The sequence below is a fragment of the Neomonachus schauinslandi genome, chromosome 8 (genome assembly GCF_002201575.2).
Source record: "Neomonachus schauinslandi chromosome 8, ASM220157v2, whole genome shotgun sequence".
Taxonomy (NCBI): domain Eukaryota; kingdom Metazoa; phylum Chordata; class Mammalia; order Carnivora; family Phocidae; genus Neomonachus; species Neomonachus schauinslandi.
In genome coordinates this window covers 48208030-48352208 of record NC_058410.1, presented here as the reverse complement: position 1 = coordinate 48352208, position 144179 = coordinate 48208030, and positions in this window count along the sequence as shown.

Here is a 144179-nt window from a genome sequence, read left to right as displayed (position 1 = left end):
AGCATTGGGGTTTCTCAGGCCAGAGAGTTTGCTCCCTGGGATTGTTTGAGGAGTTCTGGGCCACAACTGTTCCAACTAAACTCCTGGGAATTTTCCAGGTGCTTGGAATATGAAGTTATAATTTAGCAGAAGAGGAAGGGTTAGTAGGTGTTTGCTTACAGTGCTGCTGAAATGAAAACGTCCTGGAAGCGTTTTATTTTGTGGTGCAGCTCTGGGAACTGTCTCCTTGTTCATCTTGAAGCACACATTATAAGCCATAGCTCCACATTTCTGGATTAGATAGATACATTTTTATATTTTTATGCTACAGCTATTTAAAATATCTGCTTGACTGCACATTTCTCTGTATGGGAAACATGCTTAGAATTTAATGAAACAAGTATGTTCATGCCACATAGCATATAATAAAACACAAGATATGATGATGGGCTTCTGTTTAGACGCCCTCTCCCTGTTCTACCTGGTAAAGTTCCACTGGGCTTTTGCATCATTCTGAGTATCTTGGAAATTGAAAATAAAAATCATCACTCCTCTGAAAAATTATGGTAATCTCTAGGAGTTTGAATGCAGAGGAAAGCTGCCTCAGAATGCCCAGGAATTTAATGCTTCACTTCCATCAGCCCATGTGTCACAAGAATCTTTTCATTCCAAACTGTTTCACTGCCTTTCTGCCACCCTGCCACCAACACACACACACAAACACACACAAGCACACGAATATCTGTCACAGTATCAAGCTCTGGAGCTCAGATTTCACTTATCTCCAAGGAAAGGAATTTTAGGATATAAATTCCACAACACAAATTGTTTTTACATACGCTACTATTTACTGTGTTTTGTAGCACGATATGGGCTCTTGGTGTGAAATAATAATAGTGACAAAGGATTTGCCAATGAAAAGAAGCTGGATACTGTAAAATATTGCCCAAGCAAAGTATCACTCTAAGATAATGCCTAGACATGTCAGAGCACAGTATGCCTCTCTGAAACTTTAAGGTGAGGCAAGCATTAAATTTTCTGAACAACTGTATAATAAAGCTTACTTAAAAATATAAGCTATTCTTCCATTGTTTAGGTTTTGATTACAAACAGGAAAGATTAGATGCTACCAGCTGCTGTAAGGGTAAACACGCTCTTGAATTTAGTTGCTGTTAGTAATTAGAGACTTGAACTAGTAAGGAAGGAAGAGGCAAAAATAACAGAACACGTCTGGTTGGTATTTTTATTAGATGGTATCCTCTGAGAATCACTTATTATGTGGCATTCCAAAGATAATGAATAGGACCCCCCAAGTTAAAGACCCAACTGAGCCAGAATTATGACAGCTGGCCCCCTTGCAGTGATGGTAACCGAACTGCTATTTCCAGTGTCTTTCATTAATTTAGACATTTGTTTCTATAATCTAGTGCATTTCTAGTTTCAGGTCATTGAAATACGTATGTATATAGAAAGCTATCAATTCTACAATTCTTTTCACACTGTACAGAATTCTTGAAAGAGAAAAAGGGGAGAAACATAATCCATATAACAGCTAAGGATATCTATCACAGGCTCACATGGTCTTCTAATTAAGAGCACATTCTCCCTTATAGACCTCACCATCAGAAACCTCACATCCTCCTTATGACTACAGAAGGAAATACTGTATGTTTTGTAGAAAAGGACTGAATTTACCTAAAGAGGAAAAATAGCCATAATCTCCTTAAATTTGGGGAAAGTTTTGCCTTGGCTCTTTCATGGCTTTATGTCTTTTTCACTATAGAAATAATTCAGATTCTATATGTTTTAAATATGTTCTATGACATACCAGGATCTTATTTTATTTGTGAAAATTAATGGTCTCAAAGAGGCAAGCAAAGAAACAAGAGATATAGTTCCACAAAGCTATTTCACCAAAATTAAATGACTATTAAAAAACAAAAACAAAAACATGTGGCAAACAGACATACGAGTATGTTCTAAATTGGAAGCATTATACCTTCCAATGCTCAGTAAAGGCCAAAATTACTTCCTTCTGCTTGAGGTCTAAGAAAATCATACTGAAGAGGTACACAGGCTATTTGCTGTAACATTATTTCAATTCCATGGACTTGTACAGTCTTCAGCTGTGATACCGTGAAATTATGTTTAGATTTTCCAATATATTTTCTTTTCTTTCCTGTTCCCTTCTTACACAGGAGCTTGTAAGCATTTCTAAAGAACACTGAACATCTTTGCCATCTCATGGTGCCACACCTTTGCCTTTCTGGTCAATTTCAGGGAATACGGTTTCTGTTGTTTGTCAAAATATCAGAAACTAAGTCTCCTTGAGCTATGTGTTACTCTACCTCCTACTAGCCCAGACAGTGTATTCTTTCCATGGAATTTCCTCCAACCTGCAGCCACTTGTATCCTGGATCCAGGATTGAGCTTGTGGTCAAGGTAGAAGGGGGGGGGGGCTAACATTTTCCCCATGACTTAAGCTTCTCCGTATTGTCCTAGTCTGCTCTGATTGAAATTACCAATATGATGGTCTATAGGTAAACACTCAAAATGGACTATCTCTTTCCACATTTTTTCATGTCTTTTTGGTGTCATCTTCTCCTTATTTCTACTTCTCTCCCAATCCCCTCCTGTCAAAACTTACTCTCAGGAGAGGGTGTGTAGAACCTTCACATGAATCTGCAAACATTTTGACATGATTGAGTGATTCTGATCCTAGGGATAATTGAACTTTAACAGCAAACATATATTCTTAAAGTAAGGAATTGTATTTCCATTTGCAGAATTTCAGGCTTGGACAAATATGTAGAATCACTAATTTGGGGGGTACCACAGAGATCAACCCATGCTGTCAGTCACCTATCCGGCCTTCATTTTCTCATTCTATACACATTGCATGCCTACAAGATATCTGAAGGCATTTGTAATCTAATAGAGGAAGAGAGACTCCAAACAAGGAAATCATTTAAGTGTTACAGGGGGAGACACAGAAAAATAAGTAAATTTACCTTAGGGTAGCAATAAAAGCTTCAGGGAAGAGATGATGCTCTAAGTCTAAAAGGTGCACAGATATTTTCTAAGTAAACAAAGGAGTGAAAGGTTTTCTGGCACCTAGGAATTGTTGTGAGCCAGATATCTAAAATAGGGTGAATTGGGAAAATACAAATTATTCAAACAAGCCAAATAATGGTAAGTGAAGCATGGTTACAAAAGAAACGAAGCTGGAGAGAAATCAGGGCCAGATCACTGAAGCTTTGTGTGCTTTGCTAGTGTGGACCTTATTCTACATGTCCATACTTCCCAAAGTATTATCTGTGTGCTGTTAGTGGAACATGAACTAATTTTAGGTGTTTTTTGATATTTTGCTTATTTGCAGGAAAATCTTAAAATGAGATTCTTCTTTGAAGGCCATGAGATATTGGTTTCACATTGGCAGAAGTAACACAAAATGTCCTGTAATAATATTAACTGCTGCTAATACATGTATTAAATATTTATGACATAAATAAAAAGACATGTTAAATAAATAATGCTATATATAAGTGATACACAGACATGGCAAAAATCATAAAAGTGGTACAAATAGTTTCAGTGGAGAAAAATTAAAGCAAGTTATAAGAGGTTGTTGTGGTGATCCACCTAAGAGGAAAACCATCAGCAAGAGCCTCCATGCAAGTCATTGCATGCTTATCACCAGTGTGCAATCAGTCCCATTCTGAGTTTCTAACCCTAGGCCACTTTCCTCAGTCTACTTCTTACCTCATGGAAACACTAGGTGTTGGTTCATCAGGCTCATGATGTCAAAAACAAACAAAAAGATTTGAGCTATTTTTGGTGAATGACACCCTTATCCATTTCAATGCAGTAATAGTCAAGCATTTAAGTTGAGCACAAAGCAGTGGACCTTACTTCTCCTTTGTTCACGTATGCGTAAATGGGTATGTACATATATGTGTGCACGTGCACACATACACACATGCACATACACATACACAGAACAATGCAGAGACATCCCTTTCTGGAATTCAGTCAAATATGATTTCTTTTCCACTCCAATGGAAATCACATCCCAGAAATCATCCAGGGAGACAAAATCAGAGGAACTGATGTGTCTATGCATTAAAAAATAATTTGCAGGGTCAGTGACCTGAGCTGTCTCTGTGTTTATCAATTATGTGGGTATTTTGGTCTTCACTCAATTTCTATCTCTTCCAATAAAAACAACTGATGAGATGCTCTTGACTAATCTATTGAATAGACTTTAATTCTAAACTCCATCATCCATAAACATTAAAAGGATAAGAAAAAAATGTTATACTTTATGCCCACAAATCTGATAACTTAGATGAAATGGACCAATTACTTGAAAGACACAAACTACCAAAACTCACACGAGGAAAAACAGATAATATAGCCTGTATATGTTTTAAACATGAATTAATAAGGAATAACTTTACATATAGGTTAATTACATATAATGAGACACAATTGAAAATATAATGGGGTATTATATTCATCTATAAGTATCATGAAACATGAGGAAGGTACTTTCTCTCACAGGGAAGGACTGCATCACCACAGTCTTCTACCATGCACTGTGGAGAATTTGGATTCTCCACAATCTTTTCCAAAAAACTAGAAGTAGAGAGATCACTTTTTAACTCACAACTAACTCACAATTCCTTTTATGAGATCAGCATTATTCTAATACCAAAGCCTGATAAAGTCATTACAAGAAAGGGAAGTTACAAATTGATATCTCTCATAAACATAAATACAAATATCCTCCAGAAAATGTTATAAATTTAACCCAACAATGTATAAGAAGAATTATACATCATGACCAAATGGGATTTATTCCAGGTGTGCAAGGCTGGTTCAACACTCCAAATTCAACCAATATGATTTACATATCAACCAGCTAAAGAAGAAAAATCATATGGTCATATAAATTGATGCATAAAAAGCAAATGGCATGGGGCGCCTGGGTGGCTCAGATGGTTAAGCGTCTGCCTTCCGCTCAGGTCATGGTCCCAGGGTCCTGGGATCAAGCCCTGCATCGGGCTCCCTGCTCGGCGGGAAGCCTGCCTCTCCCTCTCCCACTCCCCTTGCTTGTGTTCTCTCTCTCGCTGTGTATCTCTCTGTCAAATAAATAAATAAAATCTTAAAAAAAAAAAAAAAAAGCAAATGGCAAAAGCTAATACCAATTCATGATAAAAAAAAAAAAACTTTCAACAAATTAGGAATAGAGGAAACCTTATTCAACTTGATAAAGAATATCTATGTAAAATGATATAAGTAACAACATGCTTAATGGTGATAAACTAGAGATTTTTTTCCCTAGGATCAGGAACATAGAACTATTCCTATTGAAATCATATTGGAAGTTCTAGTTAGTGCAATAAGAAAATAAAAAAAAAAAAAAACTAGGCAAAGTAGAAAGAAAAAATAAAATTGTTTTTATTGGAGGATGGGATTAAAAACTATGATGTGGGAAAAGTCAGGACCTAGTCAAGAAGGAGGCTCAGAGGTGTCTGACTAAAGTTTGGTTAAGAAGGGAGTCTGTCAATACGCAAGAAAATGAACCTAGGGAGAAACCTTTCACAAAAATTTACTTAAAATGGATCATAGACCTAAATACGAAATTCAAAACTATAAAATTTCTAGAAGAAAACATAAAAGAAAATCTATATGATCTTAAATTTGTTTATGAATTTTAGATACATCAAAAGCATAATCAATGAGGAAAAACTGGACTTTAATAAAATGAAAATTGTCTGTTCTACAAAAGATAATATTAGCGGCATGAATAGACAAACCACAGACTGGGGGAAGGGGGGGAGAAATAATTGCAAAATACAAATCTGATAAAGGATTAATATAAAAAGATAAAAAGGGTTTGTGAAAATAATTGTATAATAGAATTTACAAAAAATACAAAGAACTCTTTAAGTTCTTTAACCTTTAAGTTCTTTAACTCTTTAAAACTCAGTAACAAGAAAACAGCACAATTTAATAATTGAGCAAGTGATCTGAATAGACCTCTCAACAAAGAAGATACAAAGGTCAATAGGCATATGAAAAGATGTTCAACATTGTCTTTAGCTGTATTGGTTTCCTATTATTGCTGTAATAAATTATCACAGACTTACTGACTTAACCCAACACGAATTTATTCTTTTAGACTTCTGGAGGTCAGAAGTCCAAAATGGATCTTATGGGGTGAAAATCAAGGTGTCATCAGAGCTGCATTCCTTCTGTAGGCTCTAGGGAAGAATCCATTCCATGCCCTCAAATATGTGTGTGCACAGATTAGCATACATACATATATTTCCTCGTTCTGTCAGCTGAAAGGGCCCAGAAGCAGTGACATCCATATAGCAAAGGTACCCCTTAGTACTACTGGACCCAGATACCAGTTTTTAAAACTATTACCTAATAAAAGGAACTGCAGATTCCTTGGACAAACAGATTCCTGTTTCTAGGACTGGCAAAGGAAATATACAAGACTACCCTGGAGCATCTTATAGTTCCATGAAGTAAAGAAATGCTAGAATAAACAAAAAAACACGGTGGTAACATATCAAAGAGACACAAAAAACAACTGAAAGCTCATAGTGGTGAAAGCTGAAATAATTTGAGCAACAAACTAAATAAAATACTATTGGATTATAACATACTGTTGGATTTTAAAATAAATATTCATGAATCCATAGTACAATAAGTAAATAAATAAATAAATTGAGAAGAAGAAACAAATCTCTTGTGCAGAATTACAAATAATTGATGTGCAAGGAGGTGTAACATAACTCTCCACACCTTAAGTGTGAGTTGCACATAGTGACTTCCTTCCAAAGAGTAACGTATAAAAATGAAGATAAACGTAACTTTAAAGTAGACAAGTCTGACAAACGTTACTTCCGTGAGATGATCAAGGTTAACATCAATAGTGATAAGTCATCTTGATAGTATGTACCCTTGATATGATGTGATAGGAATGGCACTTTACTTTTGTGGTCTTCCTCACAAAAACTCTTTCTTAACCCCAGACTAGTCATGAGAAAAATATCAGACAAATTCCAATACAGTGACACCCTATACATGATCGGTATCTTCAAAACTGTCAAGGTCATCAAAAATGAGGAAAGTGTTTAAAACTAGCACAGCCACAAGACGCCTAAGGAGACATGACCATAAACTGTAATGTAGTATCCTGGATGGGAGGCTGGAACAACCACAACAAAAATCAGGCAAAACCAAGAAAATTTGAATAAACTGAGGATTTTGGTTAATAATAATGTCAGTATTGGTTCATTAATTGGATAAATGTACCATACCAATATAAAATATTAGCAATAAGGGGGACTGAGTGTGGGGTATAGTGGGAACTCTCTGTCCTATCTTCTCAATTTTTCTGAAAATCTAAAACTCCTTTAAAATTAAAAATTTATTTTAAAAATTATTTATTCTACCTTATCTGGATCACCTTCTTATTACTAAGTTTTACCACAAGATTTTGGTGTACATATTTCTGTATTTGTTTACAGTCATGTTTGTGACAAGTAATCATGAGGATATTTAACTTTTGGTGAATATATCTGGATCCAATAGCAGATCTGATCTAAGTTACTGTTCTCATACTGAATCATTTTACCAGAAATAAATATAAAATGTCTCATCTACATGAGTAATTCACATTCGACAGGTATTTCCACACAAAAAAATTTAATTTCTGAATTATTTTAATAAACCAAAACTTTGGTTACATGGCAAAATGACACTGCGTGGTAGTGCAGTGTACTACCTTCATCTTTTTAGACTAAAGAGAATAGTGGCTTAATCCTAAAATAACCAGTTTTGACCAGTAATGCTAAAAGGCAGTGATCTTCTATATCATGCAATATTCAGGATTTAGCACCGCTAGGAGAAAAGTCATCAGCTACAGACAAATCTATTATCGATAGGGAGATTCAATAAACTGCCAAATTTAATGGCTATGGAAGCAGAGTGAAAAGAAAAAAAGAAACAGGGTAAAAGTAACAAAGTCAATTATAAAAGAAAACAGCAGAAGAAAAGTGGTTTAGTAAAGGAAAAGAGGGAATGGAGATAGATGTAGTGCCCAATATAGCTTCATTAATCTGTGTTTTTCTTCATTTAGGGATATCTCCTCAGACAAAAATGTTCTCTTTTCACAGGGATTGAAAAAAGAAAGGAAAACTGAGTCTGTGTATCAAGGAAAACAAGTTGAAAATCAATCAAATGGTTGATTAATCTTTATAACACAAACGAACATATTTGATGACTCTTTGTTCAGTATACAATTAATTTTTTTTTTCACTGGGCTATGTTTTTTGTTGTGACAGAAGCCAGTCTATCCAGAAAATTAAACTGTCATTTTCCACTTCTACGACTTCCCCTCCAGGTTTTGGCAGGAATGTGAATTTAAAGGAAACATATCATAAGATAACACGACACAGTCATTGTGACCATTATGATCATTCTTTGGAACCGGTATTTATTCAGCAACAGTTCTAAGTATAGATCATGAAGACAAATTATGAAATTGGATCAGCTACAGCGTCATCTAGCTAAGTAGTCACAGAGGCAAAAGGGATTTGAAGGCTTTATCTTGATAATAAAACAGAAAACACTTCAGTTTCAGTGCATTAAACATCATTTCATATTGGTATAACAAGTTTTTAAAAGATTTTAGAAGTAAGTTACATTTCTAGAATCTTCTTTAAATTTTTGTTATTCCAATAGGAAATGATATCAATTTAGGTTTCTAAGAATTAATGACAGATATTTAAAATTCATTGAATAATTATGTGCATATAAAATGTCAAATCAAAATGTACATTAGAAGTATATATACATTTATGTTGAGATAAAATATTCTTATCTCACAATATTAGACTTATGTGTGTACGTGTTGAACATGTATATTTTAAGTAACTAATCTTTGAGTCTTCTTTTAAAACTGTAGGAAACTTTTACTACATACAAAATTTTCAGATGAACAGAATCTAGATATGGAAAGCATTATTTCAGTCATATCTAAAAATTCTGGTCTATTTTAGCAGTCTTATATTGGTTACATCCAGAATGAAACCCCTAGTATCTAGACATTTTTTTCCAAATCTGATGACAAAATTTAGTCAAATTTTTTTTTTTTAAAGATTTTTTATTCATTTGAGACAGAGAGAGAGAGCATGAGCAGCGGGAGAGGCAGAGGGAGAAGGAGATGCAGGCTCCCCACTGAGCCAGGAGCCCGATGTGGGGCTTGATCCCAGGACCCTGGGATCATGACCCGAGCCGAAGGCCGACGCTCAACCATCTGAGCCACCCAGGTGCCCCAAATTTAGTCAGATTTTTAAGAGTATTTATAAGTCTCAAGTCTATAATATTGAACTCAGTATAGAATTTTATTTACTCTAACTATTATGGATAAAAATTTATTTAAGATACAAGACTAGGAGGAAATGTGCATTTTATCCATCTATTTGTACCTCTGCAATCCAATTAATATTGTCATTTTGATGAAATGCAGCTACCATTCTTCAGCAAGAATCAGTCAGTCCCCAGTCTCTTCCAGCTTTCAGGCTTTCCCTATAGCAACTCATCTTTTGTACTGCATACAGATTTTTTTTTTCTTTAACACTAAAATCATTCTTAAGAGATAAACCATAGCTGTCCTGTCAATAAAAACAACAGACATTTATCTGCCTTTATCTTTCCTGACATTTCAGAAGATACAAAACTGTTACTACGCATTCTATTTTGAAACACATGCTTCTCCTGGCTTCCAGGGCAAGACATGAGCCTGTCTTCTCCCTGCTACTCTGGGTGCTCCCTTTTTGCTCCTCCTGTAGAACAGTAACTGGTTGAAATTCCTCAAGGCACTCTTGTCAACCTAGATTCTCTTCTTAAGGGTTTTCATCCATACCTTAATTACCACATCAGATGGTTTATAAACTTATATTTCCATCTTAGACTTGTCCTCTGAACTCCAGACAAGAATATCCAACTACCTCTCTTAAATGATTCCAAGGCACCTTAAAACGACAATGTCCCAAATTGCACTTAGGTGGTTTTTATAACAGGTTGTAAATTCTTTGAAATTCTTCCCATTGAGAAGTGTGGTTTCTGTCCCCTCTCTTTGAATCTGTGTAATCTTGTGACCGTTTCAACTAATACAGTACACTGGAAGTGAAAGTATGTGATTTCTAAACTAGAATATAAAAGGTCTTCAAGTTTTCACCTTATTTGATGAAATGCTTATGGAAAGCTACTGTATAAGAATTCCAATAACCACAAGGCTGCCATGATATGAGGAATCTCAAAGTATGTAGAGGATATGTATAGTCATTCTTTAAGCTCAGACAGGGCTGAGCTTAACCCATTGAGTCATCTCAAACCCACCTACAGAGAGGAAAGAGGAAACCTGCAGATGGTTCCATTGATCACCCATTCAAACCACTTCTGGCTATTTGATTTTTCCCAGCTGAGACTCCAAATACCAATGGAACAATGAAAAGCCATCCCCACAGAGACTTATCAAAATTCTTGGCCAATTGGTAATGCCTCAGTAGACAGCAACTCTGGTCTTCTTTCAATGTCTCCCTCTGTTTCAATTCCATCATCAACTCTGGTGGATTTTGTCCCTTAAATATCTTTTGAATCTGTGAACTTCTATCTTCTATCAATAGCATCCTTGTCCACATTACCATTATCTTTGGTCTAAATTATGGCAATGGCATTCTTTTTTTTTAAGTTTTTATCTTAATTCCAGTTAACATACAGTGCAATATTAGTTTCAGGTATATAATATAGAATTCAACATTTCCATACAACACCCGATGCTCATCACAACAAATGCACTCCTTAATCTCCAACACCTATTTAACCCATCTTTCTATCCACCTCCCTTCTGATAACCATCAGTTTGTTCTATATAGTTCAGAGTCCATTTTTTGGTTTGCCTCTCTCTTGTGTTTCCCCTTTTCTCATTTGTTTTGTTTCTTAAATTCCACATATGAGTGAAATCATATGGTATTTGTCTGTCTCTGACTGATTTATTTCACTTAACATAATACTCTCTATCTCCATCCAGGTCTTGCAAATGTCAAGATTTCATTCTTTTTTATGGCTGTGTAATAATCCATCATATATATACAACTTCGTCTTTACCCACTCATCACTCAGTGGACACTTGGGCTGTTTCCATAATTTGATGATTGTAGATAAAGCTGCTATAAACATCGGGGTACATGTATCCCTTTGAATTAGTATTTTTGTATTTTTGGGGTAAATACCTAGTATAAATTATGGCAATGGCATTCTTAGTGGTCAGTCCTCTTCTTGCCTCCAGCTCAACCCCAAACCATTCTCCACATTGTTAGCTAAATGATCTGATTTCAAAACTCAAATCTCTTAATGTCATCCCATGCTTAGCACTCTTCAGTGGTATTCCACTGATGCTGAAAGATAGATAAAATTCTTAATGAGATTTAGAAGGCTCATAGGATCTGGCATGATCTCACTCCCCCATTCTGCACTGTCCAACAGAGTAGCCACCGGTTTCATTTGCAATTACTAAGCATTTAAAATGTAACTAGTGTGACTGAGAAACTGAATTTTTAAAGTTACTCAATTTCGGGCACCTGGGTGGCTCAGTTGGTTAAGCGACTGCCTTCGGCTCAGGTCATGATCCTGGAGTCCCTGGATCGAGTCCCGCATCAGGCTCCCTGCTCGGCAGGGAGCCTGCTTCTCCCTCTGACCCTCCCCCCTCTCATGTCCTCTCTGTCTCTCTCATTCTCTCTGTCTCAGATAAATAAATAAAATCTTTAAAAAAAAAAATAAAGTTATTCAATTTCAATTAATTTTAAATTTAAAAATAGATACTTGATCCAGTTATTGGAAAAATTTAATAATTTTTAATAAATTTAATTTATTAAATAAAATTTAATAATTTAATAAAAATTATTTTTGGAACAACTTGGTGTGTGCAGTTATTTTTTTCAACTATAAACTAAATACAGATCAAGTATTCCCAATGAAAATTTAGCATCTTAATTAAGATGTGCTATTAAATTTAAAATGCACACTGGATTTCAAACACTTAGTACTAGAAAAAGAAGGTAAAAATATCAAATTAATAATTTTTAGGTTGGGTTTATGTTGTAATGATATTTTGGATATATTAAGTTAAAATAAAATATTTTTAATAAAATTAATTTCATCTGCTTTTTTTCAGTTTTTTTAATGTGGCTACTAGAAAATGTACATTACATATCTGGCTCTCATATTTTTATTGGACAGTGTTAATTTAGATCTGTTTCCTCTAGATACTCCAGCTCCCTCTTTGCTCTTATATTCATGGCACTTCCTCTCCCACAGGGCCTTTGCATGTGCTGTTCCTGTCCCTTTCTAATCTTTTTCTTAACTCCTACTCATCTTTTAGCTCTCTGTTCAAGCTTCATTTTCTCAATGAAAACATTTCTGACCCCCTTGTCTTGGTTCAATTCTCCTATTACCTGCTTTCACACCACTATGAACCTCACCTTTGTAGCATTTGTCACAGGGGCAATTCTACCATTTTGTACTTATTAGATATCCACCCTCCAACCAGACTGTCAGTTCTATGACAGCAGAGACCGCGTCTGCCTTTGCTCACCATTTTCCCCCCAATGTTTAGCACTGTGTCTGGCATATAGTAACTTGGATTGCAAAGATTAATAAAATACAAGTCAGGACTCAAGAATGTCAGACTATAGCAAACAGGAAAACTTGGTATTTGAAAGGATTAAAACAAGGTTATGTATATTTTACTAACTGTGTTCAATATGTAGCTGTTAAATGAATGAACTAATGAACAAATGATAATGTCACTTCTCAAAAAAAAAAAATTTCACTATTTTCTACCATGAAGGGAAGAAAATCCAAACTCTCTGCCTTATCACAGTGTTTCACCATTTGAGCCCCACGGTCCCATTATAGTTTACTTCTTATCAGTGTCCTCCTCCTGAGGAGACATGATGACAAGCTTCCAGAATCAGGTAAACCCAGGTTTGGTCCTGCTCTTCTCTGTGACCTCCCTAAGAAGTTTTCTCATCTCTTAGAGGAGATAGTAATATAACCATGTCAAAGGGCTATTGTGAAAATTAAATGGAATGATGTATAATTTGGTGGCTGTCTTATAGTATGCTCAATAACTTTTAGCAAAGTTAATATTATCTCCAGGCCAACCACAAGATAATAATAACCACCTTTATTGTATGTTTGCTATATACCAGTGATTGTATTAAGTGTATTATTTCAACAAACCCTCACTATAGTTACCATCAGAAAAAGGAACTGAGGCTCAGAGAGGTTAAGTCACTTGCACAAAACCACACAGCTAGTAAATGAAAGGGATGAGATTCACTGCCAGGCAACTTGATGCCTAAGCCCATCTTTTCACCATGGTATCTCCCTACATGGCAGTAGGAACTTGGGCAATCTTAATTTCCTTTTTGTTTCCACGTACCCTATGCTCCTGTCATTTAAATACCCATTCCTCCCTGCAACACACATGAACTTTCACAACTCCATTTTCCTGTTCCTTCTGCTAACTCCCTTTATTTAAATTACCTCCCTCTCCGTTCTCCAATGGGCAAATTCTATTTAGGTTCAAAGCTATCTCACTCATCATCTTTCTCTGCTGTCTATCCTTCTTCTGAATGTATAATTCCATCCTATTAGCTTAACTAGCACTCTGTTCATAAAATTAGTAAAACATGCATTCCATTGCTTTATTGCTATTTATATGCAAAGTTATTTCTCTTGTTCTGTTCTGACATTTTTAAGGTCCAGAACAGAGTCATACTCATTTTTGTATCTTATGTGTTTTACAAAATGCTAGGGACGTAAGTATGTGTTCAGTGAATTTATGTTGACGTGGAAATTAACAATATGTGATCTGCACAAGCTGTTTCTATTTATACATACAGATTCACACATATGCATGTTTATAAATGCATATGCACAAATACAGGGGCTCACATGAACACAAACACATGTGCCTCCACATGCACACAACTATAAAATTGTGCACACAGAAACACAGAGGCACACACACAAACACTCAATAGTTTTTGCACATGCAAAAGCACAGATATTCATACATATGCACAGAAGTATACTCACAAATGTGTTTGTGCACACATGATAATGTGCACACACAGAGCTTACTTCACTTTTTTGTTTTGTTTATGGCTAAACAAATAAAATATTGAGGGTAGGATGAGTTTAAAAGATCTTTGTAGAAATTAACTTAGCCTTTCTGATTTTGTCTTTTAAAACAATGAAGGTAATGTGTATGTTTAATTTTAAAAAGAAACTGAATAGTTAAGGGAGTATTTTTGTTACTTTGATTTTCTAATTTTTATCATAAAAATGTATTTCAAAATAAAGATGATCTTTATATTTGGTACTGAGACATCTCTCTCTCTCTCTTTCTCTCTCTCCCTCTCTCTCTCTCTCTCACACACACACACACACACACACACAGAGAGACACACTCCGATAGAATAATGTTCACTTGTATATCTTTGGTAAACAGAAATATTAAGAAAATTCAGACCAGATCATCTTGAAAAGATCACACTAGAGGCTTTATATCAATACTTTTATCCAAAATATTTGGCTTTGGGATTTCATGTTCTATTAAGAAATCATAAGGTTCTAGAATGGTTTATTTTATGATTTGAACTTTGAAGGTGGTAAAGCTACCAGTAGAAAATGTTTTAAAGAATTAAACAGATAGTTTCACCTTTTAAAGCAAATAAATAAGTACCGCTGAAGCAGGAAAGTGATACTGCATTATCATTAAAATTTTAACAAAGCAGAATATAAACAATCATGTGTACAACTGCATATTTAAAGATAATTCCACTCTAGATTGCTGATGGTGTTACTAAATCATGGGAGCTTCTTGTAAGTTAGGATGTGCTGGAAGCCCATGAGGGAATTCTAGCCTTATTACATATAGCCAAGTGTACATTACTATCTGTTGGGAGGTGCAGGGGTAATGAACATCTCATATGGTCTTCACTCCATTAGATAAGGATATTAACCCTCAGATCAATAAGGCACCATGAAGCCATTATGATCATTGGCAGTTAAAATAGCCCAAAACTCTCACTTTGGTCCACAAAGAGAGGAAGCATATTTTCATATCTTTGGGCTTCAGATGTGACTGCATTCTAAATCTTTCTGTTTGAAGATTCACCCTCTCAGTCATTAGGAGGCAACATCTTGCATTTGCATACTCTGCCCAGTGCCTGACACATGAGTGCTTGAAGAGGTAATGTCAAAAGGGCCCGATTTATGTCAATTTAAAAGGCCTCGTAATTTCAGATCTTGTAATGGAGTTCTCTTTTAGCTACAAAATACATGCAAACATTATCCTGATGCCTTTTAAAAAGCTGTCAAAATGAATGGGAAGAACCAAATGCATTATACCTTTGCCTCCCATAGACTGCAGCGGGGAGAAGAGTGGCTCAGAGAGCTTTCAACTGTGTATAATTATAAGTAGCTCTACAGCTGAGCAGTTATTCTTATGCCCACAGTGTGTGGTGTCTGGAAGAGAATACGGAGCAATATGCAACACAGCATTGTTGCTTAATATATTAAATATATATTCACACACTCCACATGATATCACCACTCCCCCATCATCCCACATTTGAGGAAATGGCAGCCGCAGTTCACCCAAGTTCACCTCCTTGTGGCTCCCTCTCTGGCTTGCCTGTCCTCCAAGATGGGAAAAGGAGAGCTGAGGCCCATATTTCTCTTTGCTGGGCTGATCCACAGCTTTCTATCTGGTCTTAACAGTGACATTTGATTAAGTGGAAATATAAATCTGTCAGAAAGGAATTAGCCTCTTCGGTGTTTTATAGTGGACCATACTGAGAAGGACAGCTCTGGGGAAATCAGCTCACTCCTGTATGAGACCACTCAGAAATTATGTTAGTGCTATACAGCTCAAACCACTGCCATTGGGACCTCCACACGGTGGCATTTCCCAACTCCCTGAAAGCCTGTTGAAGATATGAGGAAGCCCAGCCCCCCATTACCCTTTCCTCCCTTAGCTTCATTCCCTCACTAGTAAGTATTTGGTGGAAACCCAGACTCAAGGAAATACACAGACATTTGGGGGATATACAAGCCTCATACAATAAATAATTAGACATAAATTAGGTTAAACAAATAAACTGTTAAAGGGGACACCATCTGGAACAAACATACATAATATAGAAAATAGCATGATATGAGAGGCAAAATTATCAAATTGCCTGGTTTTACCAGGAAAATTTATAGGGAAAATAGAATTTTATATAAGGGAGCAAGAATAAATTGAGCAAAAGGGGGCAGATGAAAGTGAGCGGGCCAAGGCCAAAAGGCTAGATGTTCATGTCAACCCCTTTCTCACAGACTAGAAAAGAGGAATCAGATAATCATTGACAAATGATGGAACCACAAATTGTCAAGTGCTTTGTTATCTGAATGTGATGAAACCTGGATAGTCCTTCTCAGTTCTTGAGCAGTTGCTAACCAAAAAACATATGCATCCAGGCCACCTTCATGGGCATGCATATGAAGATAACAAGAGCCTGTGTTCAGAAAGCCTACACTTGGGTTAAAGCTCTACTGTCACTGTGTTGAAATTCACTTTTGTACATGGAACCCCACAAATTATGTAGCTGGGCCTAGCTGCAGTCACTGTTCCCCTCCCTTTCATTAGATGTATAAAGGCTGTGTTTTCACACACCTCAAAGCTGACATGCACACTGATGGTCTGGTAGACTGGGGGAAAGGGGACACTGGGGTGGATTGTGTGGGCTGCCAGAATAGAAGTCACTTGTCTTATCCTTGCCTCCTGACCATGCTAGCACCTCTTCCACACACCATTGTTCTATGCCTTGTGACTACTGGGGGGACCCTTGAGTTCATTCAGCTTCCCCTCTCCATAAGTCTTTCAATAATCATAAACTTTTTTTTTTTAAAGATTTTATTTATTTGACAGAGACAGAGATAGCCAGAGCAGGAACACAGGCAGGGGGAGTAGGAAAGGGAGAAGCAGGCTTCCCGCCGAGCAGGGAGCCCGATGTGGGACTCCATCCTAGAACCCTGGGATCATGACCTGAGCCGAAGGCAGATGCTTACAACTGAGCCACCCAAGTGTCCAATAATCATAAACTTTGACCACTGTTGGGAAAGATCAATTTTGGACAGTGTTCCCAGAGGTACAACTACTTCCCAATCCTCTTTCCCCTCCTCTTCCCTTTGGTCCCAATGTCTATAATCTTGAGAAAATTTAATTTCTCTAAATCTTTGCTTCCCTGTCTATAAAAGAGAGATAGTCACATCTAGCTTAGAAATCTTACAGTGATTCAAAGAGGATAATGTACTTAAAGTTAATTAACTCAGCAGCCAGAACAATAGATCTGCTCTGCCATGATTGTTCTACCTCCTTCCCTCCCTCACTCCCTCCTTCTTTCTCTCATTCTTCGTCCCACCCTTTTTTATTTTTTTCTGTGGAAATATGCTAGGTCTAGGATATTTTGCCTGCTGATTTTCCTCAAAAAAAAAATTTTTAGGGGCACCTGGGTGGCTAAGTCAGTTAAGTGTCTGCCTCCAGCTCAGGTCATCATCCAAGGGTCCTGGGATGGTGTCCCGCATCAGGCTCCTTGCTCAGCAGGGAGCCTGCTTCTCCTTCTTCCTGCTGCTCCCCCTGCTTCTGTGCTTTCTCTCTATCAAACAAATAAATAAAATCTTTAAAAAATTTTTTTTAGTGTAGTGGGCATGAATATAGTAATACTGAGGAAAGTAAGAGACCTCAGAATCAAAATTTGAACTAAGACTCCCATTTGTATTTCTATAGTGAAGGAAGAAAGTGAGAGCCCTCCCACCAGAAGCTGGTAACCACCACACCTGAGTTCTCTAAAACATAAAAATTATAGGATCTCTTTCTTTTTTATATAATGGTGTTCGGCTAAAACCTTCAACACACATTGCCTTATGGTTAGCAGGAAATAAGTGTCAAGATGCTCAGGAAGGGAAGAGGAGACCAGGGCCCTGATGAAGACAGAGTTCACTAACAGACGTCAGAAGGGCTTCATAATGTCATGGTGTTTTTCTCAGAAAACATTAGTAAGTTATCATCTCCTTGCATGTCTTATTGTTGTATTTCATATCATTGGGAAACAGATTTCTTCATCAATATGATGATACATAGACAAATAGATCCATCATTCGCTTTAGTTCTTTCCCTACTTCCTCTTTTGGATTCATAACACCCACTTGCCTTCTCTGACTAGTTATCTTTACCACTTTAGATTTGCTCTTCTTGGCCAATCTTATCTATGCCTTGACCTCCTATAGCTCAGATCCTTGCCAGCTCCCAAACTTAGAAGCAGGGGTGACAGAGTTTCTTTTTTATTATCATTTTATTATCAATTTTATGATAATTTTATGACTATAATGATAACCATTATCATTATTTTATTTGAGTATAGTTAACACACAATGTTACATCAGTTTCAGGTGTACAACATAGCAATTTAAAAACCCTATACATTATACTATGCTCACCATGAGTGTAACTACCATCTGTCCCCATATATTGCTATTACAATACCATATTACCTTTGCTATACCTTTTATTCCTGTAACTTACTCATTCAAACTAGAAGCCTGTATCTCCCACTTCCCTTCACCTATTTTGCCCATTCCCCCACTCCCTTCTTCTCTGGCAACCATCAGTTTGTTCTCTGTATCTACAGGTCTGATTCTACTTTTTTTTTGCTCATTCTGTTTTTCATTTGTTTTTTAGACTCCACATATAACTGAGATCATATGGTATTTGTCTTTCTCTGTCTGACTTATTTCACTCAGGATAACAACCTCTAGGTCCAACCATGTTGTCACAAATGGCAAGATTTCATCCTTTTCTTTGGCTAAGTAATATTCCATTGTATATACAGCATATCTTCTTTATTATCCATTCATATATCAATGGACCTTTGGGTTGCTTTCATATCTTGGCTATTGTAAATAATGTTGCAACAAAGAGTCTCTTTTTTTAAATCTCCCAGTCCCTAAATTATTCATTTCTGATTCCAAAGCAAGGGTAGATGTAAGATGGTTTTGAATCGGAAACCCTGTCTGAGACAGTGTAGGTGCTCAAGACTGAAAATGGGAAGTTCTGAAGAGTCCCTTCTTCAGTTTCAGGTGAAAGCAGGTCAGGAGACTGACAGAAGAAAGAAGCTCAAAAGAGCAAATTTATTGCATTCCTATAGAAGGCTGGAAACAAGCCTTCCTTTTAAATGTATTTTTTCCCTTTCCCAAGTATTAAATGTAGAAAAGGAATTCAGGTAGAATTCAGCCCCACGTATACCTTGGGTAGGGAGAGTGGGGGATGGCGCAAAGAGAAACCAATAAAGAAGCCTGAGAATTGGTACTCCTGATCTATTGAAGATTTTTCTGAATAGACTTAATTTATTTCACTGTGGCTTATAGAGACTCTAGCAGTACTTGCAAATCTTCATTTTTTATTTCTTCATTTGAAATGATACACAAGCAGTTTCTTTTCACCTATATCTTCCATTATTCACTATATCATAGCAAACATAGTGACTTTGTTGCAGTTCATCTTCTTGATGGAATTAGATCAGATCAAAATATCCCTATCCCTCATTCAACATTAATTACAAATAAATGCAACAGCAAACTATGGACACAACAAGAGTTGTGTGGTATTGCATATTATAACCTGGCCTGGAGATTTTGCCTGCACTAGGAGCTCAATAAAGTGTATACCCAGAGTGGCTTCCTTCTGAAGGAGGGAGTTCAAGGCTACTAATAAGTGGACAACAATGGAATATGTAGCTGGAAGAATCAAACCATAGTTTATCATTGTGTCAGAGATTATAAAAGCTCTGCTGTTGGAAGTTTCTTTCAAAAACCATCACTGACAAAGTTCGTTGCAATTTTTCCCCCAGCTTCCAGAAATAATATTGCTTCACTTACAAGGAAAAAATACAGAGGTATTGAAATAAACTGTGAATCTCTTCAATCTCTTAATGTGTATTTACTAGGATTTTAAAATAGGATCATTAAGGACTAACTTACTGTATGGAGAGTAACAGAAGAAAAAATAATCTTCCTGTAATTTCAAAATAAATCATAATTCCAGATGGACTATTTCCTTGTTTAAATTAAATTGACTTTGACAGCAAATGCCATTTTTGGCTTAGAGAAACCCCTGCATTCCTACCTGTTCCTTCCACTGCTTCTCTTGGGACTTGATCTGATTGACTTAGATATTTGGTTCACCCATTAGGCTGGTAGTGTTGAGTTACAGCCTCAGCTTTGCTTTCAGAAGGCCCCTTACCCTCTAAACATTCCTTGCCTGGAATTCTTACTTCATTAACTTTGTCAGTGTGCCAGTTATCCAAGGTACCACACCACATCCTGTTAGGAAAAATCTCCATTGCTGTTTCATGTTCGCTACTACATGGGAAGCAAACAATATGAATTATATTCTATTACCACCAAATAACAGGCCCTATCTGATACAGAATTTTTGCTGTCAGAAGATAGATTACTTTCCAAGCAAATCCAGGGAGATTCTGTTATGTTTTTCTTCTTTACAAAAGTGCTCCATTAACTTCCAAAAATTCATGTTGACCAGTGGTCAGGGATAATTCAACAACAGATGGGAGAGAGGGAGTTTTCTAGTGACAGAGGGTATTGTGAAGGATGGGATTAAAGGCCTACCATGTGTCAAGACTTCACATGCTCACAAGCAAACAAGTATGAATAAAGGGGCCTAAATAAAGTGACTGCCTAAACCAGCACTATTAACCCACCTGAGTGGAAATTTTATTCAATTAACCCATACAAGGCAACAAACTGAAAGTAAATAATAAGTCTAGTGAATCTAGTTTGGTCACCAAATTCATCACCAGTTGGATCAAATTCATGTATACCTATCTTCCTTCCTTTGTGAGAGAGAGTCCTTTAGTTTTTTATTTTATTTTATTTTATTTTATTATGTTATGTTAGCTACCATACATTACATCATTAGTTTTTGATGTAGTGATCCACGATTCATTGTTTTCATATAATACCCAGTGCTCCATGCAGTACATGCCCTCCTTAATACCCATTACCGGACTATCCTATCCTCCCACCCCCTCCCCTCTAAAACCCTCAGTTTGTTTCTCAGAGTCCAAAGTCTCTCATGGTTCATCTCCCCCCCCGTCCCCCCCCCCCCATTTTTCCCTTCCTTCTCCTAATGTTCTTCGTGCTATTCCTTATGTTCCACAAATAAGTGAAACCATATGATAATTGACTTTCCCTGCTTGACTTATTTCACTTAGCATAATCTCCTCCAGTCCCATCCATGTTGATGTAAAAGTTGGGTATTCATCTTTTCTGATGGCTGAGTAATATTCCACTGTATATATGGACCACATCTTCTCTATCCATTCATCTGTTGAAGGGCATCTCAGCTCTTTCCACAGTTCAGCTATTGCAGATATTGCTGCTATGAACATTGGGATGCATATGGCCCTTCTTTTCACTACATCTGTGTCTTGGGGTAAATAGCCAGTAGTGCAATTGCTGGGTTATAGGGTAGCTCTTTTTTTTAATTTTTTGAGGCACCTCCACACTGTTTTCCAAAGTGGCTATACAAACTTGCATTCCCACCAACAGTGTAAGAGGGTTCCCCTTTCTCCAACCAGGCAAAGATCCCATCAAAAAGGAGAATTTCAGACTGATATCCCTGATGAATATGGATTCCAAAATTCTCAACAAAATCCTAGCTAGGGGCGCCTGGGTGGCTCAGTTGGTTAAGCGACTGCCTTCGGCTCAGGTCATGATCCTGGAGTCCTGGGATCGAGTCCCACATCGGGCTCCCTGCTCAGCAGGGAGTCTGCCTCTCCCTCTGACCCTCCCCCCTCTCATGCTCGCTCTATCTCATCCTCTCTCTCAAATAAATAAATAAAATCTTTAAAAAAAAAAAAATCCTAGCTAAAGGGATCCAACAATACATTAAAAGGATCATCCACCACAACCAAGTGTGATTTATCCCCGGGATGCAAGGGTGGTTCAACATTCACAAATCAATCAATGTGATAGAACACATTAATAAGAGGAGAGAGAAGAACCATATGGTCCTCTCAATTGATGCAGAAAAAGATTTGACAAAATACAGCATCCTTTCCTGATTAAAACTCTTCAGAGTATAGGGATAGAGGGAACATTCCTCAAGTTCATAAAATCCATCTATGAAAAACCCATAGCGAATATCATCCTCAATGGGGAAAACTAAGAGCCTTTCCCTTAAGATCAGGAACACGTCAAGGATGCCCACTCTCGCCACTATTGTTCAACATAGTACTAGAAGTCCTAGCAACAGCAATCAGACAACAAAAAGAAATAAAAGGTATTCAAATTGGCAAAGAAGAAGTCAAACTCTCTCTCTTCACAGATGACATGATACTTTATGTGGAAAACCCAAAAGACTCCACCCCCAAATTACTAGAACTCATACAGCAATTCAGTAATGTGGCAGGATACTAAATCAATGCACAGAAATCAGTTGCTTTCTTATACACTAACAATGCAACTGTAGAAAGAGAAATTAGAGAAACGATTCAATTTACAATAGCACCAAAAACCATATGATACCTCGGAATAAACCTAACCAAAAAGGTAAAGGATCTATACTCTAGGAACTACAGAACACGCATGAAAGAAATTGAAGAAGACACAAAAAGATGGAAAAACATTCCATGCTCATGGATCGGAAGAATAAACCTTATTAAAATGTCTATGCTACCCAGAGCAATCTATACCTTCAATGCCATCCCGATCAAAATTCCAATGACATTTTTCAAAGTGCTGGAACAAACAATCCTAAAATTTGTATGGAATCAGAAAAGACCTCGAGTCACCAAGGAAATGTTGAAAAAGAAAAACAAAGCTGGGGGGCATCACCTTGCCTGATTTCAAGCTATATTACAAAGCAGTGATCACCAAGACAGTATGGTACTGGCACAAAAACAGACATATAGACCAATAGAACAGAATAGAGAGCCCAAATATAGACCCTCAACTCTATGGTCAAATAGTTTTCAACAAAGCAGGAAAAAATATGCAATGGAAAAAAGACAGTCTCTTCAATAAATGGTGCTGGGAAAATTGGACCACCATTTTTTTCATTCTTCTGTATACAGAATATATGAAATTGATATAAGAAGAATGAAGCTTCCCATGTTTGTTATACAGAAGAATGAAACTCGACCATTCTCTAACACCATACACAAAGATAAACTCAAAATGGATGAAAGACTTCAATGTGAGACAGGAATCCATCAAAATCCTGGAGGAGAACATAGGCAGTAACCTCTTCGACTTCGGCCGCAGTAACCTCTTCGACATCAGCCACAGCAACTTCTTTAAAGATACATCTCCAAAGGCTAGTGAAACAAAAACAAAAATGAACTTTTGGGACTTCGTCAAGATAAAAAGCTTCTGCACAGCAAAGGAAACAGTCAACAAAACAAAGAGGCAACCCATGGAATGGGAGAAGATATTTGCAAATGACACTACAGATAAAGGGCTGGTATCCAAGATCTATAAAGAAATTCTCAAACTCAACACCCAAAAAACAAATAATCAAGTAAAAAAATGGGCAGAATACATGAACAGACACTTCTCCAAAGAAGACATACAAATGGCTAACAGACACATGAAAAAATGTTCATCATCATTAGCCATCAGGGAAATTCAAATCAAAACCACAATGAGATATCACCCTACACCAGTTAGAATGGAAAAATTGACAAGGCAAGAAACAACAAATGTTGGAGAGGTCATGGAGAGACCCTTAGTTTTTATTTCATATATAGAATTCTTGGAATGCTTGGGAACAAATTTCAAAGGAAAAAAAAATTTGTGAAACACCACAATTTTCATAGAAAAGGCTAAAAATAACTTTTAAATAGGAACTTGAGACTGTGTCTCAATAAATAGATCATATTAAAGTTAAGCTATTGTGTCCAGTCTTTGTGGGGAACACCGACTTAGGTCTATAGCTTCCCATGAAGATCTCTCTTCATTTATAGTAGATAGTAAATATTTAAATTTAATTTGCTAAAATTCTAGTGTTATTTCTAAAAATCAAATGTACAGTCAGCACTGTAATAATATTTTTGACATAAAATGAGAAATTAAATATGTGATATACATATAATTATTTAGTTTATTAATGCACTAACATATTGTCTCCTAGAACAATATATATCAAAGTATCACTGAACAAATTGACCATCTTTCTTACTCAAAGCCAGCACCTAAATTAAAGATGTTACCGTCACTCCTTGATTTGTCCCTGAGCAGATCTTTGTAAGTTTATGTACTTACTTGCCCCTCCTTTTTAAGAAATCTCTGCTGATTCCTCCTATGGAGAATTCTAGGATCTTGCTTCCCAAACCAGACTGCATCTGGATTGTCTCTGCTGTGGCTCTGGCACCTGAGAAGGCCAAAGCCTTGACCTCAAAGAAACTGTAGCCTTTGAAGGATGACCAAGCATCTGGGCTGTCTCAGGGGCCTAGCAGGCCTAAGGACTGTGACATCATTTTTCCACTAACGAACATAAATCCAGCTCTAACATCTTTTCTGTCATGTTAATTAATGTATATCAATGCACAGATCTTTGTAACAATGCAAACTGAGGAATGATCTTGCAATTGTTTACATTCTATAAGCCTCAGGAATTTGGAAAGTAAGATGAGATCCCATTAGTTCATCAACATTTTTGCTTGACCTGCTTTCATAGAAGGTATCAAAGCAAACAGGAATGTGTTTATATGTATATAATGTATAAAAGTATAACGTACACAAACATCTATGCCACCTTAAATTCACCCTATAAGGCGATATTAAGCTATCTTTCTACATTTCTAAATGAACAGATAAATAAGAACTTATTTACTCCTCAACAATCATAAACAACATTGTTTTATCCACTGCCATATCCCCAGAATTTAGAAGCTTAGAACAGTCCAAAGCACAGTAAGTGCTTAATAAATATTTCTTCATTAAATTCTTATTTTATGTAATTTTCTAAATACACAAATTCCCATGTGTGTATTTATATGTGTATTTATATGTGAGTGTGTGTATATATAATATACATGTATAGGTATGTATATATGTATACAGTTGACCCTTGAATAATGAGGGAATTAGGGTCACTGATACCTGTGCAGTCGAAAATTGACGTATAACTTTTGACTCCCCCCCCCAAATCTCAACTAGCCTACTGTTGACAGGAAGCCTACTGTTAGCCTACTGTTGACAGGAAGCCTCAGCAATAACGTAACAGTTGATTAACACATATTTTGTATGCTATATGTATTATATACTGTATTCTTACAACAAAGTAGTCTAGAGAAAAGAAAATGTTCTTAAGAAAATCATAAGGAAGAGAAAATACATTTATAGTACTGTACTGTATTTATCAAAAGAAATTCACGTATAAGTGGACTCACACAGTTCAAACTAATGTTCAATAATGTTCAATAAATATATATATAATATATATATATATTAGGCTCTTCAAATCATGAATATTTGGGCATGTTAAATAAGCAAGTCTTTCTATTCACAGTGCCAAGCACCTATATTACAAGTAAAAGCATTAGTGTTTTCTTTTGTTTGTGTCATTTGCTTGCATTTGGTTTTTGTATTCAGCCTTAAACCATGGCGTTTTCTTTCATCTTTAGAGAAAATCTGTAAGTATGAAGCCTTGTCTTGTGGGACAGTGAAAGGACCAATAGTCAGATAATTCCATCCCCTAAGCACAGCTGATGGATCCACAGGTGGGCTCCCGACCAATGCTGGGTCTATCTGGAATCTTTCAGAGAGAGGTAAAAACGGGGGGGCGGGGGGTGGCGGGGGGCAGGCCGAAGTCAGCTCTTTCGGGTGATTTGACCTATAGGCCACAGAACTAAGGAACCAAAATTCTTCCATCCAAGTTGAGAAATGAGGAAGTAAAGGGAACCAGTCATAGTTAGAAGGAAAAAGGAAAAGGTCTGTTGAGAGGAACATGGGAAACAGAGTCTGATCCCTTTCTAAACTCTCTTGCCAAGGACTATGTTATAGCCCTGTCTCCTGTAACCTTAAAAGAGTATCTAATGTATTTTGCTGAAGATAAATTTCTATTATTGCTAGGAAAGGAATTATAAATTAGTCAATTCACACACACATACATGCGCAAGCACTCACACACACACACAGATATACAGTGTTTCCAAAAAGGATTTGAAGTGGCTATATCACAAATAAAATAAAACATAAAATTATTTAAAACATTAAAAACAGAATTGGGGTGCTTGAGTGGCATAGTCGGTTGAGCCTCTGACTCTTGGTTTCAGCTTAGGTTGTGATCTCAGCGTTGTGAGATCAAGCCCTACGTTGGGCTTGTGCTAAGCTCAGAGTCCGCTTGGCATTCTCTCTTCCTTCTCCCTCCCCCACTTCTGTCTCTCAAATAAATAAATAAATCTTAAAACACACACACATTAAAACAGAAGAACCAAATAATAGGAAGGCCTGAGAATGAAGGAAATTATCATGCCAAATTTAGAAAATACTCAGCAATCACCTCTAAGCTTCCTAGAAGTCAAAGAAAAGAGAACAAGCTGCAGAATACCCATTGCTCATTGAAAGTAAACACTGCAATTCAGCACAGAAAAACAAAAATGTATTCTTTGAAGGAAACTGTGTGGGTTAGCACTACATAATATAATGTATAATATTATTCATACTACATATAGATGAGTATCTCCATATATAGGTATCTCCATATTTTATATTGACTTTTGACTAAATCCTATAGCATATAGTTAAGATGCATTTCTAAAAGAAAAAAAGAAAAAAACAATGTCAGAGTCAAAATCCAAAAGTGTAGTTTATTATTTACATATGGGACCAGCCTAAGTAATTTTGAAGAGTGACAGTTGAACTTGCTCAAAACCTAGAACAAGATTTATAATTCGCCTTTAGTAAATAGTCTTCTTGCTTATCTTTGTTATCTTTGATTTCATTTCTCTGTCTATGTTTGCTTTCTTCCTCTACTTACTTCAAATTATATTTGACCTTGTTATACTTTCTATGTTTATAAAGCTATCTTAAATTCTTCCTGGAACCACACGGAATGTGCACGCATATATAAGTACATATATGCATATATAGACCAGCAGAGAATAGGAAATACTCTGAACTAATCCCCACATAGCTTATTTGTTAGATTAACCAGTGTTCTCCCTTTTTTCTGTAAAAAGTCTAGCTTTTACCCATGGTGCACTAACACTCCTACTGAAAGGTAACTTCGCATTCTGCTGGTATATATTTGTCTTGAATCATATATGAACTTACATCAGTTGTGTTTGTTCTAAAGCTGGTTTCATTTTGTGCCCTTGTTATTTTAAAAATCTAGGTAATTAAATTGTATTTATGCTTATGAAATGAGAATGTGAAAAGAGATTATATCTAAAAATAAATAAGTTTAAGGTTTCAGAAAGACGAAACATGCAGCTTAAAAAAAAAAAAAAAAAGCTACCAAATTTTCAAAATATACCTAAAATCCAGTTCTTTCTCTCCACTTCCACCAGTACCAGCATGGTCAAAGCCAATATTTTTTGTCAGGGTTACTGAAATAGTCTCATCACTGGTAGTCTAGTTCCTTCTCTTTTGCCTTTGAACTTATTCCCAGCATAGCTGTAAAAGGCCTTTGCACTGGCTGATCCTCCTGCTGGAATGCTCTTCCCCACATAGTCATATAACTGATTCACCACTTCATTTAAATGTTTGTTCAATGCTATCTTATCTAGCAGTCTACTGTGACCTTTCTAGTGAGATTGCAAACACCTCCCCACATTCCTGATCCCCTTTACCCTGATTTTCTTTTTACTATAGCATGTTCCACTTTATTACAGGACATAATTTACTTATTATGTTTATTGCTTGTCTTGTCTTTCTATTGCCATAAGGTAGAAACCAGAATATGGTTTCCCTGGGAGCATTCTGTTATCTGAACTATCCCAAGGGCCTAAAAGAGTACCTGGCACAAAACAGACTCTCAATAAATATTAGCTGAATTAATGAATTAAACGTAGAAAAGGCAGCTGTGAAATGTAAATGAGCTGATGAATACTAAATCAACTTATGAAAACCAATCGTGTTTCTCTCTACCAGCAGTAACAAATTAGAGAAATAACTTTTAAAGATGTTTTTTACAATAGCCGTAAAATTATAAGGAATTTGTTTTGCCAAGAGTTTGAAAGACTTCCATGAATAAAACTTTTCAAGTGAAAAAAGGACAAAAAGATCATCCAAATAGAGATATTTACATCAATTCTCCCTCTAAATTAATCTGTAAAGTCAATGCAACCCCAGTATGAATCAGGATTTGCCCTCCACCATATTAAGCCATACGAGAAAGGCATAGATCAGAGTAAAAACAAAACAAAGCAAAACTATTATTGTGATATTGGCAGCAGAAGACCAACGGATCAATGGTACAGAATTGAAAACTCAGGGAAGACTCTTCATTTACAATAAAGTTGGCACAATAAATTAATTGGAGAGAACATGTTGTTTAAAAAATAACATTTGGAAAACTGATTCACTATTTGAAAAAAACCCAAAAACCAAACAAACAAAAAACCCTGTGTTTCTAACACAACAAGTAATGTGGACTAGAAAGGATATAATGCTTAAAGTGAAAAATAAAACTATATATTTAACATTAAAAATTAGACAATACCTCTGTGATTTAAGGACAAAGAAGGATTTCTTAAAACTTCAAAATCCTGTACCGAAAGTAAAATAAGAAAATGTGATTACATAAAAAAAATAAAGTGTCTGGCCAGTGAAAAACTCCATGAATAAACAGACAGATGAAAGGTATTGGCAATCTCTAAAACTGACAAAGGACTAATCTCTGGAATAAAACAAAAATATCTGTGAATCAACCAGAAAATTATAGGATCTTCAAAAGGCAAATGAGCAAAAGATGTGAAAAGGCAATTTACAGAAGAGGAAACATGAACAACTATCATGTTTATGAAGACATACACAAACTTATTAGTAAAAGAAGAAATGTGATTTAAAACATTGGGATCCACTTGACTTAATGACTAGTGATAAGCCATGTTGACTTCATGTATTCCCCTGATACGACATAATGAGAAAGGAACACCATCTCTGTGGTATTTTTCCCAAACCCCAAACTCAAGTCAAATAAGGTGAACACATCAGATAAGCTCACATGCTAGGGCATTCTACAAAAGACATGGCCAGTGCTCTTCAAAATTCTCAAGGTCATGAAAAACAAGGAAAGACTGGGAAACTGACATGTATAGGAGAACACCTGGGGACTTCATTACTAAATGTAATACAGTAATCTAGAATCCTGGAACAGAAATAGGACCTCAGTGGGAAAATGTGAGATCTAAATAAAGTCTCTTGCTTAGTTAATAGGTTTGTGCCAATGTTGGCCCCAATGTTAGTTTTGACAAATGTATTATTGTTATGCTAACATTAGGGGAAACTGGATGAAGGGTACATAGGACCTATCTGTGTATCTTTGCAACTTCTATGTAAATCTAAAATTATTCCAAAATTTTAAAAATTTTAAAAAAGAAAAATGAAATATCCCTTTGTATCTATCTGACTGACAAAAATTAAAACCCTGGAACATGCTAAGTGTTGGAGATGATGAAATCTTGTGTACCACTCTTGGAATTACAGACCGGCAAAGGTACTCTGGAGAGAAATATGGCATGTTCTATAGGCCAATAATTTCTCTCATATAAGAAAAAAGTTCTCACATCAACAAAAGGAGACATGTGATATTTATGTACATCTTAATATATCAATGTTGTTTGTAGTGGTGAGTGCCCATTATTGGAGTACTGAATATACAAAGTGTAATGGATTCACACCAAGGAGTCCATGTAGCATTAGAAGTGGCAGACAAATAGCATACAAAGTAACATGGATGGATATTAAAAATGCAGTGCTGAATGAAAGAAGAAACAAAAGGAGATATACTGCAATTTTTAATACAGCATACAAAATAACATACATTTTACAAGAACACATACAACAATTGAACACATTAGAATGGTTGCCATTACACTAAGCACATTAGAATGGAGAGAAACACAGATTAGAAGGTGAGTATTCATGCCAATCATGCAAACAATAAAGTGAGATTAAGTAAAACAATGATAACAGTGGACCACAAAATATATAATATGATTTACTCAACTTGCTACTCTAAAAATTTTTTTTTAATTTTATCATGTTATGTTAGTCACCATACATCATTAGTTTTTGATGTGGTGATCCACGATCCATTGTTTTTGTGTAACACCCAGTGCTCCATGTAGTACGTACCCTCCTTAATATCCATCACCGGGCTAACCAATCCCCGTCCCCCCTCCTCTCTAAAACCCTGTTTGTTTCTCAGAGTCCATAGTCTCTCATGGTTCATCTCTCCTTTTTAAAGTTGGCAAAGTCTAAGACGTTACACTCAGATTATTTTGCAATTGTCCTTAGTTTTGTTTGTTTGTTTTGTTTTCATTTTTACAAAACTGAAATTGGATATCAAATAATGTACTATAAGTTCAGTTTTAACAGGAAAGATTACCTCAAACTCCATTCAAAGGGCTTATATACAAAGATATTGCCTGACCCTACATCTAAAGTTTAGCAAATAAGTGGTTATGTTTTATGTTAAAATCTCTTTTTAAAAGTTACATTTTTAAATTATGTGTGTATTATTTTTTAAATAAATCCCAATTTCATCTGTATATTTCAATTACTTCATGAACAACAGGGATAGTCACTACTATCCCTGAATAAAAATATTCTAGAGTATATATAATGAAGTGATTCACTTATCTTATAAACTATCCTACTCAACAAACATCAGCTGCTTTAGCTGGGCTTGAATTTGTGGTTCTGGGGCTTACAAAATTAAGATCACTAGGTAGGTGATGATTTTAGTGTTCTTTTTCATTAACTGAAAGACAAATGTAATCCAGAACAGCCCTTTATAAACTTTAACATACACTTGCATCAACTGGGAATCTTGTTAAAGTTCAAATTTTGATCCAGTAGTTTTGGGGGGAGTTTGAGATTTAGCATTTTTAAGAAGTTCTGAGTGGCACCAACACTGATGGTCCATGGAGCACATTTTGGGCAGGATGAATTTGTCAAAATCACATTTGTAGTTATTTAAGTACTTGAACAAATATACAACTGATTCCCTGAAATTCTGTAGCATGGATCTAGAAGTGGTACCCAAACCTGTATAATTTCTGAGATATACTTATGAAGCAGATATTCATCTGTGTTATAAAAATCTCTCTGTATTTATTTTCAACTTTGTTTCCACTATAGTGTGTTAGAAATAAAATGTACCTGCCCCCCAAACTGAAATAAGTTAAATTATAAAATGGGTTTATTGTTACTTATCTGAATGCTAGAAGAAATCTGGCCCAAGTTAATTTATTTTTGTCCTAATTTGTATTTAGTTCCTCCCATCTCACCCATACCAATTGACTAACAGTTCCAATTTCTTTCAATTACAGTCCTAGAATATAAATAATAAGGTTATGCCCTCAGAATGGAGAAGGATACCATTCTCTTTGTTGGCTCTGAAAAAAAGGATGGATATACATGAAATTCATATGTTCCTATGTAAATGCAAGCATCTTTTAACTTACCAATGGCAAAGACATTTTTAACTGAGCAGCAAATGTTTCCAGGTTTATTTATGCAAAGAAAATATAATTTATGAATGTTAGTTTTTCTTCACTGTGTTTTCCATTAAGAAACATTCACTATTTAGCTATAACATACATGCTGGTTAATTCCTTCCCAAGGCATTTATTGCTGTTTTGTGGATAGACAAATTATAAATCACAAATTCCTCTATACATAATTCTATTAGCATGCTGAAATCAACATTAAAGGAATGCTAATTGAATTTGTTTAAATATTAAAAAGTTAACTGTCAGTTTCTTTGATTTAATGAGTTTCTTACAGGATCTTAATCTGTGCAATGTTAGACTTTTCTTTGTTTTTATTATAAGGTGTAATTTTTAAAACCTGAATTGCTTCTCTACAAGTATTTCATTTGCACAGGTTACCATTTCAGTAGTTAAACTGTAATTAATGGTTAACATAATTAACCTAAATACATATGATTATAGGAATTTCAACATATAATTACATTGTCTAATTAGGAAATTATGATTCAAATGAAATAATTATGAAAGGTGAAGACTTTAAAATAAAATCTATAGTAAAGTATTCTTTGTTTACTTAGTAGAACATGTGATTAGCAAAATTATATAGTATTCTCTTCTTCCCAGTTATGTATTTTTGAAGGAAAGCAAATAACATGTGTTCCACACTGATCTTTTCTTGCAAGGTTAGGAAGAGCCCATTCTCTCCAAGAAGGTGAAGAGATCAATCTCATTCTCAGTTTTCTTTCTCACAAGAATGTGGCAGAGAGTAGAAATTGGAAAGAACACTACTTGTCACAAAGTAGCACCATAGTTTCAATGGACTTATACCCACTTTTCTCTTTTGATTCCAGGATTCAACACATAACTGAGACTCCTAAACTTAAACACTAAACAAGAGGTGCCTGAGTGGCTCAGTCAGTTAGGCATCTGCCTTGGGCTCAGGTCATGATCCCAGGGTCCTGGGATTGAGCCCTGCGTCAGGCTCCCTGCTGGGAGCCTATTTCTCTTTCTGCCCCTCCCCCACTCGTGCTTTTTCTCTCTCTCTCTCAGATAAATAAAAATCTTTAAAAAAATAAATACTAAACAAATCATGTATATTGAGTGTGATGAAGAGAGAGAATCACTTGCTATTAATAATTTACCTTAGTTCCTATACGAAGGAGTCACTCAACTCTTGACCACTTCCTACATGGAGGAACAGCAGCACAAAATGGCACCAATGAAAGTCATAACTTCATCACTCTTCCATCCTGGTGTCCCAAACAGAGGCCCAGGAAAGATGCTCCATTTCCTTTTGCACAAAAGCTTATCAGTTTACATTCATTTAACAATAATGTCCATCTCATCCATTTGCTGAGAATCAAATAAGGAGGTATTTTAGGTTCCTGGACCCAATTCCAATGTTGAGGGGGGTTCCCTCTACACAACACTAAGCAATTCTCAGGCACAATAAGGGTGATGAGATTTCAACTCAATTCTGACAGAGATAGCATTAGATTTTACAGGGTTATAGTTCATTCCTACAAGATTGCCCCCCTCTTCAACCAGCCAGAGATGGAGTTTTCAGTGACCTCCTCCTTAGGTTCGATTAATTTGCTAGAATTGCTTGCAGATCTCAGGTAAACATGTACCTACATTTACCAATTTATTAAAGGATGTGATAAAGGATATGAAAAAATAGCCAGATAAAGAGATACATAGGGTGAAGTCCTGAATAAAGAAACCTTTGTCCTTGTGAAGCTTGGGAACTGGCTTAGTGTCATGTGAGAGTGTTCTCATTCCCCAAGCATGGAAGCTTTCCCCCCAAAAAAAAGGACCAAAAAATTCTTGGGTTTTTATGGAGGCTTGATTACATAGTCATGATTGACTAAATCATTGGCCATTGGCCATTGGCTGATTCAACCTCTAGCCCTTCTTCCCGCCCCAGCGGTTGGGGTGGGACTGAAAGTTCCAACCCTCTAATCACATAGCTGGTCCTCCGGGCAACTAGACCCTGCCCTTGGGTGGAGTCTAAAAGTCACCTTCATTCATAACAAGACGTCCATTTCACATTTATGGCTCTGAAGCATTTCTAGTAACTGTGGATGAAAATCAAATGTATCTGGGATACATTTAATATATATTTGGTCATTATATGACAGAAGGTATTTATGAAATACTTTGGAGCTGTAAAGAGTTATGAAATATATAAGACTTTTGTTATTTTCATTAGAGTCCACAGCTGCCATATGATGAGATTAAATGCATTTCAATCCATCCTGTCTTCTGAACCATTGACATCTTCTAGGAAAAATGTTTGCTATATTGAAATGTACTTCTTTCCACATATACCCAACCTGGAGAAAGTACTCATTTCCTTCTCTATGCTCTAATAACATATTGTTTATTTCTCATTTTGCAGTTCAGCCTGCTGTGAAAGCTGTAGGTCTTGTAGGCTAGGTTGAGAGCTCCTTGAGGGCAGAGTCCACATTTTTTATTTATATTCACTGCGAACTATTAAAGTATCGGTAAGTATCCAATACATTTTGTTGAATACCTGAATAAATGATAAATAATGAATTAAGATGCCCATAGATAGCTGAGTAGCATTCTATACCTAACCTCTTACGGATTTACAACTAGAGTCATCCAAAAGTCATAAAAGTAATGAGAAAGCAGGATTTAAACTCTGTGTCTAAATTAAACTTATCCTTGCTACACAAAACACTGATTTTAAGAAAAATGATTTCTTGAAATTTCAAGTAAACTGAATTTGCATGATCTAAATTACAAAATCTGACCACAGCTCCACTATTCTAAACACAATCACAAATAAAAGTCTTCATAGGAAATGCACACACACACATACATCAGTTTTACTTTACCTTCTAAGGAAATTAATAAAATGTGTTCTTACTGTATTTATTTTTTCCAGCGCCCCTATTCTTGAGTAATCTACAGTGGCACAGAAAGTATTTTGGGACAGACACAAATCTAATCATGGGTCAGGATGGTAATCTATCACAGTTGTTACAGTACATAAGATGCAAAGCAGATCCAAACCATCAGAGGCTTTAGTGGAAATTGTTAAGCAGGGATCAGATGATTATCCAGCAGGAGACAGGTTCAGCTTAAAGAGTCATTGAAACTACCTCCAGTCACTTTTTAAAATGTGTTTTTAAAATGCAGTCCTTGAGACTTAATTTTCTTAAATGCCAACATAATTTAGTCCAACCTACTGAAAAGTGAACACTTTTTCCTGTGAACCCTTTTTAATTTCTGGTATAATTCTTTTAAAATTTTGTACAGAAATAGCTGATCCTGTATTAACGGAAGGGAATCGTCCTCAAAAGAAAACCTTCTTCTACAGGTGCATTTCCTAGTTTTTCCAAAATTCAGATGCCATTGCAGTTGAGAAAAACCTTTACATGATATGATCATATGGAGAAAAATAAACACTATAGACAGACATTATGACTCAGTGGTGCGTCTGAATACTACACTCTCAGAGACAGTCCACGCTGCAAACACTGTTGCTCTCTGTAACAAATCCCAAAAACACTGACCTAGGGAAAACAGACTGCAAAACCTCTGACTTAGTACCTCTGACTTTCTGCAAAATCATCAAAAGACTAACAAATAATAGAAAAAACAGTCAAAATTTTCTCCTGTTTCAGAAGTTACACATGTAATTATTATTTATCTTTGGTAAACTGCCAAGCTTTTTCAATTAGTTTAGGAGTGTACATCCAAAATGTCTCCTCAGGGAAGTACAAGGATAATCTTCCATTCAGCAGACTGTTATCTGGGACAAGTTGGGAGGAGAGAGGATGTAATCTGATAAGTTATTCTTCCAGATGGTTTGCAGAAATTACTGTTAATTGCTAGCTTGAAATAAATATTATATTGGCCTAAATATTCAAGACAAGATTGCTGACTTACATGGGCTTTTGCAAACTGACAAGAATTTAAGTCAGTTCTTAAAATTGTACAGAAGGTTAGAATCAAGAAAAAATATTTCTAACAAAAAGAATTATATGAGGTGCTGCCAAGATCTACTAAGACATTGACATCTGACCTTCTAGAAATTGCAAATAAAATTTTCTTTCAGGACTATCTTTGATTTGACTTCATAACTAGATAGAGACATACACATGATAAAAATGAACTAAACAAATTCTTCTCTGTTTAAACACATTAGCGTATAATTTGATCAGGTTTTCTGATAAGAGGATAACATCTTTGGAAGAACAATCTATTCCCAACACCAAGCTCCTTGAGGGAAAGGTTCATGCCTTATCTGTGTATTCTTCACAATAACTAGTATAGAACCAGGTATGCAGTAGGCAATTACTGAGAATCTGATGATTTTAATCAAATCATTGTTGAATTTGTAATATATAAGAATGTAATAGACGTTGTCGACCCCAAAGAGAGTATAAGACAGAAGTGTTATCTTACAGAACTGATTATCTTCTTTGGGAAACCAGGCTCACAAATATGAAATTGTTAAATGACAACAAATCAAAGTATAATACAGAAAAATAGTCTATAGAAGTTATTGTCTAATAATTATAAAATTAAGTCAGGAAAATATCAGATAGTATGTAATTAGACATATAAATATAATAGAGAAGAAAAACATGAGTCTTCAAGCTAGCAGAGAGCATCAAAAGACTGGAATTAGATAAAGTTTGCCAGTGTGGAAAGTTTGCTACATAACATTAGAGAGGGAAAAGTCAATTGAAACTGATGTTTTTCATGGAGAAATGACATCTAAGGAGCCCAAAGACCCTTAGGGCATAGAGAAGAAGAGATGAGTTTGGCCAACTGAAGAAAGAGCAGAAGCAATGTGAAATCTGTGAATAATGAAGTGCAACAGCTGAATTGCAAGAAGACTGGGTTAACTAACCTCAGGTCTATATCACAAATGTTAAAATAGGAGACAAGTCAAAGTAGGTCATTTGAGGTTAACTCATAACGGTCTCTCAACAGTTGGTAGGGATATTTGGAATTTACTTTTGGGCAAATGGAAATCACTTAAAAATTTTGATCAGATATGATTTAAGAAAAGAGAGAGTAGCCTTAAATACATTTAATACAAACATGGAGAAGAAAATAGATTTTTTTTTCTTTGTGGTTAGAAGATAGATCTAGGACCAATGAGTAAAAATCAGAGAAGAAGGAATTTTGCTCAAAAGTGGAGATACATAACAATTTGATTTAAATGAACACAGCATGGAGTGACTTTAAAGTGCAAATTCCCCATTATTAGTTCAAAGGGTCTTGTGTTTATTGTTCCTGTTGTGGAAAAAAATCATGCATCAAACAGATGTTCTGAAAGACATTCTGATTCCAAACATTTAAAAAACAAGAGGCAGGAGGTGGTGGCAGATTCTGAGTATAGGAAGATCAGCCAAGAGGCCATTGATAGATTCCAAGTTTAGGTGATGGAGTCCATACCACCATCCATTATAGCACCCATTATTAATTTGACCAATGCCTATGAGCTCATGGTGCTAAGTGCTTTATGTAAGTTGTATTTCCTAAACTTTTCAAGATCCTATAGAGTGCACACCATTCTTCTCCTTATTTTACAGATAAGGTGGGGAGCGATGGGAATGGGAAAGATAGAAGAGGCATTTGGAAGGACAACAAGAGTAAGGAGATTAATATGTTATGGGTAGTAAAGCAATAGGCTGAGGTGAAGGTTACTTGATGACTTAATATTTTCCCTATGCTGCATTACAATCCTATATAACCCACAGCAACTTGGTATTTACTGGGTATCAAAGAACACTGAATCTCAAATATCATTTTTACTTAATGATTTCTTTTTTGCTTAAGCTGCTTTACAGTAGATTATCATCACCATCTCAAAATATTCATAAAATATCTCTTGGTCACAGGCATCAGAGGCACTGGGTGAGGTCTTCAGCAATAAAAGTAAACAGCACAAGGCTGAAGGCAATGTAAGCATTAAGTGCAAATGATTGAAAAAAAAAAGTGTTCATCAGCCCACTCTTATATACTGTTCAGGGACTGATTTACTTAATTCTCTTTAATACATTAATATACTACAGCCACGTTTTTTTGTACGGTTGAGAACACGTGCTAAAAATTTTGCAGAAGCATCTTATTGTTGACCATGATTGTTGGAGGGAGGAATGTAGGTAATTCACTTATAAATAAATTCTGCTCTTGGCCGTCGTCAGACCTTTATGCCCTGCTGTTACCTCTACCTAGAATTTCCTGACTTCATTCAGTGGAGAAAGATAATTCAATCCACAGCCAGAGACGCCTCTTCCACAAAGGTTCACTTTCTCCCCTTGGTATCAGTGACTCTATCACAGCCCTTGTCACATTGTGTCTTTCATATGCCCACAATGCCTCATAAGTAAACAAGTGTTGTTTTATTTCCTTTTTGCTACTGCTTCTCCTCACTGCCCCCTCCGTACCACCCTCAAAGTTAAGAACATAATTCACACTCATGAATTGTTAAAATGAAAAACATACAGATGACAAAGATACATGCGTTACCAGGTTAAATGATCCAGGTGAGTGAGAAGAGGGAAGCATGGATTAACCCCTCCTCCTCTGGCCTACCTGAAGCTTATTCCTATAGCTGATAGAACAAATGACACTGAATTATCATAAATTGTTTACCTATATGTCATGCTCATCAGATTGTATAAGGCATACAGTTTATATCCAACATATGCTCCTTGAATTAAGTCAAATTATCATTGTCTTCTAAACATCTAATATAATTTAACAATACAAATTATTATTCTCGTGCTGGAGTAGAAATAGGCAAACAGATGCTTATCAGTGAAGCTAAGAAATGGTATTTAAAACTAGCATAAATCGGGCACCTGAGTGGTTCAGTTGGTTAAGCATCTGCCTTCAGCTCAGGTCATGATCCCAGGGTCCTGAGATTGAGCCCCACGTTGGGCTCCCCATTCAGTGGGGAGTCTGCTTCTCCCACTTCCTCTGCCCCTTCTCTGCTTGTGCTCTCTCTCTCTCAAATAAATAAATAAAATCTTTAAAAAAAAATAAAACTAGCATAAATCAAATCCCCTAAAATAAGCGGCAACAGATTATGAGTCAGTGAATAAAAATATAGCCAAACCACAGATGATTTGCTTGGCTCATAATCTTTCTATAATGCTTTTAGGTGTGGCATGCAACCTGACATCTTCAAGCTGTACCCCTCCCCCCTGATTTACTCTAGGTCTTCTAACACATTTATGTTAACTTCTTTGCCTCCTGGGAAATTTAAATTTGTGGCCTCTCTACTATAACTTGTCTTGGAACTATAAACAAGATCAATCTGCTTTTTCCCTCAAGTATTTTATCAAATTTCTTTCTCTCAGTTTCAGTTAATCTAAACTTTTATAAATGTAAATTGCATTCCTACAACAAAGCAATCCCACATTGATGGAATAGAACATAAGAAGTTGTATTAACAACAGGTATAGTGCATCACATATATTAAAGCATGACTATTTAGGTTACATTTATAGGAAAGACTTCAGGTTTTGATTATAGTGAACTTCATGGACACATTTTTTTTTTTAAATCTTATTTAAGTGTCTCTCTAATTCTTCAAGCCCATGGATTCATCAGGGGGAAAATGGCTTCTGATCTGTTCTCCCTAAATGAAGTAATAATCTTTTGATTATGGAATTAAAGGTGTTCTGATATAATGGAGGAATAGAAATACAAACAAGTAATGATAAAAAGAAGTCTTCAAATTCTAGGAAACAAATGTTATTTCCATGTAAAATACAAGAAAATAAATAACAAAAATGTCACCAATAGAATAGTATTTGGATGATTAAAACTTTCTCCATGTCATGCCTCAGAAGTTTGAGGCACAGGCCAGTCACTGACAATAATAATAGGGAGTGTGCAAAGAGTGTTAAAACTTCTCTAGATTTTTCTCCAACAGTTGGAATATGATAGACTTTGAGCAGAACTCAACTATTTTCAGAATTTTTTAAAAAATTCACAATTATGGGGGCACCTAAGTGGCTCAGTTGGTTAAGCATCTGCCTTCGGCTCAGGTCATGGTCCCAGGGTCCTAGGATCAAGCCCCACATCGGGCTCCCTGCTCGGCGGGAAGCCTGCTTCTCCCTCTCCCTCTGGCCCCACTCATACTCTCTCTCTCAAATAAATAAATAAAATCTTTTAAAAAAATAAATTAAAAAATAAAAATTCACAATTTTTGCAACAGAACTAAATTTATGATTCACAAGTTCTCATTTATCTTGTGTCACTAAAATGTCAAGTCTTATCACTTCAAAGTCTGAACATGCACTGTGCCTTTTTTGGGGAAAATGTCTCCTCTGCTATAACTTTAGGGGTGAATAAATTAATCTTTAAATACCAACTCTGAATCTGTTGCAGTATTTCAAATATTAAATAGATTAAACCTGAAAAGAGATAAGAAAACAAAAAAAGCACATGCAACAGCCTTCTTTTTCAGATAATTGATGATTATTTTAACAAGGCATGTTCTTGTTATAAAATAATACTCCTGTAAAAGCTATTGATAGTAATAGTAATGTCTAACATCTCCTAATTTCTTTTTTAATTTTTAATTTTTTTAATTTTATTTTATTATGTTATGTTAATCACCATACATTACATCATTAGTTTTTGATATAGTGTTCCATGATTCATTGTTTGTGTATAACACCCAGTGCTCCATTCAATACGTGCCCTCTTTAATACCCATCACGAGGCTAACCTATCCCCCCACCCCCCTCCCCTCTACAACCCTCAGTTTGTTTCTCAGAGTCGATAGTCTCTCATGGTTCGTCTCCCCCTCTGATTCCCCCCCTTCATTTTTCTCTTCCTATTATCTTTTTTTTTTTTTAACATACAATGTATTATTTGTTTCAGGGGTACAGGTCTGTGATTCACAGCGCTCACCATAGCACATACCCTCCCCAGTGTCTATCACGAGGCCACCCCATCCCTCCCACCCTCACCACTCCAGCAACCCTAAGGTTGTTTCCCGAGATTAAGAATTCCTCATATCAGTGAGATCATATGATACATGTCTTTCTCTGATTGACTTATTTTGCTTAGCATAATACCCTCTAGTTCCATCCATGTCATTGTAAATAGCAAGATTTCGTTTTTGTTTTTGTGTTTTTTTGATGGCTGCATAATATTCCATTGTATATATATACCACTTCTTCTTTATCCATTCATCTGTCAATGGACATCTTGGCTCTTTCCACAGTTTGACTATTGTGGACACTGCTGCTATAAACATTGGGGTGCATGTACCCCTTCGAATCCCTACATTTGTATCTTTGGGGTAAATACCCAGTAGTACAATTGCTGGGTCATAGGGCAGCTCTATTTTCAACTTTTTGAGGAACCTCCATACTGTTCTCCAGAGTGGCTGCACCAGCTTGCATTCCCACCAACAGTGTAGGAGGGTTACCCTTTCTCCGCATCCCCGCCAACATCTGTTGTTTCCTGACTTGTTAATTTTAGCCATTCTGACTGGTGTGAGGTGGTATCTCATTGAGGTTTTGATTCGGATTTCCCTGATGCCGACCAATGTTGAGCACTTTTTCATGTGTCTGTTGGCCATTTGCATGTCTTCTTTGGAAAAATGTCTGTTCATGTCTTCTGACCATTTCTTGGTTGGATTACTTGTTCTTTGGGTGTTGAGTTTGATAAGTTCTTTATAGATTTTGGATACTAGCTCTTTATCTGATATGTCATTTGTAAATATCTTCTCCCATTCTGTCGGTTGTCTTTTGGTTTTGTTGACTGTTTCTTTTGTTGTGCAAAAGCTTTTCATCTTGATGAAGTCCCAGTAGTTCATTTTTGCCCTCGCTTCCCTTGTCTTTGGCGATGGTTCTAGGAAGAAGTAGCTACGGCTGAGGTCGAAGAGGTCCTGTCTGTGTTCTCCTCTAGGATGTTGATGGACTCCTGTCTCACATTTAGGTCTTTCATCCATTTTGAGTCTATTTTTGTGTGTGGTGTAAGGAAATGGTCCAGTTTCATTCTTCTGCATGTGGCTGTCCAATTTACCCAACACCATTTGTTGAAGAGACTGTCTTTTTTCCACTGGACATTCTTTCCTGCTTAGTCGAAGATTAGTTGACCATAGAGTTGAGGGTCCATTTCTGGGCTCTCTATTCTGTTCCATTGATCTATGTGTCTGTTTTGTGCCAGTACCATACTGTCTTGATGATAACAGCTTTGTAATAGAGCTTGAAGTCCGGAATTGTGATGCCACCAGCTTTGCTTTTCTTTTTCAACATTCCTCTGGCTATTTGGGGTCTTTTCTGGTTCCATACAAATTTGAGGATTATTTGTTCCTTTTCTTTGAAAAAAGTGGATGGTATTTTGATAGGGATTGCAACAAATGTGTAGATTGCTCTAGGTAGCATTGACATCTTCACAATATTTGTTCTTCCAATCCATGACCATGGAACATTTTTCCATTTCTTTGTGTCTTCCTCAATTTCTTTCATGAGTATTTTATAGTTTTCTGAGTACAGATCCTTTGCCTCTTTGGTTAGATTTATTCCTAGGTATCTTATGGTTTTGGGGGCAATTGTGAATGGGATCGACTCCTTAATTTCTCTTTCTTCTGTCTTGTTGATGTATATAAATGTAACTGATTTCTGTGCATTGATTTTATATCCTGCCACTTTACTGAATTCCTGTATGAGTGAAGTCTTTTGGGTTTTACACATAAAGTATCATATCATCTGCAAAGAGTGAGAGTTTGACTTCTTCTTTGCCAATTCGGATTCCTTTAATTTCTTTTTGTTGTCTGATTGCTGTGGCTAGGACTTCTAGTACTATGTTGAACAGCAGTGGTGATAGTGGACATCCCTGCCGCGTTCCTGACCTTAGGGGGAAAGCTCTCAGTATTTCCCCATTGAGAATGATATTCGCTGTGGGTTTTTCACTGATGGCTTTTATGATATTGAGGTATGTACCCTCTATCCCTATACTGTGAAGAGTTTTAATCAAGAAAGGATGCTGTACTTTCTCAAATGCTTTTTCTGCATCTATTGAGAGGATCATATGGTTCTTGTCCTTTCCTTTATTAATGTATTGTATCACATTGATTGATTTGCAGATGTTGAACCAAACTTGCAGCCCAGGAATAAATCCTACTTGGTTGTGGTGAATAATCCTTTAATGTACTATTGGATCCTATTGGCTAGTACTTTGGTGAGAATTTTTGCATCCATGTTCATCAGGATATTGGTCTGTAATTCTTTTTGATGGGGTCTTTGTCTGATTTTTGGATCAAGGTAATGCTGGCCTCATAAAACGAGTTTGGAAGTTTTCCTTCCATTTCTATTTTTTGGAACAGTTTCAGAAGAATAGGTACTAATTCTTCTTTAAATGTTTGGTAGAATTCCCCTGGGAAGCTATCTGGCCCTGGGCTTTTGTTTGTTGGGAGATTTTTGATGACTGCTTCAATTTCCTTAGTGGTTATAGGTCTGTTCAGGTTTTCTATTTCTTCCTGGTTCAGTTTTGGTAGTTTATACATCTCTAGGAATGCATCCATTTCTTCCAGATTATCTAATTTGATGCCATATAGTTGCCCATATGTTCTTATAATTGTTTGTATTTCTTTGGTTGTGATGTCTCCTCTTTCATTCATGATTTTATTTATTTGGGTCATTTCTCTTTTTCTTTCTTTTTTTTTTTTTTGATAAGTCTGGCCAGGGGTTTATCAATCTTTCAAAGAACCAGCTCCTAGTCTCATTGATCTGTTTTACTGTTCTTTTGGTTTCTATTTCATTGATTTCTGCTCTGATCTTTATTATTTCTCTTCTCCTGCTGGGTTTAGGCTTTATTTGCTGTTCTTTCTCCAGCTCCTTTAGGTGTAGGGTTAGGTTGTGTATTTGAGACCTTTCTTGTTTCTTGAGAAAGGCTTGTATTGCTATATACTTTCCTCTTAGGACTGCCTTTGCTGCATCCCAAAGATTTTGAACAGTTGTGTTTTCGTTTTCCTTTGTTTCCAAGAATTTTTTTAATTCTTCTTTAATTTCCTGGTTGACCCATTCATTCTTTAGTAGGATGCTCTTTAGCTTCCATGTATTTGAGTTCTTTCCAACTTTCCTCTTGTGATTGAGTTCTAGTTTCAAAGCATTGTAGTCTGAAAATAGGCAAGGAATGATCCCAATCTTTTGGTACCAGTTGAGACCTGATTTGTGACCTAGGATGTGATCTATTCTGGAGAATGTTCCACGGGCACTAGAGAAGAATGTGTATTCTGTTGCTTTGGGATGGAATGTTCTGAATATATCTGTGAAGTCCATTTGGTCCAGTGTTTCATTTAAAGTCTTTATTTCCTTATTGATCTTTTGCTTAGATGATCTGTCCATTTCAGTGAGGGAGAGGTTTTAAAATCCCCTACTATTATTGTATTGTTGTCAATGTGTTTCTTTGATTTTGTTATTAATTGGCTTACATAATTGGCTGCTCCCATGTTAGGGGCATAGATATTTACAATTGTTAGATCTTCTTGTTGGATAGACCCTTTATGTAGAATATAGTGACCTTCCTCATCTCTTATTATAGTCTTTGGTTTAAAATCTAATTTGTCTGATATAAGGATTGCCACCCCAGCCTTCTTTTGGTGTCGTTTAGCATGGTAAATGGTTTTCCACCCCTCACTTTCAATCTGGAGGTGTCTTTGGGTCTAAAATGAGTCTCTTGCCAACAGCGTATCGATGGGTCTTGTTTTTTTATCCAATCTGATTTTTGATTGGGGTATTTAGCCCATTTACATTCAGGGTAACTATTGAAAGATATGAATTTAGTGCCATTGTATTGCCTGTAAGGTGACTGTTACTATATATTGTCTCTATTCCTTCCTGGTCTATGTTACTTTTAGGCTTTCTCTTTGCTTAGAGAGGGTTAGTTTCATGTTTGCAAATTTTCTAGTTTTTGTTTGTCCTGGAAGCTTTTTATCTCTCCTTCTATTTTCAATGACAGCCTAGCTGGATACAGTATTCTTGACTGCATATTTTTCTCATTTAGTGCTCTGAATATATCATGCCAGTCCTTTCTGGCCTGCCAGGTCTCTGTGGATAGGTCTGTTGCCAATCTAATGTTTCTACCATTGTAGGTTACATATCTCTTCTCCCAGGCTGCTTTCAGGATTTTCTCTTTGTCTCTGAGACTTTTAAGTTTTACTTTTAGATGTCAGGGTGTTGACCTATTTTTATTGATTTTGAGGGGGGTTCTCTGTGCCTCCTGGAGTTTGATGCCTCTTTCCTTCCCCAAATTAGGGAAGTTCTCTGCTATAATTTGCTCCAATATACCTTCTGCCCCTCTCTCTCTTTCTTCTTCTTCTGCGATCCCAATTATTCTAATATTGTTTTGTCTTATGGTATCACTTACCTCTCGAATTCTGCCCTCATGATCCAGTAGTTGTTTATCTCTCTTTTTCTCAACTTCTTTATTCTCCATCATTTGGTCTTCTATACCACTAATTCTCTCTTCTGCCTCACTTATCCTAGCAGTTAAAGCCTCCATTTTTTATTGCACCTCATTAATAGCCTTTTTTATTTCGACTTGGTTAGATTTTAGCTCTTATATTTCTCCAGAAAGCATTTCCCTAGTATCTTCCATGCTTTTTTCAAGCCCAGCTAGTATCTTTATAATAGTCATTCTGAACTCTAGTTCCGACATCTTACTAATGTCCATATTGATTACGTCCCTGGCAGTCAGTACTGCCTCTTGTTCTTTTTTTTTTTGAGCTGAGTTTTTCCATCTTGTCATTTTGTCCAGAGGAGAATAGATGACTGAGAAAACAAAATGCTAACAGGGTAACAACGACCCCAGAAAAATATACACTAAACAAATCAGAAGAGACCTAAAACTGGGGGAAAAGAAAGCGAAAGAAAGGAAAAAGGAAAAAAAAAGAATATGATCAAATATGATCAGGCTGGTGAATAGATCAGTGCCACACACTAGATTTGGGGTGTATTTTGGTGTTAGAAGAAACTGCCTCCCAAAATCTTAAAGAAAGAAAAACTTATGTATGTATAAAAATAAGGGTAAATACAATGAAGGGATGAAATATGACTGTAAAGATGAAAATTATAAAAGATTTTATAAAAGGAATTGATAAGATAAGAAGTTGGTTGAAAAAAGAAAGAAGAAAAATTTTATTTAAAAAAAGGGAAAGAATGTGATCAGGCAGGAGACTAGAACAAAGCCATACACTAGAGATTTAGGGTATATTTTGGTCTGTTAGAAGAAACTGTATCTGAAAATTTTAAAGAGAGAACAACATATATATACCAAAAATAAGGTTAACTACAATGAAGGGACAGAATATGACCCTAAAAATGAAAAAAAAAAAAGATTTTTAAAAAAGGGATAGATAAGATGTTGGTTGAAAAAGGGAAAAAGAAAAATTAAAAAAAAATAGAAAAAGGAAAAAAAAGAAAATTAAAATATTAACTTTTAAAGACTAAAGAATCAGGGGGAAAAAAGCCATGAATTTTGTGTGCTTATTCCCCTAGCGCTGGAGTTCTGCAGTTCTCATTGATTGGTAAACTTGGTCTTGGCTGGCTGTTCTTGTTGATCTTCTGGGGGAGGGGCCTGTTGCAGTGGTTCCCAAATGTCTTTGCCGGAGGCGGAATTGCCCTGCCCTTATCAGGGGCCAGGCTTGGTAATCTGCTTGGGTTTGCTCTCAGGAGCTTTTGTTCCCTGCAACCTTTCCGTACAGCTTTGGAGGACAAGAGTGAAAATGGCGGCCTCCCAATCTCTGCCCCAGAGGAGCTGAGAGCTTGGGGCTCCAGTCCTCCGTGTGCCCCCAGAGAAAAGCAGTCAATCACTCCTGTCTCCCCGGTCTCTGTCTGCACTCCGTGCTCCCCTGGCGTGTGACCGAGCATTTCTATCTCAGGCACACGACCCCGTGTGGAGTCTCCAAACCCAGCAGATCCTGCAGTGCGCTCCCGTGCCGCTCCTCCTGGGTGATGAAGGTGAGTCTCCCCGGATCTTCTGCTTGTTGAGTCCCTGCTGGAAGAGCAGTGGCCTGACTGTGCCGTGGATCCCGGTTTATGGTAACCCTGAGCTGAGAGCCCACTCCTCGGCTCTGTCTCTGCAGCTGGCTTCCCCACTCCGGTACCTGGGAGCTCTGCTGCACTCAGGCACCTCCAGTCTTTCTGTGACTCCGAGGGTCCTGAGACCACGTTGTCCCAGCGAGTGTTCCACCCCTGCTTAGCCACTGCTGTGATGTCCCTCAGCGGAGCAGACTTCCAAAAGTTCCAATTTTGTGCTCTGCTGCTCTATCACTTGCCAGTAGTGGCTGATGGAGACCCCTGCCATCTATCCTCCTGAATATCACCTCAGATTCACTTCTCCGCACCTCCTACCTTCCAGAAAGTAGTCACTTTTCTGTTCAGAGAGTGCTGCTATTCTTTTCTTCGATCTGCTGTAGGTGTTCAGAATGGTTTGATCCCTATCTATTTGAATTCTTGGGACCAGATGAAATGTAGGTCTCCTACTCCTCTGCCATCTTGCTCAAAATCACATTCCTTAATTTCTTATTAAAAATAGTTCTTGGTAGATAACAAGTGTTCAATAAATGTTAGCTACCATATATATTATATACCATATATATATACCAGATATTATTCCAAGAAATGTATATGTATTAATTCAACTATTCACCCAAATTTCTAAAAGGTAGGTATCATTATTAATAATATTATTATTATTTATTGTTATTATTATTAAATTAGAGTACTAACGCCCATCCCACAAATCAGGATTCGAACCTACAACAGGGCTTTTAACCACTCTGCCATTCTGGCTCCGGGTTTACATTGATGATTTCCAAAAAGACACACCATCCTTTTTAGTTACCATTCTGGTTAAGTTCATCAATATATCACGTACTTAAGTGTCATTGTTTGAGACAGAAAAAAAGAAAGTAGCTGCTCATTTTATCTAATAATTATGTGTCAGACTATTAAGAAATGATTCCCATTAGGTTTGATTAAGTTAATGTACCAAAAAATAATTTTTGCTCAATTTTAATAATTATATATAATCTCCTCAATGTAGAACTCCATTTCATTTGGGGTAAAACTAAGAATATTAAATAGTTAAAATTACTTCAGAAGTGAGTCTTTTGTCTTATGAGACACAAACAAGCTGCAATTTTGTCATCTCCTGTCTACTTTCACTTTCAAGACAAAGTTACATTCAAGAAATTTCTTATTAAATGCATGGCTAATCCTCAAGTCAGTATTCTCAACCTGGATTTTTTCCCCTGGAATCCAAGAACATGGTTTTCAACAGTCTAATGATTAGTGTGATCTATTGATAAATAAATTCAAAAAACCTCCTCATTTTCCCTGATTTCCCATTAGTGTTATTGTTGCACCATCATTTTCTTATTTACCAGGATTAAAACTTCAAAGTTGTGGGGGTTTTTTTGTTTTTTTATGAACATTTTATTATTTTTTTAAATATGTTCAGTTAGCCACTGTATAGTACATCATTAGTCTTTGATATAGTGTTCAGTGATTCATTAGTTGTATATAACACCCAGTGCTCATTACAACATGTGCCCTCCTTAATACCCTGTTACCCCATCCCCCTAGCCCCCTCCCTTCTGTAACCCTCAGTTTGTTTCCCAGAGTCCATAGTCTCTCATGGTTCATCCCCCCCTCCAATTTCCCCCCTTCATTTTTTCCTTCTTTCTCCTAATGTCCTCCATGCTATTCCTTATGTTCCACAAATAAGTGAAACCATATAATTGACTTTCTCTGCTTGACTTATTTCACTTAGCATAATCTCCTCCTGTTCCATCCATGTCGATGCAAATGTATTCATCCTTTCTGATGGCTGAGTAATATTCCATTTTATATATGGACCACATCTTCTTTATCCATTCATCTGTTGAAGGGCATCTCGGCTCCTTCCACAGTTTGGCTATTGTGAAAACTGCTGCTATGAACATTGGAGTGCATGTGCCCCTTTTTTTCACTACATCTATATCTTTGGGGTAAATACCTTGTAGTGTAATTGCTGTGTCATAGGGTAGCTCTATTTTTAACATCTTGAGGAACCTCCATACTGTTTTCCAGAGTGGCTGTACCAGCTTGCATTCCCACCAACAGTGTAAGAGGGTTCCCTGTTCTCCACATCCTCGCCAACATTTGTTGTTTCCTGTTTTGTTAACTTTTGCCATTCTAACTGGTGTAAGGTGGTATCTCATTGTGGTTTCGATTTGTATTTCCCTGATGGCTAGTGATGTTGAACATTTTTTCATGTGTCTATTAGCCATTTGTATCTCTTCTTTGGAGAACTGTCTGTTCATGTCGTCTGCCCATTTTTTGACTGGGTTATTTGTTTTTTGGGTGTTGAGTTTGAGAAGTTCTTTATAGATCTTTCTTGGATATCAGCCCTTTATCTGTAATGTCATTTGCAAATATCTTCTCCCATTCCGTGGGTTGCCTCTTAGTTTTGTTGACTGTTTCCTTTACTGTGCAGAAGCTTTTTATCTTGATGAAGTCCCAAAAGTTCATTTTTGCTTTTGTTTCCCTTGCCTTTGAAGATGTGTCTTGAAAGAAGTTGCTGTGGCCCATGTTGAAGAGATTACTGCCTATGTTCTCCTCTAGGATTTTGATGGATTCCTGTCTCATATTGAGATCTTTTATCCATTTTGAGTTTATCTTTGTGTTTTTTTCAATCTCAGAGCACTTGTTCAGGCTATTATATCTCCCTAGACTGTCATCCCACCTTATTGCACCTACCAAAATCCCACCATCTTTCCAGGGTTAATCCCTTCAGTCAGATGTGGCCTCTTTTCCCTTGGAATCTCCATCACATTTGTTTGTCCCTCCATACGGCAGCATATGTTAGGAGTTAAGACAATGAACTCCAGAGTGGACAGGCTGTTTGGATTCATGTCCTGACTCTACCACCTACCTCTTTTCACTAAGCCATGTGACACTGAGCAAGTTAATTAATCTTTTTGAGTCTTGGATTCTCATACATAAAATGGGAAAACTATAGTACCTACCTCATAGGAACATTGGGAAGACTAAAGAAAATAATTATTGTGAAGTACTTAGTATATTCCACATACTCTTTCATCTTAAACACGCAGCCAGCTTTAGGATAGAATGCATGCAATGTTAAATGAGTGGATATGACTGAGTAGCTACAATAGCTGGATCAACCCTAGCAATAGATGTGACAATGAGGTTATCTCTAGGTATTATTTCAAAAAAAAAAAAATAGTTTATATAAACTATGTTACAAAATAAATTTTTTGCAGACATGGCTGTCCAACTTATTTGTCATTGCTGTATTACCTAGCATAGTCGCTGGTATGTAGATGGTTTCCACACAAAAGTGCTAACTGTAGCTAAATACGTTAGAATCATGGCACAGAATATTTAAAAAGTCATAATACTGAATACATTTTGGACAGTGAGCTATATCTATATTAATTTTCCAGGGTTCTTAGTCTTGTAATGCAATAAACTGTTAACCCACCTAAATCATCAGCATTTGTTTTTACTGTTTCACTCCATCCTTCAAGTAGTACATTTTGAGCATAGACTGTGTTAGATGTTGTTTCCTTAGGATTCTAAAAATATATGCGAAGTCATTGTCTACAGCCTTTCTACCCAAAGTATCAGCAGTGTTAGCAATGCCTAGAAGCTTATTAAAAATGTAGATTCTCAGCCCCTAACCAGACTCTAACTCAAGCCTCCTGAATCAGAGCCTACGTTTTAACAAGGTCCCTAAGTGGTTCATGAACACATTCGAGAGAAGCACTGGGCTGCACCTAAGAATCATCTATGTTTATAAAAATAGAAATGCCTACAATCTAAGTGTAAAACCAATGATACTGAACATCTCAACCAGTGAAACAATTCTCTAATAATTCAAAAATTCTTTTAGAATATATAGATGAATTTTTATAGTAGTGTCATTTAACTTTGTTGCAGAATACATTTTAATGGTGGGGCAACTATAACTCCAATTTATAATAAAGAAACAAAGATACTAATATCGTAAGAGGTTGCTTGCTTTTGGCCCTCTCTGATGATGTACTCTGGGAAGATTATATCAAGAAATTTTGTTTTGTTTTAAAAGTAATGTCATTCATGAATTTTAAGGGTAATAAATTCTAGATGAAAGGGAAAAAAAAGAATATTTGCCAGATGAGAGGCATTAAATCTTCCTCTATCTGAAAGGGTTAAATCAGAGTTGAAGTTCAATTAGAAGGTGGCAGTTTATGTCACCTAGAAAACGAGGCAGAAGAAGAGAATTCCATGTGAAGGGATAGCCAAGATTCCCCAGCTCAGCAGGACCCACATGGGCCCAAGCCAGCTAACCTGGTCACTTGGCTTGGATTAGATGAGAAACCAAGAGCACTACAATAGGAGTCAGAATCAACAGGAACCTCCAGATGAGAACAAATTTCAGCTGGGGTACTGAGTAGGGTCTGCCTAAGGGACAGGAACAGAGCAGGTCAAAGCAGCACCAGGTATCAAAGATACCAGAGGCACAATGCTAACCAACAAATTCTATTTGAGAAAGATACCTGGGACATCCCAGCTGGTCCCATCGAACTATCATTTGCTCCTGATATAGCTAAGGATTTGCTAAGCCACACTACATTAATGATCAGTGCATTATAATGTGTTTTAATTAAAGCTCATTATAATAGCTGTCATCAGATCAGATGAAGGAAAAAAGTTCTCTCCTATGCCTTCTTAAGGTTTAATGATTTTCCGTGATCAGCTCTGGAACAAGTTTTTCAAGGTACTTGAAGGGCTCAGAGATGACCATTTTTTGTATATTTAAAATTTATGATAGGAAAGTTTCTTCGGTGTGTTTCTTATGTGGCATTTCCTGGATTAAGTGTCATGAAATAAAATAACCAATAAATTAGGGAAAACATAAAACACCACTGGGTACTGTGAAAATGGCCTGGGTCCAAGAACAGCATGCAAAAAGCAAGCACTTTGCACTCCTTAAACCCTCCTACGATTTCAACACTTATTTATTTATTTATTTTTTCCCTTCTTTTAAGAAAACCCTTAGATACACATCGCAGCAAGGACTTTCTGTCCCTTGGGTTTCCTGGTTTCCTTATTTAAATGTTGATTTAAGAGCTGGCCAAAGCAGGCTGACTATACATGACAGGTAGAACCCTTTCTCAACAAACTTAATAAGGAACCAACATTGCTACATTATAACCACACTGCTTTCAGATATAAGCTGATGCCCAAGTGAACAGATGAAGTGTCAAGAGCATATAAAAATCTTTTTACAGCCTTCATTTTCATAAAAGAACAAGTGTAGAGTTGTATATAAGCATTCTGTGCTGCGAAGGTAAACATTTCTGTTCCTAAATTTATACCTTCAGCTGAAACAGCCCAGCCATGTTTTGACTGTCCCTGAAACATGCTTTTTTCCATTCCTGTGCTTTTTATGACTTTCCTTTCCTATCCAAATTCTGTCTTTCAAGGTCAATGGAAATTCTTCTTCTTCCATGAAGTCTTCCCAGACCCCTCATCCAACTGGAAGGAACCACTTCCTCTATCCACTTAGAAAATCTCTTTTACCTCATAAAGATGTAGAAAGAAGTTCACTGATTATATCTACACCAATCACCTTCTGCATGTAAATGCGGTTTATAACCAGTCCCACATGTTTCTGACAGAAGTCCTACAGCACCACATGGGAAGTTCTCCAGCTCTATCAGAATTCAGCGGGGAACACAGCCCTTCCCCATGCCTCCTCCCACATCATGCCACTACCCAGGGCCACACTTAGCACTAAAGAGGCACTCGATCAATACTAGATAAATAACGGAATAAGCAAATGAATGGATTGTAAATAATGTGCAAGTATTCTTTATCAAAAGGACAAATTAATTCTAAGTAAACAAAGACTTAGGAATAAATGTGGTTTGTAGAACTCCATGTTCAGAAGAAACCTTCCAGTCTGTAGTTAACACTACTCTAGTGCACTTGGTTCTATCCTTTAATAATCCACCAGGGCAGTGCAAGTGAGGATCATCTGAGGAGCTTTTAAAAATATCTTGGGATCCCAGATCACAGACTTACTGTATCAGAATCTCCTGGGGGATAGGAGAGAATGGGGGACAGTATCTTATCATGGACTGAAATTATGTCACTAGGATCCATGTCTAGGATCTGCTTCCATTCAAGTGGCTACGGGAGCCGACTCCTGGCTCCCTTTTTGTGGGTGTAGCTGCACCACACCTCTAACCCTTTACAGCAGCAAGCCTAACAGAGAAGTCTACATGCCAACATTCTAACAAAAATTTCTGACATTCACTATGAGTAGACCAGTCTTGATTTGGTCACCAAATCCTTTCCCCCTAAACCAATCCTGAGATCAGAGATAGACAGCCAATTATAATCACCAGTGGAAGCATGAATCTCACTCAAACCCATTCAGCTGAGAAATTTAGAACCATGTTTGAAAGGGAGAAATGGATGCTGGAGAGAGGCAATCAGGAGATATCACTACACCAGCTTATTTTCCCTACTAGAAGGTAAGTTACTAGAAGGCAGGGACAGCTGCTCAATCATCCATCTAAGTGGCGATACCAGGCTCTTTATTTATAAAGTACAACATAAGGATCAGCCAATAATTTCTTTAAGGTCATAACAACTTAAAATTATTTTAATGATTTCAAAAAATGTAAAGTTATTTATGTCCATAAGTCTACTAGGCAATGAATAACTTGTTAGCCCCTGGTAGTAAATGAGGAAACTATGGCTAAAATGTTAAATGTTTACCTAAATTTATACCTGTGTTTAGCCAGGATTAGAATCCTAGTCTTCTAACTCCTATTCTAGTGATCTTCCCAACTTATCACTCTGACTTTGCACATTTGGATAAAATATTAATAATAAAGCCTTTTATCCAAATGATGGCATTTTTATATAAAACTAGTTTCAGTAATGGCTAAGGCCAAGTAGAATTTTGTGTAGAGTTTATCTTCCCCAGAGCTTTGCATCACTTAAATTTTCTACCTGCCATATACAAAATAAATAGCCAGTTTAGAAAATAAAATTTAAAAGATGCTAACTGGATCCACACTGTTTTAATCTCCATGTCTCTTGGTGATGTGCTAAAGCAGTGTCAGAGAATTACATGGTGCCTTTAAGTTGCCATCCAGAACAAGAGCCTCATCATTCACAGCTGGCCAAAGACGATCTAGGAGAGGCAGCAAAAAAAAGTAATAATTTGGAGAAATTTGTCTTATCTTCTCTACCTCACCCACTCTCTTTATCTTTGATACCCAGCTACCTCCTCTGGCATCTGATCCAGCAGTACAGTCTGGACTTTGTATTCCTATAGACTTTTGAAATGACTTTTGCTATTCTCTGTGGAATGTTTTTACCAAACTTGGTTATTCTTTAGGCTTCCTCCCCTGTTACCTCCAAGGTCTTGAAAATAACTTAACTCTTGACTTCATTCCTATTCTTATCACTAACCTGGCATTTGATGTCCCCCTGGATTTGATGTCTGACTAGCCCTGTTGTGCTGGTATCTGGCAAAAGCTATTGACCAGGTTTTAATTTGGAAAATGCAAATATGCTTCTCATTCATTTATTTGAGACAACAGGCAACCTCTGCAGAACTCCTGAGACAAAGAACTAAGCCTAATCTGCACGTCTAAGCACTTGCAAAAATATCTAGAGATGCCTTTCTTGATGCGGTCTTCCCCTTGTAAATCTCTAGTGGCAATATTTGCTCAGAAACAAAAATGCACACACTCACAGCCTCAATCCTATAGAAACACCAATGCTCATTTCCAGCAGAGCTTTGTTATTTTGTCTGTGATTCAGGATATTAATGAAGCAGCTGGGTTGGAGATGTACTTTTCATAGAATGTGGGGAAGGAAACACTAGAGCAGAACCTGTTTACAGCACTGCTTTTGCAGAAGGCTAAATTAATGTCAGATCTTAGGTCTGCAAGCACTCTCCTGACTGTGGCTTGTAAGTCATCAGAAGCATCCTGATGCTACCCTACCAACACTGTCAGAAGCCGGGGCAGGCACTAGTGGGTAGGTTTTGGTCATTTCCTTCAACCAAATCCTGTGTGTTTCCAGATGCGAGAGATTGGAAATCCTCTCTTTTCATTATTAATCAACCACTAGAATGCGAAGTTACAGTCAGAGAGAAGGAAAGAATTAATTGGTTTCTGATGTTTTGCAAAATAGTATATCTTAAACTGTCTTCAAACCATAATCTGAAAGATGGTGGCTCATCTGATTGAAATCACAAAAGGTACTTAATTGCAATACCAAGGGCAAGGGAAATGTTAATTTTGTCTAAAACTGCTCTGATTTTCCTCAGGCATTCCCACTGCCTAGGTAGCAGAGAAAAAAACCATAATAAATGTCCAATCTGGTTTATAAATTTCAACTTTGCCCATCTTTCAAAGAAGGAATAAACTGTGAATGACGGTCACCAAATGTCATAAAATTTAAAATAGGGCTATCTAACAGTAAGACTTCTGACCTTCTATAGTTAAATCTTTCTGGTAGCATATTTCTTTTAACAGATTCTATAGCAGAACAGGTGGTAATAGACATTCTACAACATGAGAAGGACAGATTTGCTCATCCAGTCCCGCAGATTTCTCATCCTTATAAATAATCATTTTTGTGATTATTTATATTGTCTCTCTGGGAATTACATTTCTTTTCCTTCTTCTTAGTATTCATGCCTTTGTTTACTCCTCTCCTATACTGAAAAGGGTTGACCTGTGTAACCAATAAGATATTGGAGAAATGAAGATGTATGACTTCCAAGCTAGGTTATAAAGGATATATAGCTTCTACCTTGCTCAGTCTTATATCACTTGCTCTAGGTGAAGCCAGCCACTGCATATGGAGTTTCATTTTTTAAAAAATACATAAATACCAGGACATATCCCAGGAACAAGCCTGAGGATGTTCTGAGACTCTGTATTTTAACAAGCTCACAGAAAATGATGGTAACATCACACAGATAATGCACACCCAAGTTAAACCACTGCTCTAGGCCCCACTTCCTCAGACCCCCTTAAGTGGACCCACTATATAGTATCCCTTCATCAAATTGCTTTTCCTACAAGTGGATGTTTTCTTGGAATAATAGTGAGACACTGATTGGAAATGAACAGGCCTCCAAACAAAGCTGTTTATTAGATACAAACTGCACACCAGGTAAACTCTGCCTTCAATCATGCAGCAGCTAACAGCTGCAAGAACACAGAGGGGAGTGAAACACTAAACAGAACTCAGAAAACCCAACACAAATATTGAATTACATTGGCCACACCCCCTCAAGCTCTTAGCCAAAACCAGCAGAAATATCATTTATTGAGACCGTCTTGGTATTGTGCCATTGACTACAGAAATACCAGGTAAGCCTACTTCAGCATTTGCGCTGGTAAGGGAAAAAAAAGTCTGTTCCTTCCATTTTTGTTACTCTGAGGGGTCTCGTATGTAACCAGAACTGTTGATACTAAATGGCTCTAAAGGAGTTATCGCTTTTAACTATATCAAAGTTATATCAAGATACTTACTGCGTCTTTTGATTTTTTTTTTTTGCATCTTTTGATTTTAAATATAAAATTCTCCTATACTGGCTGGTATAAAGTTCTAGTTTTGACTCAAGGTATTGTTAGCCCTGTTGATGAAATACATTTGCTGGGGTTCTTTGGTGCGTAAACGAGAATACCTTCAGTGGAAAGAATAGTTCCTAGATGGCATGTGGCCTTTGAGTGGGAAGAGATTTCCAGGGGATTAAAAATATGTTGTAACAGCTGCTTTCAAGTATGATGTACTCCAGCACTGCTTAGTCAACTTGATAAAACTGAACTTGTTTTACAATCTGCCTGTGACTAAAACGGGGCTTTATTATCTCTGACCGGGCTAAATTATCACGTTGTAATCTCTGCCAAAATGTATGCATTATTTGTAATCAAATGTTTTATCACCTGATAAATATCTTCGATGTGACGTATGTGTTGCTTATTTTTCTGGACAAAAAGTAACATGTCTGTATATATCATATTTACTGTGGTTCGTGAGTGCTGTCTGAGTCATTGTAAGGGAATTAAAATCAAAAGTCATTCATAAAACCTGCAAGGGTAAAGACTATTTTTTGATGATGAGTCCCCCTGCAGCTCATTCAAAACCTTTTGCTTTCCATCGGCAAAGTAATGGAAGTTTACCCTTTTTCTTTGAAGACCAAAGAAACTCCTTTATTTCATTTAATCATCTTTTCTTCTCTGCTTGGCAGCCTTAATCTGTGGCTGCTTCCTTTGACTCATAGTATGGCCTTGGTGCCCCCCCCCACCATTGTCCTGTATATTCCAAGATCATAAATCACTGCCTCTTGTTACATTTTATTAAAAGTGTAGCCTTGCTATTACTTCCCAAATTACTTTTCCTCAAGTCAGCAATATATTCTATCATGCTTTTCACATCACATTCAATATAGAGCTTTCTAAGGTGAGAGTTATCTATTGCTGCCTAGTAAATTATTCTAAAACATAGAAACTTAAAGCAATATACATTTATTATCTCACATAATTTCTGTGGGTCAGGAAGCTAAGCAGGACTTACCTAAGTGGTTCTGGCTCAGTCTCTCATGACGTTGTAGTCAAGATGTCAACTGGGGCTGCACCATCTGAAGGCTTGATGGGACTCAAGGGTCCTCTTACAAGAGGGTTGGAACTCACATGGTTGGCATGTGGGTACTGGCTATTGGCAGGCGGGTCAAATCCTCACCACATGAACCTCTCTATTGTGTTACTTGAGGGATTTCATGATGCAGTGGCTGGCTTCACCTAGAGCAAGTGATATAAGACTGAGCAAGGTAGAAGCTATATATCCTTTATAACCTAGCTTGGAAGTCATACATCTTCATTTCTCCAATATCTTATTGGTTACACAGGTCAACCCTTTTCAGTATAGGAGAGGAGTAAACAAAGGCATGAATACTAAGAAGAAGGAAAAGAAATGTAATTCCCAGAGAGACAGTTTTCATAGTCACTCACTGCCCAAAAGTTATTCATGCCTAAAATTATGGCAAGAAGATTACCTCCTTTCCAGGGCGCTGAGACCAAAGGGAAATGGTGGGAATTCCTGGGGTCTGAGTGTACTAACAGATCACAAAGTTGTGACCATTATAGGGCCCCCACAGGTAGGAACAACAAATGGTCATGTGGTTGACATCAGCAAAATCAAAATGAAGGTGAGACCTCTGAAATTACAGACCTGTGGTTATAGGGGCTTTCTATAGAAGACTTCCAAGAGGAGAATGCAAAGAGCAGCACAAGATGAAAGCCCAGAAGTTAGTGATCCTTATGAAAACTAATCCTAGGAAAGATTAATGCAGAGCTCTAGGTAAATGCATAAAAGATTTTTGTGACCAGACAGAGAGAAATATCTCCCATTCAGAAGCCAAATGCAAAACACAAGAGTGCAAATATGCAGAGACAAAGATAGATGAAATAAGAAAGAGTTTTAGAAAGAGTAAAAGCAGACGCTGTACTTAAGATGTTCAGCTTAATATACTGGAAACTAGACTTCAGGAAGTGCAAGGGCATCTGCAGAGGCCTGCAACCATCCTGTTTTAAACACATTATTGTAATGAAAGTTGCCTTGTTTGTTCATTCCATCTGCACTGAATACTGCTGCATACAAAGCTTTGTAAAGAAAAACATGATCCTTGTGGAAAGGACCACATTAAAAATGAGAACTGGGGCCAGGACTGTCCCTACTTCTAGTCATTTATGGTGGAAAAATGTACTGGTCCCTGGATAAAGCGGAAAGCAACTAAATAAGAATTACACTGTATGTCCCACATTTTAATTATGTTATTTAAGTGCCCAGGCTAAATGTGTAGGGGAGGCATCACAGAATGTACTTAATTGCAATACCAAGGGCAAGGGAAATGTTAATTTTGTCTAAAACTGCTCTGATTTTCCTCAGGCATTCCCACTGTCTAGGTAGCAGAGAAAAAAACCATAATAAATGTCCAATCTGGTTTATAAATTAATCTGAAAAAATAAGCAGTCCTTTTAGGTCATGATCAGTTTGGGGGAGCATTGCTCAGGCTCTCTTAATTCTGCACCTTTCTCTATGCTGGAGTCCGAGGGATGAAGAGTATGTGGGGAGGAGGTTAGTGTGACCCTGTCAGTGGAGGGAAGAGTCTGCTGATCCATGCAGCATCACCCAGGTTCTTGATGTTTCTGGCCGAAGTGTTGGGTCTGCATTACTGAAGTGTGGCTGGCCTAGCCACACCTGAGTTGCCATTCTACCTCGGCTGATGATGGCTGCCTCCTTTCCCCTGGAATCTACTTTTCTTCAGCTCAGTGGCCTTACTCTGTGGATTCAGTCTGCCTTTAGCTCCTGCTGAGTCTCTACAACATGCCCTAGCAGGCCTGGTTGGTCTCACACCAAATTTTGAAGTAGGGAGTCACCTTGTTCTTGCCCCAGCAGGGCCCATGGCAGGTTTGCTGACTCTCAGCATAATGCCTGAGCCTAATGGGGAAGTTGACCACATGGGCTTCCTGAAGAGAATCAGAAGGCAACCTTTTGCTCTTCCCACAGGACCCTCCAGAATTATCGTCAGTCTATGTGGCTAGTCTTCCTGTGTCTCCTAAATCTTGGAAGTTTCATAGTTGACTACTTAACTCTCAGATAATAAAAATTCCTGCAGTTAATTCCAGTACAGAAAGTGTCATTTCAGGAACTACTATGTCCAAAACAGGGGGCCGACAAAAGGTACAATTTCTAGAATTTGTTTAAGGTTGAATGTCCTTTCTCCCTCCAATTTGGAGCTATAGCATGCTGGATACCTGCAGAGGGAAAGAAGTGGGTGGTTGTTTACCTTCTCTATTTCCTACCTTTGCCTTCTCTTTCTTCTTTCCACTCACTGGGCGGTGCAAGGAAGAAGGGAGAAGGGAAAGGGAGAGTGGGACAGGTTTTATTTGGCTGGCACTGATGTCCTCTGGTGCAAATTACCTCTGGCCAAAGCAGCTGTTGAAAGCCTCTCGTGAGCACTTTTGTCTTCCTGATTCTACCAGCTTCTAAATGCAGTCCCTCAACTGTGGCAGAGTTCTTCCTGCCATCAGCAGCTTCCTCTTGGCTAAGGCACCCCATCAGTTCACCTTTAGTTCTTTCTGTTGTCAATGTCATGTGCTCTGGCCGAGGCCCTCCTGGGCATTATTGCTTTTAAAATAGCCTTAGGCCAACCTTTTTACTGAAAGTTCCACATCTGGTTTTAAAGAATCAAGAGCCTTTGATCATCTCAGTTGGGAGTATAGTACGGTGGGAGTACAAGCAACCCTCTCTGCTTGCCGGCCCTTTTAGGCAGCCTCTGAGCGTTTCTCTGTCATTAAACATAAGTCTACTGTGTCCCCTTATGCTTCATGGGGAATTCATAAACTGAATGTCATTGTTTTATTGTTAATAATAATATTGGCATTTTCACTTTGAAACTATTTAAAACCAAACTGGCTCAGACTGAAGCCTCATAATATCCCACTGGACACTCAATTGAAGAAAGGCTCAGGTCCTGAGTGTGGGGGCTGGGAGATGGCTTTGCCAGTGGGGTAAATTAGCTGGTTCTTTTCTATTCCTATTGGAGAACTCATCATGATGTGTAATTGTCTATTTGTGTGTCTGTCTACCCTACTAAACTGTCAACACCATGAGAATAGACACTTCATCTGCCTTGTTCACCATCGCTTATGGCAAATAGTACATGCATTCTAAATGGGGGTGATACCATTTCCAAGGGGGTGAAAAAAATCTTAGACAATAGAATGGCTTATCACCTTCCAAAAGGTTTAGTACCATATCCATGGTACTAACATTTCATAGGAGAGGAATACAATTGGGAGGGAAATGTTGATATAGATGATAAATATGGGTTAACTAAGCACATAAATGAATGAATAACCCTAGCCCTTACTCCCTGTAATTTCCCCTTTTAGAGTCTCCTGACAGTGCTTCATGAGGCCAGTAGTTCATTCACTAGAGCCATCTCCTATTCCTATTCACACCCATGAGTTTGGTATGTATTCTTCTGATAGTATTAAGCAAAGGTAAAACAGCCTTTTATCTGTCACTCTAGGTTGAGTTAGTTCATACTACCTTTTTTATTAATATCTTCCATTTAGTATCCTTGTTCTCAAGATCAAAAAGGCTCTCAACCATATCAGCTTATGGGTATAATAAAGTTTCTTATAGCCTGAATCGCCCTTTAAAAACAACCAGTTTCACTGCTACACTTGCAAATTCAGATATGGATTTGACTTCTTTTTTATTTTTTAGAACTGCCAAATAAATTAAATTTTTTCAAAAAGAAAAGTGCTTGAGCACTGTGTCTATGTGTGTGAATCTATATACTCCTAGGTTCTTATAAATACTTATTTATATAATCTCTAGGTTAGATTTAGGCTGATATCAGCCATAGAAATATAAAACTGTTAAAAATAAATAAATAAATAAGTAAAGTGGTACATTGATAGTGTTATAATTCTGATATATAATATTTGGAGAATAAAATTATCAATGATTTAATAAAATATTATATATAAATATATATAATTATATATTTCTTAGAAGCTAAATTTAGAGCTAAATAGTCCAATGCAAACCGGGCAGTTATTGAACACATAATGTTTCAAAAACAGAGGAAGAATGGCTAATGGTATCTAAACTTTATATGTATTTTTTGACATGTCACAATACTTTCTATGATCTTTTTTAAAGATTTTATTTATTTATTTATTTATTTATTTATTTATATTTATTTATTAGAGAGAGATACAGAGCACAAGCCAAGGGAAGGGGCAGAGGAAGATGGAGAAGCAGGCCCTCTCTCCCCCCTGAGCAGGGAGCCCCACACAGGGCTTGATCCTTCGACCCTGGGATCATGACCCAAGCTGAAGGCAGACGCTTAACCAACTGAGCCACCCAGGTGCCCCTCTATGAATGGTCTTACTCAGTTTGAAATACCACAACCATCTTAGAAAAATATTATTAGCCCCTATTTTATAAGTTGATAAATTATGATTCTGAGAAATTAAGCGATTTTCCTAAGGTAACACTGCAAGTGAGTAGCAAAAGGTCGATTAAAATGTAAGCACCTATGTCATTTCTTCTCTGATTCATCTCAGAAGTCAATCTCGCAATCCCTCACACTGATTTTTCCTAAACTGAGACCTGAGAAAAGTGCAGTTGTTATAACAATCTGAAAGAATGACGTTTCAGTTTGGTGATCAAGATTGCCCCTGACTCATTCATATATATCCTTCCCACATTTGCATTCATTGTCTAAAGAAAGGATTGATGTCGCAGAATACAAAAGCCAATTTAGTGGTGGTTGTTATTGGGTATTTTTTTCAAGATTTTATTTATTTGTTTGTTTTTTTAGAGTAGTTTTAGGTTTACAACAAAATCAAGAGAGAGCTGTAAAGATTTCCCATATACACCCTGTCCCCATACATTCACAGCCTCCCTATCAACATCACTCGTAAGAATGGTACATTTTTTACCAAGGATGAAACTACAGTAATGAATTGTATTTACCCAAAGCCTACAGTTTACCTTATATTGGTATTGCATATTTTATGGAACGGAAAAAAAATGTAGGATATAAATCTGTCATTACAATATCGTACACAGTATTTTCATTGCTCTAAAAATTCTCTGTGCTCTGCCTATTCATCTCTCCCTGCCAATCCCAGCAACCACTGATCTTTTTATTGTCTCCATAGTTTTGCCTTTTCCAGATTGTCATATAGTTGGAATCATACAGCAAGTAAGCTTTTCAGATTAGCTTCCTTCACTTACTAATATGCATTCAAGTTTCCTCCATGTCTTTTCATGACTTCCTAGCTCATTTCTTGTTAGCACTAAATAATACTCCGTTGTCTGGATGTACCAGAGTTTATTTATTCATACCCCTACTGAAGGACATCTTGGTTGCTTCCAAATTTTGGCAATTAGGAATAAAGCTGCTATAAATATCCTTGTGCAGGTTTTTGTGTGGACTTAAGTTTTCAACTCCTTCGGGTAAATAACAAGGAATGTAATTGCTGAATCATATGGTAAGAGTATGTTTAGTTTCATATACAATTTTTTATTATGTTATATTATGTTTAGTTTTATAAGAAACCATCAAATTGTCTTCCAAAGTGGCTGTACCATTTTGCATTCCCACCACCAATATACGAGAATTCTTATTGCTCCATATCCTCACCAGCATTTAGTATTGTCAGGGTTCCAGATTTTGGACACTCTAATAGGTATGAAGTAGTATCTCATTGTTGTTTTAATTTGTATTTCCCTGATGACATATGATGTGGAGCATCTTTTCATATTCTCATTTTGCATCTGCATATCTTCTTTGGTGAGGTGTCCATTAAGGTCTTTGGCCCAGTTTTTAATCATGTTGTTGATTTTTTTATTATTGAGTTCTAAGAATTATTTGTATATTTTGGAGAAGTCCTTATTCAGATGTGTCTTTTGAAAATATTTTCTCCTGTTCTGTGGCTTATCTTCTAATTCTCTTGATACTGTATTTTGTGGTAGAGCAGAAGTTCCTAATCTTAATGAAGTCCAGCTTACCAAATATTTCTTTCATGGATTATGTCTTTGGTTCTATATCTAAAAATATATCATCATAACCAAGTCATCTAGATTTTCTATGTTGTCTTCTAGGAGTTTCATAGGTTTCTGTTTTACATCCAAGTCTATGATCCATTTTGAGTCAATTTTGGTGAAGGGTATAAGGTCTATGTCTAGATTCATTTTCTTGCATGTGGACATCTAATTTTTCAGCACCATTTGTTGAAGACACTATATTGACTCCATTGCATTATCTTTGCTTCTTTGTTAACTATATTTATGGGATTCTATTCCTGAGCTCTCTATTCTGTTCCATTGAGAGGTCCATTCTTTCACCAATACACTGTCTTGAGTATTATAGCTCCTTATAGTAACTTATGAAGTTGCATGGCATCAGTCTTCCAACTTTGTTCTTCTTCAATATTGTGAAAGCTATTCTAGATCCCTTGCCTCCTCCTTAAAAATTTTAGAATCAGTTTGTTGATATCCATAAAATGCCGGTTGGGATTTCTATGTGAATCATATTAAATATATACATGCATAAAGTTGGGAAGAACTCACATCTTGACAATGTTGAATTTTTCTATCCATAAAATGGAATATCTCTTCACTTATTAGATTCATTCAATAGAATTTCACAGTTTTCTTCATATAGATCTTGTATATACTTCGTTAGATTTATACCTAAGTATCTATTTTGGGGAGGGCCACTAATATAGAGGGTATTGTGTTTTTAATTTCAAATTCCACTTGTTCATTGTTAGTATGTAGGAAAGCAATTGACTTTTGTATATTAACCTTGTAATCTGCAACTTTGTTATAATTGCTTATTAGTTCCAGGAGTTTTATTGTCAATTCTTTTGGATTTTTCTACCCAGACAATCATGTCATTTGTAAACAAAGACAGTTTTAGGTCTTCCTTTCCAATCTGTATGCCTTTTTTTTTGGTCTAATTGCATTAGCAAGACTTCCAGTATGATGTTGAAATAAGTGGTAAGAGACACTTTGCCTTGTGCCTGATCTACTGGGAAAGCTATGAATTTATCACCATTAAGTATAATGTTAGCTTTAGGATTTTTGAGGACAGTCTTTGTCAAGTTGAGAAAGTCCCACTTTATTCCTACTTTGCTGGAAGTTTTTATCATGAATGGGTGTTGGATTTTTGTCAAATCTTTTTCTGTATCTATTGATATGATCTTGTGATTTTTCTTTTTCATTCTGTAGATACGATAGATTACATTAACTGATTTCTGAATGTTGAACCAGACTTGCATATTTGGGATAATCCCATTTGGTTATATTCTTTCATACTTTTTTTTTTCCAATTCTATTTGTTAATAATTTATTTGCATCTATGTTTATGAGAGATATTGGTCAGTAGTGTTCTTGTAATATCTTTTTCTGATTTTAGTATCAGGTAATGCTGGCCTCATTGAATGAGTTAGGAGTAAGCTATCTGCTCCTATCCTTTGTAGGAGATTGCAAGAATTGGTATAATTTCTTCCTTAAATGTTTGGTAGAATTTGCCAGTGTACCCATCTGGGTCTGGTACTTTCTGTTTTGGAACAAAGCAAATTCTTAACTTTAAAATGTCAAAATAACTTAGGGCTTAAAAAAATTTGAAGCCTAGAGAATGTGTACTAGAAAATTTGCCTCCCTTCCTATTAATTGATTCCTATTAATTAATTCCTATTAAATTATATAAAAATTTTAGAGCCGCACTACCCAATATAGTGGCCATGAGTCACTTGTGGTTATTTAAATTTAAATTAAATAAAATTAATAAAACTCATATCCAGTTACTTAGTCACACTAGCCACCTTTCAAATGCTCAATAGCCTAATATTGCATTGGCTACCATATTGGATAGCACAAATGTAAATTTCCTTCATCACAGAAAATTCTACTGGAAAGCAGTTCTCTGGAGACTGAGATGAGGTTAAAAAGAGAAAAGAGGATTAGAGATTTAACAACAGAGTAAGGCTTTAGTATGTGCCCCTGAAAAATGCTTAAGCCCTGTTAACCCATCCACCATGGGAGAAGACAATTAAGCTGAAAACTGAAGTATCCTATACTTCTCACAGGTAGTCTAAGAAACAGCAAAATTCCAGAACTTTCCATGCCTCTCATAGCACAGAAGCATAGAATAGCAATGACTGAGGGTATTGTCTTGACAGATGGACCAGAAATGATGTCATAGAGTTCCCATGTATACTGATACGGCCCAGGCAATAGTCAAAATTATTTCTTCTAGACCCAAATGTAGAACAGGTATAGTTAAGAGTTTCCTGCCACTCCAAGAGGAAATCAAAATAATTGAGAGAGGGTGGACCCTGCAAGGCTTTGTGGTTGGGTAAATGGATGCACCTGTAGAGACTAATTACAGATGATTGCTCAGCCTCAGATAGTTCAGCAAATGCCTAGACAGACAAAAGACAAAGACAAAAGCCAGGTGCCACCTCTGAACCTAGTGTCAGGATATCTGTAATTTTCATTACAATAGTAAAGCAAGGACATTTTGATATTATATGTGCAGCCAGCATTCTAATTAAGAATCTTCACCCCAGGAATGGTCAGCTAGCATTATATCAAAAAAGTCACTATCTATAGAGGTGGTTATTATAAACACTACAATTATTGTTTTCTCTGATCACCCTAGATATTGAGCTAATAGTAGACTGTCAAAAATGGGTTTTCATTAGTAAAATTAGTGGTTTATTAATAGCATGAAGAATATCAGAAATATACTTTCTTTGGTGACAGTAAATCTATTACAGGATGTGAACTGAATAAAATATTTTAGATATATTCTCATCGTTGCATGCTTGGAGTAATTTTGCTACAGCCTGATTGAAATGCCATGCAAGACACCTAAACAAACTTTGTCCCAGCCTCTGTAGGTTAGATTAATCAGAGTACTGAAGAAGTGGAGAACTCATGGGAAAATTCACCAGAAACCAAGACAGTGTAGAAATGAGGAGTGAATATTATTTGGAGATAATTTTCTATGGGTCTTTCAGGTCTCTGCATGTCTTTGAACAGAGGCACTAACTGTCCTTCTTCTGAACTACCTTTTCAAGGCTTATTGCACTGAGAATAGGCAAGAATGATAAAGAAGGGTTTCTCCTTTGGACAGCTGGCAGCGTTGTGTTTTTTGTTTTGTTTTGTTTTGTTTTTAAAGCAGGAGTCAGCTAACAATGGCCTAATTTAGCCTGCAGCTTATTTTTGCAGGTCCCGTGAGTTTAAAGTAGTTTTTAAATTGTAAGAGCCATAAAACAAGCAAACAAACAAAATGCAAAGAAGCTATTTGGCCTACAAAGGCTAAAATACCTACTATCTGGTCCTTTATAAAAAACACTTGCCAAACCTTTATCTACAACTTTGAAAGAAAAAGATAGTATCCTTCTACAGAACATAAAGTAGTAAGGCTTACTATTCAATATAAGAGATTCAGATTTCTCTAAACTTAGATTTACTCTCCTATAATGTACCTGATTGTATAATCTGGTCCTCTTCATATAGCCCTGTGGGAATTGGGGCTCAGAGAATCAGTGTAAATGTTCTGGCTATTGCTATTGTTGTTGGTAATAACTGTCCTTTGTCTCTACTACAAGAATCTCATGTCTTCTGTCAGTATTCACAAAACTATGGTAGATTAACATGTGAGATGGCAAGTAGGATAAATCTCAGATCCTTCACAATTCTTGACACTTGCTGATGATAGAAAAGGTCATGGAATCATGCCACTGGAAGATTATCATATCTGTTTTAGGGCACCTTTCATATAAGTGGTAAGAACACACTGAAAAACAGAAAACAGAACTAGGACCCTGTGAAGCTTGCAAAACAGTTTTACAAACTGCATGTACCAGCTGATTAATAAAGGTTTAATAGGTAGTGTTCACATGTGATCACTCATGCTCTGTGTGTGTGTGTGTGTTTGTGTGTGTGTGTAGTGGAATTTGGTCTGAGACTTACTTTCTTTCAAACTCTGGAATTAAATTTCTTGGGAGACTGTCATTATCTACAGAGAGGAAATTGGTTCAAGTCAATTTGCAATACCTTGGCACCTTATAAGCCTCCTATAATAGAGGTGCAACTTTAGGAAAAATGTCCATTACCAAGCAGAATGAGGGCTAAAAAAAAAAAAAAAAAAAAAGCTCAATTATAGAAAAACTAAGTTTGTAGCTTGAGATAAGTACTTGCTATAGCAGTTACTAGTGACTGAGGAAATAAAGAAATGTACAGCTTTCAAGATAAAAATTAAAATATTGTTATCTATATTATTTATCTATATTATTTAACCACCCAGGCATTTATAGTAATATAATTAACCAAAAGCTATTCCACAGAAGGTTGTAAACGATCACACTTTAAAAACTTCAGGATGAGATTCTACAAATTCTTAAAAAAGTTGGAATGGTTAAAAGAGTTCAAGCATGCTCTAAAATTTATGTTTTATCAGAAAATGTATAGAATGCAAATTACTAATAATTACTAAGTAATTAAATTTAAATCATAATGGAATTTTGAAACCATATATATGTCAAGACGATTGCTAGACAAAGGGATTCAAGGCAAATTTCACCTTAAATGATATAATGCTTACATATGGGGGAACATGTTACTGACCTTTTAAAGAATATTTGCCATCTCCTTTTTTCTTTTAAAATGTTCAGTTAATTGTGCTTAACAAGATTAACATTAGAGTTTCCTGACTGTCTTATACCATTTCCTGCTGCCCGGATCCCCTAATTTTTATTTGAGGTACACATTTTCAGTTATGAAAGAGTGCTAGTCCTGGCTTTAGTTAGCAGCTGAAGACATGATGCATGTAAGAATATTAACTTTATTCTCCGTTCACTTGCTAAATTGTAAACATAGTTCATCGTTTTTGAGTGGATAGAACCAACCAGAGCCGCATACTAGAGCAAGGGTCATTTCCACAGATCTGTGTGGGGCCCTGTCAACACCAGGCACAGACTGCTGATGGCATGGATTCCAAAAAGAGCCATATGGGGCCCTTGATGATGACTCAGAGCTTTCTCCTTCCCTTTCTCTCATGCCTTTTTCTGTTTTGTTTCCTCCCTCTCCTCTCAGTCACACAATGGGTGTACCCATGTGCCCCACGTACATGTATGTGCTGTCTTCCCTACTGATGACATTCATGATGTTTTTTACCCCATCTACATACTCTCAAGAATAGCACCTCGCATCATGTGCATCACATAACTGAACGATTTACCAAAGTCTCGCTCTCCATTAAAAATGTTGTATAGTACTGAAGACACACTTATGCTCAGAGAAGAGCTTTCAGAATGGACTCTAACACTGCTCAGAGAGCAGCAGACCAAGCTCACTGAGAGGAGACTCCAGAGGAGGAAGGTCCTTTCTGCTGGAAAGTTACTTTGTACCCAATACAGGTAAAATTTCTGCCTAGGGAGCCCATGAGTTAAATTTGTTCTACTGCTTCTCAATGTCTAATCTGGGGGAAATGAATTCAACCTTTCACTACTCTGTGAGTGCCCTGTAATTAGCATCATCTTTGCACATGTTTCCCATAAATGATCCAGCACAGCAGAGTTTCTGTCGGCCACTCCAGTAATAGAGACATGCATTAGGTGTTTTTCTAAACATGCTAAATATTGGCTCTGGATGCCTTTTCCAGAGGAATTCATATTCTTGGAGGAAGGAATTTTTTTTTAAGTATAGAATGTTGTAAACTATTCCCAGGCATACCAGACCCTGAACTCTAGGGAGATGTGGTCTGGAAGATTAAAAAGGCATGATATTACTTCCTCAACTTTTCTTTACTTTTTGTTCCAGATGGAAGTACTTAAATGAAGTCATAGCCTAATGTGCATGGAACAGAGGCCAGGAGAAAGAAAAATAAACAACAGTGTTCCCATATATGTGTTTTGTTTTATATATATATACACACACACATACATACACATACATGTATATACATATATATGTGTATATATAAATTTTTTCTCCAAACAAGAATTCAATATTATTTAGAAAGTATTACATTGGTATATTTCTTATAATTTTCAATGTGCTTATACACACACACACAGACACACACACACACACACACATGTTCTTCCCAGTAATTCTATAAAGTAATTAAGATATTCATTATGATCTCCATTTTGTAAGTGTGAAAGAAGAAAATAATTTGCCTAAGACCACAGTTAATTAGTAACAGAGACAGAATTAAAATCTAGAATTCCAGATTCTTATTTTAATGCTCTGAACTCTATAATTGAGAAGTTTGCCACTCAAAGAGGCCAGAGTATTTCTCTTAATCTAATGACATGCTGATTGCCAAAATATATAGCATATGGAACAAGATGTTTTCCTCATAGATCACTTCCACCCGTCCTTTGGAAGTATCTTTACATATTATCAATGACCAGGCCAGTCTGGTGACTCGCTCTGTATGGGAATTCCATTTTCAAATAGAGTTTCTGAAAGGAGGTTGTTAGCAGAATAACTAAATCCGTTCACCAGACCTTCCTTCAACATGAAGGCAAACCAGAAAATAGGTTCTCTTATTGTATCATGAGAAATATGGAATGTGTGAAAATAAATGGTAATAAGAGGGGATACTTCAGCAACAAATTATTTATGTGCCAGCCCAGTTCTTAAATCTTGCTGTGTTCCCTTAAGAACTGAGGCATTACCAAGCAGATACCCCAAACTTTTTAGGGCTAATAGCACTGGTTTCACTTTAAATCTGAGTCACAGAAAATCATACTTCAATGGTAACTATCAGCAACATCTTATTTATTTAAACTTACCCATCACTGTTCTCATTTTGTGGTCTCTAAGGAAATCTATTCATAGAACATCGACTGGAATAGTAAATATTGCTGGATTGATTCTTAAGTGATATTACTGTTAATTGCTACTCTTATCAAGGTGAGTTATTTCTACTACACTGTTTGAAAGAAAAAACTGCCATGAGCAGCCATTAAGTTTGAGTATTCTAAGACTGGCAGCTTGACCTGATTCAAGAGTTTAAAGAAGAGAGCCAAATTCTAAGTCTGGCCTGTAACAAAGACAAATGAGCTAAAAATTTATACAAATTAATTTATCCCTCCCACCATGTAATCTCTCTTTGCCCTTATCACAAGTGTTCAGCATGTTTCATTTTTCCTCCTTCTACTTTATCTCTAAAGTGTGCCCTTTCCCCTCAATCTATAGTGAAAGGACTGGTTCACCTAGCTATCTCTTGTCTGAATTAACACATCTTTCTCATTGAACTCTTTGCTTCTTCCCTTTTTTGTCTAGTCAATCAAAATAGTTGCCACAAATGCAATAATCTCTGTTCAAAAACTATATTTTCATCATCATTCTTGAATAGGAATAGAAATATTTGAGAGAAGAGCTATAGGAAAATTAACAAATACTTGAGTTAAAAGTGCAATTGAATATATTATGCATGTGGAAAATCTCTGCCACCTCCCAGTATGCAGTCCAAATACTCCCCAGTGTGGAATCATGCATCAGCTGAGTCAATGCATATAAACCGATACACACACACACAAAAAAAACTAAAGTAAATTTAATCAAATAGCCTATTTTTATAACAATTATAATTGGACTTAATTTCTATTTGTGTTAAAATACATGGATACTTCAAGGTATCCACCAGGCATACCATCCTCCATTCCAGGACTTGTTCCTATTTGCAAACAGTCTGTATAAGGACTACTTTAGTGCACATTGATGACACATATGTTGATAATAAATACTAGCCTCTCCCAGCAAAGCAAATGGGGAGAAATTTACTCTTTTAGCAAGACAGAGAGGTTGAGCATTCTACCCAGGGCTGGTGAATGCCTAGTGAAGACTATGAAGTCTCTGACAAGACAATCTTTGCCCCTTGCTATTATTTACAACACTCTAAGCTTTGCTACAGCACTTGCAAGAGAAGGTGAAAGGCAGTCAGGGAAGAAAGCTTATGGTTTTGCTCATCCGTTACTTGGGAGTCTTTTCTACTTCCAGAACTAGCTGTCAGATGATAAACACATAAGATGCCACCTCAGAAAGAATTTTATTTATTCTATAAAAAACACATTTTATTCCAAGTCTACCACATGTAAACCTTGGTACATTCAGTGTAAAGAGTTGAACTCTGCCACTATGGAGTATTTTAACATCACAAAACATTAAGGGCTAAATAGCATTTTTTATAAATTATTGTAGTATGTTGCATAATGGCCACCCAAAGACATCAAGTCCTCAACCTTGGAAATTGTATGTTAACTTTTTTTGAAAAGGGATCTCCGCAAATGTAATTAAGGATTTGAGATGAGAGTGCTCTGAATTATCCATGGCCCTAAATGCCATCACAAATACCCTTATAAGAGAGAGGCATAGTGAGATTAGATGCACACAGAGAAGAAGTCTGTGTGGAATGGAGGGAGAGACGGTAGTGATGTAGTCACAAACCAAGGATGGCCAGCCTCCCCTACAAGCCAGGAGACAGACCTGGAATTCTCCCTCAGAATCTCCAGAAGGAAACAACTCTGTCAACACCTTGATTTTGAACTTCTGCCCTCCAAAACTATGACAGAAGAAATTTTTGTTGTTTTAAGCCAAGTCTGTGGTAATTTGTTATGCCAGCCCCAGAAAACTAATATAGATATTTACAGCATGGATCATGAATTTTTAAGACAGCCATTCTTCTTATAAATGAAATGTATAAACTTTGTCACTAGACTACTGTGTCTATAGCATGTACTGCCCCCTATTACAAAAGAAATAAAACCAGGGTGGGGAATTAAATACTGAGATCAGGAAATTAGGAAGTTTCAGAGAATAAAATATGAAGACATGGGAAGAAAAAAAGTAAAAATAAATTAAGGTATTTTAAGAATGTTTCTTAATGAAAGTAAATTAGTTATGTCATTTCCCCCAGTCTTCCCTGAGGCTGCCTTATCAAATCCATTTACCTGATGCATCATGAAAGGAAGTTTAATTTAGTTTTGTATCTTATGGATGGATGACGTGCTTTTATTCAAGAAGTCAAATTTTGTGTGTTCTCTAAAATGGAAAGGTAAATTATATGTAGACTTCCTGTAAGTGTTAGTATCTTTAGATGTTAGTTCCTATCCTAATTTAGAAGAAAGAAAGAAAGAAAGAGAAAGAGAGAGGAAGGAAGGGTGGGAGGAAGGGAGGGAAGAAGGAAGGAAGGAAGGAAGGAAAAGAGAGAGAGAAGAAGGGAGGGAGAAAAGAAAAGGAAAGGAAAAAGGAAAGAAAAGAGAAAAGAGGAGAAAAGAAGGGAGAGGGAAGGGAGGAAGGGAGAAACAATATTGTGTTACCATTCAGGCTGCCAAGAAAATCATTTTCTAATCAGATATTTCCTCTGGGCTAGTCCTAGGCAAAACTTAGAACTGGGTGAAATATTTCACTGGTACCCCTCCTTACTTTTGCTTCCACCTCACCTACTGAAATGAAGGAATGTGTTACAAGAATACATTCATATCTGTGTTTTAAAGAATTAATATATTAAATATCTGTTAACAGAGAATTCTAGTTTATCCCCCCAAATTCCTTTCTCCTCTTGTAATGGTATTCCCAACTTTTAACTGGACATATGGCTGCTTAGAATAAAAGCTACATTTTCCAACCTCCTTTATAGCTATGTGTGGCCACATAAGGAAGAAGAAAGTGTTCTTAAAGGGAACTATTTTAGTTGCCAATATGAAGAGAGATGTTATAATTTAATTCCCAGCAGGTATCTTAGACCAAGGATAGAAGCTGCATATGGTGGACAACAAAATCTACAGATGGCACAGAGTAAAAAATAGCACTAGTAAGAATAGAACTAATAAGCCTTGATTCCTGATGCCATCCTTATCGTGCCTTTTATGCCAACCTGTTAACAAGGTGCCTGATGCAAAATAAGTGCTTGTTACAAAATATGGAAAGAGCCCAGATGTCCATCAACAGATGAATGGATAAAGAAGATGTGGTGTGTATATATACAAATGGAATATTACCCAGCCATCAAAAAGAATGAAGTCTTGCCGTTTGCAATGATGTGGATGGAACTAGAGGGTATTATGCTAAGCGAAATAAGTCAGTCAGAGAGAGACAAATAACATGATTTCACTTGTGTAATTTAAGAGACAAAACAGACGAACAGAGGGGAAGGGAAAGAAAAATAAAATAAGAGGAAGACAGAGGGAGGCAAACCATAAGAGACTCTTAACTATAGGGAATAAACTGCAGGTTCCTGAAAGTGGGGGGATAGGGTGATGGGCACTAAGGAGGGCACTTTAAGTAATGAGCACTGGGTGTTTTATGCAACTGATGAGTCACTGAATTCTACCTCTGAAACTAATAATAGGGTATATGTTAATTAAATTGAATTTAAATAAAAACTTTTAAAAATAAGTGCTTGTTAGATGTTTTCTATTCTTATTAGTTTTATAATAGCTATTATTTATCGATTAATCACAATGTACTAGACACTTTACTCATATAGTCCTCACAAGAATCTAATAAGTTAGGTATTATTATCATTCTAGTGTTATATATAAGGAAACAAAAATTCTGAAAGATAAATTGCCCAGTCACAGAGCTAATAATTGGCATATGAGACAATCTTATCAGGACTATCTGAATCCCAGCTGAGTGTTCCTTCCACTACATTATTCTGTCTTATCATAAGATCATTGGTTTGCTCTATCTGATCATTCCAAAGTTGTTCTAAGGTTTTATTTCTTTTTAAAATGTAATAATTCTACTGAGCATAAAGGGAATAAATGCACTGAAGCAGATAATATGTTGCTTTTTAAAAACAAAAATAAAAATAAATAAAATAAAATGGGATCTGTAGGGAAAAGAATATTTTGGATGAGATTTTTGGTATTTCCTGCTATTAATCACACAGGAAATATCTTTTTCAGTTTTTTCCCCAACCCTTAACACTCAAGATTCCAGCAAGTCTATTTAAGACTGTAGGCAACAGTTAGAGACCTACAGAGGAAAATAAAAATACAAACTTCTTTAAAAAAAGAAAAGAAAGAAAGAAAACTCATTGCATTTAGAAAGCTTATAAAATTCATCAGTATGAGAAGGTTTTAAAGGAATTTTTCAAATGTCCAATGGTTTCCTCCTTGTTGTTTACATAATATGAAACAATTTGACTGCCATTCTGAGAAAAGCTTTGTTTAACTTTTATTGTGAAGATAATATATTATCAAATATTTTAAACATTCTGAGCACAAATAATATTGTGACATTAGAAAACAGAACATAATCATTTAGACTAATCAGAAGGCAGAAATATGTTCAAATTACAATCTAATTCCATCTTTTATTCCAATGTAATTTTTTTTTTTTTTTGCAAATTGTGAGCTGCATGTAATGCAGAGTATTTAAGAGCTAGCTGAACAAAAAGAATTCACCAATATTAACTTAAGAGTTGCATCTTAGAGCCCTTTATTTAATCACCATCTACTCAATAATTTGGATAAGGAACATACCAAATTTGTGAGTGATGTGCAAGTATAAAGGATAAGTGCTATATTAGACGTTGTGTAAATTAGCTTTTGCTACATAAAAGTTAGCCAATACTTTGTGACTTAAACAGCAGGCATTTATTAGCTCATACCTCTATGATTCAATGGTCTGGGCTGGGTTCACATAGGTAGTCTGATGACTTAGCCTGAGCTTTACACATCTTGGCAGAGGCTCATTTATGTGTCCACAATCAACTGCAGTTTAGCTTGGACTGCAATTGTCTCAGTTCTCCACATGACCTTCATCCTCCAGCAGGCTAGCTTGGACTTGTCACTTTGTGGTCTCATGATTCCAAGAGCAGCAAAAGAAAAGACAAGCTATTATAATAATTTCTCAGGTGTCTGCAGTTTCACATGTCCTATTGTTCCATTGGCTAAAAGGAATCACATGGCAAAGCCCAGCGTCAGTATAGAAGGGATTAGCAAAGTCCAGGAATAAAGGGAAGTACAAATACTTTAGGAACCATTACTGCAAGAATCTAACCCAAATGATAAATAATAATTATTTTAAATGTCAAGAGTGGTGGACTAAAAATACAAGGAGAAATCTCATAGGGATAAATATATAACCTAGCACTCACATTCAAGACACCCTTATACAGGTAGAGAATGAAGGAAACCTGATTTTACTTCCCAGTGAAAAAGCCTTAGGAATCTTGGCTGGTAAAAAGCTTGATATAAATCAGCAATGTGGACTGAGAAAGAGAACAGATAATGTAATCTTAAGTAACATCACTGGAAATAGAGATGTCAAACCAATGGAGCAAATAGTCTCCCAGGATTTTGCACTGATCATAGTTCACCTGTTCTTGGTACAATAAAGGACAAGGGAAAGTGGAATACAAAGTGTTGGAAGTGCATAGTGTACAAATCTTTTAAAAGATATGAGTATATTCAATCTACAAAAAAAGAAGATTTAAGACTTAAAGGTAGTGTGATGATAGCGTTCTTCAAATACTCTACAAGCAATATTATACAGAAATAGAATTAGATGTACTCCCCATGGCTATGAAAGGAAGGAGTTCATAAGTAGAAGCTATAAGAAGATAAATTTAGACACAGTGGTAGAAAAAACTTCGCAATTATTAGAGGTGTCCAGAAATAGAATAGTCTTCTTGCCAGGTGGTTCGCCTCCTTTAACTAGAAATGTGCAAGCAGAGAGGAGATGGTTATGATCAGGAAGCAGCTAGGCAAGGTGCTCTGCAGCCATGGCTCCCCAGCATGGTCATGCATCAGAATCCCCTATGGAGCTTTGTAAAGTACACATGCCATTACACACCTCTGGTATGCAATCTGGACAACTCTAGTTTAAACTTCCTTATCAGGGATCTGATACGTGACCAGATTTGGGAGCCATTGCTCTATGGCCTGCCACCTGTTTTGTGTTTTAGAAGCACTGCTCTAAGGTGTTGATCAATTCTATTTTTTTTTTTACGATTTTATTTATTTATTTGAGAGAGAGAGGGAGAGCACAGAGGGAGAGTGAGAAGAAGAAGCAGACTCCCCACTGAGCAGAGAGCCCAATGTGGGACTCAATCCCAGGACTCCAGGATCATGACCTGAGCCAAAGGCAGACGCTTAACTGAATGAGCCACCCACGTGCCCAGGTGTTGATCAATTCTAAATCTCTATAAATCCGTATACATTTAAACTCCATGTTACCTAGTTTACATTAATTATTAAGTGGAAACAATGAGTTATTACTTAATCTGACACTCTCCTTTAAGTGCCAGTTTCAAAATACATTTAAATGACTTGAAAATCCACTGGTAAAATGGAAGTGTACAAGGTCCTTTCAGTCACATGGAGAAAATTAGTATTACAAAAGTTGGGATTGTCTTCCCAGCACCCAGATCTTGGTTTCTAATAACACTTTCCAATAAAAGGAACCAGGGGTCCTTGGAGAAATGAGTGATTCTAGGGTTGGGGCAGGCAATATACCAGATGAGCCTGCAACATCCTGTAGTGCCAGAAAGTAAGGAAGTGATCACATCCAAAACAATTAGAATGTGTCAAAGGGAAACAGAAGACAATTGAGAGGGCTTCCAGTGGCCAACACTAGAACAATTTGAGCACTGAAATAAATAAGGTAGTATTAGATTATAACCCAAAATATAAAATATATATGCATAAGTCCATGCTGAGATAAATAAATGATGAACAAATAAATAAAAAAGAGAAAAGACAAGTCTCCTATACAGAAGAATTCCAAATAAAATCTGCCCGCAAAGAAGTGTAGCACAACTGCCCACCCATTAAATATATGCTGTGTATAATCGCTTCTTTAAAAAAAGTACAATTTGGAAAAGCGCACTCCTTATAAAAGTTACAGGGGAGAAATCTGACAAACATAGCCTAAACCAGGTGACTGAGGTTTACATCAACAGTGATAATTTACACTGAATAGCATGTGCCCTTGATATGATGTGATGAAAATGTCATTGACCCCTGCAAATCCATAACTGGAGTCTAATCTGGTTAAAAAAACACCAGAAAAGGGCGCCTGGGTGGCTCAGTTGGTTAAGCGACTGCCTTCGGCTCAGGTCATGATCCTGGAGTCCCTGGATCGAGTCCCGCATCAGGCTCCCTGTTTGGCGGGGAGTCTGCTTCTCCCCCTGACCCTCCCCACTCTCATTCTCTTTCTCAAATAAATAAATAAAATCTTTAAAAAAAAAAAAAACACCAGAAAAATCTTCAGTGAAAGAGATTCTACAAAATATCTGCCTAGTACTCCTCAAAACTGTCAAATTCATCAAAAACAAAGAGTCTGACAAACTGTCACAGTTTGGAGGAGCCTAAGGAGACATGAGAACTAAACGTAACAATGTAGTTTGGATGGAATCTTGGAACAGGAAAAGAACAGTAGGTAATAACTAAGGAAAATCTGAGTAAATGATAGACTTTAGTTAATAATAAGATTCATTAATTGTAATAAATATACCACACTAATGTTAGATGTTAATGATAAGGAATACTGATACAGGGTACATGAGAATTCTGTACTATCCGGACAATCTTTGTGTAAATCTAAAATTATTCTAAAATAAGAAATTTATATAAAATAATAGGGTCATCTTGAGCTTTGGCCTCTAATTTTTATATTTATTTTCATGTCTTTAAGAAGTTTCCTAACACATTCTGTCTAGAATCCCTTTTGGAATTAGGTTGACTATAAATCATAAATTACAAATTAAATAATTAAGTCAAGCCCATAGTCACATCCTGGTACATTGTCTGGTTATTTCTTCATGACACAAACCTTTTTAATTTGACTGAATGGCTGAAGGATTTATCATTGTTCTACCAACATGGCTAGTCTAACCAGAGTGAGTCCTAGCTGGATTTCTGTTCAGAAGCAAGAATGGAGACCCATGTGGTCTGAATGTAGGTTGAAGTCATGAAGTGATTCTTACACATGGAGAGGCAGAATTTTGACCTTCAAACTTTTTGGAAATATCATGATTGCTGAGAGCTGTAGGGGAGACTCAGGAGGATCAAGGAATGTGAATGAAGTCTGCCTTTTTGTAAGCAGTTGTCACTGTCAGAGGACAGCAGTTATTAATGAGGAAATGTAAAGAAATGTTTGTAACCTAAGCAGTTTTTCTTATAAACATCCCTCTTACAACCCTCAGAAACAGTCACTAGTACCAAGAGAGGCATTGTGAAAAACAAAAACAAAAACAAAAACAATTTTTTTTTTTTTAAGCTGTTGGAACATCTGTGGTCTCTGGAGAAAGCAAAGTTGCTGTGAAATGTAGAAAGAGAGGTTGCCCTGGGGCATATTCTCCACTTGCAATGTCCTCAACGATGATGACACCTCCCTGGATAAACAAATTATATGTACATGACCAGAATTTTTAAGTTAATCTGTTACATTCTTAAAATTCCACCAATTTATCTCATTATGAAATGTAAATATGTCTGTGAGCCTTGTGAATCTCTGTCTTTCACTACTCAGGAAGATCGCTGTCCTGTTAATACCTAATTGAGGGTGGCTGTGCTGAGGGCAGAGCAATTTCCTTTGACGGGAGAAACTCTTTGGCATGGTGCAGGCTCAAGAAACATTAGAGAGACTATATTGAAAAATGATTTACAATGCAATTCCAAATAAATTTTAGAATCAGTTTGTCAATTTTTTAAAAAAAACTCAGTCTTGCTGGAGTTTGGATTGCAGTTGTGTCAACTCTATAGATGAGTTTAAGGAGAATTAACATCTTAACAATATTGTGTCTGCCAAACCATGAACATGATATATATCTCTCTATTTGTTTAGGTTCTCATTAATGTCTCTCAGCAATGTTGTGTAGTTTTCAGTGCATAGAATTAACACCTGTTTTTTGTTTGGGGATTTTTTTTTTTTTTTAAGATTTTATTGATTCATTTAGAGAGAGGAGAGAAAGAGCACAAGCAGGGGGAGGGGCAAAGGGAGAGGGAAAGAGCGAATCTCAGGCAGACTCCTGCTGAGCATGGAGCCCAACACGGGGCTCAGTCTCACAACCCTGAGATCCAGACCCGAGACAAAATCAAAATTCCGACACTCAACCGACTGAGCCACCCAGGTGCTCTGGTTTTCACCTATTTTATTAAACTTATCTTTAACTATTTCATGGGTTTGATGCTATTATAAATTTTTTAAAATTTTATTTTCCAATTGTTTATCGCTAATATATAGAAATACAATTGTTTTTGTGTTTAGTGTATTGATGTTGTATTCTGAGACCTTGCTAAATTCCCTTATTAATTTTAGCAGGTTTTCTGTAGATTTCTTAGGAGGTTCTGTATTACATGATGATGTGGTCTGGGAATAAAGACAACATAACTTTTTCCTTTCCAAACTGTGTGTCGTTTATTTTTCTTATCTTATTGTACTGGCTAGGAATACAAGTATAATATTGAAATAGAAGTGAGAACAGACATCCTTGCCTTGGTCCCAGTTTTGAGGTCAGCATTCAAGCTTTCATCATTAAATATCTTGTTAGCTGCCCTTTTTTTAAGTGCCCTTTATCAGATTAAGGTGGTTTCATTCTATTCCTAGCTTGATCAGAAATTTTTAGCATGAATAGGAATTGGATTTTGTTCTTTTTTGCATCTATTGAGATGATCACATGGTTTTTCATCTTTATTCTTGTTAATAGGTTCATTAAACAGGGTTATTTTCAAATGTTAGATCAACCTTGTAATCTAGAAACAAGTCACAACTTGTCAAAACATTATTATTATATTATTATTATTATATGTTGCTGAATTTAATTTATTACTATCAAAGATTTTTCTCTGTGTTCCTGAGAAATATTAATTCATAGTTAGCTTTCTTGTAATGCGTAGGTCTGACCTTGGGATCAAAGAAATGTTAGCCTCAAATAAAGGGTTAGGAAGTACTATCCCTCTTCTGTTTTCTAAAAGACAGCTTGTATACAATTGGTATTTTTTTCCCTTGATATTTGATAGAATTCAGCAATAAGATCATCTGCTGCTGGGGTGCTCTTTTTGAAAATATTTTTTTAAAACAAATTAAATTTTGAAATTTAAAAACAAAGTAATTTAAAAATTTTAAATTGGTTAACACCATTTGGATTTTCTATTTCTTCCTTTTTTTTTGATAGTTGAAAATAATTGAGTTTATTTGGAATAATGGAAGATTTCACAGCACATTAGTGATAAAAGAGAGGAGAGCAGATGAAGAGTTTGTTATCCATTAAAAAAAGTCAATATTTGAAAAGTTTTATCTTAAAGAATATAAAAATATCAAACCTATAGGAAATGGTTTCTATAAACAGCAGAGCAATGTAAAGGTTTATTTTTATACTATACATTACTTTTAAATTCAATTAAATATGTACCATTTATAGAATTTAATTTAACTTAATTTAACTACATATTAGTTTCACATGAGTACACTAAATATAGATAAATTTTAAAAAGAGAAAAGAAAAAAACAAAAAAACAAAAAACAAAAAAAACCTTCTTCCATATATGTTATTGGTAGTTGAGAATGAGCATCATTCTATAAATTAAGGTGTAAATGAAAATTTTTAAAAATTAATTTAAATCCATCTTTCCACCTCACCCTGTTTTAGGAATTTTAATTTCACTTATTCTCAGGGCTACCTCTCAGGGTTATGTGAAGTTCTCCTGTCTTAACCAGCACTAAAGGATTTAGATGACCCCTTCCATCTTGTCCATATTGCTGTCTATGCTGGTTGCCATGAAACTCCCATTGTCTTCTAGAATTTTTCCCGGTTTGGGAGAAAAAGATGACTTCACATGAATGATTGTTTACTTTTTCCCCTCTGGGGCCATAACACAATTTTTACATATAGTTTAAATTTTATCTAAAGAAGAAAAAAAAAAAACAGTCCAGAAGAACTTTGGACTTGAAGAGGCTTTTGTTTCCCAACATTAATATTTCAATTTGCCACATATTAAAAAAAAAAAAAGATGATTCCTGAGATGTCTGGAAAACAGTATGGAGGTTCCTCAAAAGTTGAAAATAGAGCTACTATTTCTTCTTGAGTTCATTTTTACAACTTGTATCTTTGAAAGTAGATGTTAATTTCATGAAAACTGTCAAATGCATTGGCATAAAGTTATTCATAAAATTTTTTTGTTATAATATACGCAGAATCAATAGGTACATACCCTCTTTCATGCCTGATATTGGTAATTTCTCTCTCGCTCTCTCTCTCTCTCTCCATCTCTTGCTCTATTGCTCTCCCCTGTCCCCTGAGACTAGATTTTTATTACTGCTATTGATCTTTCAAACAACAAGCTCTTGGTTTTATTGCTATTATTTATTATTTTGCATGTTCTATTTCATTGATTTCTGCTTGCCTTTTATTTCATTTTTAAAATTTTAATTTAAATAAAGTTTGCATTTAATTCACTCTTTTTCTAGTTTCTAGACTTGGAAACTTAGGTCACTGATTTTTAGATCTACCTTCTTTTTTTTTTTTTTTTTTTAAAGATTTTATTTATTTGACAGAGAGAGAGACAGTGAGAGAGGGAACACAAGCAGGGGGAGTGGGAGAGGGAGAAGCAGGCTTCCCGCAGAGCAGGGAGCCCGATGCAGGGCTCGATCTCAGGACCCTGGGATCATGACCTGAGCCGAAGGCAGACGCTTAACGACTGAGCCACCCAGGTGCCCCTTAGATCTATCTTCTAACATAAACATGACAAGCATGCAAATCTACAAATATCCTTTTAAGCATTGCTTTAGCTTTGTTCCACATATTTCAATATCTTATATTTTCATTATTATTAATTTTAAAATCTTTTAAATTTCCCTTATTATTTTCTCTTTCACCTATGAATTATTTATTTAGAAGTGTACTCATTAATCTTCTGTTATATTTCCAGTTTAACTCCACTATTATTAGAAAACATACTTTCTATGTTTTCAGACATTCTGAATTTAGTGAAACTTGTTTTATGTTTCAGGATATGGTCTATCTCAGTAAAATTTCCTTGAGTACTGAAAAAGAATATGTATGCTGCTGTCTAGTATTCTAGAAAGGTCAACTTGGTCAAGTTGGTTGATACTTTCCAATATTCTTATTGATTTTCAGTCTACTAATTTATAAATCACTTAGAGAACAGTGTGGAATCTTCAACTATAATAATGGATTTGTCTATTTCTCCTTTCAATTATGTCAGTTTTACTACATAAATTTGAATCTTTATTGTTTCATGCGTATATTTATAGGATAGTTATGGTTTTGATGAATTCACTTTTATCATTAAGTTATTTTCTTTATTTTTGAAAATATTCCTTGTTCTGAAGTCTACTTCATCTGATATTAATATAACCATTCCAGTTTTCCTTGGATTAGTGTTTGTGTGATGTACATTTTTTCAGCCTTTTAATTTATCTATGTCCTTATATTTAAAGTAGCTTTCTTGTAGACAGCATATAATTGGGTCTTGTTTTTTATCCAATCTGATAAGCTAAGCCTTTTAACTTAAATTGTAACACCATTTACATTTGATGTAATTATCAATGTGGTTGGATTTAAGTCCATCACCTTGCTAAATTTTTGTTATTTACCTGCTTTATGTCCTCCTTTTCTTCTTTCCCTGCTTTGTTTTGGTTAATGGAGCAATTTTTAGTATTATATTTTATCTCCACTGTTGGCTTATTGATTTATTGATTGATTACCTTGTGATTGCCCTAGGGTTTACAATATATATCTTTAACTCATTACATTCTATCTTCATGTTCTATTTTTACTACTGTAAATATCAAAACCTTATATCCTCCCCATCTTTTTTGATAGTGTTGTCATACATTATACTTCTGTCTATGCTTTGAAACCCCAAATCCACTGTTACTATTTTGCTTGAAGCAATTATCTTTTTTTTTTAAAGATTTTGTTTAAGAGAGAGAGAGTATGAGAGGGGTGAAGGGCAGGTGGAGCAGCAGGCTCAATCCCAGGACTCCAGGATCATGACCTGAGCCAAAGGCAGACACTTAACTGACTGAGCCACCCAGGCACCCCTAAACAATTACCTTTTAAAGATATTTTAAAATGAAGAAAAATATTTTATATTTATTCATATATTTACCACTTGGGGAGCACTTTTTATTTTCTGTGTAGGTCCAAGTTTCCATTTGATATCACTTCCATCTGAAGAATTTCCTTTCTTAGAGTACAGATATCACAGTGACAAATTCTCACAACTTTTGTTTGCCTAAAAGTATCTTTATGTTTTTTATTTTATTTTTTCCACTTTGAAAGATGTTTTTGCAGGCTATAGAATTCTAGGCTAACATTTTTCCTTTCTATAGTTTCCTATATGTTTTCCTGTTTTCCTATTGGGAAGGCAAATTTGGTACTCTTATTCTGGCATGACACAAGAAGTCCCCCATCAATGAAGATTTAAAATATTACATCCTGTGAACAAATAAACAAAACATGATATACACGATAATGGAATACCATTCAGCAATGAAAAAGAATGACATACTGATAGATCTGCAGCATGAAAGAGCCTTGAAAACATTATGCTAAGTAAAAGAAGTCAGACACAAAAGGACATATACTGAATAATTTCATTTATATAAAATGTCCAGAAAAGAGAAATAAGAGAGACAGAAAACAGATTAGCAGTTGTCTAAGGTTGGGGATGTAAATGGGGAGCATTTGTAAATGGACAGTAGGTTTTCTTCAAAGACAATGAAAATATTCTAAGATTAAATTATGGTGATGGTTGTACGATGCAAGAAGCATACTAAAACTCATTGAAATATACAATTTTAATAGATGAATTTTACAGTATACAAATTATATCTCAATAAAGCTCTTTAAAAAACATTGCATCCTATAGTTAACCATGCATGAGTAATTCAAGAAAGAACTTGGGCCTGCATTTGGGGCCAAGCAGGATGGGATGGACAAGTAGTTGCCTGAAAAAGCCTCTTGGAAAACAAAACTTTGGAGCATAAATAATATGGCCAACATAGGTGGTGGGAGGATAATGGCACCAATATCGATTTGTAAAACATGCTAGCCTTGCTGGGGATCACCATACATTACATCATATTTGATTGGACTTTTTTGTGTTTAAAGGGAGGGATCGTGGATTAGTGTGATTTGGAAATTAAATGGAATTCCTACTGCTCATGACTGGAGTACACAGGGACATGAACCTTACAAAGATTTAAAAAAATATATATCAAGAATCAAGAGATAACTATAGCAAAAGCTATAGCTCTTATAGCTATAATAAGAGATGGTTGCCTCATTTAAAAAAAGACACTTAGAAACTATTCATAATTTAGTTAATTTTGGAGACTTCTTTAAAAATTCTAATTTTATTAAATCAATATCAAGTCTCTACTAGCAAAAATCTTTTCTTGGTATCCATTTCTGAGATTGCTACAAACCTTGTTTCGTATCACTTGAAGAAATTAGTAAGCCACTTCTCAGTACTCATAAAAAGTCAGCTTGTGGCTTTTTGAAAAGCAGTTGAATATGCCTTTGTTCAGCATTGCAAAGCTGCATTATTAGTGGTACTACAGTATACAAGGAAATTCCCTACCATTAAAATTCACATCCTATCCTATGCAATAATGTTCAAAGATTAATAAGTTTTACTTAAGTGGTAGAAATTTTGTGTTGAATAGTTTTTGGGATAAGAGGAAAAAAATGACTTGTTAAAGAAAACATATAAATTAAATCTATTTGGTCAAGAAAGTTAAACAGAATGGAGTTTTACATGTTCAACCATATTGATGTTTTGAAATTCAATTAAAATTTAGTTTGAATAAGGATAATTATTTCATGGTTCATAACCAAAACATACTAGAATTGAAAACAAATAGCTCATTCTGTTGACAGACTCATGGCATTAGATCATCCTTTAAGAGACAAAATTGTGGCTGAATATGTTAAAAATATGTTTTGTTCGCTATTTCAGTTTTTTACGCTGTGTAACATATTGCCTTTCCTGCTGTTGTTTGCAACCTTTTTTACAGTTGGCATAAATACGTACATTAAATCTATTCTGATTATTATGGGCATCCCACCGTGCAACTCCCATTACAATGGTGTCCGTTAAGCAGTGTTTTTATTGCCCAAGTTACCATGCTTTTGTAATGTATGTTATTAAGTACCACCTTTTTCCAGCACTTTGAGGATCTATAATTACCAAAGGAGGCAACTGTATGATGTTTGCAAATTTACACAGAAGCTTGAACAGCAATACCGGCTGCTAGATGGCAATAACAGAATTTGTGCCTGGGGATCCTGCTGAAAAATGGTAATTTCAGTTCAATATCTTTTAATTTCCAGGGAACCATTTGAATATAGACCTCTGGGCAACCACAACCCCAGTCATTGGAAAGAGACATGATTGCAACACTGACAAATGCAACAAAATCCTCTCAGCGCATTCTTTCCTATAATATTGCTTGGCATGCAGCACCATACTGCTTAACAGGACACAGAACTCTATTTCTTTTTGCTTTGACAATGTATCAATTTTTGTAACTTAAGACAATCCCTCTTTCCAAACCAATTTTACAGCATAAGTTTGAATAAAAAGTAAAAGTAATAGGGACAGGCATTCTTGTCTTTCTCTTTGTATAACCTACTCCCCACTTGTATCTTTCTTGTTATTCCAATTTGCTTCCACTTACACACCATGAAAAAGTTATTTTTATTCAAATCCATGTAGTTAAGTAAGGTAAAAGAATCAAGGTCCTAGAGGCAGAAGCAAGGCGACTAAGGATATGGTTAGCCAAGGAGGAAAGATATTTTGGTCACTGTGAACCAAATGTAGCATAAGAAGCACAATATGAAAAGGGTTAGCTACATAGCGTTCTAGATTACAGTAGCCAGTATATGGAGTTCTAGATCACAGTAACCAATATATGGGGCAGCAGCAAAACGTGTAGTGAACCATCCTGATAGAGTAGTCAAATTTGACTATGACATAGAGGAGTCAAACTCCCCAGCACTATTTTAAGTCCACATGCATATCAGCAGAATGGAAATGAAGTAGCTGAGAGTTTACAAAACTATTGGAGAAACTATACTTATGGCCAAAGAACTTTTTGAATAAGGCAAGGCAATATTTAATTAAGTGCCAAACAGTGAACTACAAAAGGAGCAGGAGTGGTTACTATGGGATAAAACGATTTTTAAGAGTTGCACAATCCACGTGGATTAAAGCATTTGAGAAAAAAAATCACATAAATGGATAAAACTGAAATGGAAAGGGGGAAAATTGTTAAGGGTATTCCAGGAAGTAAAGAATAAAAGCACAAAGAGAGTCTAATATTGCTGAATCATATGGTACATTTTGCTGGTCTATTGATGAGACACAAACAATAATAAAAATGCATTTTATACAGTACTTTACAATTCACAAGATACGGTCTCATATTGATTCACCTAACAACTTCTTGACATGAGGCTAGCAGGTATTTCCAGTTTTCAGAAGAAACTAAAGCTCAGACTAGTTAAAAAGCTTAGTGGTGAGTATCCAACAGAGACAATACTGGAACTTTAGTTCCCTAAATCCTAATCCAGTGCTTTTTACTTGTCAATACATCAAATTACAATAATAATAATAATAATAATGAAATAAAGAGAAAGTGTCTGGAATTATATTTTAGATCCCTTTTAGAAGAGAAGTATCCAAATTTAATAGTGGCAAGTCTGGCCCTTGGACATATTTTCATCAACCTCCACTTCACCATGCTGGGGTTTTGCAAGCTGAAAGGCAAAATAGGTCAGAAGGGGGTCGGGGAGTAGAGGGATACTGAAGGAGGAGCAACGCCACTCCTTGTCTTCAGAGCTTCAGACTAAAATCTATCTGGTCAATTTGCCTTGAATTGTCCATAATCTCATCTATAAAAAATAATGACCTTTTCATTTGACTAGAAAGGCCTCCTTCCTTCAGAGGAAGGCCTGCAATTTCGAATGTTCTACTGAAAACATTAGAACTCTCATTATTTTTTTAATAGTGTCCCTATATTCAAAGGCTAGAAGTTAATGATAGAATGCATTTCCTATTTTTACTCTTTGTCCACACACCAAGTTGATAATCATGTTTGAAGGTTATCAGTGATGTGCATGAGCTCATAAGTAACCCTTTGGTGTGTGAACATGAGGAATTTTAAGATAGTGGGCTCTTCAATATGGATCTGTGTTACAAACATGTCATCACCTCCCCTTCCACAATTTGAGAGGCTCAGATGGCTATAATTGCAGAGAAGAAAATGAGTAATCTCTCATCTATTTTAGAAACAAGAGACCAGATGACTCCCTTTCCATAAAGAACTAAGATTCCATCCAGTGCTGACGCTGAATCTGATAAGAATGTAGTAGTTTCTGTGGATGAAATCTGAACGGAGACAAGCAATATTATTTTCATTTCTGAAAATTATCTGTGTCCAGTGCAGTGATCACCTAGTAGGTCCATATTCTAATAAAAGGATGTGAAATGGAAGAGTTTCTTCTTTCTTCAGTTCCCCTCCTAATTCTATCTTAAAGTGCATCTTGAATCTGAATGAGCTCCAGACAAACCTCACATACAACAGACAGGAGAATTCAAACCAATGCATTTATTATGCTCAGGAATCACAGCTGACTCCCAGCGTTGCCAAATCCAGCAGGGTTTGCTCAAACTGCGCGTGGTTTTCATAAGCATTGATTGCAGCCAAAATGCTGTTTTGTGAGTTGAATTTTTATCCAATTGCCAAATGACCAATGTTAACTTTGCATCAATATGAGGGTTTATTAGGCTTATTTCATGACTTTCTGCTGACTAGCTTATTTGGTTCTGCAAAAATGTCACACACACATGAAAATTTCCTTTCAAATTACTGTCAATGAAGACAATGTTTTGTTTTGTTTGTTTTCATGAATCCTGAGCAGTTGGAATACAATCACATACCAAAAAACAAATAATACAAATCAATCCCTCCAGATATTTGGGAATATGAAAAAGTAATTTTTATCTATAAAGAGAATTGTGGGTCCCTGCATATTTATCCATAAACTACTAAAATAATTACTAGCAGTGGAGGCCTGTAAAAAATAATGAGTTTTTCATGTAGTATATTGTAGAATAGATAAAAAGAGAGTCCAAGGCCCAGAGGAATTTAGGAGCATAAAGTTCTGCATGTAGATGCGTGTGGAAACAATGCAGGACTTAAGCACAGTAACAGAACTCACCTCTAATTGAGGATGCTCCCTAAGGAGCTTGTTACCATGAGATCTATCGAAAGGGTTTCTAAAAACAATTTGAGTCTTGGACATCTGGCTAGCATTCTACAGTAATAGCTTTTCACTGAAATTCAGTCATACTGATATCTATTCATATATTTTTAGAAGGGAAATGGAAAGCTTAAGAAAGAAAAACAGAAGAAGAAAAAAAAGAACAGAATTAATGGTGTAAAAAAAAGAACAGAATTAATGGTGTGAATGAAGCTCTCTCCTTTAAGATTTGAATCCATTTAGAGTAGAAATGTTATCCCTGTGATTGGCCCTCTCCTTATTGTCAGTCTGTGCTAAGAGAGTGGAAAGAGGTAAGGAAGGGAATCTGAAGCAGACTCATCTTTTGGGTCCTTGCTCTAGAAGAAAGTGTTCCCCATGGGAGGGATGGTTGCAGATGTCCATGCTGTCAGGCTTGGTGAAATATGGGAAGAGAGACTTCAGTATGCTATCATCAAAGTCAATTTAGAAAACAGAAGGAAATAATTAAATTGACTTAAAAACAAAACCTCAGACTTACATATATTGCTGGATATTTGGCAGGGTCGCCAGTATCATAAAGGCAAAGGCAGAAGGAAACAAACATTTCAGTCTGTCACTAATCAATAAATTTATATCTCATGGATATCTATCCAATTCTGTTAGAATTTTCATGTTTGGCTTTTACTGATGTAGCAGCAATGTTGTTGATGATGCCCTGAAACTATTAATATTTGCGTTTCCATGCGGAAACTATCAGCACAAGGTAGTCAGGCCAAACCCAAGCACTTTCAAAATCCCAAACAGTATACTGAAAAATACTGTAAGCTTTCAGACCCTCTAAATTTATTTTATCATTATTCTAGAGTGTACTGGTGATTCCAAATACACTACTGCTCTCAAAATTGAGTACTGAAAGTTTAAAACACACACTTTCAGGATAACCATATTTAATGTTATAGCTCATTTTAGTGATACTTAATACCAAAAATATTTTAAAATTTTATTTTAAAATACCACAACAAAAATTTGATGAGATATAAAGATTTGTTTTCATGGGGTCATTTTATTCAAACTAATCCTAGGATCTAAATTCCAGAAAATGTTTTATTAGAAAGCCTAATGATCCTAATATGGTATTTAATAATACCTCTAAATGGAGTAGATTTAATACTTTATCTGATAAATGAAAATATATAACAAAATTATTATCAGAATGTTGTATTAGTGAGCATGGACACATTCATCAGAACTTTAACATGTTGAACAAAACAACCAAACAATGTTGAGAATGTAGTGTATTTTGGTAAACACACTGATTGCTGGGTAAGAAGATTATTCATTTCACCTTTATATAGCTAACAAAACTTCACATCAACAGCTTTTAGAAAAACAGGCCCAGTGCATTCATTCATTTGTTAATATATGTTGGGTGCCAAGCATACAAGGCAGCCAGCCATGTAAGTAAATAATCATGATATAACGTGATAAATACCATGATCCTGTCATAGAGCAAACTCAAGTTCATTCCTGCCTTGCATTATACCTGGACTGTGCCTTCTGCCTGGAACAACTCTACCAAGCTTATCACATGATCTGATTCCACACAACATTCAGTCTGCTCAAATTCCTTCTCCACAGAGATATGTTTTACTTCCTACATAGCACTTGCCACTTCCTGGAGCTCTATCTTTGATTTGTCTTTTCCATCTTTCCCATTAGACATGCGCTCCATGTGCGCAGGAATTTTGTCTTGTTCATTCGATACTCCTAATTCTCAGAGGACAGCCTGGCATATCGTAGGGGCTTAATAAATAGTTGAGTGAATCGTAAATGTAGAAACTATAATAATGGCCAAAAAAGAGTTTTTTTTTTTTTTTTTTTTTTTTTTTTAACACTATCACTTCTCTGTTAAACCGTATCATTATGAACAGGTCATAATTGCAAGGCAGACTTAGGAATGAAAGAAAATAAAAGCATTGGGTATCTACTGAACCAATCAATTAGTAAAGGAAGGCAGGATCCTTTAGAAGATATTTGCTTTCTTTCTTGCTTAGTTAATTAAGCCCAAGCACCCCCCCACACACACACACACACACCCCGCCCAGTGTCACTTAGTAACCCAAGAGCTCAGTTTCTGCTGCATGTTTTTCTACCAGGAACTGCTTCACTGGACTTTCTTGTGATGGGGACAGTCCTCTCCCTGCCTCCTTACCTTCTAAAAAAAACACTGTGGTGCTTATTAATTTAGATTATGAAGAGATTAATTCAACATATCACCAATGCATACATTAGTTTTTTTTTTTTTCTTTTTAATATAGAACTTTTTGAAGGATGACATTTATACCTTTCCATTAGGAGTCTCCAGCCCTCATCTTCACCCCTAAAAGCCAAGTTCCATTCCTATCGGGACAATGTTTCTTGGTTTGATCATTCTGATTAGGCAGAGCCTGGGTTGCACATGAATGGGAGCTTACCTTCTAGGGTCATACTGCTGGGATATGACCTTGGGTAAGTCACTTTTCCACTCTGAGCCTCAGTATAACCAGGGGTGAAATTAAAACAGTAATACCACCTTATAGTGTTATAGCAAGGATTCAAGGTGAGAATCCATGGAAAATACTTAACCAAGAGGTAGGCCCTTGTAAATGACAAATTAATGGTAACTCTTATAGGTCAGTACTATCAATCTTCTTCCTCCTCATTCTAATGCAAAATTCCAGAAATTTTATACCATAGCTATTTATATTATGTACTTTGAAAAACAATGCAGCAAAAGATGGTTACTATTCCAGTGTTCATGAGCTCAGCTCAGCATCCAACTGGACATGGGGATGGAGGCTCAATAGGGAAACTAATGATAATAGTCACATTTCTCCCATAATTATTATTTTTTGCATAACCTGAAAAACCAAAAATATGCCCCAATCTAATTCATTCCCATAGAATTTTTGTGAGGTAGGCAGGCCAATGGGAATGTTCTTAATTTGCAATAGGCACATTTAGCAAACTAAACTGCCCTGTATGCTAATAGCAAAGCTGACTAAGAAGAGAAAAATGTCATCATGGCATTATGATTAAGAGCAGTTGGAGTTTTATAGTCAGACATGCGTTCAAACTCCACAACCTGTGTTATCCAACTTTTATGTGTTTCTTCACAAGGTTATTGTGAGTAGCAAATCACAAAATACAGATAAAGTGATTAACAAGGCACCTGACACGTGGGTGGTGTTCAATATGTCTTAGTCTATATCATTATTACCAGGCAGCATCTTAAATTCTCCCCAGTCATGATGCTAAGACAACCGGGACTTAGAAAATTTACCAGCCTTTTTCTACAGCCATAGAATTATAGCCTATTCACAGGAAAGTTAAAATTGAGATCATATACGTACATACACACACACACACTGCTGCTGCTTAAGAAATGGAATTTAGGAATCCTAGATGCCACCATGTATATGATTTTAATCCATCATTTTTTATTAGTGCCAAATTAGTTAAAACTACAGCATGTCATCCTTCAAGAGGGGAAAGGGTGCCACTCTTGACTGGTGGAATCGTTCATGATTTATTTACACTGTACCCTATGTGACTGGCAGGAATGGGTTCCCTCTGACTTTGGCTTTCAGGGCAATGTCTGATTTTTTCCATGATTGATGGGTACTATATAACTCTGCTTTTTCAGTAACCCAAAAATTGCACCTCATCGTCCCCTGCTCAGGTATTAGTAGAAATGAAGTGATCTCTTTTCCAGAACTTCAAACTAGAAAGGCATTCCCCAAGGCTCCACTATAAACTGGAATTTTCCCTCTCCATGCGCATCTGCCAATTAGGCTCTCAGCCAATTACAATTCACTGAGGGTTTCAGGCTAGAGGGTTCTAAGTGGATTTTAAATTTAATCCTAGGACAATTATCACCATATAATGCTCCTTTAATTTCTGGATTTGGCAGCACCGATGAAAATGTATCTTATTTATTAGCCCTTTCATTTCCAGAATAAGCCAGGACTAGCTCCATCATACTTGTGAAGTTGATGAAATTTGTCTAAGACCCTCTCTCTTCACCTCCATTGTAGCACATATTTCTATAGTCTGGAACAGGCCCTGTTTCAGGATCCTCAGGTCCTCTCCATATGCAACATGAAGACTCAGAGAATACCACCCAAAATCAACCCATTACCAATTTCTTTCATAATGGCCCTTCCCTTAGAATGCTATGTTGAGTGGTTATCCTCAGAGAAACTCACTTATTAATTTTCATTGTTTGTTCATTCAATATCCATCTATCAGGTACTTATAATGTGCCAGGAGAAAAGACTTGAGGCTAGTTTCTGTGCTTGAGAAGTTCAGACAAAGAAGATGCATGAAAGGAGGTGATTAGGTTAACTTGGCACCTTCTGTCTTGCCTTATTTCTTCTCTGGAAGCTGGATTCTACACTATGATGAATCCTCAAAATAGATCCAACTTCTCAGAACATCATAACAAGTTAATTGTATGGCGGATAACCATGTTAAGTATTCATTTAGCAAACCAACTCAGTTATATGAAAAATATACTATCTGATTTTCTTAAAACTTGAAATAGCATTTTTCCCATAGCACTTTTGTGTAAGCAGTATAACCCCCCCGCCCCAGTTTTTAAAATGTTTCCTTTATAGACCAAGTTTCCATAAGTGCATGATCTCTTCCATTTCTTGCTTGTCTATTATCCAATAACCTTTATGTCAATTCCTATACCAACAGCATGTCTATTAATTCCCAGAGCTATATTTTAAAGCTTGACCTAATCACTAAAATCTTAGTATCTGGCAGAGTGTACCCTCACTATCTTGTTCTTCCACAAAATGATTTTAATTTAAAGTAAACTTTTAAGTTTTCACAAAAACCCTTGAGATTTCAATTGAAACAGTATATATACACGAAATTATCAGAAGTGTACACATTGGCAATATTTAGTCTTCCTACCCATGCCATGGTGATTACGTATATTTATGTCATCTTTAATATATTTCCATAAAATTTTGTCCCTTTCTCCATGAAGTTTTGCATATCTTTTGTTATATTATTCCTAGGTATGTTATATATTTTGTATGCTACTGTAATATTGAAAAATATTTGCCACTATATAGAAATACAACTGATTTCAAAATATTTATCAGAAACCTGGCTGAAGGGGTGCCTGGGTGGCTCAGCCAGTTAAGCATCTGCCTTCAGCTCAGGTCATCAAGTTCCACATCTGGCTCCTTGCTTAGCAGGGGGCCTGCTTTTCCCTCTGTCCCCCCCCCCAACTCATGCCCCCCCCCCTCTTTCACTCACTGTCTTTCTCTCAAATAAATAAATAAAATTAAAAAAACCTGGCTGAATACTCATCGATTCTCATAATTTTCTTCCCCATTATCTAATATTTTCTTCGTAGATAAATATATAATAAGCAAATAATGAAAATTTTATTTTATATTTCCTTATTTTCCCCAAGCTGACTTAAATATGACTCTGACACTCCATTCTGCTGAAATGGTGGAAAACTCTACCTCAGTGGTTATGGGTCATTGCCCCATCACTCTCATACACCCCAGATTATGCCATGGCCCAGGATCTTATATATCACCAAAGAGTCAGGGAAGACTCCATCAGTCAATAGCTAAATGTCTGCACTAGCTACCATTGATACAATGCATTCCATGCCTCAAGCCACAGAGTCCATTTAGGTCTGGTGGCTTTGCCGCTTCTGTTCCATGCTTGAGGTACAGAAATCTTTGCTAAACCTGGGAACCCGGGGTCCAGCCTCCACAGGCCTCATGTGCAACCATCTCCTCTGAGATCTTGCTCTCTCTCAAGCTGCCACCACACTTCCACATGGAGAAGCAGGGTGAGAGTTTGCCACCAATTCCTCCACTACCAATGGGCCCTTTACAAACAATTAGAGGTTCTGTTTACCTAAGTGGAACTAAACATACAAATTAAAATCTTAATAAATTATCCATGTCCTAAAATCACCTTTAAACGGGTTGTTCTTTTTGCCAAGTTTCTATTTAGTTGCCAGGGGCTGGGTATTTACCTCCTGGCACCCAATTTTCCTGACACCTTTCAACCTCAAAGGTATACATACCCTAGAAATTTGGCCCCTTTGGCTCCAGCCCCATCCACCTACACATTTAATCTTCGCTTTCCTAAAGCCTTTTCTAAAACAAAGAATTTAATACTACCTTCTCTGTTTTGCTTTCTTACTCCCATCACCTCATTGGGTCAGCAAAGAACACTTTTCAGGAATTTTCAATAAAAAATAATTTTCCCTCTCACATTTTTTTTTGTTTGTTTTTTAAAGATTTTATTTATTTATTTGACAGAGAGACACAGCAAGCGAGGGAACACAAGCAGGGGAGTGGGAGAGGGAGAAGCAGGCTTCCCGTGGAGTAGGGAGCCCAATGCAGGGCTTGATCCCAGGACCCCGGGATCATGACCTGAGCCAAAGGCAGATGCTTAATGACTGAGCCACCCAGGCGCCCCCCCCCCAACATTTTTTTCCCAGTCAGGAGGACTTTTACCACACATTCAGCAGGTATTAACCTAGAAGGCCATCTAGAATTCTGCAGAATGTTAGCTCACTTGTATGAGTCAAGGAAGGATCACAAAAAGGGAAGACAGCTATAGAAGAATGGGTAGACACCTTTCCAAGCTAAGGAAACTGAGGGCAAGGGGGAATTCTAGCAGAAAGATTCATCTGTGCAAAGGGACAGAGTTTTGATAGAATATAGCCCATATTTTAAAAATTCAAAAGATTTAATGTAGGTTTATTAACAAAAACAGAAAGGGTAGGAACTTGGGCTAAAGAATTAGGATTAGACAACTAAGGGTCTTTTAATTCATATTAAATAAAATATATCATCTTATAAGTGACGGGATCCACTGAAGATATTTGAATGGAGAAGAGATGAAATGGCATGTTTGTCTCCTTAATTGATAATGCCATGTTAATGACTGATGCCAACTTAATACTTCTTAATTTTTTTTTCATTTTAAGAGAATATGTTCTATCATTAGGGGATTGCAAACTTAAAAGAAAAGAGATACCACTACACAACTATTAGAATTGCTAAAATCTAAAAAACTGACAATACCAAATGCTGATGAGGCTGTGAAGCAACAGCCACTCTCATTCATTGCTGCTGGAAGTAGAAAACGGTACACCCACTTTGGAAGACAGTCTGGAAGTTTCTCACAAAGTTAAATATAGCTTATGGCACAGGGATCGCACTCATTTTTTCAAGTGAGATAAAAACTAATATATACACACACACACAAAAAACTGCATATGAATGTTTATAGCAGCTTTACTTATACAGTTGACCCTTGAACAACATGAGTTTGAATTGCATGGGTCCATTCATACGTGGATTTTTTACAGTGCAGTACTATAAATGTATTTTTTTTCCTCCTGATTTTTTTTTTTTTAAGATTTTATTTATTTATTTGACAGAGAGAGACATAGCGAGAGAGGGAACACAAGCAGGGGAAGTGGGAGAGGGAGAAGCAGACTCCCTGCCGAGCAGGTAGCCCGATGCGGGACTCGATCCCGGGACTCCAGGACCATGACCTGAGCCGAAGGCAGTCGCTTAACCGACTGAGCCACCCAGGCGCCCCCTGATGTTTTTTTTTTTAAAGATTTTATTTATTTGACATAGAGACAGCAAGAGAGGGAACACAAGCAGGGGGAGTGGGAGAGGGAGAAGCAGGCTTCCCGCAGAGCAGGGAGCCGGATGCAGGGCTTGATCCCAGGACCCTGGGATCATGACCTGAGCCAAAGGCAGTCGCTTAATGACTGAGCCACCCAGGCGCCCCTTTCTGATGATTTTCTTAATAACGTTTCTTTTCTCTAACTTATCTATTGTAAGAATACAGTATACAGGGTGCCTGTGTGGCTCAGTCACTAAGCTATTAGTGGTTAACTTTTTGGGAGGTTAAAAGTTATACGTGGATTTTCAACTGTGTGGGGGAAGGAGGTTGACAGTGCTAACCCCTGCATTGTTCAAATGTCAACTGTAATTGTCAAAACTGGAACAACCAAGATGTTCCTCAATAAGTTAATGGATAAAGAAATTGTGGCACATCCATAAAATGGAATATAATTCAATGATAAAAAGAAATGAGCTATCAAGCCACAAAAAGACATGGAAGAACCTTAAATGCATACTGTTAAATGAAATAATTCAATCTGAAAGACCTACAAACTGCCCAATTCCAACTATATAACATTCAGGAAAAGGCAAAACTACAGAAAGGAACAGTAACCAGATCAGTGGTCTTCAGGGGTTCAGGGTGCAGGGATGCAGAGGAAGAGAAGAGACGAACAGATGAAGCAAAGGGATTTTTTGAGCAGTGAAACTATTCTGTATGATACTGAAATCATAGATATATCACAGCATGCATTCGTAAAAACTCACAGAATGTACAACATATAGAGTGAACTCTAATATAAACTATGACTTTAGTGATAATATATCAGTTTTGGTTAATCGAGTATAACAAATGTACCACACTAAGGCAAGCTGTTAATAATAAGGGAAATTAGGGGGAAGTGGCAAGGGGAGAAGGTATGAAGATGAATATGGGAACTCTGTACTATCCACTCAACTTATCTATAAACCTAAAACTGTTCTAAAAATATTAAGCCAATTGATTTGAGAAAAAATATATATATCTTTATATTATATATACATGTTATATATATGTATGTTATATATAATATATACACATATAATATATATGTATATATATCTGAGAGAAGAAAATATCCAAATCAGTTAACACTTCCAACCAATTATCTACATGCATATTCCACTATTCTATACGCACTGTGTTCCAGACACTATAAAAAGTTCTGAGATAAAAACTTCATGAGGACGGGAGTCTCTGCCACTGGGATTTGTGTCATTGATGTATCCCAAGTGCATGCCACAAATAGGTCCTTTATAATTAATTAGTCATATACTTTTATAAATTAATGAATAAATTAGTACAAATATACAATAGAGAAGGGAATTTGGATAATGATCAGAAAGAATCCCCAGTGAATCTAGAAATGACTTTCAGTAAGATAACAGTGTTAGCATCAGTGACAGAAAAAAGGAGGGATGAGACCGACCAGGGCCCATTGGTGAGAGGGTTGCTTATGGTCTGTGAAAATTAGCATGATTGGGACCCTTGAAAAGAACATAAGAAGCATTTTATCTATTTACTCAGTTGGGTGAGGGCCAGGACATACACAGATTTGGACTTTGTCACCATAGAGAATTTAAATTCCAAACAAACTTACTGTGTTGATGGTTAAGATAGGTATATTGCTCACATAGGAACATTCTCTTGATATATTGCTGTGGTAAGGTTTCTGTCCCATATTTCACATACGGGGGAGTGCTAAAAGCAGGTGAGGTGAGACAGGGAAAAAGTAAACCAGGAAAATTTGGGGGAATTTTTTATGACTGTGTTGACATTGGCTTGCCTGAATATAAGAAACTGTCTTTCCTTTTTTTTTTTAATTTTTTTTATTATGTTATGTTAATCACCATACATTACACCATTAGTTTTTGATGCAGTGTCCATGATTCATTGTTTGCGTATAACACCCAGTGCTCCATGCAGTACGTGCCCTCTTTAATGCCCATCACCGGGCTAACCCATCCTCCCACCCCCCTCCCCTCTAGAAACTGTCTTTCTTAAGATGCTCAAAACCCAGCTTAGAAGAATTGAATTGTCAATGAAGGAATGTTACTATATAAGTACTAGAAGAAAACACAAGAGATTTTTTAAATAAATAAAGCCCAAGAGCCACAGAAGGAAAGTATGACCAGTTGCCCATATAAAATTTAAAATGTTTCTGTAATGAATGATGGCACAAAAATGTTAAGACACAATCACAAAAAGATTTTCAATTTTAAATATTGGACTAATATTCATTAGTCAAATAAAAAAATAATGTAAAGAAAACAAACAGATAATTCACAGCAGAAGCAAATCAAAGGTTCAATACATCCTAAAGTGCTAAATCCTTCCCGCAGCGGAGCAATGACAATAGAGATCATTTTTTAAAAATCTATTAGATGAGATAAGATTAAAAATATTCAATTTCAATAAAATGTAATTCAATAATATTATTCAACTACCTAGTGCTGTTAGGAATGTAGGTAAATGGACTTTCACAAATGTTCTTAATGAAAACTAACTTGTTTCAACTGGTAGAGGTTAAATAGGCAAGTTTATCAACAATAATGATAGCAAGTAGTTATCACACACTGTGTATTAAGTACTCTATATTTATTTACATTTAATTTTTACAGTGACTCCATAGGGTAGATACTGCTATAATCTTCCATTTTACGGATGAGAAAATTAAGCCATGGAGCTGTCAAATAACATACTTAGTAAAAAGTCCACATACCGACAAAGCAGAGATTCTGGAATTTAAATCCAGATACTCTGGCACCAGAATTCATGGCCTTACCTCTCTGTAATACCACCTCATAGTGTTTCATAGATTGAAAATGTACCTGGGATTTTGTTTTCATTAAGAGGTGGCAAGGCTAACAGATCAAGAAAACAATCAACATTGAAAACATAATTTGTTCAAAAAGCAGAATCAGGCCTGTAAACAAAGAAAACAAACTGATGGTTGCCAGAGAAAAGGGGTATGAGCATGAGCATGACCAACATGGGTGAAGGAGAGTGGGAGACACAGGCTTCCAGTTATGGAATGAACAAGTTATGAGACTAAAAGGCACAGCATAGAGGATATAGTCAATGTTACTGTAATAGTGTTATACGGTGACAGATGGGAGCTCTACTTGTGGTGAGCATAGCGCAGTGTACGTAGACTTGTTGAATCAGTATGTTGTACACTTAAAACTAATATAACATTGTGTGCCAACTACTTTAAAATGAAAAAATTAATTTAAAAAAGAAAAAGTAGCTTTTTAATCACAGTTCCCAAAAGGAGAGGGAACACTACACTGCAGATTTACAGGGAAGCCCCAGGATCAGTCAAGAAGCAGAAGTGAGGGTAGGGCACAAGCAAGAGACTTTATTGTGGTTTTTGCAACAGTGAATGGGCAAGGCAGGGCAAGCAAGATGAGCAGATTTAGGACTGGATAGTTTGAATACTTTCAGTAGGCTCTGGGCTATCAGGTATTTGAGGCAGAGAAATACTGCATCCTGGAGTGTAAGAGCCAGACAGAGTCCAGGCTTGGACTCCAGATTGGTTGATTTGTATATCAAATGTGTATTTTCAAGCAAGTTGTTTGCTATTTCTAAAATTAGGCAACCCAAGAAGGGGCAGTCTCTCCAAGATCAGCAAGGCCCCAGATACCAGAGCATCACCAATACAGGAAATAAGAAAATATATGAATACACATATGTATACTCTTTGTCTCAGTAATCTACCATCTAGGAACTTCTACCATGGAAATACACACATGAACAGAGATGTTTAAACCACAAATATTCAATGTAGCACTGCTTGCAACTGCTCAAAGTTGCTATTAATAAACATGGGGTTCTGGTGTTTGTGGAGGATAAGAAGTGAGGCTGTGACTAAGGGAAGGAAGTTGAGGCTCCAGAAAAGCACCATTATAGGTGTGTTTCTGGAGAGTTCTAATTACTAGCCAGAACAGCTGGACAGTGATTCTCAAACTTCAGTGGGCATCCCAATCACCTGAAGTGCTTATTAAAACAGAATCCAGATCATTGCTACCCATCTCTAGAATTTTTGATTCAAAGGATATGAGCCCCCAAAATGTACATTTTTAACAAGTTCCAGGTGATGCTGATGCTGCTTGCCTGGAGAGGACACTTTGAGATGCACTGTCCTAGAGGAAGAGCTGTTGAATGAGGAAATCAATTTGGAGAAGACATTGTAACAGTTTAGCTCAACTGACCTTGATAAAGGAGCAACCAAGCACACCTAAGAGGATGCATGAGCAAAGCTTGCCACCAGAGGGCAGTGCTAGAGATCTTGGGTACCCCAGTTTGGACAGAACTACTATAGTAATTAAGCCTTACTTAATTGGATGACACATATACAGAGTAATTCACTTTTCAAGTAAGGTTAAGTAGTGATTCTTTAACGCAACTGTGCTGCAAGATAAATATTTGAAGGTCAGTGCTTAGGTTTGGAGTGCTCAGATGGCCAAGTCACATATGGGTACTGAACACCCCAAAAGAGGCATTAAAAACTTTAGAGCTTAGAAGTCCAGATGCCAGGGATATTATTCTGCAAAGACATGTTTCAACTTCTCTATGTGGTGTCTTCAATATCCATTTGTATGCATTCCTATGGAACTTGACTCTGTGAAAGGTAGCACTACGTATAACCCCCTTTTGCTAGGGTAATGTCATGAGAATTGTGTTTTAGAATATATCACTTTCTCATGAAAAATAACAGAAAATACTTGCTTGAAACTTTGCTCCAAACTTTATTCAAATTTACCCATGAAGTCGGATTTTAGTTATTTTACTTCCAGAATTATAGACCACATGTTGAAAGAAATCCAGATAGTAGTTACCTTACATATTTTTTATCATCTCAAATCACAGTCTCTATCATAAATTTTGTATAGAACTAATCTCAAAAATAGGGTGCCTGGGAAGCTCAGTTGGTTAAGCGACTGCCTTCAGCTCAGGTCATGATCCTGGAGTCCCTGGATCGAGTCCCGCATCGGGCTCCCTGCTCGGCAGGGAGTCTGCTTCTCCCTCTGGCCCTCCCCCTCTCATGTGCTCTCTCTCTCTCTCACTCTCTCTCGCTCTCTCAAATAAATAAATAAAATCTTTAAAAAAAAAAAGAACTAATCTCAAAAATAGTGTAATCATAATGATCTGAATTATAGAATAGGAACTGTGAGTTTTCTTCAATTATTGTCACTTAAATGTAGCTTTTACAATGCCAATTATTTTCAAAAAGGATAATAGAGACAAAGGGAATACTATTAACATATGTTGTTTTATAAATAAATTCTAAGAATTGAATCAAAATAATTCAGGTTCAAAACACTAGAGTAAAATATTATTCCCATTGTGAAATATATTACAAAGTAGAAAAACAAATTTCCTGGTGTTATCAAAAGCTAATAACTATTTTCTGTTGTTCTGTATTTAAATCAGAAAGTTGTCCCTCCCAAATCTGAGAAATTAGAAAATTTTTAGATAATGACATCACTTCTTTCTGAATATGACACGCCATCCATATTATTTGATTTTAGCAATAATCTAATTGTAGTGACTAGCTCTTACATCACAGATTCACATACTCTGTGGGATGGTTGGTAAAGGGTGACAATGGTTAGCTAATAGGGACAAAGAATACAGACCAGTGAATATTCAGGTTAAACAGATTGCATTTACAGATGAGCAGCACATTTCCCCGCTATTAATACCAAGGACTAATCATAGTTCATACATCCTCACTCTTCACAGCCTGGCAAAAGGCTTTGACAGCAGAAGGCGGAGTCATTTTTTATCTGCCCGTTGCCATGGGATTCTAATGCCCTGGAGACCCTTCTACCAGAGCCTGCAGCACCAGAAACAGCGTCACTCACACTGGGAACTCTCCCGGGGCAAGAGCCGAGGTGGCCCACTGGTGACCTCTTTTCAAAATCAGAAAGTGTCATTTCTGCGGTGGTTAAGTGGGTTTTCTCTTTTCCATGAGTAAGCTATTAATTTGGTCATTTTTGCTTTTAACCTAATGCCATGAAGTGTGTGTGTGTGTGTGTGTGTGTGTGTTTTAAGTATAACTGACTTCTAATGCATTAATATTACAAATGAATTACTATATTGACCTACCTCTTCAATGAGCATAGAATGTCAAGATTTATGCGATTCAGTCAAGAGTTCTGCCACTTTGTCCTACTCTGAAAAACCTAAAAAAAAAAAAGAAAAAGAAAAAACCATAAAATATTTCAACATAATGAATCACCAATAAATACTGAAAACACTTAAAATGCATGAAATATGTGTATTTTATGTTTTAGGGTTGGGAGTAAATACATCTGTTAGGTAAAATTTCCATGAGATAGTATTCATCTGTTTATATTGTATGATTACTCACAGTCTAGACTGAAATTTGGCTTTTACTTTCAATAAGGAAAGTTTTCTTAGCAAATTAATAATATCTAAGACAAATGAAGTAATGTTTAAACTTCTTAAAAATACATTTTTTTCAAACATGCTGAAACAACTTAGAAGCATTTACACCGAAATAATTTATATGTATATATCATTTTTATGTGCCTGATAATATTTTATCTGTAGTTTGCTAAAGGTTGTTCTATAATAATTCATTAACTTAACTGAAAAATTTGTAATACAGAACAGTTATTCAACAGTATTTTTTTAGAATTTATATTTTATATTAATTCATGCAAGAATTAGTCCAAAATGGAGGAGAATAATAAGACTCAAAGATCAATATTTTGTTTCTCTACAATTCTATGATAAAAAAATAATTTTATGAAAATATAATTTTTTATTCAAGTAATATTTATGGATGTCTACTATGCACAAAGACATTGGTTGCCGTAACAGAGGCTGGCAAGTACCAATCTACTATCCCTTCTCCACTTCCTCCTGAATAGCAGAATCCTGCTTTCTGTTGGGGGTGGGCATGGCAGTGTGCCACTCTGAGAAACTACATTTCCCAGTTTCCTTTTCAGATAAAGATAGCCATGTGACTGGCCAGTAGAATGTAGCAGAAGGTGTAGGCAGACTGACTTGGCTGGATGTTAGCCCTTCCACCTTTCATTGGCTTGTTGCCTAGAACACAAATGTGAGGGCTGGAGCTCCAGAATAAATGGCAGCATTCAAAAGGCCAGAGATGAACGAGTGGTGACTATATGAGTTAGGGTCCTCCAGAGAAATAGAACCAATAAGAAATTGGTTCACATGATTATAAAGTCCCAAGATCTGCCATCAGCAAACTGAAAACCAAGGAAACTGATGTTTCAATTTGAGTCTGAAGGCTGGAAGAAAAACAAACAAACAAACAAACAAACAACAAAGTCCTAGTTTGAAGGCAGTCAGACAGGAGGAGTTCCCTGTTACTCAGCCTTTTGGTTCTATTCAAACTTCAATTGATTGGATGTGGCCTACCCACATTAGGGAGGACAATCTGCTTTACTCAGTCAACCGATTCATATGTTAATCTCGTACAGACACACTCAGAAAAATGTTTGATGGAATATCTGGGCATTCCATGGCCCAAGTTGACACATAAAATTAATCATCAAAGTGACATTTGGTCATCACATATCTGTCCTGGACAGCAAGTCTCCAGACTTCTTTTATGTAAAAGAAAAATAAATCTCTACCTTATTTAACCCATTGTTTTTCAGGTCTCTTAGAGCCAAATGCAATTTCTAACTGAGATAGTGACTATAACCATATTTGAATATGGATTTCCCACAAATATTTTAGAATTTCAAACATTATTATCACATGATAAACTCTCAGCAAGTACGTCCTAATTGGTATCTAAGATCAGGACATAAAATCTTTCCTAAATCAATTTATGGGATGATAAACCATAAAGGTTACCTTACTAAAATGTACCAATTTTCTTTCTTATTGAAAATATTGTTCCACTTTTCTTTTTTATCCACTTCACCTGGCTAATTCAGAGTCATTTTTCAGAATTCAGTTACATGTTCACATTCTAAGTCTCCCAAGTTATCCTTTGTCAAACTTTATTCTCTCAGTAATGGTCCTTGCTGTATTCTACTATATGAGTACTTAGTCATTCTATGAGCCCTCAGAGAACTGGATTTATGCTTTATGGAGGTTTCTTTTCTTCTAAATGATTTGGACCTCAAGTGAGGAGGGCTGGGTTAATCCTGCTTCTGAGTTCATTGCACATTGTCACACTTGGTCCTTAGAAGACCATCCACCACCTAGATTTACCTATTTATTTACTAATTTATTTAATTCTTTAATCTCTATATCAGACTCCAATTCCTCTCTGCCATCACACAGGCAACCTGTGTAATATGATAATGCACACTCTTGTAAATTCTTTCCTATTTTATGTGCATATGTCTTTAACATTTTTATAAGTGTACTGGGTTATATTGTATGTTTTAATTTGGTGATTAAACTAATTCTGTATTTTGACTTGTTTACTTAACAATATATTTTTAAAATCCATTCATGGTGCCATACATACATTTAATCAATTGCTTCTAAGTGGTGCATAATGTTCTCTGGTATACAGCTGCCACAGTTTACGATTTGTTCTCCCAAGACATTAACTGATTGTTTCCAAATCTTCACTACCACAAAAATGCAGCAGCAAGCATTCATTTATGAGTTCCCTTTAGATCTTGTGAGAATTTCTTTAGCATGTGTGTGTGAATAATGTGTGCATATAATGTATACATGCTTTCCTATTATATGCATATACCCATATATGTGTGTAATGCACACATATATGTGTTAATATATACATATATGTGTGTGTGCATAAATATAAATATCTCCCAAGAGCTGAATTGCTAGGTCACAGAAAACTCACATACTTACTTGACTAAGTAGTGCAAAAATACTCTTCCAAAATGGCTTAATCTGTCAACTTCTTGTTAGCAGCACATGAGAATATCAATACACTCAGAGCCTCTCCAACACTTGGCATTACTTACCTCCCAAATTTTGCCTCAGTAGCAATGTAAAATTATATTTGTTTTTAATTTGCATTTTTCAGATTACTAATGTGTTTGAGAATCACTCTATATATTTAGCCTTTTGGAGGTTCCTCTTTTCTACATCACTGTCCATATTTCTATTGGGATTGCTGTCTTTTTGTTGTTATTTTCAAGTGTTTTTGTGTATTTTACATATTAACCTATTCCTAGATTCAGACATTTGAAATATATTTTCCCATTTTGTTATCTGTCCATCAATTACATCATCCATTAAATCCCTCACTGAACAGAAATGCTTAATTTTGATGTAAAAATAATCAATATTTTACCACATAGATTGTAGTTCATTTTATTTAAGTTCTGCTCTACCCCATCAATTAATCACAAAGATATCTCCTATATTTCCTTTTATTAACTTTCTAATTTTATCTTTCACATTTAAATATTTAATACATCTGGAGTCTACTACTGTATATAGCAATAGATAAGGATCCAGTTTTATTTTTCTCCATAAATTGAGTAATTATCCCAACATCATCTCCTAGACACTATTCCTTTCTTCATTATTTATGGTGCCCTCTTTATCATACCTGCATATACTAGCCTGTTTCTGAGACTTTTTAAATATATATATATATATTTTTTTAACCTGTTCTTATTCATCATATTGACCTCTATATCCTTGGAGCTTAGTGGAATGCCTAGAAGTTTGTTGTGGAATGAATGATGATAAGCTACTCATAACACATTCAAAGCTGTTTACTGCCTACTGTACTTATTATTGCAACTATGTAATTTAAATATTACATAAACAAATGAAATGGGAATACAAAGAGATTTCCATGAAAACAATTCTGAAGGATTGTGATAAGAAGAATTGTTATAATTATTGCCCAATAGGTGTGGGTTAGGCAACTATGAATGACTAGGAAAGGGAATGGGAATTTTAATGACACAGAGGAATCCTCCACTCAGATGACTTTAGGTTCTTGTCCATTATAGAGAAACTAAAACTAAAAAACATAAAATAATACATTATATATTTAAAAAGAAGAAGAAGAAGAAGAAGATAGCAGGAGGGGAAGAATGAAGGGGGGAAATCAGAAGGGGAGATGAACCATGAGAGACTATGGACTCTGAAAAACAAACTGAGGGTTCTAGGGGGAGGGGAGTCTGAGGGTGGGTTAGCCTGGTGATGGGTATTAAAGAGGGCACATTCTGCATGGAGCACTGGGTGTTATATGCAAACAATGAATCATGGAACACTACATCTAAAACTAATGATGTAATGTATGGGGATTAACATAACATAATAAAAAAAAAAACCTAAAAAACATAGATGATGCCTTATGACATGGTCTATGCAAGACAGGTGAACTGGAATTATAAACATAGTATCTATAGTCAAAATGAAAATGGCCCTTAATCAAAAGATTACCACAAGAATGTACATGTATATATTTACAGTGAAATAAAATATATTTGTGTGTCATTTTTATAATTCCCTGCTTCAACAAACTTTTCAATTTATCAACCAATTTTGAGATCAGATAAGAGGTCTTCTATAAAGCAACTATGTAAACATGGTTACAAGTTTTAAATAAGCTGCACATTCAAAATTTGGGGACACATCTAGAAAAACCATTCTCTGAGAATATATTTAAATCACACCAAGAATATATTTAAAATCAATACTAAATATTTAAACATATTTAATCATTTATTTTTCTTAGATTATTAAAATTAGAGGTAGTACAGGAAAGATTCTTTCAAGATGGGTGCTGAGCACATACATTTTTAAATGCTTTTAAAGGAACAAATCCACAGCAACAGTGATAAACAGAAAGAATGCCACCAGCTCCTGGGAAATTTTGAGGAATTCCTGAAAGATAGGAAGCAGATAGAGTTAGAATGTCAGGGAAACAAAATCAGAGAAAACAATGGTCCAAAACACACAGATGAGAAATTACTGTTAAAAGCAATTGCACATATAAACAAAGCTCAGAGTCAACAAACAAGAGAAACTTAGGAAATAATCAGAATAATCAAAGTGCCATATTCAGAATAACTAGCCCAATTTCACCCCTCTTATGCCCACTTTTACTAAGCAACAGGCAGTAGCTATGATTCCTCTAAATATCTTCTCTTTATTTACCTCCAAAGAAAATCTGGGTCCTTAAAAAGTGAGTGATCTTCCAGGATAGGATTCTTAGCACTGTGATGAGAGTATAAAGAAAAACAGAGTAAAGTCTAAAGAAATGCCATCCTCAACAAAGAAACCAGAAAAGAAATAAACAAGGAGAGCAAAAGACTTCAGCTTCCCATGCTAAAGGACTTTCTGAAATACAAGACTTTCTGAAGTGTATATTTTTGGTATAAAAGATTCCCAGGATAAATATTGGGCCCAGATAAGTAGAGCAGTTCCCCAACTAAAGATCATGGAATGAATAAGGAGCTCCTACACCCTGAAAGAATCTTCACAATCTGGCAGACAATACAACCATCTTCCCATACATTTCTAGAGAAGGCTATTTGAATCAGAACATATATTTACAAACAATTAAACATTGATTATCACATGCAAATAGGAACAATCAAGATTTACTGAAGATTTAAGGAAAACCAACACCACAAAAAGGAAACACCATATTCACCAAGGAAAAGAACACCTGAGGCAACCAAGTTGAAAGAAGACAGAAGACAGCTTATATACAATATATAGGTATAATTCATATCATCAGAATGTTCTAGATGACAACACATCCATAAGACAAGAACAGGATTCTATGAAAAAGAAACAATTCTAGATATTAGAAAAATAAAAACAATTCAACAAATGTGCTGCACAGTATGCTGGACACAGCAGAAGATAAAATACATAAGTTGGAATATGTCCCTGAGGGGTACTCTTGGAATGTAGAAGGAAAGGACCAAGAGATAAAACACATGTAAGAAAAGTTGAAAGATCTTTAGACTATGTATGTGTATTATGTCCAGCTTAATTTGATCATTACAATCTCCTGATAAGTAGATTTAATTATTATTTTTCATTTTGCAGATGGGAAATAGAAATCTAGACATCCTATAATGGAGCAAGTCAGGGGCACTTCCCAGTCTAGGCCTTGGGTCTCTCAATCACAGACCAAGTTCTTCCTCTCCCTGGCTCAATATGTGAGTGATTGCTGAGCTGGGATAACTGGGAAATACTTGTTATAGTACATTATAATGTTGAGGATATCCAAGAGAAGAGCATGAGCATGGCTGTATCTCAGGCAAAGTCAAGGAGACTGAAGACTCAGTGAAGGCTGTTGGATTTGACCTTCAGGATAAATTTTAAGAAAGGCTTCATCAGGACTATGGACTCTGAGAAACAAACTGAGGGTTCTAGAGGGGAGGGGCGGGGGATAGGTTAGCCTGGTGATGGGTATTAAAGAGGGCACATACTGAATGGAGCACTGGGTGTTACATGCAAACAATGAATCATGGAACACTACATCAAAAACTAATGATGTAATGTATGGTGATTAACATAATATAATAAAATAAAATAAAATAAGATAGGCTTCATCAGGACTGTGGTTCTCAGAAGTCAATAATATTAAATAAGCACCTTGAGAGCTTATGAGCCTGAAGAATTCTGGGCTTCAACTCCAAATATTACAATCCAGTTGGCATGGGTGGCTTCAGAATCTCCATTTGAATAGGCAGGTAATTCAGAAGCAGGTTCAAAATTGAAAAGACGGATTTGAGGATACAGATAGGCCAGGGTAGCTAGAATTCCCAGGGCATAGTACCAGAATGGAGAGACAGCTCTGGAGACCTACAGAAGGTTCTCCTCAAGGCTTCAACTAAGAACTGATCAGCACATGCCTGTGAGGAAATTACTCCAGGCTGGGGAAAGAACCACCAAAGCAGTTGGAACAATTTCTGAAGATCACACAAGACCAGGAATAGTTCATGTTCCCATCAACCAGAGCAGAGGATTTCTATAATACATAGGGCATTAAGTACTCAGAAAGGTATTGCCTCTGTAGTAGAGAAAAATTAGCCTGAGCTCAAATGGCATTATTGTTCCATCTAACAAAACAAAAATCTAGCCTTGAATGGATCAAATGCTTCCAAGTAACTTAGCTGCATCACAAAACAGCCAAGAAATAGTCCTTACTCAAAAAAATACACTCATAATATCTGCATCTAATATAAAATTAGAATATAGTAAAGAAGCAAGCCTATAAGGAGGAGAAATATTTATTAATGGAAACAGACTCAGAAATTATACAGATGAGGCAAGGGAAGCAAGGGCAAAAATGAACTATTGGGACTTCATCAAGATAAAAAGCTTTTGCAAAGCAAAGGAAACAGTCAACAAAACCAAAAGACAACCGACAGAATGGGAGAAGATATTTGCAAATGACATATCAGATAAAGGGCTAGTACCCAAAATCTATAAAGAACTCATCAAACTCAACACCCAAAGAACAAAGAATCCAATCAAGAAATGGGCAGAAGACATTAACAGACATTTTTCCAAAGAAGACACCAAATGGCCAACAGACACATGAAAAAGTGCTCAATATCGCTCAGCATCAGGGAAATCCAAATCAAAACCTCAATGAGATACCACCTCACACCAGTCAGAATGGCTAAAATTAACAAGTCAGGAAACGACAGATGTTGGTAGGGATGTGGAGAAAGGGGAACCCTCCTACACTGTTGGTGGGAATGCAAGCTGGTGCAGCCACTCTGGAAAACAGTATGGAGGTTCCTCAAAAAGTTGAAAATAGAGCTACCATATGATCCAGCAATTGCACTACTGGGTATTTACCCCAAAGATACAAAAGTAGGGATCCAAAAGGGTACGTGCACCCCGATGTTTATAGCAGCAATGTCCACAATAGCCAAACTGTGGAAAGAGCCAAGATGTCCATCGACAGATGAATGGATAAAGAAGAAGTGGTATATATATACAATGGAATATTATGTAGCCATCAAAAGGAATGAGATCTTGCCATTTGCAACGACGTGGATGGAACTGGAGAGTGTTATGCTGAGGGAAATAAGTCAATCAGAGAAAGACATGTATCATATGACCTCACTGATATGAGGAATTCTTGATCTCAGGAAACAAACTGAGGGTTGCTGGAGTGGGGGGTGGGGTGGGAGGGATGGGGTGACTGGGTGATAGACACTGGGGAGGGTATGTGCTCTGGTAAGCGCTGTGAATTGTGCAAGACTGTTGAATCTCAGATCTGTACCTCTGAAACAAATAATGCAATATATGTTAAGAAAAAAAAAAGAAGAAGAAGGTAGTAGGAGGGGAAGAATGAAGGGGGGGAAATCGGAGGAGTAGACGAACCATGAGAGACGATAGACTCTGAAAAACAAATAGGGTTCTAGAGGGGAGGGGGGTGGGAGGATGGGTTAGCCTGGTGGTGGGTATTGAGGAGGGCACATTCTGCATGGAGCACTGGGTGTTATGCACAAACAATGAATCATGGAACACTACATCTAAAACTAATGATGTAATATATGGGGATTAACATAAGAATAAAAAAATTTTAAAAAAAAGAAAAAGAAATTATACAGATGATACAATTAGTAGATAAGGACATAAAAACAGTTATTATAACTATATCCATATATTCAAAAAAGTAGAAGAAAGCACGCACATGTCAAAAGAGATATGGAAGGTGTGTATAAAAAGAGAACTTCCAGAGATGAAAAGCACAATGTCTGAAGGATAGGATTAACAATGGATTAAACATTGTAGGGGTGCCTGGGTGGTTCAGTCAGTTAAGGGTCTGTCTTAGGCTCAGTTCATGATCCCAGCATCCTGGGATCCAGCCCTATGTTGGCTCCCTGCTCAACGGAGAGTCTGCTTCTCCCTCTCCCTCTGCAGCTCCCCCTGTGTGCGCTCTCTCTCTCTCACTCTTTCTCTCTAATAAATAAAAAAATCATTTTTTAAAAAATTGTAGAGAAAAGAACTTTTTAGTGAACTTACAGAAAGACCCAGTAATATAAGGTATCAAAAAAGAAAAAGAAAGAAAACCCCCAAAAAAGTGAATAAGGCATCAGCAAATCAATTCTAAGTATACATGTGTAATTGGAGTTCCTGAGTGGAGAGTGGGAGGCAGAAATGCATTTGAAGAATTAATGAGCAAAAATGTTCCAAATTTGATGAAAGAATAAACCCATAGATCCAAAAAGCTCAAGGAACCCAAGCACAATAAACCTCTAGAAAATTACACCAAAGCCTAACATAATTAAACTGCTTATAACCTTAATAAAGAGAAAACCTTCAGAGCAGCCAGAGAAAAAGACCCATCACATTCAAAGGAACAAAAATAAGAATGGAAGTAGGTGTGTCACTGGAAACAATGTAAGCTAAAAGATGGTTGAACAACATCTTTAAACTACAGAAAGAAAAATAATGAGAAGGATAAGGCTTCTCTCATCGTTGTATCAGAACCCAGAGTAAATGCCCAGAATGCAGTCTGGATGCAGTAATTCTCTGATTAACAAGTGAATATATAGATTCTTTTTCCTCCAATCAATGGTTGGCTTAAGGGGTACAGTTGTGTTTTTACAAATAAAACAATCAGATTGGGGATCAAATTGTAAATTTGAGCACAATGTACCACTTTATACAGTTTTGCAATGCCATTTGGACATGTGAGAACAACAACCTTTAAAAACTATTAAATTATAATCCAAGGAGGAAAAAAGTAGAAATGATGAAGCAAGAAAATATAACATTCTTTTAAACTCTTCTCCAAAACAGGGGGCAGTTAATGTCAAGGGAAAGTTCCTACGTCCATGCTCGCATTCGGCTAAATCCAGTCCTACTTTACCTACAGCTGGGTGAATTTCCTTTAGTTTCCTCTGTTCTTCATTCTCCTCACTGGGCCTGTCCTTCCATTAAAGTCACCAGAAAGCAGATGGATGTCCGTGTAAGCAAATCCCCAGAGGGTTTCCAGATCTCCAGAGTTGTTGTTAAGCCCTCTCAGAGTGCAGATGGCAGGGTGCAAAATCTCACAAGCGGCCCAGAGGCCCAGCAGTGGAGTTCAAGCCCTGATGAATAAATCATGCTTCTCCTCTCAATATTCTGGCGTTGGTACTGGGCAGCATTTGTCATTCACCTGAGTCCTGACCATCCTGTTACAGAACTATAGAAATTTCTAATGATATGCCCTTTATGAACAGCCTGTATGTAACACTTGGGGCTTCTTGGGTATATGTACATCTGTGCAAGGAATTCTATACTTGCCCTTGGTAGAATCGCCCTGACAGTGACAGAGCCTCCCACCTGCCCCTCAATAAAAGGGTGCATTTGGCTCAATAATAATTAGCATCAATTATGAGAGAGCTCTTTGCAAGGACTGAGCCTGGCCTTCCCAGGCTGCAGGTGCAAAATTATCCCCATGACCTTTTGCTCCAGGATCGGTCATTGAGGAGAGGAGCGGAGCCGTCAGGAGGGAATCACAAGCCTGTTTATCTTCCCTAAGAATCATTGTCTGGCCTCGGCTATTCATGTCAGCAGCAGCGTTTTCCTCTTGGGAAACCTACAGGAGAGGCCGAGGGGCCTCATCTGCATGCTTGCTTGCTGGAGCCTGGCAATTGGGCACCTGGTTTATTTTCTGGGTATCTTTATGCTCATTCGCAAAGAAAGAAAATCCACTTATTACAAGGAACAAAAACATAATGGAAAGAACCCAGGTGGCTGAAGGCTGACTGACAGGCCAGGACGTCAGGAAAGGGTCCTGTGTTTCCAAATGACAGACTCTAGCTGCCAGTGCACACAGGGAGCCTGCTGCACGTGGAGGGAACCACCCAAAAGTAATGTAAAACCTGACCCCTCTTCACTCACATGCCCCAGATTACACAGGTACAGAGCCCCCCATTACCCATGAGAAATACATTCCAAGACCCCAAAACAGTGGACACCTGAAACAGCGGAGAGTACTGAACCCTACATAAACCATCTTTTTCCTATACATATACACTTATGATAAAGTTTAATTTATAATTTAGGCACAGTAAGAGATTAACAAAAATAACAAATATTAAAATAAAACAATTACAACAATATACTGTATTAGAAATTATGTGAGTGTGGTCTCTCTCTCAAAATATCTAATTATACCGGACTCACCCTTCTCGCCATGCCGTCAGACGATAAAACGCCTCGGTGATGAAATGAAGTGAGCGGCGCAGGTTGTGACGTATCGCTAGGCGATATTGACCTTCCGCCGATTCGGCAGAAAGAGGGTCATGTGGTTCCCGACTGCGGTTAACCAAGGGTAACTGAAACTGCGGAGAGCAAAACCAAGGATAACGGGGGACTATTGTATGAGACGTGGTGTGGGAACTTGCTTTTCTCTCATTTGCTTTAGGTTCTTGCTTCATACTGATGATAAACAAAATTCCAAAAAGGAACTATGCCCCGCTATTCCTCTGAGGAGATGATTTTAGAATTCTGTAGGATCAAATCTTTTTCTGGCTCTTTGCCATTCTTGGTGATAACCAGAACTTCTACTTAAGCACTTCTCAGCTTCCACGATCCCTTGTGGTGCTTAGAAATAATTTTGTACCTTGGATCACAATGATGTGAGCCCTGTCATCCCTCCATGTAAGCTCCTGGAGGGCAGAGTTGGGTCTGATCCACCTTTGCCTCTCCCACAGCCTTTCCAGCGTTCCCTGGACTTGGCCAGGAGCTACAGAGGAAAAGGAAGCACCCAGCGGCCGGAAGAACCTCTACCAATCTAATGAAGCTTCAGATTCTAACTGTGGGAAATGGGGCTTCTTCCTCTTTTCCTACCATCACCTTTTCAGTGACTTTCATCATCAGAAATTTCAAAACCCTAACATTTCATATTGCCCCTTTTGCTCTATTTTGTTCTGTATCACTGTCTAAAATACTACTTAGGGGGGCGCCTGGGTGGCTCAGTCGTTAAGCCTCTGCCTTCGGCTCAGGTCATGATCCCCGGGTCCTGGGATCAAGCCCCACATGGGGCTCCCTGCTCCGCGGGAAGCCTGCTTCTCTCTCCCCCACTCCCCCTCGTGTTCCCTCTCTCGCTGTGTCTCTGTCAAATAAATAAATAAAATATTTTTAAAAATAAAATAAAATACTACTTAGGGGGCATCTGGGTGGATCAGTCGTTAAGCATTCGACTGGATTTCAGCTCAGATCATGATCTCAGGTTTGTGAGATAGAGCCCCACGTTGGGCTCCATGCTGAGCAGGGAAACTGCTTGAGACTCTCTCTCTCCTGCCCCTCCCTACTGCATGCACACATGCACTCTCTCTCTCTCTGAAACAAATAAATATTTTAAACAATAAATAAATAATAAAAATTAAAATAAAATACTACTTAGTCCACTCAGTGGATCTTGAATATTGTCATTCACCTCTATTAGAAGTGCTGTGATGGCAGGGATTTCTTCTGTTTTCTTTACTATTTTCTTCCCAGCAGCTAAGTCGTGCTTGGCACACAGTAGATCCTTAATAAATATCTGTTTAATTAATTAATTAAAAAGCAAAGGCATTAAGTTCCTTGCATAGTATACTTATAAATTATCTCCTTGAAAGTGACTTTGTGGAGTCAAATTACATTTAACAAAAATTTCTATGTATTTGTAAAAAGTTATTTGATAAGTCAGAAGTTTAGTAATGTTACAATATGTCTATTAAAGTTTTAGTATCTAAATGTAAAAAAAAAAAGGAAAAAAAATATCTATTTCCTAGTTCAAAGATACTCAGAGTGGCATTTGTATTAATAATGGCATTAGAGGGAGAGGAGAAAAACAGACTCAAATTAATATACACATTATAAATCTTACTCCTTGGTCTGTTTGCAAATAATGGTAGTAAATACACAAGTGAATGCAAAGGCTGATCTCAGAGTATGAATACGATTTGATTGTCTGTAAGGTCACAGTTTCCAATGATATTTAGCTTTGATTATTTCAAACATTCCCCTCTCCCCTCTTTTCACTGCATCTGCTGTCATTAGGACAATATTTCATATTACCAAGCCTGAAATATGTGGCTAGATCATGTCCCGCTAATTCCCTTCATGATCTGATTTAAGCCACCTGTTTTAGGCAGAATAACGGTCCCTAAAATGTCCACATCCTAATCCTTGAAACCCGTGAATGTTACCTTACTTGGCAAAGAAGACTTTACAGATGTGATTACATTAAGGACCTTGGGATAGGAAGACACTACTGCATTATCCAGATGGGTCAATCTAAGCACATGGATCTTTAAAAGCAGAGACCTCTCTCAGCTTTGATCAAAGGAAAATGCAGCTATGAAAGAGTGGTCATGGAGATTTGAAGGTGGAGGAAGGGGGACTCTAGAAGTTAGAAGAGGCAAAGAAACAACTTCTCCCTTAGAAACAACAGCCCAACCGGCACCTCAATTTTAGCTCAGTAGGAGCCATGTGAGACTTCCAGCCTACAGAACAATAAATTTGTGTTAAGATACTAAGTTCATGGTTGTTAAAGTAGCCATAGAAAACTAATATGCTATCTGGTCTCACTTCCCACCATGTCCCTCTATGCATTTTATTCTAATAGCTACACTGTCCACTCACTGTATCAAAAATGGAGCATTGAACCAAGAACAGAGACTTCTTACTGTTTCCTCCATTGGATATCACGTTTCCATCTTTAAAATTATCACCCATTATTCATGGCCCAGGTTGAATCCCAAGTCCCAGGTCAAATGTAATCTCTCCTCTCTCACTACTTCACTGAGTTCTTACAGACTCTGTAACATCTTTTTTCACTTTGCCTTGTATCATATTTACTTTGTTTCCCTCCACAACCATAGTTCCCAAAGGGCAGGGCCCTGTATTTTCCTTTTTGTATCCCTTAGAGCTCCTAGCTTAGAATCAGACACATAATGCCCACTTTACATGTTTTCAATGATTAAATAACTGCAGAATGAGAGGTGGTCTATTTGTTTCCCTTTCAAATATTTAGAAGGATTCACAAGGAATAGTTTTACTTAATTATCACCTGAGTTTGGTAGAGAAACAGTCTTAGAAGCTCATTAAAAGATAAGTGGTAAATATATATTCCCAGGTGTCAGGAAGTAACTTCAGTATGAGATCCTGTAAGTGGGTGGAAATGCTTATAGAAAACAGCCTGAATGACTCTGAATTGCTATCAAAAAAGAAAACAAAATACATAATGTAATCAAAGACTAAAAAACTGAATAAGTAATAACCCAGGTGGCTATGTGACACAAATCAAAGAGAAAAGGGCTAGCTTCTAAAGGGCAAATAAATCAGGCACTTTCTTACTAGTGAGAATGATAAAAAAAAAAAACTCCCAAAAGCAAATATACCCAAAGAAGAAAGGAAAGGAACACAGATAAAGCATGAAAACGGCAGATGCCTTATTTATTCACCAGGCTCAGAAAATTCACTGGGCAAATAGAACATTTAACTGTATTTTTTTCATTTAAGAAACATTCTTGGCATGCCTGATATTTACAATATATATTGATAATAATTCCTGGAGATATGAAATTAAAGAATACACTCCTTGATCTAAAGTTGCTCACAAAATAATAAGGCTAGAGGTTGGTATATATGTCGTAAGTATGAACATAGAAAAGGGAACCACTCAACACTGAAAAAGAAAAGAAAAAAAAAAGAAAAGAAAAATAATAAGCCAATTAAAAATGGGCAGAAGACCTGAATAGATATTTTTCCAAAGCAGACATATAGATGGCCAACAGACACATGAAAAGATGTTCAACATCACTCATCATCAAGAAAGTGCAAATTAAAACCACAATGAAGTATCGCCTCACATCAGAATGACTAGCATCAAAAAGACAAGGAATAACAAGTTTTGGAAAAGATGTGGAGAAAAGGGAACGCTTGAGCACTATTACAACACTATGGAAAACAGTATGGAGGTTCTTCAGAAAATTAAAAATAGAAATACCATACCACTCAGTAATTCCACTAGTATTTACCCAAAGAAAACAAAAACACTAATTAGAAAGATATATGCACCCCTATGTTCACTGCAGAATTTTTTGCAATAGCCAAGATATGGAAGCAACTGTAGTACGGAATCTTGTCCATACTGAACTGACTCCCCGCAATTCTGTTCTGTGTCAGTTTCTAGTTAAGGTGGGCCGCAGAGAGATTTTTCTGTAAGGTTTGAAGGGCAGGGATGAAGCAGCATCCATTTTGTAGCTCACATACATTATCCTGATGTACTGGCCCACCTCAGTGGCATGGGGCCACTGCTCTACTTTCTCCTGGATTGTCCTTTAGCTTCTCTGACTCCTGGGCTCTGAGTTTTAGCTCTGAGGTGAAGGATGCCAATATCTCTAAGAATCGACATGTGTTTCAGTTCATCCTCATGGGTTCCAGATCATGCTTAGGGGTTCCAGCTTGTCCTTGCTCTGCCTTCTTTGCATCAATATTTCCTTCCTGGCTTCTGGTTTTGTAGACTTCGAACTCCAGTATTAGACACAATGACAGTCTTGCAGAGACTGTTCAACCAACTCATTTATATGTGGTTGGGGATAAGATAAATATTCCCTTAATCCCTCCATCATTTAGAATTGTGCTGGAGGCACTGACGAAAACAGAGTAAAAGCTTAGAAGTACGTAATTTTTAAAATAATTTTTTCAACATATAGAGAATCAAACTCTATTTTTAGATATATGATTACATGTTCAGAAAACCCAAGAGATACCACTCCAATCCACAAAAGCAACACAAAATAAAAAATATCTAGGAATAAACTTAATAAATGCTTCACACCTATATGAAGCGAAATTTTAAAACACTGAAAGATCCCACAGTAGACTTAAGCAAAGAAAGAACATTTTTGCATTGTAAAGACATTGATTTTCCCAAAGTTAATATCTAAATTTATGTGATTTATGTGATCCCAACAAAAGCATCAACTTGGGTGATAGGATGGGAATAGACAAGATGATTTCAAAGTTTCCATTAAAATTAGACGAAGAAAAGTGGTCAGAAAAACTCTGAAAGAAAAGGGCAAGTAGCTGGGACTAGACTAACTAAATGCTTAAGTAGATTTTAAATATTTACCATTTAAAACAGTTTTACAGTGACACACAGACAAAGAAAGACTAATGAGACAAAATAGAAAGCCCTCAAATAGACCCAAATGCAAATGGTAATTCATTGTATAATAAATGCAGCAGTTCACTAAATAATATTGGGATGTGCTGTCCTTCCCCCTGCACATTAGGTTAAAGCCCAGTGCATCAGAATTTGAATGTGAAAAACATTAAATCACAAGAATACTAGAAGAAAACATGGGGAAATGCCTTGATAATCCTAAAGAGGTAAAGGATTTTCTAATTGATTTGAAACAATCCATAAATCATAAAAAGAAAGATTTATAAATATGATATTACAAAATACAAACTACTACATGGCCAAGAAGAGGAAGAATAAGAAGAAAAAAAAAAAGAACTAGAAAAAATAGAAGAAAATCTGCCACTTTATCATAGACTAAGTGCATATCTCCCAAATATATAAAGTCCTTCTAAAAACAGACAAAATCAGTAATTCAGTAGAAAAATGATGAGAGTACAGTTCACAGCAAAGGAAATACAATGACTCTTTTTTTTTTAATTTTATTTATTTGACAGAGAGAGACAGCCAGAGAGGGAACACAAGCAGGGGGAGTGGGAGAGGGAGAAGCAGGCTCCCCGCCGAGCCGGGAGCCCGATGTGGGACTCGATCCCAGGACCCTGGGATCATGACCTGAGCCGAAGGCAGACGCTCAATGACTGAGCCACCCAGGTGCCCCAGGAAATACAGTGACTCTTAAATATCAAAAGCTGTTCAACTTCACCTGCAAAAAGAGAAATAAAGGTTAAATCTATAATATATTACAATTTTTTATCTATCAGAATGGAAAGTATTTGAAATTTTGATTTGCACTATTGGAGATGCTATCAGGAAGCAAACATCCTCCTACATTATTGGTGGGACGCCCTATGGAGGACATGTGGGCCACAATCATCCATATTACAAATGCATGTACTCATAGACACAGCAACATCCTTTTCAAGAGCTAAATTTGTGTATATGCACATGATAATGCATAGAAAATGACATTGCAGCATTGCCTGTAATAGCCTAATTTCACTACAACCCAAATGGCCATCTAGAGCACACAGGTTACACTAATCAGGTGACTTCTAATCAACAAAATACAGCTGTAAAATAAAAGTGGCGGCACCCTTCTGTCACGGTGTGGATATTAATTAAAAAATGAAAGCTATAAAACAATGAATATCATATGCTAAACTTATATATATTTAAGGAACAAAAATAAGGGCATATGATTGTTTTAAAATGGTAAGCATTATGTGTTGTGTGTTTTCTTTTTCGCTTACATAGCTCATATATGAATACATTTTGGAAACTTTTGTTTTTTAATACAAAGCACCCTAAATATATTTTTTAAATACCCCATTTTAAAATGCCCTGTGACCCATTAAGTATATGTGTGTTTATTTTACAACCCACACTGGCAGCTTCTTGTAAAGTTAACCTATCTCCTACTCTTTCCTATTTTTATTGTGGAACACCTAGCAGAATATTTTTGACATATCAAAAAATGACAGTATCAATAGCACTGATACCAATTTTAATGATAGCTACAAGTTGCAAAATGCCTGCTATTCTCAATAGGTTATATTTTACAAATGTAACTCGATGTAATCCTCAAAACAATCTTCATATGAATCAGCTGCCTGAGGGGTGGGTCAGTCGCAAAGTCAAAGTGGGTGAACTGTATGTATTTAGGCAGTTGGTCTGCCAGAGACTGTGCCCTTCATCTCCAACACCCCTTATCTTGGCCTCTTCTAAGCACTCAGTAAACATGTGTATTTGTTGTTTGAGTAAACAAATAAGAATTTGCAGTGCGAAGGAACAAAACTGAGATGGTATCATTCAAGATCCCCCAGTCCTGGGGAGCCATGCAAATGTAAACAATTAAAATGCAACCTTTCCTCAGAGAGCTTGTCAGTCAGAAATTCTTTGTTTGAAAGCAAACTGGCATGAGACACAAAAGGGGAAAATGGGTTCACACTATCTGAAAAGGTTCAAGGGGTAGGTCAGACTCAGCTAGATGGAGGGGCTCAAGTGCCATTGTCCTGGCCGGCTCCCTTACTCCCCAATGTGTTGTCCACTATTTTACGTTGTCTCTGTTTATCTGTCTTAAGTCGGCCTTCTCCTAGGTTGACTTAATTCTCAGTCTGACCTAATTATACTTAAGGGACCACAAACCACTCCATAAAATCTCACTTTTCTTTCCTCTGTTCACAGTTTAGAGGTGAATTAGACTTTCTCATGACTTCATTTGACATTTTATTTTATCTTTATAACATAGGGACACATGTTTGCAGAGGGAAAATAATATGTCAGTGAATTTCTACAGAGCAGTGCCAGGGAGGGTTGTAAAAGCAACAAAACCTTATGTTCCGTATCAGGGACAGAATATTCTAGGGTGATGCAAATTTTTACCATAAAAAGGAGGTGGGGAGAAGAGGCCAGCTGAAAAGCAAGGCCTGTTTGTCTGAGGAATACTTGAAGTCATAACTTCTAAATGTCATACCAGCCTTTTCACCTTTCACCTCATTCCCTGAGGCCACCGAAGAAGATAACTGAAATACACCAGCTACCATCAAAAGGAAAGGGGAGAAGTTTGGGTGGTGTAAGGTCTGGTTACTAGGTCAAAAAGTTCTTCTCTTTCTGGGTTATTTGTTTATCTTCTTTGTTGTGAAAAAAAAAAAAATTACTAGTTTCAAGGCCAAATTGGAATAAGTGGTAGAGAATAATTCTTTACATTATCTTAATTTAAAATCAAGAAACTATTTAGGTATAAAGACCTAATTGCGAAAACTGGATACTTCCTCCACTGAGACTGTTTACGGTGAATCTTCTCTCCCAACATGAAAACTCCATTGCCCCAAACACATTTATCATGAATCCATTTGGATAAAATGTTTTTGTTTTCTTTCCCTGTAGATGCCTAGGATACTGCAGCAGTATCTCTTCTCCACCATAGGACGGGGAGTGGAGCCTGATAGAGAAACACAAAATCAGTTAGAAGGAACCAAATCTGTATTTCAAGGAGGAACACTCATAGGATAAATAACGTCGTTTGCCTGGAACTTCCCCGGTTTTAGTTTTGAGGGTCCCGTGTCCTAGGAACCCCCTTAGTTCACAGAAAATCATTCTCTATTTTTTAGCTGTGTTTGGTGTGAAATTTGAAGCAGAGATTAGAAATGGGTCACATAAAGTCCACATTAATACTTGATGATTATTTAGCTTCTCTGGAGGAGGAGCTGTTGAAGATTTCGCGTTAATCTATAAGGGCAAATTTTGCACTCAGCCTTGGGAGTTCCAAAGAGACAATGTACAAGAGCCCACTAAAATGAGCGGAAATTAAATATGTCAATAAAATATTAACGTGGTCAATTAAAGAAACAAAAACTTTACATAAAGGAAATTAAGCTTTAGCAACGAAGTGGTTTAGTGGCTACAATATGAAAGTGCTATGGTAGATTTCTCCAGTGTTCTTCTCGAATTCCTGAATTTAAATGCCAAGGAGCAATGTAATGAGAAATCTGATAGCCTTTCTGTTAGAGAAGGCTCTGCACGTGAAACGGCTTCACAGCCACCCTAACTACTCTCCGTCGGCCTGACTCTAAATTGTACTGTCTAAATCTTGCCATTAGGAAGAAGAACAGATACATTCTTAATGAGTCATGCTTCATTTCTTCTAGTGTGTTTGGCAGGCAAATCCACTTCGACTAGAGAGCAAGTAAAGAGTGGGTGGAATAAGTGAAAGCTTTGCAGGCTACAGGGAACATGGAGGAGCCGGTCTCTGGCACCAATTACCCATGTGCATTTGGCAGTCTCCCCCGTAGTCAGGTTGTAGCCGTGTGACTGAGCGCTCATGGGTAGACCATGAATGGAAGTCCAGCTGCAGGCACGTAAGACAGATGTGAATTCTCCATTGACTCCTTGGCTGGAAGTGAAGAACTGCGAAATGGAGTCATTGCAAATGGAAGCAGCTGGATCCCTGAGACGCTGCTGGAAAGCCACTGAGTTGCTCACACCTGTCTTGCACCAGATTTGGGTGTGAGCAGAAAGAAACTGTGATCACTCCGGGTGTTGTATGAGACCTCTGAGATTCTATAGTTTGTGCTACTGAACTATGCAACTGCTTGTTGAAATGGTGAAAACTAAGGTTCCCCATAAGCCCCTCTAAAATGTCTTCTTTTTTAAAAGAAGTCTTAAAAAAAGGCTTAACTCGGTATTACAAAGTATAAGGTGGGTATCTCGTAGCCTAATCAACTCAAGAACAAGTGCCATCAGTTCTTTTTGTTCTTAGTAAAGGTAACATTTGAAACACTGTGTGCTCAGAATGGTGACTGTGTTGCCCGCTTTGCAATGCAAGGACATTGCAAATATTTTCCCTGTATGACACAGCTAGTCCGGATTGCCACTAGTTCTGTCCTTTGTCCCCTCAGCTTCTCTAATCCCCACTTCTAGTTTACACACTTCTACTCAACATTACAGACTACAGTGTTGCATTCAAACAGACATGCTGATTATTCATTCCAATGAATGCAGTGGTAGTAAAATAGAAAGAAGCATGGCTTAAATAAAATGTTTCTTGTTTTGGTTTCATTTTTTGTCTTTTTACTATAACCCTGTCCTGGGCTTTTCCCACAATACACCACCGCAACTGTAGTGTTGTAAAATGTAAATCCACAAAACATGGACTCAAGCTTGTTCTCCACTACTTACCAGCTGTGTGACCTCAGGAGAGTACTGTGCTTGAAACCTCAGTTTTTTGTCTACAAAATGGAAATAATGATATCTACCTTACAGCTATTTTTACAGATATAAATGAGATAAGGATGGTAGAAGCATGTATTGTAATAGCTAGCACATAATGAGTGCTAAGTAAATACTTAGTGAATGTTCATGAACTTATAAAAATAGGAAGCATAAAATAATTGAAGCATTCATATTAAATGTAAATGCTGTGCACATGGGTATGCTGGTGAATACTGACAAATGGCTTTCCTGGGGTGGAAGTGCCGATTTAGAGTGTTTGCCTATTTCCATGGGGGTAAACACTCTTACCATGGGAAATTTCAAGCTACCAATGTGAGGTTCTTGACAGTGGAGTTAAGAAGACATGTGCAGTAGTACACATCATATACTACCTCCACCTTATACACCCAATAGACACAAATAATTGCAAGAGCAGTGATAATGGTAAACTATAGAAAAATAACTAAAAAGTGATAAGTTTTGAGTTGTCATTACCTTTGTTTTTAATATAATTTATTAGATTTTAAGTTTATAGAATTTAATTTTTATCACTGTCTATGTGTAACAGCTGCAATTTAAAAACACTCAGCTAGGGGCGCCTGGGTGGCTCAGTCGTTAAGCGTCTGCCTTCGGCTCAGGTCATGATCCCAGCGTCCTGGGATGAGCCCCGCATCGGGCTCCCTGCTCAGCAGGAAGCCCGCTTCTCTCTCTCCCACTCCCCTCGCTTGTGTTCCCATTCTCACTGTGTCTCTCTGTCAAATAAATAAATAAAGTCTTTAAAAAAAATTTAAAGAAATAAAAATAAAAACACTCAGCTCTTGTGAGCTGGTACAAGCCAGCTCCAGCACGCACTATATGTGTCTACTTAAGTTTGCTTAAGTTAACCCTTAGTAAACTACACATAGTGTATTCCACTGTGGGAGACTAAGTCTCCCTGTGGTGAGGGGTTAAATGCTACAGTAGGAAAATGAGCTGAACCCCAGCTCTAAAATGTGTTAGCTCTGAGACCTTAGACAAATGACTTAACCTTTCTGATCCTCATTTTCTTCATCTTTACATTTGGGGCCTCGGGACTAAAAATAACATCTAACTCATAATTTTTTTATAAATCAAAATAATTCACATAAAGAACTTGACATGATGTCTAACACAACATATGAATTCAACACTGTTAATACCATCCTTCTCTTTTTCTCCCTAGTCTTTTTGGTCTTTACAATGACTAGAGGAAAAACAAATTAACCAAGGAATCAAACAACAATACCCCTTTAGGCCCGATAAAGAAAAGTCCTTGAACCAGGTAACCTTACCCAGATTGTGTCTTTGTGTGTCTTTGGTCTCCAGCCAAGGGCAGGTAACTAGAATTACCTACGCTTGGTGCCATAACAGTAGCAATTACTATTTAAGTGAAGCAGTCCTTACATCCCTGTGCAGATAAGAAACAACCTTCCCTGAATCTTTTGAAAGGACTGGGTCTTGAATTTGGGTCAAGTAGAATGTTGTGTCTGGGCTGTAACTGTGTATGAGAAAAAAGAATCTTGAAAATGCTAACATGTCAAAAGAGAATCCAGGACTCAAACTGAAAACATCTCTTATAAATCCATTCCTGACTTCTACTAATGTCAAGCATAAGACAACAGGCTGATATTTAACTTAAAATTTTCCTAAATAAAGAATGAATAATGTAAATATATGCACTGAGTATATAAAAATCACTATTAAGTATTAGATATATTTTCTATTTCATTTAAAAACAGGGGGAGGCTTACTTTAAAGTTATCTGTAAAAGATAATATGAAGTCATGACATGTATTGACATCTCCTGCATCATCTGCTCAAACATTACTAAGAATTTCTATTTTAAGAAAACCTCGAATGGGTCCCTTTTAGCCTTAGCCACAGGAATGTGAGGAATGTGTTTAAAGAATGAAAATATCCTTTACAGTTGACAATTTTACCTTTGTGTTCTATTTTCACTCTAGTTGATGTAACCACCTAGATGTCATCAACAACTCCCATCCCAAACTACCTGAAAGCAAGTTGCAAGCTACTTAGTCCTATTTCTCCTTAAACATACACTATCTAATTCTGTCAGCTTCTAAGCCCAATATTTATAGATAACATTAACTTTAATTAAATAAGAAAAATATCATCATTGTTACTGGTTGTACCAATATTTACCAATAGTTATATAAATACAGCCAAATAGTTACCAAAACTTAATAACTAAATAGAGATTTATGATTTATTTTAGGATATATTTTAATGATGCCCCCCATCCTTTTTCTAGTCAACTTTTTGTTATTTCATTGTCCCTTGGCTGGTACCAAAACTTGGGCTTGGGAAATTAGAAAAGGGAAGACTCCAAAGAGTCAATATTTTGATTTATCAGTAACTTTGTTCAAAAGATGTAATAAGACAATGTAGTTCACAATATTAGCTAAAACCAGGTTTTGGACAGCTGAGTACAGCTGACCCTTGAACAACATGGGGATTAGAGGTGCTGAACCCCTACAGAGTAAAAAAAATTCCTATATGACTTTTGACTCCCCAACAACTACTGCTAATAGCCTCCTGTTGACCAGAAGTCTTACTGATAGCATAAATAGTCAATTAGCATATATTTTGCATGTTATATGTATTATATACTGTATTCTCACAATATTATAAACTAGGGGAAAGAAAATAGTATTGAGAAAAGCAGAAGGAAAAGAATATACATTTACAGTACTGTACTGTATTTATTGAAAACATTTGACATATAAGTAGACCCAGGCAGCTCAAACCTGTGCTGTTCAAGAGGCAACTGTAGTTCCTGTCTAGCAGAGTGAGACCGGGTTGATTAAGGCTGGTTCCGTTTTTAACCAGCTGCTTTCATCTGTGTCTGCGCGCACATGAACACGTATCTGTGTCTTTGTCTTGTGAATGTCCTCATGTTGGTGCAAGAACACGTGGGTGTGTGAGGGCAAGGGAGGTGCTGTGACTCAGGAAAAGGAGGAAGCCCTTAGGCCCTGATTCATTTTGAATCTCAGAGTGCAGAAATAGTGATTCCAACTGAAAAGAAACATTTATGAAGTTCTTATTATGGGCCTGTCCCACTTCCGGGTTCTAGGCCCTGGGTTATAAAGATGAATAAAACATAAAATCAACATTCACAGTGTTTGTAACCTACTGGCAAAAACAGACACACAAATACACATAATTATAATTCAACCTGCTATTCTACCTATATTAAGAAAAAGAAACGGCCATGCTTTTTTCTTTCATGGTGGCATGTACCAAGGCAACTTTTGTATTTAATTTACATTCGTCTCCTGAATAAATTAATAATTCCATCTTAATTAATTCATTTAGGAGGAAGGAAAAATTTGTTTTGTTAGTGTTAATAGAGCAGAAGAAATAGAAAAAATTAGGAGATGTATTTCCCAGGGAATCAGAAGTTCAGTACCAATGCCTTCAAAGTGCTTGCATACACACACACACACACACACACACACACACACACAGTGACACAGAGTGGCACAGTGAAGACAGAGGGAGAATGGGAGAACAATCCTGAAGGACGTTCCCCCTTCCAGAGGAAACTGTCGTTGACCTGAGTTATACAAGTTAGGTAGGATCTCAACAAGCAAGGAAGGGGTAAAGATGGTAAAGGACATCCCACACTGAGGGACAAAGCCATGGGCAAAAATGAGGAAAGTGCACAGTGTCTTCAGGGAACAGATTAGGTAACCTCATACCTCATATAAGTATTAAATGACAACATGTTGATGTTACTATGTGGAAGGGCACTGATTACTGAAATGAATCATAAGAACAAAATCTCTTAAGATTTTCTGAGAAGGGTAAAAATAAAATGGAACCAAAGACATCTGAGAAGCAGGTAGAATGGAAAGCACAGTGAATTTCAGAGAGACAGGACTCTGGGGTTCTACTACCACCAGCTCTCCATGTAGCCCCTATGACCTATGACCTATGACCTTGGTAAACAATGACCTTTCTTATCTTATTGTCCTCACCTGCAGAATAAGAACTAGACTAGTCCCATCCAATTTCTGTGACTTGAGGCCATAATTTCATGAAACAAGAAAGACTTCATCAGGTTTATAAGCATTGATAGCATTTAGTTAGAAAAAAGGGATGGAATTCATAAATGGGGAGTGGATGGGTACTTACAAAGGCACCAACTCCAGAGGGAGAAAAATTTTAGGGGGAATAATAAATAGACCGGTCATCTGAAGGCTGAATTATGGAGGAAAAAATCTGAAAAGGTCTGGAGGTAAACCGTAGAGAATTTCCAATGCCAGCCTAAGGAGAGAGAACTTACCCTCTAGGTCAGTGGTTCTCAACACTCCTGCTCCCCAAAAGCATTTGGAAATCTCTGGAGACAATTTTATGACAAGTTTTCACAACTAGGAGAGGGGAGGTTGTGATTGGCAGCTAGTGGGTAGAGGTTAGGGATGCTGCTAAACATCCTAGAGTACACAGCTCCCCAAAACAGAGAATTATGTGGCCCAAAATGTCAATAGTGCCACAGTTAGGAAACCTGGCTCTAGGCAATGGGGAGCAATTCCAGATTGATGACTCAGTCAATGGATAGCCTATCCTCTGTTCTCAGCATAATATCTATGCACTTTAATCTAGAAAGCTGAACAATTCATACTCTGTCCCCTGATCTTGCATAGTCCATGGTTATGCCTATTTAAATAAAAATAATCATTACAGTGCCAGGGAATTTGCATAACAGATATCCTTCAAGTTGATGCTTTATAGAATTGTATTTAGCCTTGGAAAGAGAATAGCAATTAGTGGGATGGACCAACCTGTTCTGATTAAATAGAATGTTAATTTAGAAGTGACCTGAAAGTGAACTCTTTTGGAAGCCAGGAATGTGTTTGTACTAATTTGGGATTTTATTTTCAATTTCTCTCTGGTATAAGAGATGTTGAAACAGTAAGAGCCAGAAACTGTCTTCACTGAATATCCATCTGGAAGAATAAAATGATAGAAATATTGGAGTACCTCCAGCCCAATTTTGTAAATTCGAGTGGAGCCGTGGAAAGAACCATTGTTTGTAAAACCCCTGGGACATGGTAGGCTTTAACTAAATGAAACTTCTTCTCTTCTTGTGTTTACCTATTCTGAGAAAAAGTATGCCTGGGACAAATTATCCCACCCTCTTGAAGCAGATACACATCTTGCAGGCTTTTTGCTTTTCAAAACGGAGTCCAATATAACATTTTTAAATCCCCCAATTTTCCCTTTCCCACTTCCTTTAAGCTGAAAGTAAGATCAGGATCATGACTCAGATGGCTATCAATAAATATGCAAGGATCACACTATGTGCACAACATAAAGCTCTATCTGTCCAGCAAATATAAAGGCATCTGGGTGCTAACAGATGAAATGAAATGGAGCAATAAAGCTGAAGATGTGGTGTCTTGTGATTTTGTTCCATCTCATGGCATTTAAACTTCAACTATGTACTGATAACTATGAGATTTCTAACCCAAGCCCAGACCTCTCCCCTGAATTCCAGGCTCATATGGTCACCTGCCTTACTGGCATGTCTATTTCAATGGTTACAGGATATTGTAAACTTATTACGTACAAACCAAATTCCTCATTTTCATCCCCAAAACTGCTCCTCTGGTGGCCTCTGTATTTCAGTTGATGGCAACTCCCTCCTGCCAGTTGTTCAGGCCCAAATCTCTCACTGTGTTAATTTAAAAATATATCCAGAAATCAATTGTATTCTTTTCGCCTCATTCTTATCCTTTCTGCGCTGGAGTGATTTCTCTCATCTAATGCAATCACTATCTAACTGGTTTCCATGCTTCTACTCTTACCCTAAGGTCTATGCTCAACAAAGTCACCAGGATAATTTTTTAAAACACAAGCCGGATCATGTTACCCCACAAGCCCTCTGTTGGCATCCCATTTCACACAGGTTAAAAATCCTTAAAATGGCCTAGATATAATGGCCTATACCAAGAACCTCAAACTTTTTCTGCACAAAATCAGAGAGTGAATATTTTATGCTTTGTAGGCCAGATGGTTTCTATTTCAACTACTTAACTCAAAGCAACAGTGGACAACTATTGGCTGTGTTCCAATAAAACTTTGTTTACAAAAGGAGGCCAAATCAAAAAACATTTGGCTAGTTGGCCATAGTTTGTCAACCCCTGTCTAGTAGCCTCATTTCCCCCTTTGTTTTACGCCATAGCACTTACCACCACCTGACAGGTTACTTATTTACTTGTTAACTTTGTTGCTTCTATTAGAGTATAAGATACATGAGGGCAGGCACATACTCTCTTTTCTTAATGCAATATTTCCAATATCTAGAATAATTCCTGGTGCATTCAGGATCCAATAAATATTTGTTGGTATTCAATATTCAGCTATTCAATAAATATTTGTTGAACAGAATAAGTGAAGATGAAGATGAAGCCATGCAGACCATTTATCTGCAGACTGATAGGTATCTGTATGTGCACAAAAAGAACTAAAATGTACAATTCACTGCACATACTGTGATGCCTGACCTCAAAACACTGGCAAATATTTCCCAACACCATCATCTTAACTTCTTGATCATGAGTGTAACTAAAATTAGAATAACAGAAGGATTTCTTATGTTTCTGTAACATTGTATTTTTCAAAACCACCCTCAACATCTGTTATTTCATTTTAAGGACAGTCCTATAAGGAGTCAGATAAAAATTTTATTATCTACATTTACTAATCAAAAAGAGAAGATGAAGAGGCTAAATAATTTTCCAAAGGTGGAAGAATCAATGTGTCCTTTACAGAGCCTAGTGAGAAATGATGTATAAGGTTGTCTCCACTGAATACTCACTTTGCCATGAGCATTTTTCTCTTCTTGTGCATCTGATTCTCAGTAGTTCAGGTTTTATGTTTCATAATAAAGTGGGAATATATTCAAGAAGAAAAAAATGAGAAGAACTTTGTCCCCTGAAATACTTTGCAAAGTTGTGGGAGAAAGCAAAGCAGTTAAATTCACCCATCCCTGAAAATAATAACTCTCTAGGCTTTAACAAGAAAATTATTGGGTGCTAAATGACAATTTGCTAGTAAGAATGAAGAATTAAGGCAATATTTACTGGGAAGGTAGTAAAAACTTTTTAAAAATAATCAAACTTTTAAACTTCTATGACCTCTGTTTCTCTAGAGACTCTTCCACTGAGTTTTGGCAAGGGTACTCACAGTCTTGAAAACTCTTCTGCATGTTCTTCCAGGTTCTTTCTTAATCAGGGGGTTGGGGAACCAGTGTCTGTTTTCTTAGTGGCAAAGAGGCAGGCAGGGAGATTTCTGAATTCCTATTCTGAGGTCAACCATATCCTAAAGGAGAAATGGCAATGTCAAACACTGCTTTTTCAGCATGACATTCAGATTTATGATATTTGGTGTTACAGCTTTGTTTCTTTCGGTGATAATATCAATGTAAATTCAATACAAACACTCCCTATATCTTCCAAATTCACAGCTGAAACACAGTCTCTTAATGACTGAAATGTAACTTGCATATAAAAGAAAATTTCAACAGCTCTTTCAACAGGTTTCCATCTTTGGGATCCTCCCTTCCATTCATTATAACAACATGATCAGAAAAATCTTTATAATTAACAATCTACCAGTCAAAAACTTTTAACATATCCTAAAGGATGAACTCCCAACTGGAAATGACTCCCTGAGTACTAGACTGAGAAAGAATCTGGAGCTGCTCTGAGCTCAGCAGGAATAAAATAAATGGCCTGGTTACGGAAGGGTTAAGTAGAGACACAATACCGCTGGTTTGTCATCCCAGACCTCTAGCCTACATTTTCAGCCTATTCTCTCATTACTTCCCTCCTTCAGCCCAAGCTCCCTCCTGCTGCTGAAAACATTCCAGAGCCATGCTCCCCCCTTCCTAAAAGATTGCCCATTCTGTTCTTTTCCTAAAATGCAGTCCCTTGAGTGCCCGAGAGCCCTACTGGAGTTCTACCCTCTTCTTAATTATTCCAATCTCTCCTGCCTTCAGACGCCCCTGCACATTTTGGTCTTTACCTTTTAATTGAGTGCTTCTTGTTACTTGCTAAAAGTTAGGTATTTCCTCTCTTTTAACTCTATGGCAAGGTTAAGGATTTGAATTTATTCACCATATAGTGAAGGATTAAATATACTTGCTGTGTAAAACTAATGATTAATTAACTTTTTCTTTAAAGTCTTCACTCCTTTGAGTCCTTTGAGTTTGAAGCTGCCCATGAAATAAAATCCAAACTTTTTAGCATGACACAACGTCCTTCCTGGTCTGGAGCTAGCCTGCTCCTCCAGCCTTATTGTGCATTGTTCTCAATGTTGTTCCCTCCTCTACTCATAGCACCCACCCACAAACACACACATACAGACATGCCTTAGGTATGAAGAGTGCTCCCCTACATGACATTCCTCAAGTGTGCCTTGCTTTATATCATATATTTTTGATACTTCATAACTTTATTCCTTTGTTCTCATTGCTCTTTCCTCCCTAATCTACGTGGACCATCCTTCTTTTCATCCATGAACACTCACACTCGGTGATAACTGCTCTGTGAAGGTTTATTGGATCCCTATCCCCCACCCCACCAAACCTAAGGGTGCCACCACTGTGTCTTGCACATTCTTCTATAGCTGTATCTATCACAATTTAATAATAAAAGTTACCTGTTTGTATGTCTCTCTCTCCTGTTAAAGAGTTTCTTGATGCCCTTGTCTTATCTGTCATTGTTGGTCAAAAGGGTTTAATTAATGTGGAGCACCATATGAAGACCTAAAGGGAATTTTTCACATTTAAAATGCAGAAGCAAGGGTATTTAAAAATTATTTAGGTGGGTTAGGCATGCATAAATTAAGAACACTTTAAACAACTTTGTATCAGTTAGGGTACTATCAGGAGACAGAAACCACATCAGAAACCACTTTTTCCTACTTTGAGTAGGAAAAAGTAATATAAAGAAATTTGTAAAAGAAGATTAGTTAATAAGAGGAAGCTACTTAAAGAGAACTCCAAGCAGTCCAGAATCTGCAGGTGCAGAAAAGCAGCGACTACCTCTTGGCTGAGGAAAAGCATATAATAAAGGGATCTAAGACTTAGGAGAGGGCCTCTCCAAGACTGAGATTCAGATCTCTTCAAAGAGGATGTTGTCTGAGGGCTCAAACGAAGCTATCACAGATATGGGGCATAAGAGTTGCTCTGAGGCAGCCCCTGGTTGAAGAAAGCGACCTGAGGATAGGGCTGCAACTGCTAGACTCCCACACTCCACTAACAAATGGAGGATCAGAACCAGAAGAAGGTCTGGCTGCCCCAATCACCTTGCAGTGTCCCTCTAGTGCCCTCTGTTGGCAAAGCCTAGGATCGTGCTGGCAAAGGAAAAATGCTTACAGGGTCCAGTTCCATTCTCACAAAGCAGGGCAGGGAAGGGTGGATTTGGAGCTGAAAGACAGTAATTTGATAAATGACAAAAATTTCAAAGCAAAACTAAATTAGGGAAATTAATATATAAAATAATTGAATATAAATATAAACCTAAATATAAATATAATGTGGAAGTGCTATGGGCAGTTAATCGATTATATTTTATTCCTAAAAAGAAAACTGTAATTTTTTTTATTTTTACTTTTATAAAACAACAAAAATTTTAATATAGAACCTTGCAAAAGTAATACTGCTTAGGTTTAATTGATTATAGTTTTTATCCCAGGAGTGAGACATATTCCTTTCTTTTTTTTTTTTTTTTCAATTTCTAGTGTCAAAAATAAAAAGACAGGTTTATGTAACCTGAAATTATGAGTTTGATGAGTTTGGAGTATTTGAAATACTATCAAAATTATCCTAGCCTATTTTACCAGAACTTGCAATAGAAAATATTTTTCATGAATGGAGTTACTTCTTTCCTCTGTGTTCGAGTAGTAAGAGAAGATAGAAGGCTGAAAAACAAAAAAGGGAACTAGAAACACATTAATATGTTTAATTTTTGGCAGCTAAGCAATGATAATGTCACCTAATAGAATGAAGGAACAAAATAAATTTATATCCTAAAGAAAGACAAATCAAACTTACCTATTAGGCATTGAATACAGGGCAGAGGATATAAGAGGACCATCAAGTCACAACTTGGGTTGGTTCCCCTGAAACCTGGGGAGTATAAACTATATCTGTCTTTTCTTAAATTGTTTCATTACCAGCATGGATTCAGATATTGTCAGTGTAGTTCTGCATATTATGTTTCATTTTCAGGATGTGTAATCTAGAAACATGAAATCAATTATGAAGACAAATATTGTATTCTAGAGTCCAGAAGATAAGAATGCAGAGAAATCTACTGAACTGACAAATTGAGAAAGCTTTCTTAATGCAACTCATAATGAGTACTGAAGTTTCTTAAATATAAATGTAAAAAATATGTTCAGATGGATATTTGTTTCCAAATGACATGATGATAGTATTTGAGACCAGACAGGCAATGAGCCTATGGAAATTAGAGCATTGGTGTAATGGACATCAACTTCCGGTTACGTTTTTCCATACAGACTTCTAACAGCAAGGGTCATAACTATCTATGACATGACTTAGCCTGATTGGTTTCTCTTCAGTTTAAAATCAACACCATACGTCCTTAGTGTGTTCTTTCTTCCTTATCTCCTCAACATCTGAAGATTTCTTTCTTTGATTTGCCTTGGATGACCTCCAGACACAGACCACTGGTTTTTACTAAGGAATTGGGTACAACCCCTTAGAAATGCTTATTTTTTCTGGCAGAACGGCACCCATGATGCATTGCTTCCTCTCACAGAGCTCACTAATCACAGTGCATTTGCCATAGGACTCATCTTGAAAGGACAGGTCACTGAAAGCAAGTTGTTCTTTCCCTTTGGGGAGCATCTGGGAGCAATATTCCCATATGTCAGATCCGTTAGCTCCTGTCTTACCCACACCAAGACACCTGGTCACCAGATTCACAAACCTGCTTGTCGAATCCCATCAGTTCACCAACAGTACAGGGGGTCTTTAAATTGGGGTGGCCCAAGAGTGGAATGCTTACCAGAGAAAATATCACCTTTTATCCTTTTTTGCTAAGCAATGATTATCAGAGAAATTTGATCAGCGAGCTCTATTATTTTTCTTAGTGTCTGGTAAATACTCATTTCATCCCAAACCATTTTGTTGAGCACCTATTGGGAAAGTGAACTATGATCGTATTTCTTAAGTACTCATCAGAGGTTCATGGGCATCCACATGTGTTTTTCTCAAGGTAAATATAGACAGCCTCTATTCATCCCTGAGCATGAATATTCTTGATGTTTTTGAGAAGATTCATTACATGACCTAGGAAGGATTATTTATATGCTTGGATAATGTGCTAGAGATTTTTAAATGAGGCTCAGGTACTTCAGCTATTTCTCAAGAATGCATTGTGGTTTAAATTCAAACCAGGCTGCACTCATCAACACATGTTTCTTTGATGAATTATTATTTATGTGAACTGACAAAGCAGCGTGATTTTTCCATCAGTCATCAAGTCTGCCCTTTCACAGTTGGCAATAAATGTTTATTCTCTTCAGTAAGAATGATCTAAATATGCTTGCAACCTGCTGTTTGTTATGATTTTTTTTGTGATAATGGTAACTTCTTTTTTTAAAAAAATCTGATTCAAACATCATACAGCTCTTGAGTTCAAAACTAGGAAAGTTAGCTTTCTGCAATTTCACTCCAGTGATAAATATTCACCAAGTACCCCAATGATGTTGGATTGCTTTATCTCAACAGCTACTCAAGGCTCAAACACACCAAAGGAAATTAAAGAAGATAAGAAAAGAATATCTTGGCCAATGATGGAAATAAGATGTAATAGATCACCTCTCGATGAACATGACCAAATAGGAAATCTGTAGAATAATCAAGCAGATATATATAAGAAGCCTCCTTATTAAAGGGGCGACAATGCGGAAAAAGTTGAGGAGCACTGCCATACGTATACCTCATCCAAATTTTGATGACTACAGCATTGGTTGTTATCAAGACTTTTCCTGGTTTACAAACCTCAATGTTTCCCTATTAAAGATGATTCCCTATTAATTTAAAGAATAAACTCATTGGGCTTACATCCAATGCCCCTTATGCTCTCAAAATAATCTATCTTTTTAACTTTTCTTTCAGTCCCATCTTATAACTCCCCTATTGAAGAAAACTAAACTTGTCATTTTTTAATTGGACCCCAAATGTCTTTGCCCTGTGCCTTTGTCTTCGCTGTGCCCCCCTACTGAGAAGGTGCTTTTTCTTTTTTTTTTTCCTCCTCTGCTTCTTTCTCCAAATTTTATCATCTTTGAAGGCCTGGTTCAAATGTCACTTACCTCCTCAAGTGTTCCCATATTTGTAAGAGTAATCTAAGAGTCATCCTCCTCTTTGAACTTCTAACCAGTAACTTATGTTTACCCCCAGGTTTATCTGGAATTATAGTTATTTGGGACTCTGTCACATCCACCAGTTAAGTATAAGTTCTTGAGAAAAAGGATTGAGTTTTACACAACTCTGTACCACCCAGATTGTCTAACAGAGTACTTTGGACATAGTAAATTCTCAATTTTATCAACTGGAAAAAAAATTTATCCTTCCTCTCTTTTTTAGGAGAAAATATTATACTTTTTGTCCCAGCTTGCTCCCTGGATCAGTGTAGGGGTTAGTGTGAGTCCTTAGTGAACTCTTGCTTCTTGCTTTTTCCTAAATGGTGATGACCACAAACTATCAGTTTGGGAGAGCCATAGATCCCTCCTCAGCATTGCCCCAGAACAGTTCCTCTTTGATTCCTTTTAATTCATATTAATTATTACATATGTCCTTATGAGTATGTAAAGTAATATACAAGTAGCTCCATCTCAGAGAGTTAAGAAGGATTGTGTATAACTATGTGTCCATGCCCTCTAGGTTATCCAGGTGTTTTCTATTTTTTCCAGTGCCAGCATGGTGTGTATTAAATCTGGGAAGACAGATGCTTTAGCAAATACTAATAAGCTCCTTAATGCTTGGATGATGACAGTATGGATGATTTCTTGAGTTCCTTTGATAAGTGATATTTTCTTGAATAGTTTTCGTAAAGGGGCTAGAATACCAGGGAAGCTTTTCTGCAACATATACAGTAAACACCAAGCATATCTTGCATTCTGAATCAGCGTGGGGTAGTTGTCCAATGACTCAAGAGAAAAATAATTCTTTATATTCTTTAAGAAGTCTAAAGCTAAGTTAGGGAAGCAATTATTTTTTAATAAGTGTTGTCAAAATCAGTGAAAATGACATAGTTGGAATATGAACACACATCTATCTGATTTTAGAGATGGAAAACTCTGGCCATGCTGTCTACACATGACCCTCTCCTGCCAATGTCTTCACCATTTTGTCATGCTTTTTCTCCAAAAGACTTCCTCTGTTGGTCATGTGTTTAAGTATGCACTTTGTTGGTGGGGAAAGCACAAAGGATAAGGATGAGTCCCAAATTTCTGAGGACCCAGTCATCAGCACTGAAAATCCTCTAAATGGCTATAACCATTATTCCTAGCTATAAGGAAAGATATAATTTTCATGTTCTTCATTGGTATTACTGTCCCATTAATCCAAGTTGTGAAATTATGGAATAAATTTTTCAGAAAAGTGGATCAAGCATCATCCCTAGATGCTGGACCAGTGTTCACTGGTCTTAAGTGGTCTGAATGGCTTCAGAATAGACATCAAGATGAGACCTTCTGCCATCATATTTTGTTATTCATTTTTAATTGGATTCATTCCTTTCTCAAGTAGCTGATCACATATATATTTTTAAAGTTCTTTGCATCTTCAATGTAATTTATTTCAGTTGTAATTTACTTATAGCGTCCATAAAACTATTTTCAAAATTAAACTGTATTGAAATATATAATTAATGACACAAACTTGCTCATCCACTCCACTCATTGTGCATTTTTGTGTCTTGATTGCAGTCTTCTAGGAAAAAAAAAATTGTGGGGGTGATATATGTAAATCCTCCCAAAAAATGACTTTGTTCTTTACTGTTAGAATAAGATCCCCTTCCCAGTTTCCTGTCAGAGAGGAAGAAAATGAAATCAAATGTATAATGGTGTTTTTGTTAACAGTTTTAGGTCATCGGCCCCTCCCCTGTTTCGCAGAATCATACTTGGGAAAGAATGTGATGAATTATCTACTCCCAATACCTTCTCAAGAAGTTCTTAGAAATAATCAGAACCTTGAGACTGAGGGAAATAGAAAAGCAAGAGGAACTTGAGGTTTATATGTATGGGTCATAAGAAAGCCATCCTATTTCATGTCTAATAGATAGCAAAACAATGAGTGTAAGAATTTATATCTATGTAGACGCACACAGTAGCTGTTTTATTTGCTTACTTTGTGTAGAACATAGCATATCATATGCATCTGCTTAATATATTGAACCGCTAATTATTTGGAATTGAAACAGAATGTAAAAGTTCAGAAGATTAATTCCCTCCCAGTTCTAGCCAATGCCTTGATTACCTGGAACAACTATAAAAACCTGTATAGATCTTACTGTAAAATCTACTTCTATTATGTACATACACATACATGCATTACATATATCCTCTATATATTCTATGTATATGTGTATGATTTACGCCTACAATTAAAGACAACTCTCACTTAAACAAAATAGTTACCAGACTACTCCATATGCTGACCATTCTAGAGAGCAAAATTAAACTTCTAATAATTTTGCTCAAATTTAAATTATATTTTACTATAAAATTTGCGATAGCTCTCAGTTTACAGATTAAAAAATTTGCATAAGTGGGGATTTCTGGTTTTACTCAATAAAACCTAAAAAAAATCCACATACCAAACAGAAGGGCTAGAAAAATAGCTGGTTTATTTGTGTGTTTGCCTGTATGTTATGGTCTTAGCCTAAGCTCTGTCCACAAAGGATTTAAAAGGACTCACAAAAATAAAAACAATGAAAAAGATGAAAGTAAAAAGTGAGACTGTATTTCTAGAAATGTAACTAAGAACAGATATTTAAGGCCAAACTGGGGTAAATATCATGAATACAGAGGCTCTAAGGGCCCATCTAGTTCCACGGTCTAACCTTAATTCCTTGTAGTTTTTGGTTTTCTTTTTGTTTTGGGCAGTGGAAGGAAAAAGAGATAAAATGACTTACACAGTCTTTTTAGTAGTAATGAGGAAATTGTTGATGTGCATTTCCCAATGCCCCAATTTTGAAAGAAGTTTGCCCTCCGAGTGTTGTTAGTGAAATCCATAATAGTCAGTGTGATCTGTCAGCTGTGAAATATGTATATATGTCCATATATATCTGTGGGGGGTTTTATACACACACAGAAGACTCTGGAATATCTAAAACTTCAATTAAGGTGAACTGAAATTCTACATAATGAAGCAAATCTATAATGTTATTGGATATATTCAAAGGAATCCTAAAAAATTATGTTGTGTTGACCTTGCAGAAGCACTCTATTACTAAAAAGGGTATGTTCAGGGCACCTGGGTGACTCAGTCATTAAGCGTCTGCCTTCGGCTTGGGTCATGATCCTAGGGTCCTGGGATCGAGCCCCGCATTGGGCTCCCTGCTCAGTAGGAAGCCTGCCTCTCCCTCTCCCACTCCCCCTGCTTGCGTTCCCTCTCTCTCTCTGTGTCTCTCTCTGTCAAATAAATAAATAAGTAAATATCTTTTATAAATAAATAAATAAATAAATAAGTAAATAAAAAGGGTATGTTCTTCCCACACCAAGTTAAGAGAAGGCTAATGTCACAAAAGCTGGCAGTTTTATCCAGCACCATCCTGGAAAGAGAGAGAGAGAAAACTTGGTCTTGAAATATGTTTTCTGGCCAGGATACTGCACCAAGTCCTGTAAGAAATTTTTCTTAATATTGTCCATCTCTCTTGGCTCCACCTCTTATGTTTCTTAAGCAAACTTAAAGATGGCAGAAAGAGCATACTCCAGATGGAGGGCAGATTAGGAATTACTTTCAGAAGGTTGATCAGAGTAAGCTGACCTCACTGAGTCTGATCAACTCCAGAATACTGGCAACCCTGTGATAATTTTAGTAGAAACCATCTTGCCTTCCTCTAAAGCCACGCAATCTCATCTTTATCCTCCACAAATATCATTATCATTAGAGAGAAAGAAACAGGTCACTTCATCCAAGAAAAAAAATTCTTAGTGCTAATTCTGAAAAAATTTATCATGTAAGAGTTTGCACTATGTAGTCCAGTCTAAGTAGTAGATGTCACCGGAAAGAAAGATGACACACAGAAACTCTGCAGGTAGTTTCATAGTATCTTTCAACTAAAAGTGGAAGATGTGCCATTAGAACTTGGGGAAAAGTAATTCTGAATGGGGTGAAGGTAATGTGGACCAAGTGGAACCTCTTTTCAGTTATCCAGCCTGATACATGGGTGATGCACTTTGAGTGGCCAGGAAATTGCCTTTCAATGGCCCCCCACATAGTCACTTCTCCATCAGGGCTTTGGGAGAAGGGACTGGAGGCAATTCAAGATTGTATTCTCCATGGAGTGTCTGGAGTCTAGAGGGAGAATTTAGAGTCTACAGTGAGAGTCAGAAGTCTATATCCTGAGTTTATTTTTTGAGGGAGCATCCTCCACTCTAGGATTTGGGAGAAGGGGTAATTATTCAGTTCCTAATCCTTTGTGGAAAGAAAAGAAGCCTGACTAAGACCCCTGCCTCAAAGAAGAACTGTTCAGCTTCTACACACAGTGTGACTTAAAAGATAACTAATGGAAAAATGAGCATTGTTTTTTTCAAGCAACTGTCTTCAGTCTATTGTAGTAAATAAGCAAATGATGGACTGAACTCCTGAAGATCTCCAGTAAGATGAATTTTACCTGGAAAACTTCCAAAGCAGAAGTTACCATGTAAATGGCCTGGGTCTCCCTTTCATTGTACCTACATGGACACAGCCAGGAAATGTGGTAATGGTGGGGAACAATGCATCCATTAGAAGAATAAAAGGTATTTAACTGAACAAATATTATGCTTTTACATTAAAATTACCATTTGTTAGGATTGTGTTTTATTCACTGATTTTATCAAGCTATCTCACTGGTTAGTATGAACAAGTCACCATTTCACTATATAATGACAGTGATAAATCAATACCAAGTTCTTCCAAGTTTCTTGCTCACGGCCTTTATTTGATATCCGTAGTTCAGTAGAAATGTAATTGTTCCTGAGGGATTTAACAATCTGATAACTGGTTTTCTAGAAAAGGGAAAATAATTTAAAATTACTATTCTTTTTATTACATAATAAAGACAAGTTTATTACAAATACACATAAAAGTGTAGATGAGAAGAAAATTTTAAATCACCCATAATCACAACATCCGGAAATAACATTTTGGTGTGTAATTTTACCCTCCATTACAAAAAAATATATTTTGTAAAACACATGAGGAAAGAGAGAGTGTATTGGTTTGGAACAGTGATTAAGAGCAGCCTCCCACAGCTGAGTGTGGATACTTACTAGCCATTTTACCTTGCACACATTGTTTAAACTCTGTATGCCTTCATTCTCTCATCTCTAAATCAGATAGATATTTAGCTATACTGGCATCCTTGCAGACCATCTCAGGAGGCCAAGTCTTAAGTAGCTGATAAAAGGGGTAAAGTGTTATTCTCTCCTATTGTCCCTATTTTCTTCTTTGTCCTACCTTTATTTTTTCTTACTGCCCTTCCTTCCTCCTTCTCTCTTGATTTTTTAAAATTTAAGTTAGCTAAACCCACTTTCTTCATAGTAATCACTCTTTAAATTTTTTTGTTACCCAAACCCTTTGAGTATCTAAATGTAAGTTTTAGACTCTCTTTTCAGAAATAATAGTAATAATCATAATTGTATATAGAATCATATATGCAGATATCTACATAACATTCCAGGCTGTTCACAGCCCTTACCCAGTTCACTAAAGAAGCTAGAACCCTTATCTTGGCTTTCCTTTCCTCCCCTGCTCCCTGCAATTTGATTTTCTTGTCTGACATTATTCCCAATAGCACTTTGGAAAGTTTCCTCCAGCCACTGGCAGGACAGACTTTCCGTTTGTTCCTGCAGCTTGCAGTTAGCAGCTGTGGGGCTCGTCCGCAGGGATGGGGGAAGAGAGGTGGATATACTGGGGGAAATGGAGAGGATGTACATCAGCAGCACCTTCCTATGACCTTCTGGACCCATGGATGATCAATTTAGTCACCCAAGGACAGTCAATTCTGAATGTGAGAAAAATATTTGTGGATCCCAGGCATCTGAGGAAAGAAAGAGAAGGAATAGTATAAAACAATGAGAGAACATCCACCAAACCAGCAGAAGTTGCTGCATAATATGGGAAAGACTTGGTGTGGTTCTGGCTACCAGATGCTCGCTGCTCAAAGATCTGGTTACTGCACAGTTCTCAGGAGCCTAAATCCTGGGAAATATACTAATAGCATTTGCAGTCCATCCCAAACCAGGAAGCTTGCAAGAGAGCTCCTCGCGGTGCCATGTGAGCTCAGCCTTTTGCTTTGTTCAGGCAGCAACCTGATCACTTGCTTAAGAGAGGAAAGAGGGTGTTTTTCAACCTTGCCTTGAAATCACGAAATTCCTGTCATAAAAATAAGAAATCGTATATGAAGCCTTTGGGTCAGATCACCCACTGGTTTCAGGAGTTCTCAATAGAGTTATTATGTGTTGGAGCAACAAGGTAAAGGGAGATTATGGTTTCATACCAGTATTTGAATTTCCTGATATTTGTTTGCTCGAGAAAAACCCTTATCATCATCGAAATGTTTAAAGAATGGAAAGACCTGTTGTTGTTTTTTTTTCCCCCCCAAATCCAGTTTTTGAAATAGAGGACTCCAGGATGGAATGAAATAGCCACAGAATTGAAAAGTGTGTTTTATATGTTATTTTTTATCGGATAAAAAAATACCAGTCCAAGCATTTAGTTTTTATCATTCTTCTTTTCATACTCCAGTAACATACTTAAACACTGGAAAATACTCACTTTGGCTAGGTGGGGGGGGGGGGGGGGGTTGGGCGTGGAGATAAAAGATCCTCTAACACATGATATCCCATGATATTTTCCTCAGTTGTTAGTCACATTGTATTTTTGGCTGGGCCCCAGAAACCACAACCCTCAATTACAGTTGCTTTCAGACATGTGGAAGAAACACATGCTAAAACAATTAACAAAATTATGACATTTATATTTTTCTCCAGACTGTCAGTCCCTGCAATTCTTCAGCATGTGATTCTGTATGAATCAAAACAATTATCATAAATCAAGCTGACCACATTTACCCGTACTTAGTGCTTTGAAAATGTCAAAAAGTAAGATAGAAGAAAACAGTTTTTCCATGGACTAAGCATGCTCCACTCCCTGTTAGCAGCCAGAATCACACGTGACGATGAGAAGGCATTATCCTCAGTTGACGGCCAACTGCAATTTGATTACTGGTAGTTCTGAGCTGTCTCTTTCAACCTGCATTTACTGTTCCTTCTGTGTTGACAGATTTTAGTGCTTGTAGAATGGAATGTGTAGGATGACCTGAAACTGATGACTTTTAAGTAGAAAATGAAAGAGGAACATCAAATCTTCATAGTATAAGATTTATAGCAAGGGTAAGTGAATCTTCTATCAACCCACATGCCATAGAACATTTTAGAGGCAACCATAATAGTATGCATTTGTTTATGCCCCTATCACCAAATTGATTTCTGGGACTTCAGTAGTCATTTACCATTGACTTCATATATTTATAATTCCACAAGCATTTGTTAATCACCTACTATGGGCCAAGCACTTAGGCACTGTAGGCATAAAGATGAGTAAGACACAGCTCCTTGGTCTCAGGGAGCTCAAAATAGCAGAAAGGACAAACATGTTAATGATTGTGCTTAGTAGGTTGTAAGTTATAAGCAAGCTAGCCAAAACATTCTATGAAGCACAGATGAGAAAGAAACACTTCATCTACAAGTCACAACAGAGCCTGTGACCCTGACCACAGCCCAGAAATAGGTCTTTGGTAACTGTGCTACCTATCTCTCACTTGTCCTTCTAGATCTGCTCTCCACCTTTTTCCATGCTGTTCTTGCCCCAGGAAACTGACCTCTGAGGACTGGACCAACAGGCTTTTTTGCCTTCTTGGCTAGAGATAAGAGCATGGGAGGAAAAGGAGGTCAAGCTATTCATTCCCCACCACTTCCCTGCTCAGTTTCCATGGTTTGGTTGCATCTTTCTACCAAAGGCCACAGTTCCTGACAGGCATCCCTCTCCACACCGCTCCCCACTTGCAAGTTTCCAGACCCACCCTCGTCTTCCCCCTTCTGTCTTCCCCCTCGTCTACCCACATTATCTGTGATGGTTTCCTAAACTCTGTCCACAACTTTGTTAAAAAAAGAAAGCCCTTAACTCTCCCCAATTACATAATTTGAGAACATTGTCTGTTTCTTACCAGAACTGACTACTGTAGTAACCCTCTTAGCATTTAAGGGATTATGTTCTTAGGAAAATCAATTCGGAAGCATAGAACCAGGGATGCCTGGGTGGCTCAGTCGTTAAGTGTCTGCCTCCGGCTCAGGTCATGATCCCAGGGTCCTGGGATCAAGTCCTGAATCTGGATCCTTGCTCAGTGGGACCCCTGCTTCTCCCGCTGCTTGCCTCTCCCCCTGCTTGTGCTCTCCCTCTCTATCTCTGTCTCTCACAAATAAATAAATAAAATCTTAAAAAAAAAGAAGTAGAAGAAGAAGAAGCATAGAACCAGGGTTTTACTAGTCACTGAATGCCGTAAATTAGCTACCTC